Here is a 144,179-nt window from a genome sequence, read left to right as displayed (position 1 = left end):
TCCCCCAGCCGGGATTCCAACATCTCCTGGGCCAGATTTCTTGAGATGAGGCCGTTGAAGCCTTGGGCATGTGGGTGGGTTGCGCTGTACTTTAGCATGAAATGAAAGGCTTGGGAGATGGGGAGTTGCTGGGAAGAGGCGCATGATGGCGCGGGCAAAAGGAGAAATGGCAGGAAAAGGTGAGGATAAGGGTGAACTCCCCAAAGTGTCAGAGGCAGATGTGGAGGTGTCCTGGCTCCTGGTCTGGACTGCAGCGCCAGCCCTGTCAACAGTGGAAGAGGCAGTGGCCGCCAGGCCAAACGACGATTATCCTGCGCTTGCTCTCACCCACTGAGCCCAGGGCTTGCCTTCCAAATGATGGCACCCGCAAGAGGTGGTGAGATTCCTCTCCGCAGATCTCCAAACCATCTTGGACTTGCAAATTGCACTAAATTTGTCATGTAACTGACATGTATATGATGAGTCTATCCATTGTCTGTTCATTTTGGTGAAAGTCAGCCTGTCAGCTGACAGACAGCTGTGCTTGTCAGTGATGATGTCACCGGCTGCTTGTACCCCCAGTTTTTGCTGCTTAGCTTACCTCCACATCCACACTGCTTTTGCCCCTACACATCACCCCTATCCATGCCTGTGCCTCTAGCCATAAGTCTGCCACCCATGGAAACTCATGGTGCAGAAAGTGAGGGAGCTGACTCTGAGGAACCCTTGGGTTTTGTAGCTGGTACTCCATCAAAGGTCTCTGCTGCTCACACACCCTGCTGAACATACGGTATCTAGGGTTAGAGCGTGTGGTGACCTCGCACAACAGTAGGTGCTTCAGGCAGATGTAGGCCTTGCTGGAGTGTATTGCGGCTAGCTCCAGGTACTGTAGACTTGGGAAAGTGGGTGTCCAAGTGCCGCACTTTCACCCTTAGCTCAGCTAATTTGGGGTATGTTTTTAAAAATCATTGCACCACTACATTGAACATGTGGGCCAGGCATGGAACGTGTTGGAGGCTGGCAAGCTCCAGAGCCCTCCAACAAGCTAAAAAACCTGGCCCCAGGGGCAGCGGGGATAAACAAATTGCCATCTCATCCAGGATGGCATCCCTGACCTCAGAGGCAGTGTGCTGTCCGTCTCCCAAGCTGATGAGCTTCAGCCCAGCCTGCTGACGTCTCCCCACACCAGTGTTGCAGCGTTTTCAGCTCGTAGCTGGGGTAAATCTAACAGCGGAGGAGGAGGAGGGTGGTGTTTCAGCCCTCCTCCCAGGAATGTTTTGTGGGGAAACAAGTCAGGAAAATTCTTGAAACGGGAGAGTTTTGCATCTTTGCCCTTGCTGCCTATGGACATCCCTTTGCCTCTAGCCACCATTTTCCCTGCTTTGCTTGCCTCCACATCCACACTGCTTTTGCCCCTAGACATCACCCCAGTCCATGCCTTAGCTTGTACCCCCAGTTTTTCCTGCTTAGCTTGCCTCCACATCCACACTGCTTTTGCCCCTAGACATCACCCCAGTCCATGCCTTAGCTTGTACCCCCAGTTTTTCCTGCTTAGCTTGCCTCCACATCCACACTGCTTTTGCCCCTAGACATCACCCCAGTCCATGCCTTAGCTTGTACCCCCAGTTTTTCCTGCTTAGCTTGCCTCCACATCCACACTGCTTTTGCCCCTAGACATCATCCCTATCCATGCCTCTTCCCCTAGCCATAACTCTGCCACCCCTGGAAACTCATGGTGCAGAAACTTTGGTTGCTGACTTTGAGGAACCCTTGGGTTTTGTAGATGGAACTCCATCAAAGGTCTGTGCAGCTCACACACCCTGCTCAAGATATGGTATTGTAGGGTTTCAGCGTGTGTGAATGACGGACAACAGCCTGTGTTTGGACAGATGTAGGCCTTGCTAGAGTGTTTTTAGGCTAGCAGCGACTCCTGTGCACTTGCAAAAGTGGGCGCACAAGCGCCGCATTTTCAACAGTAGCTTCGGTACATTTGGGTATGTTTTTAAAAAACTTTGCACCACTAGGTTAGACGTGGGCCAAACATGGAACGTGTTGGAGGCTGGCAAGCTCCAGAGCCGCTACCAGGTTCCAGCCATTATCACAGGCGTAAAAATGCCAGGCCCCAGGTGTAGCAGGGAAAAAAAAATGCCATCTCAGCCAGGATGGCATCCCTGACCTCGGAGGCACTGTGCTGTCTGTCCCCCAAGCTGATGAGCTTCAGCACCGCCTGCTGACGTCTCCCCACACCAGTGTTTTAGCGTTTGCCGCTAGTAGCTGTGGTGGAGGTTGCAGCGTCGTAGGGTTTCAGTCTACTCCTGCCATGAATTTTGGCCTGGGAGAGGAGATAGGCCACCCCAGTTTGCACCCGGGGAACAGACTCCACCACATTCACCCTGCCTGTCATTAAAGATAAGCACTGCAGCATCCCTGACCACAGGCGCTTGTCCAAGTGTCGGTGGTCAAGTGGACCTTGCAGCAAAGCGCGGAACTAAGGGCCCACCTGATGTTGAGTGACACGTGCTGGTGCAAGGCGGGGACGCCACACCGGGAGAAGTTGAGACGGCTAGGGACGGCATAGTGAGGTGCCACAGTTGCCATCAGGTCCGGGAAGGCGGGAGTTTCAACAAGCCGGAACGCCAACCTCTCCTGGGCCAGCAGTTTAGCGATGTTGGCGTTCTAGGCTTGCGTGGGTGGGTGGTTAGCGGTGTATTTCTGCCGGCGCTCCAATGTCTGAGAGATGGTGGGTTGTTGTAAAGAAGCGCCTGATGGTGCCTTTGATGGTGCAGGAGAAGGAGATAAGACAGAAACAGGGGAGGATGAGGGAGAAGTCAACAAAGTGGCGGAGGCAGATGAAGTGATGTCCTGGCTCGTCCTCTGGAGTGCATCGCCAGCACTGTGAGCAGAGGCAGTGGCATGAACGGCGGGCGACGTTTGTCCTGCCGTTGCTGCCTGCCACTGATTCCATTGCTTGGATTCCAAATGACGGTGCATTGAAGTGGTGGACAGGTTGCTCTTCTCAGGGCCCCTACTCGATTTCGAGAGGCAAATTGTGTAGACGACACTATATCTGTCCTCGGCGCATTCCTTGAAAAAACTCTACACCTTCAAGAAACGTGCCCTCGATGGGGGAGTTTTTCTGGGCTGGGTACAAAAGGGAACATCTTCGGACATTCCGGGTCTGGCCTGGCTTCGGCAAAGCAGCTGACCTCTGCCTCTGGACATGTCTCTGCCTCTAGCTACCCTTTTTGGTGCTGCACCTGCCTCAACATCCACACTACTTTCCCAGCTTGACATCTGCCTTGTCCAGGTGGGGTCGGTGTCCTCGTCGTCCACCACCTCCTCTTCCAACTCCTGTCTCGCCTCCTCCTCCTGCACAATGCGCATGTCAACTGGCTGCCCTGACAGCAACTGCATCTCATCGTCGTCGATGAGGGTGGGTTGCTGGTCATCCGCCACCAAATCGACCGGAGATGGAATGGAGGAGACTCTAGTGTTTGAGCATCTGGACACAGATACTCGTCTGTTAGGTCCGTGGAATCGCGAAATGGAGGGGCAGGTTGCGGTACAGTCAAAGGAAGGGAGAACAGCTCTGGGGAGCAGGGACAGTTGGGGTTATTGTTCTGAGAAGATTGGGAATTTTGGGTGGAAGGAGGACAAGACTGTTGGGTAAGAGGAGGTAGAGGCTGACTGGCTGGTGGACAATGTGCTTTAAGCGTTATCCGACAGCCATTGCAAGACCTGTTCCTGGTTCTCGGGCCTACTAATCTTTGTACCATTCAGCCTAGTTAATGTGGAACTTTTGTGCAAAGCGCAGAACTTAGGGCCCGCCTGATGTTAAGGGACACACGCTGGTACAAGGCTCAACTCACCCTAAGTGCCAATAACACTGCTGGTGCAAGGCTCTACTCATGCCAAGGGCCTCAATCTCTGCTGGTAGCTCAGCTTAAGGTCATGTAACTTTGTTTGGAAGGGCTCATGTTAAGGGCTAGAAAAGTGAATTTTGGAAGGTCTTACCACATCACACACACACACACACACATACACACACACACACACACACACTCAAAATGACAGTTAAGGGTGAGGGCTTTTGGAATTCCCATTGCCTATTCCATTTGTGGTTGTCATGGGGAACGTGATTTAAAGGGGTGGTTGTTACTGTTTGTTGAGCTTAAATTGGGGTTTGTGTCCATCCATTTGGGGAGTAAAGAAGGTTTCCAGGTATTTTCCCACTTTGATAGAGGTTTTTTTGAATGTGGAAAGTGTGTAGTTGTTAGGCAGTGATGTTGGGGTAATAGAGGGTCTTTGGTGTGTTAGATGCCCCCAGGCATGCTTCCCCTGCTGTCCCAGTGTCATTCCAGAGGTGTTGGCATCATTTCCTGGGGTGTCATAGTGGACTTGGTGACCCTCCAGACACGGATTTGGGTTTCCCCCTTAACGAGTATCTGTTCCCCATAGACTATAATGGGGTTCGAAACCCGTTCGAACACACGAACATTGAGCGGCTGTTCGAATCGAATTTCGAACCTCGAACATTTTAGTGTTCGCTCATCTCTAGCCATATCGTGTCCCAGAAGAACACCGGAAAGTGATTAATGAGTAAGTGCACAAGATGCTAGAACTGGGTGTCATCGAGGAATCAAAGAATGAGTGGGCGAATCCTATTGTGTTAGTCCCTAATTCGGATGGGACCCGCTGGTTTTGCAATGACTTTCTAAACAAGGTATCCAAGTTTGATGCATATCCAATGCCACGCATAGATGAATTAATCGAGAGGTTAGGAAGGGCTCGCTATGTGTCAACCATTTATCTAACAACGGAATATTGGCAAATACCCTTGACTGCCAAGGAGAAAACAGCATTACCCCAGAAGGCTTATTCCAGTACCAAGACATACTGTTGGGGTTGCACAGAGCCCCAGCAACTTTCCAGTGCTTAACCCCTTCCCGATATGCGCCGTAATAGTACGGCGCATGTCGGGTCTGTAACTATGGCGACTGACCGGGAGCCGGGCGGCCGCCATAGCCGCCGGGTGTCTACTGCTTTAAGCAGTAGACAACCGGCTCTAATGCCTCCGATCGGTCCCCGGAGGCGCCATTTTCCTGGTGGCGCATGGGCACCGCCATTTTGGCAGGGATCGCCGGCTCCTGGAGCATGCTCCAGGGCTGACGTCCCATTGCCATGACAGCCGGGAGCCTTGTACAGGCTCCCAGGCTTGTCTGCAAATCCTCTTTTTTGCAGGCTGGTCTATGCAGCCTGCAAAAGAAAGGATGCTTTTTTGCAATGCATTGCAATGCATTAGCATTGTAATGCATTGCATTAGTGATCAGACCCCCTGGGGTTCAACACCCCTAGGAGGTCTAATAAATGCAAAAAAAAAAAGTTAAAAAATATATATATATATATATAAAAAGAATTAAAAGTTCAAATCACCCCCCTTTTCCTAGAACACATATAAAAGTAGTTAAAAACTGTGAAACATATACATGTTAGGTATCCCTGCGTCCGAAATCGCCCGCTCTACAAATCTATAAAAATATTTTTCCTGTTCGGTGAACGGTAGCGGGAAAAATAGTCGAAAGTGCCAAACCGCCATTTTTTCACTGTTTTGATTCTGATAAAAATTTGAATAAAAAGTGATCAAAGCAATAACATTTCCCGAAAATGGTAGAACTAAAAAGTACACCCGGCCCCGCAAAAAAAGACGCCCTATGCATCCCCGTACACTTACGTATAAAAAAGTTACGGCCGTCGGAATATGGCGACTTTTAGAAAAAAAATTTTTTAACACAGTTTTGGAATTTTTTTTAGGGGTCAAAATGTAAATAAAACCATATAAATTTGGTATCCCTGGAACCGTACCGAAACACAGAATATTGGAAGAGGACCAGATTACAAAGAGGATCACCGCGCTCAGTTGATGGATAATAATAAGACTTTTATTCCGGTAAAAGAAACACAACGCGTTTCGGGCATCAGTGCCCTTTCTCAAGTGTATGTACTTAACTCACGTCGAGCTGGATGCTTCCAGCTCGACGTGAGTTAAGTACATACACTTGAGAAAGGGCACTGATGCCCGAAACGCGTTGTGTTTCTTTTACCGGAATAAAAGTCTTCTTATTATCCATCAACTGAGCGCGGTGATCCTCTTTGTAATCTGGTCCTCTTCCAATATTCGACTGACACCAAAGGTAGCACAGGATCCTGCAGTCTCACCATCAAGGGCAGAACCCCCCTCCATAAGTGGTTCAAAAACCCAAACATATGGTTGCATACACAACCATCTGAGGTGAGAGTCCATCTTACCTTATTATTACTATTTCAAATTTTTGCACAGTGCTTCACCATATGCAGCTCGGTGCTGTTTTTTGTTTTTTGTCTTATTGAAACACAGAATATAGGGGACATGTCATTTTGGCTGCACAGTGAACGCCGTAAAACCAAAGCCTGTAAGAAAGTCGCAGAAATGCATTTTTTCTTCAAATCCACCCCATTCTGAATTTTTTTCCTGCTTCCCAGTACATTATATAGAATAATTAATGGTAGCATCATGAAGAAAAATTTGTCCCGCAAAAATTAAGACCTCATATGAATCTGGGAGTGGAGAAATAAAAAAGTTATGGGGTTTAGAAGGAGGGGAGTCAAAAACGAAAATCAAAAAATGCCATCGGCGGGAAGGGGTTAATGGACCTTGTCCTAAAACCACACTTGAAATACGCATCTGCCTATCTGGACGATGTTGTGATTTTTAGTGAAGATTGGGAGAGTCACCTTGAAAAAGGTACAAACCGTCCTGGACTCCCTCAGAGCTGCAGGTCTAACAGCGAACCCAAGGAAATGTGCGCTTGGGCTTGAAGAAGCCCATTACCTGGGATACATGATTGGCAGAGGTGTGAAAGCCACAACTCAAGAAAGTAGAGCAAATCCAGAAGTGGTCCCAGCCTCTCACAAAGAAACAGATGAGAGCCTTTATCAGACTCAATGGGTACTACCGACAGGTTATTCCAAATTTTGCCAGCATTGCTATCCCACTGACGGACCTGGTAAAGGGAAGCAAATCTGGCTACGTTGTCTGGACCACTGAAGCTGAAAAGGCATTCCAGAAGCTAAAGGTTGCCCTATGTTGACAGCCAGTACTGATACTTGGGGCAGTATTGTCGCAAGAGATCTACGAAGAAGAACATCCGGTGATATATTTAAGTAGAAAACTTACGCCCGCCGAGAAGAACTATAGTATAATTGAACGAGAGTGCCTGGCAATCAAATGGGCTCTTGAAGCCCTAAGGTACTGTCTCCTGGGACGACACTTCACGTTGGTTACGGACCATTCCCCCCTAACTTGGATGGCTCGCAATAAAGAAAGAAATGCCAGAGTCACCTGTTGGCGTTTGACTGTGCAAGAATACAAGTTCACGATAAAGCACAGAGCCGGCCAACTCCAGGGAAATGCGGATGCATTATCCCGAACATACTGTGGCAGTGCAGAGGTAGCTGCTGTTGTCTGACCCCACAAGCTCGAACAAAGGGGGGGGGGGAATATGTGGGTATTCCCCTGATGGTTTGTTCTCAAGCTTGGGGTGGACTGCCCTGCAGGACTGGCCTGAACTCCTACTCCAGTCTGCGACCTAAAAACTAAATGCCTGAGCATACAGCAATATCCTTGGGGAAATATAGCGATTCTCCCAGACTATACCTTTCTCAACCTCACAGCTGCATTAAATAGAACTTGTATTCAGCCAAAAAAAAAGAAGTCAAAAACTCTGCAAAAGTTTTAGGCAGGTGTGAAAAAAATGCTGCAAATGTTTTCAAAAATATAAGTGTTAATAGTTTATTTTTGTGAATTAACAAAATGCAAAGTGAATAAGCAAAAGAGAAATCTAAATTAACTCAATATTTGGTGTGACCACCATGCGCCTTCGTAACAGCCGTCTTGTGTCTGTCTTCTTGGTGTCTTGTAAACCACAGGCCTCAAGTGGCTTGCAGTTTTCAAGACAGAATTACAGCTTGAGTTTCCATCAGATCGATGTGTTGCAGACGCCGATCCAGTTAAAGGAACAGCATATATTAATGGTGACCCCGGCGTGGGCTCCACAGAGTTAGTGGGCATGGAGCAGCCTAGGAGTAGGAGGGAAGCCTAGGCTGCATGTGTCACGTCAGGTAAATTTATCTGCAGAGTGAAGTGACCTGACAGGACGCACTAGAGGTGCGCCCCTGGGTTCGTCTAATAAATGACCCCCATTGGCACCACCGCGGCAAGATTGGGGGGACCCGAGATGTAATTTCTGCAGTCAGGGATCTGGTCATTGACCCTGGACTGCTAGGATCCCCCATACCTGGTTGATCCTGCAGTGGTAAGAGGAAATCCGCCTATGTGTCTACATAGGACGACCTCCTCTATAGAGTTCAAAACACGTGTATACACGCTCTTTCCATTTCCAGCAGAAACCCATACAGCAGATTACAACCACATATGAGCTATTGCTGTGTGTAGGAGCAATTGTTTAGCCCCTTCCCGCCGATGGCATTTTTTGATTTTCGTTTTCGACTCCCTTCCTTCTAAACCCCATAACTTTTTTATTTCTCTGCTCCCAGAGCCATATGAGGTCTTAATCTTTGTGGCACAAATTGTTCTTCATGATTCCACCATTAATTATTCTATATAATGTACTGGGAAGCTGGTAAAAAATTCAGAATGGGGTGAATTTGAAGAAAAAATGCATTTCTGCAACTTTCTTACGGGCTTCGGTTTTACGGCGTTCACTGTGCAGCCAAAATGACATGTCATCTGTATTCTTTGTTTCGGTGGGTACGATTCCAGGGATACCAAATTTATATGGTTTTATTTACATTTTAACCCCTTAAAAAAATCCAAAACTGTGTTAAAAAATTCTTTTTCTAAAAGTTGCCATATTCTGACACCTGTAACTTTTTTATACGTCCGTGTATGGGGATGCTTAAGGCATTTTTTTTTTTTTACGGGGCTGGGTGTACTTTTCATTTCTACCATTTTGGGGAATTGTTATTGCTTTGATCACTTTTTATTCAAATTTTTATCAGAAGCAAAACAGTGAAAAAACAGCGCTTTGGCACTTTTGACTCTTTTTCCTGCTACAGCGTTTACCGTACAGGAAAAATATTTTTATAGATTTGTAGAGCGGGCGATTTCGGATACAGGGATACCTAATGTGTATGTGTTATACAGTATTTAAGTACTTTTATATGAGTTCTAGGGAAAGGGGGGTGATTTGAACTTTTAATATTTTTTATTTTTTTATTTTTTACTTTTTTTAAAACTTTTTTTTTGCATTTGTTAGACCCCCTAGGGGTCTTCAAACTCAGGGGGTCTGATCACTAATGCAATGCATTACAATGCTAATGCATTGCAATGCATTGCAGAAAACCGGCGCTTTTATTGCAGGCTATCGGTTTGTTTTTGGGGCAGCCATCTCCTGCGCTAGTTTAGAAAAAAAAAAATCAAATTACCCTGGCTGCCACCCCCTCCAAAGTGCCGCCTGAGGCCACTGCCTCACCTCGCCTCATTAGAGGTGTGGCCTTGCTTGGGAGGTATAGGAGGTATCTGTCTGAAAAGCCGAGCATTTCACATTTTGAAAATTGCATTTTTTTTTAATTTTTTTTTTAATTTCCTTCAAATTTCCTATTTTTTTTTTTTTTATAAATGAATACAAAAATATTGATCAATGTTTACCACTAACATGAAGTACAATGTGTTATGAAAAAAACCATATCACAATCATTTGTGTAAAAGCGTTTCAAAGTTGTTGCCATATAATGTAACACGTCAGTTTTGAAAAATGAGGCCATGTCCTTAAGGTACTCTTGAGCCGCGTCCCCAAGAGGTTAAAGGAAAATTAAAAATAGAAAGGTCATGCGAAATAAAATATATCAGCAATTTCTACCTGAATGGTTTCCAGTCTTTTGGTTATATTTTGTTATTACAGTTGAATCATATATTAAAAAAATCTTTTCTATCCCAGGAGCCATTTGTCAGTCATTTGTATTCCTATGACTTGCAATGGGCGGTCTTATTTGTGACTCACATCCTTGCTTAGATGTGCCTGCAGAGATAACTATTAGTTAATATGCAGAACCACCCAGTGGACTCCAAAGCCCAGAATGAGCAGACATTAAAATGAAAAAATGACAAGTTATACTGATTCTTTTAACACAAACTATATATTAATGTGCAGAGCTTTCACAGCTCTATAACATGTGGCAAAGTGAATAATACAGAAAATACTGACAACCAGCACTGTAACAAACTCCTTATGCTTTGTTCCAAATCCAGATAAAATGAAATATTATTGACGAAGCAGCATGTGAGAAAGTCAATATAGCATATCAATGCAGGAAAAACATGTCTATATCTAGCTAATGTCTTTAAGATCTTACAAGTCTTCATTCATAGCTTATCGCTCATACTGAGAAAAGAGAATGGATATAATCATAAACATAACTGTACAACCTACTGCACCTCTGTAACTGTGTTCACTATTAAAACCACTAATATACACCTAATAAAGATAAAAAGTACTGCATGAAAAAGTACAACAATACAAAAATTAACAATGTAAAACTAAATCAGAGTAGTAATTCAGGATATTAGAGTATGAAGTATTCAACATGAAGAAAGTCTTAGAGCTCAAGAATGCACTCTTCTAATCTCCGCCACTAAACAGGGCTAAATTGAAAACCTGTAAACTCTACAGAGAGGATAAAGCAGAAATGCCTTGGCACATTAGATAGATTGGAGGCGAACAGATTATTGGCATCTGCAGTTTTGTCCTATGTTGCTTTTTTTTCAACTTCCTTCCATGATTTACATATAAAACAAAAAACTCACAATAACAAGTACAATAGACTAATATCCTGACCAAGAAGAACTGTTGGGTAGAAGCCCCTGTCCACAACGGCTTACAGTTATAAAGGAAGAGGGGTAGAGACTGTGGGTGACGGTAGAAGATATTCAGATGGTGGTGTGGTGGCAGTGGTGTTGTTGAAGGTTGTAGGCTTTCTTGAAGAGGTGAGGTTTCGGGGTCTTGTTGAAGGTTGTGATTGTGGGGTACAGTCTTATGTATGTAGGCAGTGGAGTTGCCCTGGGCTTCACACCACTAGACAAATCCCACCTGGTTCTTTTCAATAACTATTAAAAGAAGTGACAACAGACAATTGCCTAGGATCTTAGAGAATATCTTAACTTTGACGTAAATCAATGAGATTGGATTAAATTTTGGGCTCTTTTTCGGGCCTTGACACCTCACTGATATAGGGTTTCGGGGTCTGTTGTAGAACGGAAGAGTCATCAGATATGGTTGTTGTGAACCCATCCAGGGCAAGACTTTTACCAGCTGGATTGGATCAGATTGTGCCATTGATTTTAGTATTTGTGAGGACTATTTCTCAATCATCTCTAGATTATGCACTTAACTCCAGGAGAGCAGTGTCCACTACATTCTGCAGTCATATTCATATTGAGTTTAAGGGAAAGTTACATTCTCACTGGCAATGGCTACTTTCTCTGTGAAATCAATCAACAAGTTCAAATAGGTTCAGCAGAACAGGGCTGGGCACCTGTTGTGTAAAAGCCATTTAGAAATTATACGAGTAATGGATGTATATCGGGAAGTCAAGGATCAAACACTTGCTATGGAGACATCTTGTGCATTGGCAGTCAGGTTCACACTATAGAATAATTTTGTGTAGTATCTATCTTTGAGTATTGGGAGGTGGCCCTGTTTGAAATGTGTTTTCTGGAGTAAAAAGACACGATCTAAAATGTCTCATCCAAATTTTGGGACTGAACAGACTCCAGACACAGTATTGTAAGCAGCCATTTTCTTGTGGCCGGCGGGTATGAGTAGTCGGCTTTGCCCTAGGCCTGAGGCCTAGAAGTTTGAAGCCAACCCCTGGAAGAAGACGCGTCAAGACCCCGTTCCTGAAGAAGATGGAGGCAGCGCTGGACAGTTCTCTCACAGCATTGGGGACGTCCTCAGTGCTGTTTGAGCGCTGTGGCCCGCCTCCAGTTTCCGGCGAGATAACTAATATGCATACTGGCAAAAAAGGGGATTTTAACCGTATGGTGGCCCGGAGAAGACATCTAAAGGTAGAAGAAGAATAGCCTTCTTAAGGCTATTCCTACGTGGTACCCAAAAAAAAATCAGTTTAAATGATAGGATCCCTTTAACATTTTTATGCCATTTTCTATTTCCAGCAACATCTAACATGTCCACAAGATATGCCAACTAAGAGGAGTGAGTGGTAAGGAGTAGAGATGAGCGAACAGTGTTCTATCGAACTCATGTTCGATCGGATATTAGGCTGTTCGGCATGTTCGAATCGAATCGAACACCGCGTGGTAAAGTGCGCCATTACTCGATTCCCCTCCCACCTTCCCTGGCGCCTTTTTTGCTCCAATAACAGCGCAGGGTAGGTGGGACAGGAACTACGACACCGGTGACGTTGAAAAAAGTAGGCAAAACCCATTGGCTGCCGAAAACATGTGACCTCTAATTTAAAAGAACAGCGACGCCCAGCTTCGCGTCATTCTGAGCTTGCAATTCACCGAGGACGGAGGTTTCCGTCCAGCTAGCTAGGGCTTAGATTCTGGGTAGGCAGGGACAGGCTAGGATAGGAAGGAGAAGACAACCAACAGCTCTTATAAGAGCTAAATTCCAGGGAGAAGCTTGTCAGTGTAACGTGGCACTGACGGGCTCAATCGCCGCAACCCAGCTTTCCCAGGATCCTGAATGGAATACACTGTCAGTGTATTCCCGTATACCCGATATATACCCCGATACCCGTTCCAACGGTGTGCCCCCCCACCTTCACCCCAGAAATACCCTGCAAGTCCCCTAGCAATAGAATTGGGGCTATATACACCCACAATTTTTACTACTGGTATACAGTGCCATTGTCTGACTGGGAATTCAAAGAATATATTGGGAATACAAATACCCTCATTTCTTGCTACTGCCATATAGTGCCAGTGTCTGACTGGGAATTCAAAGAATATATTGGGGTTACGTGCACCCACAATTTTTACTACTGGTATACAGTGCCATTGTCTGACTGGGAATTCAAAGAATATATTGGGAATACAAATACCCTCATTTCTTGCTACTGCCATATAGTGCCAGTGTCTGACTGGGAATTCAAAGAATATATTGGGGTTACGTGCACCCACAATTTTTACTACTGGTATACAGTGCCATTGTCTGACTGGGAATTCAAAGAATATATTGGGAATACAAATACCCTCATTTCTTGCTACTGCCATATAGTGCCAGTGTCTGACTGGGAATTCAAAGAATATATTGGGGTTACGTGCACCCACAATTTTTACTACTGGTATACAGTGCCATTGTCTGACTGGGAATTCAAAGAATATATTGGGGTTATAAATACCCTCATTTCTTGCTACTGCCATATAGTGCCATTGTCTGACTGGGAATTCAAAGAATATATTGGGGTTACGTGCACCCACAATTTTTACTACTGGTATACAGTGCCATTGTCTGACTGGGAATTCAAAGAGTATATTGGGAATACAAATACCCTCATTTCTTGCTACTGCCATATAGTGCCAGTGTCTGACTGGTAATTCAAAGAATATATTGGGGTTACGTGCACCCACAATTTTTACTACTGGTATACAGTGCCATTGTCTGACTGGGAATTCAAAGAATATATTGGGGTTATAAATACCCTCATTTCTTGCTACTGCCATATAGTGCCAGTTTCTGACTGGTAATTCAAAGAATATATTGGGGTTACGTGCACCCACAATTTTTACTACTGGTATACAGTGCCATTGTCTGACTGGGAATTCAAAGAATATATTGGGGTTATAAATACCCTCATTTCTTGCTACTGCCATATAGTGCCAGTTTCTGACTGGTAATTCAAAGAATATATTGGGGTTACGTGCACCCACAATTTTTACTACTGGTATACAGTGCCATTGTCTGACTGGGAATTCAAAGAGTATATTGGGAATACAAATACCCTCATTTCTTGCTACTGCCATATAGTGCCAGTTTCTGACTGGGAATTCAAAGAATATATTGGGGTTACGTGCACCCACAATTTTTACTACTGGTATACAGTGCCATTGTCTGACTGGGAATTCAAAGAGTATATTGGGAATACAAATACCCTCATTTCTTGCTACTGCCATATAGTGCCAGTTTCTGACTGGGAATTCAAAGAATATATTGGGGTTACGTGCACCCACAATTTTTACTACTGGTATACAGTGCCATTGTCTGACTGGGAATTCAAAGAATATATTGGGGTTACGTGCACCCACAATTTTTACTACTGGTATACAGTGCCATTGTCTGACTGGGAATTCAAAGAGTATATTGGGAATACAAATACCCTCATTTCTTGCTACTGCCATATAGTGCCAGTGTCTGACTGGTAATTCAAAGAATATATTGGGGTTACGTGCACCCACAATTTTTACTACTGGTATACAGTGCCATTGTCTGACTGGGAATTCAAAGAGTATATTGGGAATACAAATACCCTCATTTCTTGCTACTGCCATATAGTGCCAGTTTCTGACTGGTAATTCAAAGAATATATTGGGGTTACGTGCACCCACAATTTTTACTACTGGTATACAGTGCCATTGTCTGACTGGGAATTCAAAGAATATATTGGGGTTATAAATACCCTCATTTCTTGCTACTGCCATATAGTGCCAGTTTCTGACTGGTAATTCAAAGAATATATTGGGGTTACGTGCACCCACAATTTTTACTACTGGTATACAGTGCCATTGTCTGACTGGGAATTCAAAGAGTATATTGGGAATACAAATACCCTCATTTCTTGCTACTGCCATATAGTGCCAGTTTCTGACTGGGAATTCAAAGAATATATTGGGGTTACGTGCACCCACAATTTTTACTACTGGTATACAGTGCCATTGTCTGACTGGGAATTCAAAGAATATATTGGGGTTACGTGCACCCACAATTTTTACTACTGGTATACAGTGCCATTGTCTGACTGGGAATTCAAAGAGTATATTGGGAATACAAATACCCTCATTTCTTGCTACTGCCATATAGTGCCAGTGTCTGACTGGTAATTCAAAGAATATATTGGGGTTACGTGCACCCACAATTTTTACTACTGGTATACAGTGCCATTGTCTGACTGGGAATTCAAAGAATATATTGGGGTTATAAATACCCTCATTTCTTGCTACTGCCATATAGTGCCAGTTTCTGACTGGTAATTCAAAGAATATATTGGGGTTACGTGCACCCACAATTTTTACTACTGGTATACAGTGCCATTGTCTGACTGGGAATTCAAAGAATATATTGGGGTTATAAATACCCTCATTTCTTGCTACTGCCATATAGTGCCAGTTTCTGACTGGTAATTCAAAGAATATATTGGGGTTACGTGCACCCACAATTTTTACTACTGGTATACAGTGCCATTGTCTGACTGGGAATTCAAAGAGTATATTGGGAATACAAATACCCTCATTTCTTGCTACTGCCATATAGTGCCAGTTTCTGACTGGGAATTCAAAGAATATATTGGGGTTACGTGCACCCACAATTTTTACTACTGGTATACAGTGCCATTGTCTGACTGGGAATTCAAAGAATATATTGGGGTTACGTGCACCCACAATTTTTACTACTGGTATACAGTGCCATTGTCTGACTGGGAATTCAAAGAGTATATTGGGAATACAAATACCCTCATTTCTTGCTACTGCCATATAGTGCCAGTGTCTGACTGGTAATTCAAAGAATATATTGGGGTTACGTGCACCCACAATTTTTACTACTGGTATACAGTGCCATTGTCTGACTGGGAATTCAAAGAGTATATTGGGAATACAAATACCCTCATTTCTTGCTACTGCCATATAGTGCCAGTTTCTGACTGGTAATTCAAAGAATATATTGGGGTTACGTGCACCCACAATTTTTACTACTGGTATACAGTGCCATTGTCTGACTGGGAATTCAAAGAATATATTGGGGTTATAAATACCCTCATTTCTTGCTACTGCCATATAGTGCCAGTTTCTGACTGGTAATTCAAAGAATATATTGGGGTTACGTGCACCCACAATTTTTACTACTGGTATACAGTGCCATTGTCTGACTGGGAATTCAAAGAGTATATTGGGAATACAAATACCCTCATTTCTTGCTACTGCCATATAGTGCCAGTTTCTGACTGGGAATTCAAAGAATATATTGGGGTTACGTGCACCCACAATTTTTACTACTGGTATACAGTGCCATTGTCTGACTGGGAATTCAAAGAATATATTGGGGTTACGTGCACCCACAATTTTTACTACTGGTATACAGTGCCATTGTCTGACTGGGAATTCAAAGAGTATATTGGCAATACAAATACCCTCATTTCTTGCTACTGCCATATAGTGCCAGTGTCTGACTGGTAATTCAAAGAATATATTGGGGTTACGTGCACCCACAATTTTTACTACTGGTATACAGTGCCATTGTCTGACTGGGAATTCAAAGAGTATATTGGGAATACAAATACCCTCATTTCTTGCTACTGCCATATAGTGCCAGTTTCTGACTGGGAATTCAAAGAATATATTGGGGTTACGTGCACCCACAATTTTTACTACTGGTATACAGTGCCATTGTCTGACTGGGAATTCAAAGAGTATATTGGGAATACAAATACCCTCATTTCTTGCTACTGCCATATAGTGCCAGTTTCTGACTGGGAATTCAAAGAATATATTGGGGTTACGTGCACCCACAATTTTTACTACTGGTATACAGTGCCATTGTCTGACTGGGAATTCAAAGAATATATTGGGGTTACGTGCACCCACAATTTTTACTACTGGTATACAGTGCCATTGTCTGACTGGGAATTCAAAGAATATATTGGGGTTACGTGCACCCACAATTTTTACTACTGGTATACAGTGCCATTGTCTGACTGGGAATTCAAAGAGTATATTGGGAATACAAATACCCTCATTTCTTGCTACTGCCATATAGTGCCAGTGTCTGACTGGTAATTCAAAGAATATATTGGGGTTACGTGCACCCACAATTTTTACTACTGGTATACAGTGCCATTGTCTGACTGGGAATTCAAAGAATATATTGGGGTTATAAATACCCTCATTTCTTGCTACTGCCATATAGTGCCAGTTTCTGACTGGTAATTCAAAGAATATATTGGGGTTACGTGCACCCACAATTTTTACTACTGGTATACAGTGCCATTGTCTGACTGGGAATTCAAAGAATATATTGGGGTTATAAATACCCTCATTTCTTGCTACTGCCATATAGTGCCAGTTTCTGACTGGTAATTCAAAGAATATATTGGGGTTACGTGCACCCACAATTTTTACTACTGGTATACAGTGCCATTGTCTGACTGGGAATTCAAAGAGTATATTGGGAATACAAATACCCTCATTTCTTGCTACTGCCATATAGTGCCAGTTTCTGACTGGGAATTCAAAGAATATATTGGGGTTACGTGCACCCACAATTTTTACTACTGGTATACAGTGCCATTGTCTGACTGGGAATTCAAAGAATATATTGGGGTTACGTGCACCCACAATTTTTACTACTGGTATACAGTGCCATTGTCTGACTGGGAATTCAGAGTATATTGGGAATACAAATACCCTCATTTCTTGCTACTGCCATATAGTGCCAGTGTCTGACTGGTAATTCAACGAATATATTGGGGTTACGTGCACCCACAATTTTTACTACTGGTATACAGTGCCATTGTCTGACTGGGAATTCAAAGAGTATATTGGGAATACAAATACCCTCATTTCTTGCTACTGCCATATAGTGCCAGTTTCTGACTGGTAATTCAAAGAATATATTGGGGTTACGTGCACCCACAATTTTTACTACTGGTATACAGTGCCATTGTCTGACTGGGAATTCAAAGAATATATTGGGGTTATAAATACCCTCATTTCTTGCTACTGCCATATAGTGCCAGTTTCTGACTGGTAATTCAAAGAATATATTGGGGTTACGTGCACCCACAATTTTTACTACTGGTATACAGTGCCATTGTCTGACTGGGAATTCAAAGAGTATATTGGGAATACAAATACCCTCATGTCTTGCTACTGCCATATAGTGCCAGTTTCTGACTGGGAATTCAAAGAATATATTGGGGTTACGTGCACCCACAATTTTTACTACTGGTATACAGTGCCATTGTCTGACTGGGAATTCAAAGAATATATTGGGGTTACGTGCACCCACAATTTTTACTACTGGTATACAGTGCCATTGTCTGACTGGGAATTCAAAGAGTATATTGGGAATACAAATACCCTCATTTCTTGCTACTGCCATATAGTGCCAGTGTCTGACTGGTAATTCAAAGAATATATTGGGGTTACGTGCACCCACAATTTTTACTACTGGTATACAGTGCCATTGTCTGACTGGGAATTCAAAGAGTATATTGGGAATACAAATACCCTCATTTCTTGCTACTGCCATATAGTGCCAGTTTCTGACTGGTAATTCAAAGAATATATTGGGGTTACGTGCACCCACAATTTTTACTACTGGTATACAGTGCCATTGTCTGACTGGGAATTCAAAGAGTATATTGGGAATACAAATACCCTCATTTCTTGCTACTGCCATATAGTGCCAGTGTCTGACTGGGAATTCAAAGAATATATTGGGGTTACGTGCACCCACAATTTTTACTACTGGTATACAGTGCCAATTTCTAACTAGGAATTCAAAATGCGCAAGGCTCCCGGAAAGGGACGTGGACGAGGCCGTGGGCGAGGTCGGGGGAATGGTTCTGGGGAGCAAGGTAGCAGTGAAGCCACAGGGCGTCCCGTGCCTACTCCTGTGGGGCAGCAAGCATTGCGCCACTCCACAGTGCCAGGGTTGCTTGCCACATTAACTAAACTGCAGGGTACAAACCTTATTAGGCCCGAGAACCAGGAACAGGTCTTGCAATGGCTGTCAGAGAACGCTTACAGCACATTGTCCAGCAGCCAGTCAGACTCTGCCTCCTCTCCTCCTATTACCCAACAGTCTTGTCTTCCTTCCTCCCAAAATTCCGAAGCTTTACAGAACAATAACCCAAACTGTCCCTGCTCCCCAGAGCTGTTCTCCGCTCCTTTCATTGTCCCTCAACCTGCCTCTCCACGTCACGATTCCACGAACCTAACAGAGGAGCATCTGTGTCCAGATGCTCAAACACTAGAGTCTCCTCCATCTCCGTTCGATTTGGTGGTGGATGACCAGCAACCCACCCTCATCGACGATGATGTGACGCAGTTGCCGTCAGGGCATCCAGTTGACCGGCGCATTGTGCGGGAGGAGGAGATGAGACAGGAGTTGGAAGAGGAAGTGGTGGATGATGAGGACACTGACCCGACCTGGACAGGGGGGATGTCAAGCGGGGAAAGTAGTGTGGATGTTGAGGCAGGTGCAGCACCAAAAAGGGTAGCTAGAGGCAGAGGCAGAGGTCAGCAGCTTAGGCGAAGCCAGGCCACACCCGGAATCTCCCAAGATGTTCCAGTTCGTACCCAGCCCCGAAAAACTCCCACCTCGAGGGCACGTTTCTCGAAGGTGTGGAGTTTTTTCAAGGAATGCGCCGAGGACAGATATAGTGTTGTCTGCACAATTTGCCTCTCGAAATTGATTAGGGGCTCTGAGAAGAGCAACCTGTCCACCACTTCAATGCGCCGTCATTTGGAATCCAAGCACTGGAATCAGTGGCAGGCAGCAACGGCAGGACAAAGGCCGCCTGCCGTTCACGCCACTGCCACTGCCTCTGTCACTGCCTCTGCCACTGCCACTGCTGACTGTGCTGGCGATGCACTCCAGAGGACGAGCCAGGACACCACTTCATCTGCCTCCGCCACTTTGTTGACTTCTACCTCATCCTCCCCTGGTCCTGTCTTATCTCCTTCTCCTGCACCATCAAAGGCACCATCAGGCGTTTCTTTACAACAACCCACCATCTCTCAGACATTGGAGCGGCGGCAGAAATACACTGCTAACCACCCACACGCGCAAGCCTTGAACGCCAACATCGCTAAACTGCTGGCCCAGGAGATGTTGGCGTTCCGGCTTGTTGAAACTCCCGCCTTCCTGGACCTGATGGCAACTGCGGCACCTCGCTATGCCGTCCCTAGCCGTCACTACTTCTCCCGGTGTGCCTTCCCCGCCTTGCACCAGCACGTGTCACTCAACATCAGGCGGGCCCTTAGTTCCGCGCTTTGCACAAAGGTCCACTTGACCACCGACGCGTGGACAAGTGCATGCGGACAGGGACGCTACATTTCACTGACGGCACACTGGGTGAATGTAGTTGAGGCTGGGACTGCTTCCCAAACTGGCCCGGTGTACCTCGTCTCCCCGCCTAACATTCCTGGCAGGGACACGAGAAGAACACCCCCCTCCTCCTCCTCCTCTACCGCCTCCTCCTCCGCCACCGCCTCCTCCTCCGCCACCGCCTCCTCCTCCGCTGTTAGATTGACCCCAGCTACGAGTTGGAAACGTTGCAGCACTGGCGTTGGTAGACGTCAGCAGGCTGTGCTGAAGCTGATCAGCTTGGGGGACAGACAGCACACTGCCTCCGAGGTGAGGGATGCCCTCCTCGATGAGACGGCAATATGGTTTGAGCCGCTGCACCTGGGCCCAGGCATGGTCGTTTGTGATAACGGCCGGAACCTGGTAGCAGCTCTGGAGCTTGCCGGACTCCAACATGTTCCATGCCTGGCCCACGTCTTCAACCTAGTGGTGCAACGTTTCCTAAAGAGCTACCCCAATGTTCCAGAGCTACTGGTGAAAGTGCGGCGCATGTGCGCCCACTTTCGCAAGTCGACAGTAGCCGCTGCTAGCTTAAAATCTCTCCAGCAACGCCTGCATGTGCCACAACACCGGCTTTTGTGCGACGTCCCCACACGCTGGAACTCAACGTTTCAGATGTTGAATAGAGTGGTTGAGCAGCAGAGACCTTTGATGGAATACCAGCTACAAAACCCTAGGGTGCCACAAAGTCAGCTGCCTCAGTTTCACATCCATGAGTGGCCATGGATGAGAGACCTTTGTGACATCCTACGGGTCTTTGAGGAGTCCACAAGGAGGGTGAGCTCTGAGGATGCGATGGTGAGCCTTACAATCCCGCTCTTGTGTGTTCTGAGAGAATCCCTGATTGACATCAGGGATAACTCAGATCACACAGAGGAGTTAGGGATAGCATCCGATCCGTCACAGCTGGAGAGTAGGTCCACACATCTGTCCGCTTCACTGCGTTTAATGGAGGAGGAGGAGGAGGAGGAGGAGGAGGAGGAAGAAGAGTTGTCCGATGATGTGATGGTGATACAGGAGGCTTCCGGGCAACTTCGAATCGTCCCATTGTTGCAGCGCGGATGGGTAGACATGGAGGATGAGGAGGAAATGGAGATTGAACTTTCCGGTGGGGCCAGAGGAGTCATGCCAACTAACACTGTGGCAGACATGGCTGAGTTCATGTTGGGGTGCTTTACAACCGACAAGCGTATTGTCAAAATCATGGAGGACAACCAGTACTGGATCTTTGCTATCCTTGACCCCCGGTATAAAAACAACATCTCGTCTTTTATTCCGGTAGAGGGGAGGGCCAATCGCATCAATGCTTGCCACAGGCAATTGGTGCAGAATATGATGGAGATGTTTCCAGCATGTGACGTTGGCGGCAGGGAGGGCAGTTCCTCCAGTAGGCAACCAAGTTCTCACCGGTCCACACAAACGAGGGGCACACTGTCTAAGGTCTGGGACACCTTGATGGCAGCCCCTCGCCAAAGTGCCACCACGGAGGGTCCTAGTGTCACCAGGCGTGAGAAGTATAGGCGCATGTTGCGGGAATACCTTTCCGACCACAGCCCTGTCCTCTCCGACCCCTCTGCGCCCTACACGTATTGGGTGTCGAAGTTGGACCTGTGGCTTGAACTTGCCCTATATGCCTTGGAGGTGCTGTCCTGTCCTGCCGCCAGCGTCCTATCTGAGAGGGTGTTCAGTGCAGCCGGTGGCATCATCACTGACAAGCGCACCCGTCTGTCAGCTGAGAGTGCCGACCGGCTCACTTTGATAAAAATGAACCACCACTGGGTAGAGCCGTCATTTTTGTGCCCACCTGTGTAAAGCACCCCAACATGAAACTCCATGTCTGTACTCAACCTCTCCAATTCCTCCGCATCCTCATACTCATCCACCATAAGCGTTGCACAATTCTGCTAATACTAGGCTCCCTCCACCCTGATTTCCCCCAACTCTGCTGGTTAGAGGCTCCCTCCACCCTGATTTCCACCAACTCTGCTGGTTAGAGGCTCCCTCCACCATGAATTTGCCCAAACTGGGCTGTTTAGAGGCTCCCTCCACCATGAATTTGCCCAAACTGGGCTGTTTAGAGGCTCCCTCCACCATGAATTGGTCCAAACTGGGTTTTTTAGAGGCTCCCTCCACCATGAATTGGTCCAAACTGGGCTGGTTAGAGGCTCCCTCCACCATGAATTTGCCCAAACTGGGCTGTTTAGAGGCTCCCTCCACCATGAATTGGTCCAAACTGGGCTGGTTAGAGGCTCCCTCCACCATTAATTGGTCCAAACTGGGCTGGTTAGAGGCTCCCTCCACCATTAATTGGTCCAAACTGGGCTGGTTAGAGGCTCCCTCCACCATGAATTGGTCCAAACTGGGTTTTTTAGAGGCTCCCTCCACCATGAATTGGTCCAAACTTGGCTGTTTAGAGGCTCCCTCCACCATGAATTGGTCCAAACTGGGCTGGTTAGAGGCTCCCTCCACCATTAATTGGTCCAAACTGGGCTGGTTAGAGGCTCCCTCCACCATGAATTTGCCCAAACTGGGCTGTTTAGAGGCTCCCTCCACCATGAATTTGCCTAAACTGGGCTGTTTAGAGGCTCCCTCCACCATGAATTGGTCCAAACTGGGTTTTTTAGAGGCTCCCTCCACCATGAATTGGTCCAAACTGGGCTGGTTAGAGGCTCCCTCCACCATTAATTGGTCCAAACTGGGGTGGTTAGAGGCTCCCTCCACCATTAATTGGTCCAAACTGGGCTGGTTAGAGGCTCCCTCCACCATTAATTGGTCCAAACTGGGCTGGTTAGAGGCTCCCTCCACCATTAATTGGTCCAAACTGGGCTGTTTAGAGGCTCCCTCCACCATTAATTGGCCCAAACTGGGCTGGTTAGAGGCTCCCTCCACCATGAATTTGCCCAAACTGGGCTGTTTAGAGGCTCCCTCCACCATGAATTGGTCCAAACTGGGTTTTTTAGAGGCTCCCTCCACCATGAATTTGCCCAAACTGGGCTGGTTAGAGGCTCCCTCCACCATGAATTGGTCCAAGCTGGGTTTTTTAGAGGCTCCCTCCACCATGAATTTGCCCAAACTGGGCTGGTTAGAGGCTCCCTCCACCATGAATTGGTCCAAACTGGGCTGTTTAGAGGCTCCCTCCACCATGAATTGGTCCAAACTGGGCTGGTTAGAGGCTCCCTCCACCATGAATTGGTCCAAACTGGGCTGGTTAGAGGCTCCCTCCACCATTAATTGGTCCAAACTGGGCTGGTTAGAGGCTCCCTCCACCATGAATTGGTCCAAACTGGGTTTTTTAGAGGCTCCCTCCACCATGAATTTGCCCAAACTGGGCTGTTTAGAGGCTCCCTCCACCATGAATTGGTCCAAACTGGGCTGGTTAGAGGCTCCCTCCACCATTAATTGGTCCAAACTGGGCTGGTTAGAGGCTCCCTCCACCATGAATTGGTCCAAACTGGGCTGGTTAGAGGCTCCCTCCACCATGAATTTGCCCAAACTGGGCTGTTTAGAGGCTCCCTCCACCATTAATTGGTCCAAACTGGGCTGGTTAGAGGCTCCCTCCACCATGAATTTGCCCAAACTGGGCTGTTTAGAGGCTCCCTCCACCATGAATTGGTCCAAACTGGGTTTTTTAGAGGCTCCCTCCACCATTAATTGGTCCAAACTGGGCTGGTTAGAGGCTCCCTCCACCATGAATTGGTCCAAACTGGGCTGGTTAGAGGCTCCCTCCACCATGAATTTGCCCAAACTGGGCTGTTTAGAGGCTCCCTCCACCATTAATTGGTCCAAACTGGGCTGGTTAGAGGCTCCCTCCACCATGAATTTGCCCAAACTGGGCTGTTTAGAGGCTCCCTCCACCATTAATTGGCCCAAACTGGGCTGGTTAGAGGCTCCCTCCACCATGAATTTGCCCAAACTGGGCTGTTTAGAGGCTCCCTCCACCATGAATTGGTCCAAACTGGGTTTTTTAGAGGCTCCCTCCACCATGAATTTGCCCAAACTGGGCTGGTTAGAGGCTCCCTCCACCATGAATTGGTCCAAGCTGGGTTTTTTAGAGGCTCCCTCCACCATGAATTTGCCCAAACTGGGCTGGTTAGAGGCTCCCTCCACCATGAATTGGTCCAAACTGGGCTGTTTAGAGGCTCCCTCCACCATGAATTGGTCCAAACTGGGCTGGTTAGAGGCTCCCTCCACCATGAATTGGTCCAAACTGGGCTGGTTAGAGGCTCCCTCCACCATTAATTGGTCCAAACTGGGCTGGTTAGAGGCTCCCTCCACCATGAATTGGTCCAAACTGGGTTTTTTAGAGGCTCCCTCCACCATGAATTTGCCCAAACTGGGCTGTTTAGAGGCTCCCTCCACCATGAATTGGTCCAAACTGGGCTGGTTAGAGGCTCCCTCCACCATTAATTGGTCCAAACTGGGCTGGTTAGAGGCTCCCTCCACCATGAATTGGTCCAAACTGGGCTGGTTAGAGGCTCCCTCCACCATGAATTTGCCCAAACTGGGCTGTTTAGAGGCTCCCTCCACCATTAATTGGTCCAAACTGGGCTGGTTAGAGGCTCCCTCCACCATGAATTTGCCCAAACTGGGCTGTTTAGAGGCTCCCTCCACCATGAATTGGTCCAAACTGGGTTTTTTAGAGGCTCCCTCCACCATTAATTGGTCCAAACTGGGCTGGTTAGAGGCTCCCTCCACCATGAATTGGTCCAAACTGGGCTGGTTAGAGGCTCCCTCCACCATGAATTTGCCCAAACTGGGCTGTTTAGAGGCTCCCTCCACCATTAATTGGTCCAAACTGGGCTGGTTAGAGGCTCCCTCCACCATGAATTTGCCCAAACTGGGCTGTTTAGAGGCTCCCTCCACCATGAATTGGTCCAAACTGGGTTTTTTAGAGGCTCCCTCCACCATGAATTTGCCCAAACTGGGCTGGTTAGAGGCTCCCTCCACCATGAATTGGTCCAAGCTGGGTTTTTTAGAGGCTCCCTCCACCATGAATTTGCCCAAACTGGGCTGGTTAGAGGCTCCCTCCACCATGAATTGGTCCAAACTGGGCTGGTTAGAGGCTCCCTCCACCATGAATTTGCCCAAACTGGGCTGTTTAGAGGCTCCCTCCACCATGAATTGGTCCAAGCTGGGTTTTTTAGAGGCTCCCTCCACCATGAATTTGCCCAAACTGGGCTGGTTAGAGGCTCCCTCCACCATGAATTGGTCCAAACTGGGCTGGTTAGAGGCTCCCTCCACCATGAATTTGCCCAAACTGGGCTGTTTAGAGGCTCCCTCCACCATTAATTGGTCCAAACTGGGCTGGTTAGAGGCTTCCTCCACCATGAATTTGCCCAAACTGGGCTGTTTAGAGGCTCCCTCCACCATGAATTGGTCCAAACTGGGTTTTTTAGAGGCTCCCTCCACCATGAATTGGTCCAAACTGGGTTTTTTAGAGGCTCCCTCCACCATGAATTGGTCCAAACTGGGCTGGTTAGAGGCTCCCTCCACCATGAATTTCCCAAAACTTGGCTGTTTAGAGGCTCCCTCCACCATGAATTGGTCCAAACTGGGCTGGTTAGAGGCTCCCTCCACCATGAATTTCCCAAAACTTGGCTGTTTAGAGGCTCCCTCCACCATGAATTGGTCCAAACTGGGCTGGTTAGAGGCTCCCTCCACCATTAATTGGTCCAAACTGGGCTGGTTAGAGGCTCCCTCCACCATGAATTGGTCCAAACTGGGTTTTTTAGAGGCTCCCTCCACCATGAATTTGCCCAAACTGGGCTGTTTAGAGGCTCCCTCCACCATGAATTGGTCCAAACTGGGCTGGTTAGAGGCTCCCTCCACCATTAATTGGTCCAAACTGGGCTGGTTAGAGGCTCCCTCCACCATTAATTGGTCCAAACTGGGCTGGTTAGAGGCTCCCTCCACCATGAATTGGTCCAAACTGGGTTTTTTAGAGGCTCCCTCCACCATGAATTTGCCCAAACTGGGCTGTTTAGAGGCTCCCTCCACCATGAATTGGTCCAAACTGGGCTGGTTAGAGGCTCCCTCCACCATTAATTGGTCCAAACTGGGCTGGTTAGAGGCTCCCTCCACCATGAATTTGCCCAAACTGGGCTGTTTAGAGGCTCCCTCCACCATTAATTGGTCCAAACTGGGCTGGTTAGAGGCTCCCTCCACCATGAATTTGCCCAAACTGGGCTGTTTAGAGGCTCCCTCCACCATGAATTGGTCCAAACTGGGTTTTTTAGAGGCTCCCTCCACCATTAATTGGTCCAAACTGGGCTGGTTAGAGGCTCCCTCCACCATGAATTGGTCCAAACTGGGCTGGTTAGAGGCTCCCTCCACCATGAATTTGCCCAAACTGGGCTGTTTAGAGGCTCCCTCCACCATTAATTGGTCCAAACTGGGCTGGTTAGAGGCTCCCTCCACCATGAATTTGCCCAAACTGGGCTGTTTAGAGGCTCCCTCCACCATGAATTGGTCCAAACTGGGTTTTTTAGAGGCTCCCTCCACCATGAATTGGTCCAAACTGGGCTGGTTAGAGGCTCCCTCCACCATGAATTTCCCAAAACTTGGCTGTTTAGAGGCTCCCTCCACCATGAATTGGTCCAAACTGGGCTGGTTAGAGGCTCCCTCCACCATGAATTTCCCAAAACTTGGCTGTTTAGAGGCTCCCTCCACCATGAATTGGTCCAAACTGGGCTGGTTAGAGGCTCCCTCCACCATTAATTGGTCCAAACTGGGCTGGTTAGAGGCTCCCTCCACCATGAATTGGTCCAAACTGGGTTTTTTAGAGGCTCCCTCCACCATGAATTTGCCCAAACTGGGCTGTTTAGAGGCTCCCTCCACCATGAATTGGTCCAAACTGGGCTGGTTAGAGGCTCCCTCCACCATTAATTGGTCCAAACTGGGCTGGTTAGAGGCTCCCTCCACCATTAATTGGTCCAAACTGGGCTGGTTAGAGGCTCCCTCCACCATGAATTTGCCCAAACTGGGCTGGTTAGAGGCTCCCTCCACCATGAATTGGTCCAAACTGGGGTTTTTAGAGGCTCCCTCCACCATGAATTTGCCCAAACTGGGCTGGTTAGAGGCTCCCTCCACCATGAATTGGTCCAAACTGGGGTTTTTAGAGGCTCCCTCCACCATGAATTTGCCCAAACTGGGGTGTTTAGAGGCTCCCTCCACCATGAATTTGCCCAAACTCTGCTGGTTAGAGGCTCAATCCACCCTGATTTTCAAAACAAATGTTGGTGCCAACCTCAACTTACTACAAGGGCCAAATTCACTGCTGGTGACAAGCTCTCCTCACTGCAAGTGCCAAATACACATGTTTCAAGGTGTTTTCCTACTGTCAGAGAGGTGGTATTGAGTGTGTAAAGTGTGTAGTTGTTAGGCTGTGATGTTGGGGTAATAGAGGGTCTTTGGTGTGTTAGATGCCCCCAGACATGCTTCCCCTGCTGTCCCAGTGTCATTCCAGAGGTGTTGGCATCATTTCCTGGGGTGTCATAGTGGACTTGGTGACCCTCCAGACACGGATTTGGGTTTCCCCCTTAACGAGTATCTGTTCCCCATAGACTATAATGGGGTTCGAAACCCGTTCGAACACACGAACATTGAGCGGCTGTTCGAATCGAATTTCGAACCTCGAACATTTTAGTGTTCGCTCATCTCTAGTAAGGAGTCCTTCATAGTGTTTTTGGTAGAAAGCCAGAGACCTTGTCTTAACTCTAACATTAGCTATTTCAGCCTTATGAAAGGGCTCTAATCATGAAATCATATCCTCCAGACAGAAAGTGGATGCTCACATCCTAAGTCTCTACACCAGGCATAAGTTACTGATGTCCCTCCCAAGGCTGCTCCACCATGTTGAGGTATCATGATTAGGATGTAGAGATGGAGCTTTGGACAGCATGTTAAGATTGAAAGTAGAGTCACCAGTCTATCTCTAGTTTACTCTATTCACATAAACACATAGTTGAGACTCAGTATGCTTAATGCATGTGTGTGGGATTCATCTGTTTGCACAGACCTGATCATCTGAGCCATAAAAAAATAGACCATGCTGTATTTTTTTCACAGACCATGGACGACACCCAACCGAGGAACTTGATCACATGAATAGACTTTTATTCCTTTTGCCTTTTTATATAAGGGTAACTCATCTCTGTTTATTATAGACAATTATTTTGGATCTACTCAAGATCTATCATTTCATACCTGGATTGCAGGGAGGGTGGCAGGGACTGCTTGGAGGTTGTAATGTGCTGGGGAACTGGTTATCTGCCCCCTTCCTTCCTGGTGGTATGGCTTGATGTGTCATGGAGAGATAGGAGCGCATCACATGATGTAATACTGGTTGTTGGTGGCTGTTATTGTGTTGGTGGTCTTTTGGCGGTTCACTTTACTTGATTATTTTTTGTTTCAGTGGTTCCACAGCTCATGTTTGCAAGTCACAGCTGGAGGGCGCTTCTTTGGAGGCGATAGGGCGGACAGGGAGGTGACTGGCCTCTGAAAGTCGGGCTGGGCAAACCACTCCCAATAACATGAGCAAGTTAATGGGTTAATACGTTTTGTCTTTTATACATTTCATATGGAAGACAATGGCATGGGTAACTATAGCAACAAGTTAAACTAGTTTTTTTATATTGTCAGGGTCTGGGGTTGCTAGGTGGGGTGGCATAGACACACAAGTCCAGTTTCTTTTAGTTCAAAACAAAGGTAGAGTTTATTTTCACTCCATAAGGTAGTGCAGCAACAAAGGAAACAATACAAAAATAAATCCCTGCCCGGCTAGGCCCTAACTAAACATAGAATAGGTTACCTCACCTAGAATAACAGAAATCCAAAAGCCAGTAGAATCATTCAGGACACAGCTCCAAAAATAGGGCCTCTTTCTTTGGCTCTCCAGCCAAACTCTGCCAAAGTGTTGCTGCTGGAGCAACTTTTCAAGCCTCCTTGACGAGGAGACTCTCTGCAGCTGAGTCGCTGCCGGAACATCCCCAAAGTGTGGACTGGAGGGGGTTGGAATGACAGGTCCCACTACCAATCCTACCTGCCATTCCTAAAAATCCAGCCTAATACTGAGCATTTACCAAAATGCTGAGAACAAACATTCCTGGAGATTTCTCATCTCACCCACCTTAGTAGTCTGGGTGAGATGTACACCCCTCCATTACCTGACCAGCCATCGGCTTACAATATATTTCAAAATAAAAGCTGTGGACAACCTTCTGCCCATGAAAAATGGAAATATGTGTCTGTGTATTTATTTGGGGCAGGGAAGGAAAAAAGAGGAAGGTGGATACCATCCAGGCAGTCTGAATAACACCAACTCTTTAAAGAGGACCTTTCACCACTTTTGGGCACATGCAGTGTTATATACTGCAAGAAAGCCGACTGTGCGCTGATTTCAGCGCACTGTCGGCTTTCCCGATCTGTGCCCGGTGTAAAGAGCTTATGGTGCCGGTACCGTAGTGCTCTATGGTCAGAAGGGCGTTTCTGACCATTAGCCAGAGACGTCCTTCTGCCTCGCGGCGCCAATCGCGCTGTGCTGTGGAGCGGGGAGGAACGCCCCCTCTCTCTGCTCACACAGCTCGTCCATAGACGAGCATTATCAGGAGCGGGAGGGGGGAGTTCCTCCCCGCTCCACAGCACAGCGCGATTGGCGCCGCGAGGCAGAAGGACGTCTCTGGCTAATGGTCAGAAACGCCCTTCTGACCATAGAGCACTACGGTACCGGCACCGTAAGCGCTTTACACCGGGCACAGATCGGGAAAGCCGACAGTGCGCTGAAATCAGCGCACTGTCGGCTTTCTGGCAGTATATAACACTGCATGTGCCCAAAAGTGGTGAAAGGTCCTCTTTAACATGTCACACTTTTCCTCCATATTATACAGTTGTTGAAGTAGTTTCTTATAGTTCAAATGAGAAAGGAGATTGGACTGCATGCTCAATGGACAAGTTCCCTTTAAGAGCATAATAGTGCTGGTATATATATGACATTTAATTTAGTTTGCATAACAATGGCTGAATGATCTTCAGAGTGACAACCATTTTTTTTTTACACCAAAATTTGGTGAGTGCGTTGTCACTTTCAATAGTAAGTATTTATGGGTTTTGACAGATTGAGACAATGAACACAAGAGAAAGAATCTCAAGGACTAAAGGGAATTATAAATCTGTGTTCCATCCTGAGGCATAATATAAATCACCAACATTTAGGTTACAAGATTTGTGTGTGCCATTGACAATGAGATGAGCTTTTGCTGTTTTATTTCCAAGCCTATGGATCAGCGCGTTCTCCTATATGAAAAATATATCACAAATTACTTTGAGTTGGTGAAAAAATTGAAACTAACATATGTACAAGAACAAAGTAAGTAATGCCAAAAAGGAAGTTGTGCATTAGAGGGAATGTCTTATTCCTTTCACAAGGAATATGGCATCGAGCAGGTGCAACCGCTGAATTATTAAAAAGGAATGTACTTATATTATTTCTAGTAGTTTACATCAGATAGTGGAACATATTACCCTTTTCTAGTCTGTTTTTATTTTCCAAGTGAATTTTTAGTTTTCTGCATGTTTTTGATGACTGTCATCTTGCCTGAGTTGCTTTTATTAGCATTTAGAGAAATTATTTTCATTAGCCATATGGAATACAGACCCAATAGACTAAAGATGTTCATTGAGGTCTATGGGAGATTTTCTAGAAATGCTCAGTTGTACGGAATCACTTCTGGCGCACATTGTGTACACAATACAGGGCTGAAAGCAGAAAGCTTCATCCGCTGTATAGCAGCCTGGCACCTTCACTGCAGATCAAATCAAATAGGCTTTATTGCACGTCCGAATGGATATTTGGCATTGCCAAAGCTAGTAAAGTGTGTGTGTGTGTGGGGGGGGGGGGAGTTGGAGTCGATGGGGGAGAGTATGGGGGGGGGGCTGATTTGGGGTATAACAGTCCATGGAGTCTCATCTTCCTCTTAGTTGGTGACCGCTATATGGGGAGGTGGGGTGGGGCGGGTGATTTGGGGTATAACAGTCCATGGAGTCTCATCTTCCTCTGGTTTGGTGACAGCTGGACACGTATTGGGCAGCGATCTCCACAGTGGCCTCTTCTTCTCCCAGTAGCATGTAGAGTTTCCTCTTCTCATCTGCAGATATGAAGTCTGGGATGTGGGCAGAGAGTCTTTGGTAGTAGACGGCCCTCACAGCTGAGTATTTGGTGCAGTGTAGCAGGAAATGGGTCTCGTCTTCTAGGGACCCCTGGTCACAGTTCTGGCACAGTCTGTTCTCCTGTGGCTTGTACGTTTGCCTGTGTCGCCCCGTCTCCATCTCCAGGTTGTCTATATCGGCTCAGGGTCTGTCTGTGTTTGGGGTGATCAATATACTGAGATCCAGTTAAGGTGCCAACATAATATACAGTGGACAGAGCTTTTTGCTTCCGGCCCCTAAAGATAGACCATAAAAAAATTATGCCTAGACAACCCCCCCTAATGCCCCATACTTTAAAGAGGTTGTTCATCAAAAAAATTTATTTTTTATTAGAAATTATTTATAAGAAAATAACAAAGATGAAGGATCAAACCGCACTGGAAGACACTTTGGACAAGAGATTATGTTCAAAATTTTTTGGTGGGGAGGCTAATTTCCCCTGCACTGGGGGCCGATACATTTAGCTTCAGTTGCAGGAAGAATACAGCCTCCTGTACCTTACTATAGAACTGATCTGTGTCCTGTAGGACCCAGAAACTCTTACAGACTCTGATCCCGTCGGATCATGTTACTGTCAGGTCAGAGGGGAGCCGCATCATGGCAGATCCCATAGCTGTGCACACAGCGATCACTAAGGCAGGGATGGTAATAAACCTTCTCCTCCTTCTCTAAGGGGGCTCCCGTTTCACGAAATTGTGCAACTGCTTAAAACTACAAGGATGTACTGGTACATACTTGCAGATCTAAACAACCACTCTCTGGACATATATACCCAATGGGTGGTCCAAAAGTGGTTAAAAAGGATGTATTGTATGTCCTTGCAGAGTTAAGAGTGGACCACCCTAACGTATATAGTCTATTATTGGTCCAGAACTGGTTAATGATTTTGTCCACTTTCAGCAAATAAAAATTATTTTTTGTGTAATGAAAAATTCTACAATTTTCCAATATTTTTTGTATCAATTCCCCATGGATTTCTAGAGTTCTCCTTAGGGTGTGTTTACACTACTGCCGCTGTCTTCTCAGGGGTTTCCATCCTAAACCCCACAAAAACTATATAGGGGACGGCTTGCCGGTGGTCAGCTTTAAAGAGGACCTTTCATCAGATCGGGCACAGGCAGCTTTATATACTGCTGGAAAGCTGACAGTGCGCTGAATTCAGCGCACTATCGGCTTTCCCGATCTGTGTTTCCTGGGACCGTAGGACTTTACAGTCAGAAGGGCGTTTCTGACAGTTAGCCAGGGACGCCCTTCTGCCCAGCAGCGCCTATCGCGCCATACCCGCTCCACAGTACAGCGCGATAAGCGCTGCTGGGCAGAAGGGCGTCCCTGGCTAAGTGTCAGAAACGCCCTTCTGACACTAAAGCGCTATGGTCCCAGGACCAATAGCGCTTTACACCGGGCACAGATCGGGAAAGCCAATAGTGCGCTGAATTCAGCGCACTGTCAGCTTTCCAGCAGTATATAAAACTGCCTGTGCCCGATCTGATGAAAGGTCCTCTTTAAGAACCATTCATTTGAATGGGTTTTTAAAGCAAACCACCAGTGTCCGTATGCGGCCTCTCCACCTGGAAACCATTTTTTTGCATGGACACAAAGTCCTGCATGTCCAACTTTGTGTCCGTGCAAAAAAAAGAATAAAACGGTTTCCAGGTGGAGAGGCCGCATATGGACACCGGTGGTTTGCTTTAGAAACGCATTCAAATGAATGGTTCTTAAAGCTGACCACCGGCAAGCCGTCCCCTACCCAATTTCTGCGGGGTTTAGGATGGAAACCCCTGGGCGAACAGCGGCAGTAGTGTGAATGCCCCTTTAGGCTGGGTTCACACAGAGTTTTTTGGTGAGGATTTTGGAGAGGAAAGAAATCCGCTTCAGGAATTAGGTAATGTTTTTTTTTTAAGTGGTTTTTCACATGAGGCGTTTTCTGAGCCATTTTAGTTTTAGTTTTTTTTCATCCAGCACAGTGCATGGACCTTGAAAAAAACGCTAGCAGTTTTTGCAAAATCCGCGTCAAAAAAACACTTCAAAAACCACTAGCAGTTTTCCATTGACTCCCATTGTTTTTTTTCAGCTGGAATCAGCATGAAGAAAGGTCTTGTCGTTTCTTTTTTCTGCTAGCGGAAAAAAAACGCTTGCAGATTACATAGGACTCTATTGTGAGGTGGTTTTTGGAGGTGGATTTTGAGGCGGGTTTCGCGTCAAAATCCGGACCAAAAAATTCTGTGTGAACTCGGCCTTACTGTCATTCTTTATTTACTTCCAGTGCATTAAAATCAGTCCATGGTCATGTGATGTCCACACAGATGGACATTAGTCACAGCACAGTAACCAAAGCTGTGTCTTGTAACGAGTTGTTCACCTGTGTGACCATCACATGACCATGAAGTAAACAAAGAATAACAGCAAGCAGAGATTGTGGGTTGCAGAGGAGCCACTGTGGGACACTACAGTATATTATATGGAGGCAACTATGGGACATTATACTGTGTGGAGGGGCCACTGCAGGATATTATACTGTGTTTAAATGGGGCAGTCTAATGTGTGGTGGTCGAGCAAAATTTTTACCATATGGGGGCCAGTAAACGGGGGGCTATGCTGTCAAAAGTTAGCTGTGGTGCCCCGTCTTTGCTAGTTACACTCCTGCCATTAGGTGAAGCTGACTACATACCCATTTATGCAGCACTCCCTGACCTCCATATTCAGTGAGCTCCCCCTAAAGACAGCTGAAATAATTTCAACAACTTGAAATTTGGAGGGGGGGATGGGACTCAAAGTCCCCTATTCTTGCTGAGTTAAATGACAGAATGGAATATAAGTTTCAGTATAGGAAGGGGTATAGAAAATAAGTAGAGAAATAATTAAATATTTCTGTTTCTAAAACTGAATTATCTTGCTGACAATTAAGGGCAAAATGTCAGGTTAACTGTTAGCAGTTTGCCTTGCATTGCTATTTGTGGAGTCATTGAAATGAGCATATGCTGCTATACTGCTAGAGATGCAAAGAGCGTATACAATATCACACTAATGGAGGTCATATCAAGGGCAATGTGTGCCACTTAGAACCCAACATTTCTTCTGTTGACTGGAGCTCCTGCTGGGGACAGTAATAAATCATCCAATATTTTCCACTCCTGCATTAGTATACCATTTGACTTATGTCAGGAAAAAGTACAGTGCTATATATAAAGGTTCAGATAACACTTCCTCTCTCATTGTATAAATGTCCATATTCCAAATGCAATTAATAACAGCTCCAAGTGATTTGCATTCTATAGGATACAACTGAAAATATGGCAAAGCAGTAGTGGTATGCAAGCATAAGACAAGATTTCAGCAGCCTGGCACAGATGACATCATCATACCACTATTGCCAGACTGACCAAGGGTATAATGACATTGAGAGATCCTCGCTCACTTTTCTGTGTGGTAATTATGGCTTAGAGTAATATATTCGGATATATTGTAGGTCAAAGAACACACCATCATTTGCTGCAGATAGCATCTTACTCATACATGAATCGGTAGTACAACAGTAATGGGTCATGAATACTGCCAGTCTTTCGTAAGCTAATGTCCCTTTTTCTGGCAGTAGATATGTATACTCAATGCCCAAAGTTGTAAGGCAAGTGTCCATTAAGCAATCAATTTTAGGCAAAGTTTCTTGCAAGGTGTCTAGCATAATCCAGAAGCACTGTTACAAGGTTCTTTACAGCTAAATAAAGCTATTGACAGTCAACAAAAAAACATGGAGGTAGCAGTTATATGGAGAATATCCATATAACAATAGCTTCCTACTAATAGCCTACTCCATTGAAGCTTCACTGACATCTTTCATATGGTCCAATGACCGGTACTATATGGGGAATTATATGGCCATAGAGCACTACACATATGTGCAAGATTATAATGAGGACGCTGTGATGCAGACATAGCACATAGGGCTGTCAGCAGGAATTTCCCTTACCCCACAGTATAATGCTCCTCATAGTAAATAATGCTCTACATTGCCCTCCACAGTATAAAATGCTCCCTGAGCCCCCATAGTGGCCCCACATGGTATATAATGCTCCACACAGTATACTGTTTCCCAGAACCTCAACACAAGAATAATATTTCTCAAAGTCCCACACAATATAATATGCCCCACACAGTATAATATGCTCCCCAGAGGGCCCCTTAGTATAATGCTCCACAATGGCCCCACAGAATATAATATGCTCCCCACAGTGGCCCCACATAGTATAATATGCTCCTCACAGTGGCCCCACGCAATATACCAAGGCTCCCCAGAGCCTTCAGCCACTTCTGGCAAACCTCTCAAAATTAGTTTTGATGAATATTTGTGAGTTTTTCCCATTAATTTCAGTGCCATTATTATACTCTGGTGTCTCCCAGAGGCCCTCCCAGTAAATTATGCTCCCCACAGTGGCCCCAAACATAATATTATGCTCCATAGTGGCCCCACACACTATAATATGCTCCCCCTGGTATAATGCTCCTCAGTGGCCCCACACAATATATGTTCCCCACAGTGGCCCCACTCTATATAATATTCTCCACAGTGGTCCCCACCATATAATATGATCCCCAGAGACTCCCCAGTATAATTCTGCTCAGTGCTCCCATACAACATAATATGCTGCCCAAATGATCCCCACCCACACCCAGTATAATATGCTTCCCAGAGGGCCCCCTAGTATAATACTCCACAGCGGCCCCACACAATATAATATGCTCCCCAGAGTGCCCTCCAAACAGCATAATTCTCTTCAGTGGCCCCACTCAATATATTATATGCTCCCCAGAGCGCCCCCCCCCCAATATAATGCTCCACAGTTGCCCCACACAATATAATATACTCTCTAGAGGGCCCCCTTCCCCATTATAATGCTCCAGAGTGCAAGCAGGACTTTTCTCTCTTCATTTTTTGGGCAGAAACCAGGCAGAAACTTGGGGGGCACCATAACATTCTATGGGGTCTGTGTGTTTCCGAGGGTAACCACTTTTAAAGCGGACTAGGTTTCAGGAACCCGAACACTAGTAGGAACTTAGCTTAACCTACCTTGTCCAGACAATACCTTCTGACAAATCTTAGCATGGTTAATCGTTATGACGTGACAGAAATAGTGGCTAAGCAGTGATCATACAAACACAAAGTTACATAGTGCGTTTGAAAAAAAGACATATGTCCATCAAGTTCAAAGGATGGGAAAGGGCAAAGCTAAATGATCTGAATGGCAGTGGGAGCAATTGTCAAGATACTGTCAGGCACAGGATGGGGTGAACAGGGCATTTCTCCTTTAGTTTCTCTCAATTTTTGTAGTTGTCTGAATGCCAAGATTTTCACTTCGGTGGTTACTTATCGCATTGACATAAGAAAACATCATTGTTCAAAGTTCCAGGTGGACATATTCCGATATCATGCAGATGTTTCCTCCTTAGCGCTTTTCATTTGCAGCCATTTAGGAAAATTTTGTAAAATATCATCTATTCATTTTGTATAATCCAGATGTTCCTCCCTAATTTATGAGGTATAGTAACTATTTACTATCATTTCCGTCCATATTACTAGACGTATATGAATGCAATATAATAGATTTTGCACTACTTCCTGTTTACACAGCTGGACTTTTAGACTTTGTTTTTTGCTTTTATTTGATATTGGTAACCATTATATATTTCATTATTTACCAAATGCAAAGATTTATAGACATGGTTTAAAAAAACAACAACATATTATGCATCTCCGTTTCTGAAAACACCCGGTCTACAAACATATAAAAATATTTATCCATAAGAAAAAATCTAATGAACTAAACTAACGTTTTCACCTTTCTTCTGCCACAAAAATTTTAATTAAAAAGCAAACAAAACATCAGACGTTCCCCAATATGGCCCAACTAAAAAGTACCGTATATACTCGAGGATAAGCCGACTCGAATATAAGCCGAGGCCCCTAATTTTACCACAAAAAACTGGGAAAACTTATTGACTCCAGTATAAACCTGGGGGGGGGGAATGCAGCAGCTACTGAAAAACTTCAAAAATTAAAATGTTCTGAGTTTTTGGGTGCAGTAGTTAATGGGGATTGTCTGTCTGCTCCTTCCCTGAGCTTGAGGACTGTTTTTTCTTCCCCCACTTGGAATTTAGTCTGGCTGAATATAGGGTATCTGCAGTGCTCATATTAACCCCTTCCTGATGGAACAGGAACACTGCAGATCCCCTATATTCAGTAGATCGGGCACTTTCAGACACAGGGATACCTAATGTGTATGTGTTTCATAGTAATTTTCTACTTTTATATGTATTCTAGGGAAAGGAGTGATTTAGAACTTATCTTTTTTTTTGCACTATTTTATGGGAGATTCTATACATTAATATTGTGGCTGGTTATAGACCCCCCCTCCTAAAAAAAATATATATATATATTTTTTTTATTTTTTTTTTGCTGACTCGAGTATAAATAGACCATAACACATAAAAGAGGCAAAAATGTAAACTTATGTGTGGGTATACAATCATGTCCAACAGTACAAAACTACCACACAATTGATTAATAAAACATAATAAATTTTATTAATACCTACTAAAACAGTAGAATCACATGACATATATGAGAGACAATTACATAATACAATTGCTATAAGCAAGTGGGGGTAGACAAAACTACACAGTACCAACTAGCCAGTAGTAGGTAGAAAACAGATGGCCAATAACAATTACATGAAGTAGGAATGGTCCTGGATAAGAACAACAATATATAATAATGTATAGTGCAGGATGCACCTAACCATTAACAGCAGTGTGACAAAGCCAGGAACCCAGTATCTCTCCTAGGTGGTATAACAATACAGTGTTGCCATCTTACCTACCAACAAGAAAGGAAACGCCCGACGCGCGTTTCACCTGCACATAGGCAGGTATTATGTAATTGTCTCTCATATATGTCATGTGATTCTACTGTTTTAGTAGGTATTAATAAAATTTATTATGTTTTATTAATCAATTGTGTGGTAGTTTTGTACTGTTGGACATGACTCGAGTATAAGCCGAGGGGGGCTTTTTCAGCACAAAAACTGGGCTGAAAAATTTGGCTTATATTCGAGTATATACGGTACATCCAGCCTCACAAAAAAGATGCCTCATGCATCCATATATACATGGAAATACTAAAAAGGTATGGGTGGCAAAATAAGGTGACTCCAAGAATTTTTATTTTTTTTTGCAAAAGTTTGGATTTTATTAAGTAAATAAAACTATATAAATTTGGTACCCCTAAAATCGTAACAACCCATAGAATACAGCTTACACTGGGTTTGCACCAGCACTTTCCGTTTTTAGGTTTCCGTCTTCTGTAGACAAAAGAAGGAAACCTGTCAGACTATGTCCGGCTGTGAGCGCCAGTGAGCGTTATGTGCTCTCCGCGGCGAAACTGTGTTTTTGTTTTTTTTTTAACCGGACACAATGTCCTGCATGTCCGACTTTGTGTCCAGTTAAAAACAACCGGTTTCGCCGTGGAGAGCACAAAACGCTCACCGGCGCTCACGGCCGGACACTTTTCAAACCCATTCAATTGAATGGGTTCGAAAAATGACTGCAGGTTTCCATCTCCTGCCCAGTTTCGAGCAGGAAACGTAAACCTGCATAACGGAGACCCGGGCGCAGATGTGAACGAGCCCTGACATGTCATTTTGGTTGCACAGTGAACGCCATAAAGCGCATAAGTCACACAAATACCGTTTTTCTCCAATTCCAGCCCATTCTGAATTATTCACCAGCTTTCCAGTACATGGCATGGAATATTACATGAAAACATTAAGAAGTATAATTTATCCCATAAACGTTAAGTCCTCATATGGTCATGGATATGCATTTTTACTACTAACACACCTACTAGGTGTACATCATCTCCTATTTTGAATGCTTATCTGAAGGGTTATGGTTGTTTATGTGTTTGGAACAGGATGTATGGCCAACCACAATTTATTTCAGATGAGCAAAGGCACTCTATTATCTAAAGAGTACGGCCAGCTTTACTATAGCTATATCCTGGTTGTTTTATAAATATACTGTAGAAATCATTGTATAAATCTGCTGTAGTTGTAAATTCTATTGCTAGAAACTTTCATATCCTAAACAAAGTAATCCATGTAGTCTAAGTTACGTGTTGTAGCTATAGGATTTGACATTTTTATAGTTTGTATCCTCACACCATACACATCTGTGAAATAAAGTCTATATTTCTGAGAGAAAAATGTTAAAGTATAAACATGAGATCCACAAATGTAGCATTAAAGTTCTGAGAATGCAAAAGAAATGTGAGACATTTTATAAATAAGTAAGGCCATGAAAGTGTGAGGGATGTTATTCCTATATAGTTCTTTACTACAGAGTAAAGAGAAGGGTTACCAGTAGAGATGAGCGAGTAGTGTTCGATCGAGTAGGTGTTCGATCGAATACTACGGTATTCGAAATACTCGTGCTCGATCGAGTACTACTAGCTGTTCGAAGTTTGAGATTCGATGAAGAACCAGCGTTGATTGGCAGAATATTATACATTCTGCCAAGCAATGCTGGTTATTCTCTTACCTTTAGAAGTCTTCTCGGTGCAGCGTCCCTGAGGCGTCTTCCGGCTGTAATTCACTCTGCCTAGGCATCCGGCCTAGGCAGAGCCGACTGCACATGCGCGGGCATGCCCACGCATGCGCAGTCGGCTCTGCTCAGGCGTCGGGCCGGGCAGAGCCGACCGCGCATGCGCAGTCGGCTCTGCCTAGGCCCCGATGCCTAGACAGGGTGAATTCCAGCCGGAAGACACTGCGGGGGCGCTGCGCCGGGAGAAGACTTCAAGGAGAATCCAGCCCAACCATCACTCGTGGACTTGGTAAGTAGAATTTGATCGAATGTTGCGTACCCCTGAAACGAGCTTTTCCCCCCATAGACTATAATGGGGTTCGAAATCCATTCGAACAGTCGGACAGTGTGCGGCTGTTCGAATCGGATTTCGAACCTCGGACATTTTAGTGTTCGCTCATCTCTAGTTACCAGCTAACCTTTCCCCTTACCCTCAAACATATATAATAGTAACTGCTGGCTGTCTTTCCAGGTAATCACCTGGTCCTCACAATTGATGGTGCTAATAATTGGACCCCTGGGCTCAACCCCCTTAGGCTGAGGCCCCACGTTGCCGAAATGCAACTTTTTTGTTGCAGATTTTGTTGTGGTCTTTTAATCCAAATTCAAGATTGAGCAAAAGGTAGAAGTATAAGAAGCTCCTATATATTTCTTATTACTTTTGTAGACTTTCTTGGCTTTGGCTCAAAAAACAGCAACAAAATCTACAGCCAAAACAAGCTGCGTTTCTGCAATATGGGGCCTCAGCCTTAGGCTAAATCCTCACATGAAAAACACTGCGGAAGAAAAATGAGGAGAAATCGCATTGCAGGTTTTTTTTGTTGTTGTTTTTTTTTTTTTTTTGCTGCCTTTTGCTACATGGGGCCTTAACCTTAAAAAAGAGACTGGAGGAGAATGTTGTGAAAATCTAAATACATCTATTTGTAAGCCTCCTAGATTTTTCATATTGATTGATTTGTGACCACTAAGCTTGTTTTGGTGGAAGGTTTCTTTTGCAGTCACTATGACAAGGCTTCCACTTTTTCTGTATATGTGTATCATAATCAGTCCACCATAAGCCTAGTTCACACTTCTGGGAATCACACTTGGACAGCATATAGACTTGTTGATTTCAATGGATATATTAACATTTTTTCATGTATTGCTTATCAGTGAATAAAAAGCAGAGTCATGCAATATTTATTGAATTCCATGGGGTTGTGAAAACCACAGTCAACAGATAGAATTCATAGGCAGCCCATTTTGCATGGATCCAATGCAATGAAAATGTATTGAAAAGTGTGTTGCTATTTTTCATGGACATGACAACGGCTCACCCATAGATAAAGAAGACACCTGTCTTAAACTTTTTTAGATACAAAACTTATACAGTCATGGCTGTAAATGTTGGCACCCCTGAATTTTTTTTCAAGAAAATGTATTGAGAAAGTATCTATTCCAGAAAATTATTGCAATTACACATCTTTTGATATACAGGTTTATTTCCTGTGTGTGCATTAGAATAAAAAAAAAACTGAGAAAAAAAATAAGGCAAACTGGACATAATTTCACACGCAAATCAAAAATAGCCCCAAACCAAATTGTTCGCATCTTTTCAAAATTGTGGGTAAATAACTTTGTTTCAAGCATGTGATGCTCATTCAAACTCACCTGTGGCAAGTAACAGGTGTGGGCAATATAAAAATCACACCTGAATTGCGATAAAAAGGAGTTGACTCAGTCTTTGCATTGTGTGTCTGTGTGTTCCACACTGAGCATGGAGAACAGAAAGAGGAGAAGAGAATTGTCTGAGAAATTGAGAAACCAAATTGTGGAAAAATATCAACAATCTCAAGGTTACAAGTCCATCTCCAGAGAGTTTGATGTTCCTTTGTCCACGGTGCACAAAATAATCCACAAGTTTACAACTCATGACACTCTAGCTAATTTCCCTGGACATTGACAGAGGAGAAAAATTGATGAAAGACTGCAACACAGGATAGTCTGCAAGGTGGATAAGCAGCCCCAATCAAGTTCCAATGAAATTCAAGCTGTCCTGCAGGCTCAGGGTGCATCAAGTGTCAGTGTGAACTATCTGTTGATATTCAAATGAAATGCTATGGCAAAAGACCTATGAGGACCCCACTGCTGACACAGAGACATAAAAAAGCTAGACTGCAGTTTGCCCAAATGTATATGAGTAAGCAAATCTCCTTCTGGGTAAACGTCTTGTGGACAGATGAGACAAAGATAGAGCTTTTTCGAAAAGCAGATCATTCTACTGTTTACCGAAAACTGAATGATGTCTACAAAGAAAAGAACACAGATCCTACAGTCAAATATGGTGGAGGTTCAAAGATGTTTTGGGGTGTTTTTGCTTCCTCTGGCACTGGGTGCCTTGACTGTGTGCAAAGTATCATGAAATATAAAGATTACCAAAGGATTTTGGGTTGCAATGTAGGACCCAGTGTCATAAAGCTGGGTTTGTGTTCTAGGTCCTGGGTCTTCCAGTAGGACAATGACCCCAAATATACTTCAAAATTCACCCAGAAATGGATGAAAAAGTGCTGGAGAGTTCTGAAGTGGCTAAGAATGATTCTGGATATAAATACCATTGAACATCTGTTCAGACACCTAAAAATTGCTGTTGGGAGAAGGCACCCCTCAAATATGAGATACTCGGAGCAGTTTGCAAAAGAGCGAACAAAAATGCCAGTTGAGAGGTGTAAGAAATTTGATGACGGTTATTGGCAAGTGATTGATTTCAGTTATTTTTTCAAAAGGGTGTGCAACCAGATATTAGGTAGAGTGTGACAATAATTTTGTCTGTCCCATATTTAGATTTTTACGTGAAAGTATATCATTTTCGCCTTTTTTTCTCTGCTCCAATACAAACAAAGGAAAGAAACGTGTATTACAAAACGTGTAATTGCAATAATTTTATGGGAGGAATACTTCATTTTCTGGAAAAATGTCAAGGGTGCCAACACTTACGGCCATGACTTTATGTCAAATAGTCTGTGTTCTGTTTTTGCATTTACAATCTACTAATGGCAACATACATGTGAATGAGCTACATTCTCTAAAGATAGTCATTCCAGACAATCACCACAAGTCGAGTTTCTGATATACTCTGCAAACTGCAGTTAGTGCCAGGAAATATGTTTGGTTATTCATGTATATTATATGCTGGTTATTCTTATGGAAGGCCATCCATGTAATATATGGACATACCTGGTCAGCTGAAGCAACATCTGCTCTTAGTGGGATTTCCGATTTATTGGAAGTAAGAAATGCATATATAAAATAAAAAAGAACTAAAAATCTGAAGGCCATAAGCCTTAGAGGACACTTTAAGACTAGGTTCCATTGATGAATATAAAATCAATCTAAATTTAGGGTTGAATATGTAATGATGTATATAGCTTTAAGTACACTCAGTCTACATAAACCTCTTCAACTTGGATAGGTAAACAGAATGGATTGCTTGCTTCATTACAGAATATAAATGAGTCTAAAGGCTTGGATGAATAATAAATATCCTATGTAATTGGAACACATCATTCTGCAGTCAGAACTGCGATTTCACTATTTGTAGGGAAATATGTCAGGATGAATATGCCTGGCTTTTCTCTGACTTATGACGTGAAAATATTTCATTTGTAAGGCGCAATGTTTTCCAACACACTGAGACATACAGAATGAGGACTATCAAATGTGATAGAAAAGCATTTGATCTTCTGCGTTGAAAATTAATTCCTTAGCAACTAGCTTCTTCAGAAGTGGCTGTCTTGTGAAAGCAGAATTTGCCTGCAGACTGCAATATTTATTTTCAGATTTCCATCTTTACCCATAAGGCTTTACATTGCGTTTGATGTGATTACCAGTAAGCACCAATATTTTGCTTGCCGGTTTTCTCTGTTGACTGTAGTCACTTGTCGAGCCTTTGTAAGTTTGGTTTTTAACCTGCAAAGATTTGTCGATGTGCATGCAATATCACTGCAAAGGTCATGCTTTTAATGATAAGATGGAAAGGTCACTTCAAAGGTCAAACCAGTGTTATTTAACAATCTGAAATCGCACATACTTACCTCATTACCTGTATTATTCTCATTCAGATTATGCCATATGTATGCTGTTTTCATGTAATTTTAACAATTTATATTGTTGGCAGTACTTTGCTTTCAGGATTTCTGAATATATTGATTATTTTTTTTTAGACAACACATAACAAATTTGCAATTCCAGTGGATTGTATGTATATCATGAAACCAAGAAAGATGTTGCCAGTTGCCTTATATAAAATAAGAAAAAAAAACTATCTTCGGGCCCCTTCACATGGAGTTTATGCTCCGCTCATTCAGACACATATACACGAGCACTTCAAATCACATCCCATTCACTTCAATGGGAGTGCGCGTAAAGCCGGCTTTACAAACTTTTTTAGTTTGTCTGCAACTTTATATATTATGATAATGGATATTGATTTAATAAAGATAAATTTTGGATTATTTTAATTTTAGGATTTGGGGAACAATAATTTATGAAGTGAGCGCGGTGGTGGCCTGGTGAGTGCTGTGTGTGTGTGACTGGAGGGAGGAGACCTGGCTGGAAAGATGGATCCTCTAGTTGCTTCTCTGTAATTATCACTGTAGATAGGGGTGCGATTCCCCGAAACGCTCTGACAAGTGTCGTGTGTTAGGTTTTTGGTGTGTTTCTAATGAAGCGTGATTTGCTATAAGTTGGATTTAGTGCAGTATTTTTTGGCACAACTAATCCATCTCCAGTTCAGATAAAGTTGTTGTTTTGGTCGCCATATACTATTTCCACACTAACCCCCAAAGCGGTTAGTGTAGGTAACTGCTGGTGACCTTTCATCCGACCACCGCAAGAGGAATACACCCTAACGAAAGGATTTCCCCTGGGTGTCTCCAACAAAATACTTCCAGTAGCTCGATGCAGCATACATATTGTTACCTCTACATGTATGTCCTGACTAAATATGGCGGCTGCTCTGAAGTAGAGCGGCTGCACTAGCTGCTGTGTCTGTGATATTTCATAGAGCAGGGACCTGGCAGCATTGGTCAAATGTGACTGCAGCATCCGACCGTTTACTTTCACTTTCCTTTTCATGTTCTGTAATGATGCTGCCCCCCCCCCCCCCCCCCCCGAGGCATGATTGTGGGCAGGCTTCAGTAACTACTGAAGCCTGCCTGCAGCAGTGAATCTGCCATTGACTGCAATACAGTAGGCTGAATCAGCCAGACTACCTCCCGATTAGGCCCATTCATTCAGGCATAATCCAGAGCGGAATGCTGCGAGGGGATGCTGATGCACTGGAGAATGCCGGATGCCGCGTGGAATGTCACGAACTATTAAAGTATAAAAATATTTGTCCCATATGGTAAACATCGTAGCAGGAAGACAATCAAAAAGGCTGATTTGGTGTTTTTTTTTGACAATTTGCCTTCCTAGAAAAAAATGGAATAAAAAGTGATCAAAACATATTACATTTCCCATTGTGCTATCAATAAAACTGCATATTATCCCACAAAAAAAGACACCTTACACAGCTCTGTACACTAAAATATAAAAATGTTACAGATGAGCTCTGGTGAGTCAAAAAAATTATTTTTCTTTAAAATTTTTAATTTTTGTAAAGTTATTAAAACATGACAAAAACTAAATACATTTGGTATCAATATGATCATACTGACCTTCAGAATGAAGGTAACATAGCATTTTTACCACATAGTGGAAGCTTTTTTTTTTTTGCAGTTCCACCTCATTATGATTTTTTTTCCCCTGTTGCCCAGTACATTGTACAGAATAATAAATGGTACCATTTTGAACTTATGGCTTTTGGATTGCAGGGTGTAAAAAGCAAAAGCACAAAAATGAAAACGGTTTGTCACGTAAGGATTAATTGAAGATAATGAAATATAACATTATACGTAAACAGGTTGACCAATACATGGCTCAACCTCTGTATATATCCTATGTATAAAGATTTAAAATTGTAAATTATTTATTGAGTTTTTCCTCCATTTATGAGAGCCAGGAATGAGAATATACTGTGTGTCACTTACTGAAATCTAACAGAGCCTATTCATTTCAGCAAATGTCAACAGTTGAGAATCAGCTTGACAGAAATCTTTGCTTTAGCTAATAGGGCAGTGTCTTCAATCTGCTTTAAATTGCCCTTTCTCTGCAACACTGTGGTCTTGTCTCTTTCTCTCCTAACACATGTAAATCAAGATTTCTCCTGGGATACTTCATATGTTTTGTAGCTGCATCTGCAATACACAGGAAACCAAGGAATCCCGAGCAAGTAAACTGTAAATCTGTATTATGCATCTTTTATTTGTCGTCCAGCATTTTAGAAAATTACAATTTGGTTTACAACATGTGGTGATCATTGATACGTATTGGTTTAAAAAGGACTACTACTGTAAATCTCTGTATTGTATGGCTATATTAGGAATAGACGTCTACATAATAGAAATTTTCTTACACAGATTATGAAGAGGGTTCATTCTATTAAAGCCACAAATATACAAAGTGTGATCTATATGAAAGCTAATAAACTTTATACAACAGAATATACTAAACTATACTATACCTTTCTGCATCCTCCCCGATCCCACACTGTCAGCTTCCTTGTTTTCATGAGGCATGGTCAAAAAAGGTGTTCACACAGGGCAGGCCCACTATAGTATGTCCACAGCAGATTTCCCAAAGCAGACCTTGTCTGTCTTTCATTGCAAAGGTTGAAAACTGCTGCTGAACCAATAATTGATATACCGTATTTTTCGGACTATAAGACACACTTTTTTCCCCCCAAATTTCGGAGGAAAATGAGGGTGCGTCTTATAGTCTGAATGTGGGTTTGCAGCATGGCCGCGCTACTGCCACCGCTGGTTTTCTTCAGCGGCAGGAGCATGACAATCTGCAGGCCCCGGCAGCTAAGACACTCCCCGGCATCCGCCGGTCTATTACAGCAGATGCCGGGAACTGTCTTAGTTGCCGGGGCCTGCAGATTGCCACGCTCCTGCCGCTGAAGAAAACCAGCGGTGGCAGTAGCGTGGCCACGCTGCAAATCTGCTCCTCCTCCGCAGGTCCCGGCAGTCAGTTAGCCCTGGGGCCGGTCCCCACCGGCCCCATACCTTTAGTGATGCAGGCCGGCTCCTGCACGGCGAGGCCGCAGGAGCCGACCTGTTCCGATGACAGCTGGGAGCCTAATGAAGGCTCCGAGGCTTGTCATAGATATATATTACTATCGCGGCTGGTCTATGACCCTCCGCGATAGTAATGTATAGAATCTCCCATAGACGGCAATACACTTGTATTGCCGTCTATGGGACTTGCAATCAAATGATTGCAGGTTCAAGCCCCCTAGGCGGGGGATAATAAAATAGTAAAAAAAAAAAAAAAAAAAAACCACTTAAAAAAAATATAATAAAAAATAAAATAAATAAAAGTTCACCTTCTTTCCCTAGAATACATATAAAAGTATAACATTACTGTGAAACATACACATTAGGTATCCCTGTGTCTGAAAATGCCCTGTCTACTAATATTTTTATGTACAGTGAACGTCAAAATCAGAAGTGCTAAACTGCAGGGTTTTTCTCTCTGTTTTGCCTCCGAATTAAATAAAAGGTGATCTAAGCAATAAACATTTCCCAAAATGGTATATCTAAAAAGTACACCTGGCCCCACAAAAAAAACGCCCTATACATCCCCGTACAGCTGCAGGGTCACCTGTCAATGTGGCCTTGCAGCTGTTCCAAAACTACAACTCCCATATATTAAATATTTTACCATTTTTTGCCTGAAATTTTTTTTTCCCTATTTTTCTCCTCTAAAACCTGGGTGCGTCTTATAGTCCGAAAAATACGGTACTACATGTTCAAAAGTGGATGGGACTACAGTGGCTAACTCGTTGCAATGGACTTCACTGCTACAGTCTATTGCAGTGGGTAAGCCATGGCTAATTTCAATGCTTTCTCAGTCTATAGGAATGAGTAAGAGTTCATACATTTTAAATACTTTTAGTTTTTACTATCTAGAAAAACCCTTTAAGTGGTCACTAACTTTTCATACAACTCTAGTCTACTTTAATAATGTGTGTGATTCTGGTCTCTGTGTTTCTGTTTTTTTGGGGCATTCCAGGGGGTTGTCTAGCTGCACTGCTAGGGCGTATCCTGACCTCTCCTCTTCTTCTGAGTCATCCTCTACAGATCCCGTGCAGAAGATGCAAAGATTCCTGTCATCGTTCTTATGGTGCCAGGAGGCCTTTCCGGAGGAGGAGCTCTGGCAGACCTTGTTCCCAATCGTCTTCCAGGTTGGACAGACATGCAAGGCGAAGACATCGGGACTCTCAGCTGCCTAGCAGGTATCCAGCTGCTTCCTCATCCTCGCTTCAGCTATTACGAGTTGGACATGGTCTGATTCTCTGAGAGAGCTTCCTCAGGATTTCGTGACTCCATGGAACAGTGCCGATGACTTCTCTCACTCTTCAACGAAGGATGGTGAGTACGCCTGCCTCATGTCTTGGGCACTTCCATCTGCACCTACACCTCCAGATACAAGGGATTTTGTTTCCATGCTTAAATAGATGTTAGTGGTAGCTGAGGGTAAGTAGGTTATGACTGTGGCTGCAGCTTCCCCGGGTGGGCGGGGACTCGCACTTGCTGGTTATTGATCCAATCGTGTTGAGTTTAACTTTTTGCGATTCTTTGTTCAGTGGTGTGGCTCCACTGGGCACTCACATGCCTAGCGGAGGTATGTGATAAGATTGTCAGAGGGAGGTATATTGAGATTTGGTCTTTGTTGTTAGTAGATCAGATTACTGTAGATAAAGAGCATACCATGGAGCACGGATCGGATAAAAAGCCAATGGTGGCAAAGATCTTCGGCAATTGGCTGAAAGCCTTTGTCATTTTGGCGCAGATTACTTGTCGGAAGTATCCAGCTAAAGGTCCTGAACTTTTCATGTACATGGACAATATTTTTAGTTGATATAAATTACATGGGGGAAGGGCGTCGTGGTGCTACGACAACGAGTTTCATCGGCGCCTGGCACTGAGTGGTGTATGCATGCCGTTTCAACCACAAATGATGCATCAAGTTTTATGATGTTTCTGACGTAACTGTCAGCCTACCAAACTGAGTACTCATGACTTGATGGAGAACACTGGTGAGTGTACCACTCCTGGATCAGTGACTCACACTGTACCTCAGGGGTCGGACAGCAAGTCTTCTCAGTGATGGCTTTCATTTCAGTTTTTTCATCCCGTATGAGCAATCCTCTGTTTTGTTGTTGTCTGTGAGCCTTAAAGGTGTTGTCCCATCTCAAGGATCCTATCTATACTGCTAGCTTATGTGGATTTAAGACTTTTCCTAGATACATTGCTTCAGCAAAACAGCTTTGTTTGGCTGCTATCTGAGATTATTCACTTCATTGTTTACACTGCGTTTCCATAACCAAGGACCTGGGGATGATCTTATCACTCCGCCCAGGACAAGTGAGGTAGCTCACTGTTCTCAGGAGGGAGGGGGAGCTGAGTGCTCGGAGCAGCTTGTATTTCTGAGCTCTTTATCTCCCTCTTCCAGTTATCAGTCTGCTAATTGAATTTTACTGATAAGGGCTGAGACAGGGAGTTTGTTACCTCTGTATGTAAACACAGACCTAAAACTGAGTTTATTGCAAGCTGACACTTGGTCCTGTAGCATGTAAATTTGGGATTCTCATCACCTATCAAATCCAGCTCTGCTACATCAGCTTCACGTTGTGCATGTTCCAGTGATACTGTGCTAATTTATTTACAGCAATCCCTCATTATTGACTGCAAACATGTACTGCTATGAAGAGAGCTAAGCAGAACAAGTGAAACCCCGCCCACCAATTTACCGAGAAAACCAGAATGTGAACAGAGCATACAGCCTGCAAGTTGGTGAGTGGGCAAGTTGGGAAAACCCCTTTAAGACCGTGCTGGAAAATGTTGTTGCGGCATTGGAGAAAATGGTGAAGGAGGTAGCTTTGGGTCATATGATCGGCCTTTTTGAGGAGCCTCTGCTCCTGAATTTACATGTCTCCCGTTGGGTCTGGTACCCAAGAAAGGCCTTGTAGGTCTCTAACTATGTTAAATAATTTGGGGGTTCTGCCATTAGACATTGTGATCTTCAATGAGATAATGCCAATCTACTACTATTGAAGTACACCTCAATTCCGTCAGAAATTATATATTTTTATTGGGCCTGCAACTCTCTATTATACCATATGTTTTTTCCATTTCTTTACCATGCCCAAAGTACTAAAAGCATGTCAAAAGTACCAAGAAGTCTTTATTTCCTTCCGCTCAGCAGTTGACTGCAAATTGATCTACTGTAAGGTGTGGAGGACATGCACTGCAGATTGTGTACACAATGGTTACTGATTGAACACTATGGGGGGTATTTATCCAGACATGTAAATAACAGCAATTACTCTGATAAAACTGAATTTTCCTATTAGTATAATAATAGTTAGTGAGTGGTGTATCCCAAAAAATTATGGGTTCTGCTGAACCTGAAATTTTTGCAACAAACACTGTTAGGGCCATGGAACATTATACTGTGTGCAGGGGCCACTATGGGACATTATACTGTGTGAAGGGGCTGCTGTGGGACATGATACTGTATACAGGGGATGCTATATGACATTATACTGTGTGGAGGACCACTGTGGGACATTATACTGTCTTGAGGCCACTTTGGGTCATTATAGTGCTTGCGGGGCCAGGAATGGGGGCACTATGCTATGGGAAGCCCCAAGTCAAAAGGTTTGCTAGTTTGCTAGTTACGCTCTGAGTATGCTCTCAGTCACGTGATCATCACATGTGTCATATACATAAATATGTAGACAGATAAGTAGTAGCATATTCAGGATTAGAAGACATATAGTATTACTACAGCATCATCTCAGCATGTCTTTAGAGAAGAATACCGTAACATTTTTCTTCGTGTTTCCTACGTTTGGTAGTTTTTTTTTCAATTAACTTTATTTGCAACATGACATCATTACCAAAAGGCAGGCAGTCATGTAAATGCACACATAGGTAGTTGTTATAATAAAGATCGGTTCCACTATTAGCTCATGGATGTGTCCTATATGGCAACCAAACACATGTATGTAACCCAGTTGTTTACTAAATGGTGGGGTCACATCATGTGTTGTATGACTGACACTGACATTTTAGTCCTAGCTGATAGATGCATTACACAGGACTGATTCATGCAAGACGTCTGCTCTGATAAACATAAAGGCTTTGGAAATGTAGAGAAGATTCATTTTATTTTTGTATTTTCAATTGTTTTTCAACATAGTGACCTCTTGAATGAATTTTCCATAAACAGCGCCACTCTTGTTCATAGGTTGTGTCTGGTATTGCAACACAAAATAGAGGTGTAAAATGAAGAGAGAGGTGTAAAAATGAAGCCAAAATGCTATTATTGAATTATTTACTTACATTTAGTAGTTGGTTAATCTGTATTATTAGACAATGAGAAGTACAGCGGCTATTTCCCGCAGTTTCACTTGGCTTTAACCACTATGCTTCCAAACCTTGCAGGCATGTGTACTAATGTGTTATTTCAGTGTCCACTTGATGGCAGTGCGATTATCTTGCTGGAATTGCTCAGTGCTAAGATCCAGCCAGGGGAGGGGAATCTGTCGATTCAAGTCACATAATAAAGACTGTTGACTTGAAGTAAAGGTGTGTGTGTGTTGGATTACTAGGAAGAACAACTGTGGCAGTGTCTCGGTAGGCACAGGGCACTGTGTGTGGCTGCTGTCCTTATACACCATCTTAATCAGTGCTGCTGCTGCTAACATGACCTCCACAGTTCTCTGCAGAGGTCTGGATTATAAAGGCTGAGCAGTGTATCCTGAACCTTTGTCAAGAGGGGCACTGACAGCCCCAGAGTGCTCACACTGATCATCTCATTGGTGAGTGATTACAGGGCTGCAAATGATACAACGGGTAATGAAGGGTGAGGGGCTACACATACATATATACACATTATATATGTATAAATATAGTGCAACAAGAACATTAAGTACATTAGCGTAATCCTACATAATTGGCTCTGCTCGACTGTTAGAAGCAATTCTATATTTAATCTTTATTTGATTGCAAAAAACCATACATACATTCCTGACTTCTTTGACTAATGAATTGGAATTAGAGCCAACAGATGGGATATGAGAGTAAAGGGGAGGTGGGAGAATTTTTTTCATTCATGCCGGTATTGAAGGGTATCATGGCTTCTAGAATTCCTCATATTCTACAATAACCATATGTGGATCAGTTAATAGATGGCTACCGTATATAGTACATAGCTTGCATATATATTACGATGTGTTGTATGCTTGACCGTTCAGTGAGGGGCTTTGATCACTGTGTTTCTGTCTCTGTAACCGCTGCTAGATTCTCCTTTACAAACTGCATGCTCTGAGAGTAAGCAATTCTTGTGAATGTTTTTAGGCATCTTCTTAGGTAACTCTGTCTCTTCACTACAATGCAATGTAATAACGCAAATTCACCAGCACCAGACTTGACGTAATGTGAAGAGTCTATTGTGTTTTATTCAGTGAAATAAATAGCAATTTTACGCCAAATTGCAAATACAGTGTCAGTCAGCTGTGAGAATCCATTTTGTACAAAAATCCTAGTGTAAATAGATGTAAAAGCTGAAATGGAATAATAGTTGTCTAGGGTCCAATTAAATATAATTATCTGAATGTATTACCTGGATACAGTGCTGGATTAGTTTACCTACTAAGCTGCTGTGTAAGCAGGTCTCTATTGTAATACACAGAACATGCATGCTATTCCTCCCCTTGGTTCATGTGTACTATTGTCTATATATTCAGATAAGTTCAATGACCCTGCATTGGATATCTAGGATTGTACCAGTTTAGAACTGGTGATCAAGCATTTCATAGCATACCTTCATTTATAATCCAGGCATAAAACTACAGATTAAAAAAATGAATTAATAAATTATGAATTTTCGCTGAAAGAGTACTTAGGTGATTGACGGGAGATCTGTGGGTTGTTGATTTTATGGCTATTTTTTGTATTGGCTCCTTGGTCTGGAGAATATGGGGGATAGAGTCTCCCAAACATGTTAACCCTCCTCCATGGACACAATGCTGTAACATAGTAGTTGTCTTAATCAGAAAACCTTAGTATTTATGATCCAAGGTCGTCCATCCCACATACTACAGTATAAGCCACATGGACTTCTCATATAAAGAACTACATATCATGATTGCAAGATATAATACTGCATTGGGAAAACGTGCTGTATGAGAATGTTTTTGAGATTGAGATATGCGGTTATATTTTTTATAGTGGATTCTGTAACTTTGGGAAGTAACTTTTTCATGCTAGTTGAGACAATTTTTCTTAGGTTCTAAATCTTGTGTAAGCTATTGTGAAATGCCCACAGTTGGACTACTGAAAGGTACCGATGACGTTGTGTTCCCTTTTGATTTGCAGTATTGTCATCTGGATCAGAATGACTAAATTTAGCATATACAGGACTTCCTAGTTGCCATAGTTTGAATAGTGGAAGTTGCTAGGAAAATTAAAAGGGTTTTCCCACTAACATAACCATATTTAACCATACAATGTCAACTGCCTGAGTGTGTAAGTGCCATAATAGTATAGCATGGTTCTGTGGCAGACACAAGAGCTGTGCCTACTTCATGACCTCTAGGTCCCAGCTGTATTATAGAACTTGGACTAGCTGCTGAGAATTTTCTGATTTGGCTTAACCCATAAGATGGCATGATTGCTAGCAATCAGGACATTTGCATGGTTAGAGGGTACGACCGCCCCCACTTTCACCCCCTTAGTTCTCCACAATGAGATCACAGGGTCTAAGGGGTTGCAATGGCAGCCAGGAAGCTAACCAATGGGCTCCTGGATGCCTTTTCCTATAACTCACAGGGAGTCTATGTACCATGTACTGTAATACAGAAGTATTGAAGTACATATGGCACAGGGAATCAGTAGATCCCATGTTCAAGTCCCCCGTGGGACAATAAAAAAAAGTTGAAAAAAAATAAATTATAAAAAGTAAATAAAAATCTTTACCATTAAAAATTTTTTGTAAACAAATAAAATAAAATAGTTGATGAGGTTGGATCAAGACAACCTTTTAGTGTTGAACCAGAGAAAGGCAAAAAATCCCAAATGAGACTGATGCCAATTGCCCTATATCAGGGGAAAACTTCTTTCTCGACACCAAGTCAGGCAATCAGTATAAAGCCCTGTAAATGCAAAAAATCTAAAACCCATAACCTGTAATATTTTTTTTCCATTCAAGAAGAGCACCAAGGCCCTTTTTTAATTTGGACAATGAATTCACCATCATCACTTGCTGTGGTTCAGTAGCGTAACTGCTCTTACAGTAAAGAATCTCCATCTATGGTGCTGGTGAAATGATGTTTCCTCTAGACATAGAGTATGTCCACTTGTTACTATCACCGGCCTAGGAGTGAAAAACTCATTAGAAATTTCTTTGTACTGTCCTTTCATGTATTTGTACTTCGTGATTAGATCTCCCATAGCTGTCTTTTAATAACCCAAGGCCCAGGGAGACTATAGTATAAAGTCTGAGGGGCAGTTGAGAGGTACCAGTTAATGTGCGATGGGCCATTATATTATATGGAGCCACTGTATGGGGATATGACTGAGTGGTAGGCCAATGAGGGATATTATATAGTATGAAGCTACTAAGGGGGCATTATACTTTGTGAGGACTACTAATGGGATCAAAAACTTGTAGGGGTGACATTGGGAGCCTTATAATTTTTGCGGTTTAGGAATGTCTAAATAATGGTTATGTGGGAACCCACTTATGAAACCTTTTTTTGTCCACCACTGTGTTAAAACAGCCCTGGAATAACCCCAAATGTATCTCAGTACTCCAATCCACTCTCTCTATTAGGCATTGCTAAATGTTATTTACACTGTGGACTCCTGCTGATCCCACAGTGATGTCAAATACATCAGTCACATGACCACTGCAGTCCATTACCGGTCTCGGCAGTGACATTTGCATGTACTGTAGTATGTGGCTGCCAAAGCCAGTGATTGGTGTTCCCTGCCAGTTTGGCATGGATAACATACAGCCAGTGTCACAGGACTGGACTAGATATGAGCGAGTACTGTTCAGATCAGCTGATACGAACAGAACGCACCCATAGAAATGAATGGAAGCACCTGTGACGCTGACTTTGCCGGCGTCACAGGTGCTTCCATTAATTTCTATGGGTGCGTGCTGTTCGGATCGGCTGATCCGAACAGTGTTCGCTCATCTCTAGACTGGACTAGTTAGGTAGTCTTAAAAGGCACCATATTTATCAAAGAGCCTAAGGCCGAATTCCCATGTAGTAAAGCAAGGCAAAAAAAAATCTGCAGAAAAAAAATGCAGTGGAAACACAACACGTTTTTTCCACATTTTTCTTTGCAATCTCTCAGTATTCCTCTGCGGACTTTCTGTTCCTATTATACCTATTCGGAAAACCTCTCAAACGAAACTAGCACAATTAAAACAATGTTTTAATTGTGCTAGATTCGTTTGAAGTGTTCAGTTGTAGCATTTAGTACCTAATAGTTATTCTATTTGGAAAACAGCAGCGTTTCCACAGGTATAATTGACATGCTCCAATTTTCAAACACACATATACGGTTTTTAAATCGTATCTTTTCTGCTATGGATTTTTTCTTCATCATGTGTTCTGCAACGTGGGGCCCCAGTCTAATACTGTTTGATAAATCTGGCATATGTTTAAACTATCTAGTAGTCTTACTTTACACAATTTATTAGTAGGCTTAGATTGTGACAAGAATGCTAGGCTATGACCAATTTCCAATAAACTCTGCTTTAGTACATGTCATAAATGTGTTTTGAAAAGTGTCTAAAACACTTGATATATGTGACAAAAGGCATATTAGTATAAGGCCCCACATAACAAGTCTTAGCAAAAAAAAGTGTTGCGGGAAAAACAGCGGTAGCAACACATTTAAGGACGAAGCCTCTCATGCAGCAAAACATGTGTCAGGCGTTCCGCTAGACTCTTTTGGTATCGTAATTTAATATACATGCATTTTTTGCTTTATGCACCTGTGGTTTTCTGTTTCCGGAGTGTTATGCACCTATTTACTACTTATACCCAGCTGTATACTACATATACTAGCCTCTATTTAGACACTTGCCTAGGTTACTCTGTATGAAGTCTATGTAAGCAGTTACCCATACCTATACACAGGGGTTAGCAGTATTGAACTATTTTAGTCCCCCCCTTTTCTTTATTATTGTACTATTTTATATGTGATTTTAATAATCATTTAAGAAATGGTATTTTTTTACATATTAGTGGGACTGCTTTTTCTTTGTTAGTAGTATCAATATGGCAGTTCCATGTCTTGTTATAGGTTATTGATTTTGTAATTTTTCACAAATAAAGAGCCCTGACATATCTCCATCAACAATACAGTAAAAAAGTTAGTCAGAGTATGGTTACTCCAGAAAAATCGTTCATTTTCAAAAAGTGCCTTTTTATTTGTAAAAGTGGTAAAACGTAATAAAAAAAAAACAATATAAATATGGTATTGCCATAATGGTAATGTCTCACCAGACAAATCTGCCATGTCACTTTTAATGCAGAGTGAATGCTCTAAAAACAAAATGCAAAAAATTATGATGGATTTGCAGGTTATTTGACGTGGATCCCAAAAAACGTAGATAACAGCTAATCAAAACATTATATGTAACCCAAGACAGTGACAAATGGAAATGCAAATCTATGTCGACAGAAAAATAAACTTATGAATTTTGGATGGCAGGGAAGGAAAATATGAAAAAAAATTGCTGAGCATTAACTTAATCCCTCAAAAAGAGTACCATTAGAGATGAGTGAACAGTAAAATGTTCGAGATTCGTTTCGAGTAGCCCCTCAATATTTGACTACTCGAATTGAATATCGAATCCTATTATACTCTATGGGGGAAAATGCTCGTTTCAGGGGTAGGCAACATTCAATCAAATTATACTTACCAAGTCCACAAGTGAGGGTCGGACTGGATCCTCCGAGAAGTCTTCTCCGTGCAGTGTCCCTGTGGCGTCTTCCAGCTCTGAATTCACTCTGCCAGACATTGGGCCTGGGCAGAGCCGACTGCGCATGCCCGCACTACAAGCGGAAATGCACAGTCGGCTCTGCCCAGGCCCGATGCCTGGCAGATTGAATTCAGAGCCGGAAGACGCTGCGGGGACGCTGCACGGAGAAGACTTCTAAAGGTAGGAGAAGTACCAGCGTTGATTGGCCGACTGTATAGCATTCAGCCAATTAACGCTGGTTCTGCAACTAATTTTTCCATTCGAATAGCGAGTGGTACTCGATCGAGTACGAGTATTTCGAATACCGTAGTATTCGATCGAATGCCTACTTGATTGAATACTACTCGCTCATCTCTAAGTACCATTCTTATTAACCCTTTAATCACTTCTCTGAAAGGCTTTTTCTTGTACTCTATGTAATCACTAGAAGGAGTAATTCTAAAGCATAACTTTTATTATGATATTAAAAAAGAAAAAATTATGGTGAACGTGTCAAAACAATAGTGCAAAAAAAAAAAAAGCCTGATGTTGCTCCTATAACTGAATATAAGGAGGGAAGATAACCATTCCCCACAGTCTCAGCCACATTCTCAGTATGAGGTATTTTCAATGGTCGTAGTATCATGTGCCATATATAAAATTAACAGGCACTCAAAGTACCAATAAGAGCATATAGCAGTGGAGCCAATGTGTTGAATCCCATCCACTTTGAGGGAGACTGTAAAATACAGTGGGGCCCTGGTCTAAAAGATATTTAGTGTTATCCGTAGAGCTCAAAAGATGTGATAACATTGTTCAGAGGGCATTTTCATTTAAAACAAGTAGAAGTGGCATAAGAATTACAATACTTCCTGTCTGGAGACCTGTCACTTGTAATATCGCCACTTGGAGAACACCACTGCCTATTGCCTGCAGCATTACTTGCTCCGTAAAAGCCACTACATTAAAACTATCTTTCATTAAATCAATATGACAGCCCAAGTATTAGTCAGATACAGTCACACTCTTGGCCTTTAAATGGCACAGTAACACAAAGCATTTATTTAGAGGCATAGCATGTAAATGTGTCTCTTGTCTGCATTTACTTTTACTTAAGGGCAACATAATCAAAATTTCCGTAAAACAGATCTGTCAGCAGTCTTTCTTAGTTTTAATGCATCTTTTCTGTAGCGCATAGTTTCCAAAAGCAAAATGACTTTTCATACAATCCTAAACTACTATAATTATGTTGTTATTATTATAGGAACAACAGGATCGACGCCTATTGTAATTAATGTTTCTTGGGCAGATCAGATTGATGGCCTATCTTCTGGATTAGTCATCAATATTAGGCCGCTGGTGGCTTGACTCTCAGATCAGCTGTTTGAAGAAGTTGTCCTTAGCGGCATTATGGTTTTTCCATTCACTTCAATAGGGACACTGTAATACAATGCATTCTGCAGAAATCTGCGCTGAAGAAGCAGTCTCTTCAAACAGATCAGCTGCCTAATATTGATAGCCTATCCTGAAGATATCTGATTGGAAACCCTCTTTAAGATTGTGTCATGTATGTTTTGTGAAGAAGTTTAGTATAGTATAGTAGATGAGGATGGATGAAGACAGATCCATCAACTCCAACCTATAACCCTACAGTGCTGATCCAGGGGAAGGCAAAAAAAAGAAAAATCCCATGAGGCTTATGCCAATTGCTCCATTCAAGGAAAAACAACTGACTCCAATCTGGCAGTCAGTATAAAACCCTGGATCAACGTGTTTTTAAAATCTAGAGTCCATAAGCCGTAATATTGTTCTCTTTCAGAAAGGCATCCAGGCCCTCTATGAATTTGTTCAATGAATCCACCATCACCACTTCCTGGGGCAGAGAGTTCCAGAGCCTCGCTGTTCTTACTGTGAAGAATCCCCTTCTACAGTAGTAGATTAGTTGATTTTTAGCTTCTTCCATTATATTTGGGGATTTATAACAAAACTCTATTAGTATTTTATTATTCTTTGTTCCACCCATACTTTCCACCTATAAGGACTCCACATATACATTTTCCTCCCAGATGTCCTCACTTAGGACCACTTAATGCAGGATTTTACATATTAGCAAACCACTCCCCCTTTCCTATTGGTACGCTCCTTTCTAAACATACTGTACCCCTGTATATTTCCAGCCCAGTCATATATTTGACTTTTGTTTTGCATTCTCATTTTTTTTATTAATGACTGATATTTGAGTCTTAATGTTTGATTACAAAAATACAATACAAAATATTGTCCTGTAAAGAATAATAGCCATGCAGATCCTTTAAATCACAGAGTCAATGTGTGTGCCAGAGCAATAGGAACTGGCAAAGGACAGGAAGAGGTTAGGGAACATTGCACATGGTAGGTGACAGCAGGTACAGGAATTAGAGATAGACTGGATTCCACTACATGACAGCAGCAGAGAGAAGAGCAGTAACTGCAGTAACAACAAATGACCTTTGTGGATGTTGGGTATGAGCACTTGTATGGTGGCTACTAGCTGCCCTTTGAGAAAAGCGCATTACAAATGTTTGTCATAGTCATGTGCATTATCAGTTCTTAATTAGATCCCATTGACTTATGAAGAACTTTGTTAGGATTTGTGCTCAATACACAAAAGTTTTTAACATATCTTATACAAGAAAAATCTCTTCTACATTTTTATTTAGGCTTAGTAACTTTCTACATATGAAAAAGAGAAGGGGAATGAAGAGGCTGCTAGAGAACACACACACAATTACTGTTATTACATTCTAATATTCCGTGTGCTTATTTATCTTGCTAGGTTGTAGATAAGAGGTTATCAGTGCACAGAATAGTTTCTTGATATATTTCCTCAATCTGCATCAGCCTCCTACTTTCACCCCTCTATAGAGCTCTGTGTGTGAGGCTGAATACAGAGACAAATCATATGTAAACAAACAGTCATATTGAAGATGAGGAGCATTCATACCTGCGCTCGAGTTTCCGTTCTTTGAATCTGCTTGTGACCCGAAAAGTGGAAACAAATCTGCTTAAGAAGGGCTATAATTTATATGAATTGTATAAAAATTGTTGTCATGATTTTCAGTGCCATCATCGAATGACACTGTTTTCATTGACTCACTGTTTTCTTTCTGTAATGCTGCTGTTAAATAAATATTTTAAAAAATGGGACTATAATGGTGTCTGCTGTGTTTCCACCTAGAAAATTTGGGGAGAAAAGTCGTCCTTGCAGGACTTTTCTCTCCTCCTTTTTCAAGCGGAAATGGGGAATGGAATCCCCGAGCACTCACCCAGCACAGATGTGAATCCAGCCGTAATAAGTGGAGAAAGGAATCTCCTTAATATATACTGTTAATGTATGAAAAGTTATTTATATCTCGAGGTACTCTTTTAATGTTTTTTTTTCTTCATGAATTGTTGGCACAATAAACTACAGTATTATGGCAGTCCAAAGTCAAAGGTAAAAATGATGGCAAAAAGCTTGACACTAGTGTGAACAGAACCTTACATTAGGCTGTAGACTGATCATTTAAAGCCTCAAGGCTGTAAAAGTGTAAGCTGCTGAAAAGGTTCAGTCTCAGCAAATAAAATTTATTGTTTGTATAATGAAAAGTTATGCGATTTTCCGATATACTTGCTGGGTGGTTTTCTCATGGGGCTTCTAGATGTCTGCTTGATGTCATTCTTTGTTTACTCCCAGTGGATAGAAATCAGTCCATGATCATGTGATGGACACGCAGGTATACAGCTCGTTCACAGTCACAGTACAGTAATTAGAGCTTTGTCTTGTAACGAGCCATGCACCTATGTGACCATCACATGGCCATGGACTGATTTCAATCCACAAGAAGTAAACAATGGATGATGTCAAGCACAAGTCTAGAAAACCGTGAGGAATTTCCATGAACTGGTAAACTGTATAACTTTTCATTTTTTATATAATAGCATATTTGCATTTAAGCTTTCTTGTAATAATATTACAAATTATACACAAAAATGCTCTTTTATTTTGGGAAGAATTTGGCTAAACTTACATTAATATTTTCTGCTCACCACAAAGATTCATAGTAAATAAGATCTAAAAATACAACTTATACTGTATGCTAATCCTTATTAAACCTCCGTACATAAGAAGCTCACAACCAACTTACATAATACAGTTTCAGTGACAAATCCTTATTAACCACTTGCCTGCCAAAAAAACATTGTACTACCTTATTAGGAGGATACATACTGTAAATTCAAAAATATTTACTGAAAGTTTTATTTTATGAAGTCCAGTTTGGGTAACTTAATATTTTAAAGCGTAACTAAATTTTTTTGGGACAATTTTTGATTTTCTGACAATATTTGTGTCATTAATAGTTTGTAATATACTTTATTAACAAATCTTGGCTATTTTCTGTGAAATCCTGCATTTCTTTATTCTTTCCCTTGCTTTTCTAATGAGATCTGAATTCTGCTTCGTAAAGTCTCAACCTTTTTCAGGCTCTGGGTACACCTGGGGAAAAAAATAAATTCTTCAGGGCACACTTATCAAATACATTTTATCAAAAGAAACAAAATATAGCACTTGTGATGTTTTTTGTTTGTTTTTTTACAGCTGGAACAGAAATTTGTTTCACTTCTAAATTTAGAAAACCTTACTAAAATTCACATCAAACCTATACCGTGTGAATGTACCCGTGAAGCTACACTATGTTATGCTTTCAACCAAACACATATGAAAATCCACATTTTACCATCAGCAGGCTCCCTTATTGGGCCTCATACAGAATCATGCTTCCCACTGGCCCAACAGCCAGGGACAGAAATAGAAAGAATAGACTTGAAAGGCTGGTTAGAAGGGCCAGCTCTGTCCTGGGGAGCCCCCTGGACCCAGTACAGGTGGTGGGTGACAGAAGGATACTGTCCGTGGTGAGCTCCATGCTGGAGAATAAATCCCATCCCATGTATGAGACCTTGACGGCACTTGGCAGCACTGTAAGTGACCGTCTGCTTCACCCCAAGTGTGAGAAGGAGCACTATTGGAGATCTTTCCTCCCAACCGCGGTCATAGAGTGACCTTCCTCTATTCCCTGTCCTTCCGACTCTCCTATAGGTCCTTCTCATGCTCTATCCCCCTTCCACTTAGGGATCTCAACTGGTTTGAGAAAATCCCTGACTCTAACATCTCCTGGAATAAAACTATGTCCTAACTGTTTACTCTCTTCCCCTGTTCCTACAAACCATGTTGTGTTAGTGAGTGGGAAAGGGAGTTGCGACTGGTATTCTCATCCTCTGATGTCAAACATAACCTGTTGTGTTCCCATTGTTTCTATAGTTGTGTTAGGATTCAGGAAAACTCATTTTAATTGCTCACTAGGTGTTATAGAACCCTGTTTCTCCATAGAATTATCTCCTCTACCTCTGATCGATGTTGGTGCTGTGGTCTATCAGAGGGATCTCTCTCCCACATCTGTGTCACATGCTTCAAAATGAGTCCCTTCTGGGAGGGGATCGAGAGAAATATTAAGTCCATTTGCCATACTGAATTGACGCTATGGCTCCAAATCATCCTGCTTTGGGCGTCCTCTCCCAACTTTTCTCCCAGACGGTCATGCCTTATCTGGTTAATCCAAGAAACCAAGCTACTGATCCCTCTGCAGTGATTTGAGACCTCGGGTTAATCAACTTTATAGGTTTGAGGAGCTTGCAGTTGGGGACTCCAATTCGTTCCGGTTTCCTGTCTACCTGAGAACCTTTGTACCAATACTCTCTTAGAGATACCTGATCCACCCACCCCAGTTAGTATTTGGTTTTCATAGGTGTATCACCTCCACCCTACTAGTGATGTCTGGTAAAGATCTGCTGAATTGAGCTGCAGATAAGGCCTGCAGAACTCCTGGGGAACGAGGATGGGTAAGTGTTATTTCTTTTTTGTTTTATTTTTGTGAGGAACTTTTTCTAACAAGGGATCTTCAGCGTTCCACTTGTTAGAAATCCAGGGACAAGAGATATAAATCATGTGGTCCTGGTTGCAGTATAACACTTAGTTTAGCCAAAGGCCCTCACCTCACTATCTGCCACCAATGAAAAGATAACGTGCCCTAGTCACAGCAACTATGTCACCATATCTATAACATATTGCGCTTGACATTATATGATACATTCTGTATTTCAGAACATTTACTTTACCATCTGTTATTCTCTTTCTAAGAATCAACCTTAAAATTTCCATAATTTGCTGTCGATTCATACTTTAAGTGGACTGAAATAACTATTATACAGTGGGTCTGTGGTGTAGGTTTTTAGAAATCTTCAAGCATATGTCATTTGAATATAATAGAGAAAGGAATATATGTAATTCCTGTGAATATCACACTCTGTTTAAAGCGTATTCTAACCATGCTATTCTGCTGTTCAATCTAATCCAACAGACTACTTTTACAGGGATGATATGAATCTATTTAAGGGTATCAATTTTCTTTTTCACATATCATTCAGATTCCCAAAAATTAGCATATACTAGTCCAAGCCCTTTATACTGAAATGTATCCATGTGATATTACAGCTATAGTACACTTACATGGCAAGTGACTATGAGTTGGAGAAGTGTAACTTAATAATGTTCTATAATAATAGCCTTACTATATATGTAAGAATACTGTATATACACTATTATACCTTTACCATTAGCTTGGGACAATAAGAAATATAATTGTTACTCTTGTCAATTACTGTCATGATGTAGAACACCCATTATTTTTTGTATGAACTAATTTAATGTTGTAAGGGGAAATGAGAACATATTTTCTTTGTTTACTTCACTTGATATGATCCCCTTAAGTTCCTAGGCATAACTCCCAAATGTCCTTTTCTGCGTGGAACAGATTAGGGAAATACAGCACAAAGGGCAAAAATCTGCAAATAAACTAACATTCTGTTAATTTATAATTGAAATATTGGGAAGTATATTCATGGCAATGATGCTATGTACAGCTATCTGAAGCTATGCTTACATTTGTGTTCCTACATCCATCTCCCATCCGTCACAATATCTGTCTGAAATCTGTGGATGAAAAGTAATCCTGCATGCACAGCTATTTCGTCCCCCAATTTCAGTTTTAAATCTTTGGGGTCCGCCAGGCTCCGTATGTAACCGCTATTTCTGGAGTCTATCTGTCCATTGTTCTGGTCCTAATGGTCCAGAACATATGATAGGTAATGCTAGTGTAAACCTAGCAGAACCTAAAAAAGAGGAAAATCTCTCTTTACTGTAAGAGCTGCAAAGCTGTGAAATAATCCACCACAGCAGCTGATCTTACTTTACGAAAGGTTTAGCTATTGATCCAACCTGATTGCTAATGGAGGGATTTTTCATTGCCTTAAAAGGCAAGAGAATAATGAAGAAAAGGTTCTTTCCCAAAGTTAAAGTAAGTTAAGAGCATATGTGACCAAATGCATCAGTCTGTAAGCACCTTATCAACAGCTGGTACACAAAGTACTATAATATTTTATAAAGATAGTGTACTTTGCAAGTTTCTATTTCACACATATGAAGTGATCACTAATTTTCATATGCCTGTATTACAGTCAATTATGTTGTAGGGTCACCTTGTGCCTAACATCAAGACAACTTTTTTGTGTAGAAGCAACCATTGTGATCAGCTTCAGAAACCCCAGTGATTTTCTGAGCAGGCGCTACAGTTTCCCCAGCAGCAGTCCATATTGATATCTGACTGTGTAATATGTGGACTTTGACTTATTGGGGAGGCTAGAGATGTGGTCAGAGGCAGGGTACTGTGTTAGGAAAAGCTACTCGAAAAGATCTACCTATAATCTTCAAAAAATTCTTAATGTTATCCACTGAATTCTATTTCCAATTTGATGACATATCTCATGCCTTTATGATACATTGTATTAGCAGGCAAGGGTCAAAACTGAAAAGTAAAATTTTCGTGAGGAATAATGAGTATAGTATTTGGTATGTATTTAATAAGTATGTGTATATTGAGATGGAAAGTTTGCTTGGTTGTGAAACATGATATTGCCATTAATACAGTCTACTATATACAGTCATGGGCATAAGTGTTGGCACCCTTGAAATTTTTCCAGAAAATGAAGTATTTCTCCCAGATAATTATTGCAATGATACATGTTGGAATTGTTCTGCTAATTCTGGCACTGGGTGCCTTGAATGTGTGCAAGTCATCATGAAATCAAAGGATTTGGGGTCTCAATGTAGGGTCTCATGTCAAAGCTGAGTTTGCGTCTTAGGTCGTGAGTCTTCCAGCAGGACAATGACCCCAAACATACATCAAAATGTACCCATAAATGGATGGAAACAAAGATCTGCAGAGTTTTAAAATGTCCAGCAATGACTTCGGATCTAAATCCCATTGAACACCTGTGGAGAGATCTTAAAATTGCTGTTGGGACAAGGTACCCTTCAAATATCAGAGATCTGAAGGAGTTGCAAAAGAAGATTGGTCCAAAATTCCAGCTGAGAGGCATAAGAAGTTTGTTGATGGTGATAGGAAGTGATTGATTTCAGTTATTTTTTTACAAAAAGGTGTGCAACCAAATATGAAGGTGCCAGTAATTTTAACAGCTCATTTTGTGTGAAATTATATTTTTACAGTTTTCTTAGTTTTTTTAAGTTGTTCCAATACACTTAGGAAATAAACATGTATAACAGGGGTGCCAACAGTTCTGGTCATGAGATTTTGATTGAGAATAAGTCAAATTGGACATATAGGGATTTTATCATCCTAGAAAATCTCTTTACGGTCAGCTTATCTAAGCGTGCTATACTGTTAAGTACTTCTAATTTAGGAAGCTTTCATGACTTCACTTTAACTATGAGTCATGATGCAAGGTCTCATCAGGCTATGTCTATTCTGCTTCTGTTACCGAGCTGGAGATCTAAAGGCAGATGGAGAATTAAGTTAAAGGGGTATTCCCATGTACATGATCATATCTATATTTGTAGATAATTAAAAGTTAAACATTTTTTTGCAAATATAAGTAATTAAAAATTCTGCAGAGTTTTAAAGATTTTCTCAAACTTTCTTAGTGGTGACAGTCTTTTATCTTGATCAGTTGCCCATGGTTACGACCACTAATGCAGAAACTTTCTATGGTTTGGGACGCGTCAGGAACCCAGCTATGACTTTCTTATTGTAGCCGGGTTATCAGGCATGTACATGTATCAGAAGATATCCCGGCCACAATAAGGAAATCATGGCTGATTTTCTGACCTTAGATCAAGACAACAGACTGTGACCACAAGATATTTAGAGAAAATCTTTAAAACTCTACCAAATGTTTAATTACTTATATTTGCAAAAATGTTTAACTTTTAATTATCTACAGATTTGAAAATAATTATGTAGATGGGAATACTCCTTTAAGAACTGATCAAACTTTCCCTTTGAACTTATTTGCTGCTATTTTTACCTTAGTTACCCTAAATGCTCGACAGTAGATACAATGAGTTCCTGCTTATCGGTTCAGCTACATAAATATAGCTAAGAATACGATCTTAATATTAAGACGCTTATTTTAACATAACTGTGCTCTCAAATATCTTTTAGGGTTCAGTATTTCCACTTCTGTTAATTTTGTGTTATAGAGTTTACACCTCAGATTTTGCAGTAAATCTGCATCAAAATCCACAATGAGGGTCCATTCACACGGAGTAACGTGCCATGTGACCTGGCAAGTATACGGCGTGTGAGACTTTGCGCGCTGTAAAAGCTCCCATTGATTTCAATGGGAGCCTGGATTGTATACGCCGCGTTATTTTGCGGACCCTGAATCTGGAATTACTTGGGAATTTTCTTGCATATTCACCATGGAATTGAAAATGGTGAAAATCCACAGTATAGGTTAAAGTTCACAGTGGACTGTTTTTTACAGTATGTAGATTAGATTTGTAGTCTTATCCGCTACTGCGCAAAAGCCATCTGACGCATATGGAATCATTGAGTTGTTCCAACCATTAGCACTGTACGACATATCAACACTGACAATAGTCCATATATAGTATATTCAGTTATGTGATATGAAATATTTAAAGGAGTGTCCAAGCTGAAGTAAATAAACTTTGATGGCAGTTCTTTGATAAGAAAAACTTTACTACTGTACAATATATATATTTCAAATCTGTACATTGACAATGTTACGTATGTTATGTATCCATTAGAAATGTACCCATGGGTAGGAAGGGGGAGGCATCAAGCCTAACTCATTGCTGTGTCATGATCATCATCTTTACAGATACACGTACATTGACTCTCAGCACAATAAAACACAATTAATCTATTATCCATTAAGTGGCACACCTACAAAAAAGGCAGAACACAACTGCGATGGGATCATAATGGGAGACCATGAAAATACTATCACTCATAGCAGTTAACTGCAGCCACCACCAAATATACTTTGAAACTGTCCCATTTTCTATGGGGTTGTCTATACAAAATGACCCCAAAATGGGTGGATATGAAGGTCAAAGCTTAATACTGTCCCACAAATTGGGATATGAAGGGAATCGGTCTGGTTCCAAATACCTCTCAAACTAATTCTCCTTTAATAGGAGTGAAAAAATATTTGTGGTCACAAACTGATGAAAAGATAAAAATTGTTTTCTGTGTATTCAAATCCTCCTGTCGGCAGGCCCTGATTTGCTTACAGAGAACCATGTAGCAGACGGAAGCTGAAAATGTCATTCATAGATAAAGGCATGGTATTAGCTAGGATCCCAGAACAAAGCTGGAGCATTTTCGACAATCTGAATGCAAATTGGCTCCAGCCCTGATGCATTTACAGGCTGATTTGCATATTCATTATATTCATTATTTCTGCATTGCCTCATCAGTCTGTGGCCACAAATGGATGGTTCTGCTCCTATTGAAGTCCTCTATGCGGCACTATTATTGGTTCGGGAGACATTTTGGACATGACAGACTCCCTTTAAATGTGGTTTGACTAAAGAGACCTCACTGTATTCACATTTACAGGACTCCTCCTGACTTTATTCGACACCGTATACATTCAGATGAAGTTCATGTAACTCCCTTCATTATCAACTACATTCATCTGATACAGATATTCTAAAATTAATCAGCACAAAATTTTGGACCTATAAACAGAATGGTTGATATTTTCTCTAACAAAGGTGTAGTACATTTGGCGAAGCTCTCCGTTGGACCAATTATGAGCATTTCCATGGAAACCTTTGATTTCTGTGTATGCCGCTGGTGAACTGTAAGGCCTTATTTACACAGCTGAAATGTGGCTGCAATTTAGCATCAGTATTCTGGCACCAAGACCTGCACCCCGTACAGTTCAAGTCAGCCAAACTTACATCACCAGTGAACCCCATGGTGATCCTAGTTCACTTCTTTTTAAGTTTGGGTCTTGCAGCTATAATATTGATGCCAGCTGCCTGAATAGGACGGAAAGGAAAATGTTGACTCTGAATTCCTCCAATATACCTGCTATTAAGGACCTAGCAGTGGGGCTATGATTGAGGACCGGCTCTGTAGGAATGCTTGTTAATAGAGATGAGCGAGTAGTGAAATATTCGATATTCATTTCGAGTAGACCCTCAATATTCGACTATTCAACTGAATATTGAATCCCATTATAGTCTAAGGGAAAAAAGTCTTGTTTCAGGGGAAACCACTATTCGACTAAGGAGAGTCACCAAGTCCACTATGATACCCCAGGAAATGATGCCAACACCTCTAGAATGCAACTGGGACAGCATGGGAAGCATGTCTGGGGGCATCTAACACGCCCAAGTCCCAGTATTACCCAACTATCACAGCCTATCAATTAGACACTTTCCAAACTCAATAGAACCTCTATGAAAGTCGAAAAATACTTGGAAACCTTCTTTCCTCTACATTAATATGGACAGAAACACAAATTTAAAGAAACATTAGCATGCGCTCATCACAATCCCTGACTTGATAGCCGCGTTAAGCAGGACGAAGGCTACAACGCAGATCAGGCCTGAGCACCAAGAACAGGTGTTACAATGCCTAGTGGATAATGCTTCCAGCTGCTTTTCCACCAGCCAGTCAGCCACTACCTCCAGTTGTGTTCATACCCAAGAGTCTGCCCCTCCTTCCTCCCAACATGCCCAATCTTCCCAGCAGAGTAATTCCACGCTTGCCCCCTCCCAGGAGCTACCAGAATAATTTTTGTGTCCTGATGCCCAAACACCAGAGAATCCGCCCAATATACCTGTCCCATACAGGTGTGAAGCAAGGGGTCTACTTGCCATACAGTATAGACCGTACTTCACATATGCTCAAAATAGATACCGTGTATACATCGGTTTGTGTGCCCAATATACCTGTCCCATACGGTGTCAAGAAAGGGGTCTGCTTCTCATAAAGTATAGACTGTACTTCAGATACGCTCAAAATAGATACCTTGTATACATTGGTTTGTGAGCCAAAGCTCCACATCCACAAATGCTTGATGGCAACGTTATCCATTGTGCTGGGTACAACACAGACCAGGCCCGAGCACCAGGAACAGGTGTTACAATGGTTAGTGGATAATGCTTCCAGCTGCTTTTCCATCAGCCAGTCAGCCACTACCTCCAGTCATGTTCATACCCAAGAGTCTGCCCCTCCTTCCTCCCAACATGCCCAATCTTCCCAGCAGAGTTATTCCACGCTTGCCCCCTCCCAGGAGCTACCAGAATAATTTCTGTGTCCTGATGCCCAAACACCAGAGAATCCGCCCAATATACTTGTCCCATACAGGTGTGAAGCAAGGGGTCTACTTGCCATACAGTATAGACCGTACTTCACATACGCTCAAAATAGATACCGTGTATACATCGGTTTGTGTGCCCAATATACCTGTCCCATACGGTGTCAAGAAAGGGGTCTGCTTCCCATAAAGTATAGACTGTACTTCAGATACGCTCAAAATAGATACCTTGTATACATCGGTTTGTGAGCCAAAGCTCCACATCCACAAATGCTTGATGGCAACGTTAACCATTGTGCTGGGTACAACACAGACCAGGCCCGAGCACCAGGAACAGGTGTTACAATGGCTAGTGGATAATGCTTCCAGCTGCTTTTCCATCAGCCAGTCAGCCACTACCTCCAGTCATGTTCATACCCAAGAGTCTGCCCCTCCTTCCTCCCAACATGCCCAATCTTCCCAGCAGAGTTATTCCACGCTTGTCCCCTCCCAGGAGCTGTTTTCGGGTCCTTTTCCACTCTTCGACTCTGTTCAACCCCTTCCCAAATCCGAGGAGCTAACAGATGAATTTCTCTGTCCTGATACCCAAACACTGGAGCATCCGCCATCTCCTGGCGATTTTGTGGTTGTGGACCCACAACAAGCGATTCTCTGCCTTTTTTTCTCACTCAGACAATATAGTAAAGGTTTAATCTTTCAATATTAAAATCAATATGAGTTAAAATCTAATAGTCAAATAATGAATATGGATAATGTGAGAAGGTGACAGGCAGGGTACTGGAATCTCTCTATATCTCCCCCAGGTTTTAACTTATGTGTGGTTCAGTGAGGGTCTGCAGTAGACCTCAGCACAGGTGCAGATCCTTGGCTCATTACTGGGTGAAAAAAGGCTGCAGATCCTGCATTCCAGTGCAGTCCCATGGAGTGAAAGGAGGTGTATGGTTCTACCCTCTAACCTTGAGTCCGGTGAGACAAAGTTGTGCTTGTTTTGTTCGTGTGGCTGGTAGTGAGCCACATGTATTTTTAGGTTAACATTACTGTTTAATTAGTTGCTCAGACGAGCAGGTTTTTATTTTGTTTTTGCCTGAAGTTAAGGCTATATTTTGTTTTATTTTGTGCTCTAAGTCAAGGTTTATTAATTTTCCTGTTTTTTTTTTTTTTTTTCTAAATAAACCGGTTTGCTGCATATTTTGTGTCCCTGTCTTGACTAGTTGGGTCCACACCACTGATTTTACCAAGCTACCTTCCCCACAATAAATATTCAGCAACAGATTATTCCTGGTGTTTTTAGATCTAGTTAATTCTGAAAGCTGTACTCTGTTCCTAAATCTTTCTATTTCTATGGGATCGGCGCCAAATCCGCTAATAGACAAGCTTCTAGTTCAGGGGTTTATGGCTGTGAATGTGTGTCATGCATAATTGCCTTTTCTGCAGTCATGCTCCAGTGTTTAAATCAATGACATGTTGCTCAGCAATGACTTTACCTTGAAGTATTGATGTTATTATTGATAGAGATGATGTTACAATACACCCCATTCACAGTTCTTGTTGACCATCACACTAAACACTTTGTATACTGGTAATACTGCCAGCTGGGAAACAGAAAGATCTTGTACATGTTAGTGTGAAATGACACTGTTCAATGGCCTAAAAAATAACAATGGCCAAAGAAACTCTTGTATACTCTTGTATCCAGGGCTGACATACTAAACAACATAAAGGAACGGAGCACATCTTGGATAGGAAAGACACTGTCATCTTATTCACCAGACTATTTTTCTGCTATAAATAGACATGGTGATAAAGGAGAAGTAAATATCTCTCTGGATAATAGAACAGTGTACTTCCAGCAGTGGCATAGTGTGGCCCATTCTTAAGGTGTACATTTGTGTATTTGTATATCAATGTATACGGGATGATATACAAGATTAGATGTTCGGTCACCCAAAGCTGCCATTGTGCTGTAAGTACAGCTATGCAATAGCTCTCAATACCGGACAGTATTTAACAAATCATGTATTTGTTTTGCCCTGGACATGTATTACCTGTATACTTGTAATGTTAGTGAAAGTGTATATCTGTATCATTAGAACAAATGTCAAGTTTAAAAGCATGAATTGATCAGTCAATGGATCTGTTGGGTAAGGGTGGTGCCTGCTATCGGGCAAAAGCCAACACTATGTCATGGTTTGCATTGATGTAGATGTGAACAGAGCCTTAATTTGTGTTTTTGTGTTAAAGGTTTCTTTTAAAAAAGTACATTAATATTACAATTTCTGCTTTATATGTCTGGTAATTGTATTGACATATACTGTACATCCGACAAATGTGTACAATGCTATACAAGTAAGGCTTAAAACAAGTTTCCTTGATTTATTCCAATATATTGTCAAATGTGATTTACCTTTTAAGAGTAAGGACCACACTTTAAGAATTATGGTATTTTTTTTAACCACTTCAGTCCTGGGATAATTTCTGGTCCAGGACCAGACACAATTTTTTTTTTATGTATGTGGTTATGAGGGCTGTAACATTTTATCATTTGAATTATTCAACTAATTACTGTGTCCTTTTTCGGTGACACATAAGGCTTTATTTTTATGATGTTTTTATTTTTACATGTGTGTTGTTTTTGTTTTGTTTTTTTATATATCCAGGAAAATATAAACAAAAGTGAAGGCAAAATATGTCTGTTTTTCACTTTTCATTTTTTTTTTATTTAATAACACAAAGTACTACTAAAAAAACTTTAAAATAGTTTTTCCACTCCGTTACAGTAATTATTACTTTATATGGTTTTGTTCAGGATGGGGCTAGAACCTGTAATAAGTGTTTTTTTCCACATTGTGTCCCCATAAGGTCATAATAGACCTTTGGGGACATCTAATCACTGTTTTTTTTGGGGGGGTTTTGTAGGGGAAGCTGATTTCCTCTGTAACTGAGGCTGGTACATTTAGCCCCATTTGCAGGAGGAATACAGCCTCCTATACGTTACTATAGTGCTGATCATGTGACCGAAGGGCTCAGAGGGAGCTACATCATGTTGGAGCCTATAGCAGTGTATAAATCACTTATTGAGCGCTGTATACATAGCGATTGGGAAGACAGGGAAGGTAATAAACCTTCCCTGCCTTCTCTATAGGAGCTCGGGCTGTAGTTACAGCCGTCTCCCTGAAAACTGTAAGGACGTACCAGTACATCCTTGCAGAACTAGACAATCACCTTCCAGATGTATCTATCCAATGGGCGGCTAGTTAAAGTCAGGTAATAACCCAGTACTATAGAAAGCCTTTAAAAAACTTATTTTGTACTTTGAATAAGCCAATTTAAATGCAATTTTTAAAGATTACGGTAAGATTACAGGACTTGATTATACCAAGCCTAAAAAAATCAGCAATGTAAAATATATCATCACTCTTCGTGCTATCTGAATAAATTTATAGCATTGGAATAAGATCTTCAGGAATTTAAAAGAGTGATGATTGATGAGAATTTTCAGTCACTTCTGTTAACGCTTAAAGGGATTCTATCATTAAAATCACCTTTTTTCTCGATCAGTGGCCCGTGCTGCCTATATTATGCCCCACAGTGGCACAATAGACTGTGGGACATAATAGAGGTTTCAGGGGGCCGCTGTGGGGCATAATAGAGGTTACAGGTGCCGCAGTGGACCCTTCAAGTTCTATTATGATAAACAGTGTTACTCACCTCTCTGGGATCCGATGCTAATTCTAGAAGGCTTCGGGTTTATATGGTAATGTCCCAGACGTCAAGTGGTCTTGGATATTACCATTTAGGCCCAAAGCCTGTAACAGCTTGTTGTCATACAGGCCAAAGCCTGTGCTAGCAGTAACAGGCTATTACTACTAGCACACGCCTCGGGCCTATATGGTACTGCTAGCACATGCTTTGAGCATATATGGTAATATCCCAGACCACGTGACATCTGGGACATTACCATATAGGCCCGAAGCCTGCTAGGATTAACATCGGATCCCGGAGAGGTAAGTAACACTGTTTATTATATTCCCTCACCTCCCCTGAGGCTCCGATTATTATACTCGGGGGTCTGAAGAGACCCCCGAGTATAATAATAGCGGTAGTGGGATCGCAGCCTGGGCATGGGCCTATTCACTACCACCCTCCGAGACCTATAGTACAAGAGGAAGCGGAGGTGGCAGTGAGCAGCTCTGGGGAGGTTAGTAAATAGGCCGCTACCTGCTGGGGATACTCCAGCAGTTAGCGGCCTATTATAAAACAAAAAAAAAAAGTTATTTTACTTACTGACCTCATGCTGATCTCGCTGCCACCTCCTCTTCTCCTGGCAGTAAGACATCTGTGTCTCAGTGTAGGCGGCATAATGACACCGCCTGTGCTGAGACGCAGACATCTGAACCAGTGCAGGAGAGCGGCAGCTCTCCTGCGTTAGTTCAGCGAAAAAAAAGTTTAAAAAAAAAAAAAAAAAAATCGCCCATGCTGCCGCCACCCTCCGCAGTGCTGCGCAAGGCGGTCGCCTCACTTCGCCTCATTAGAGGTACAGCGCTGCGCTTACCCCGGCTTACTGTGTAAGCAGCCACAAGAAAATGGCTGCTTACACCAAGCGGGCATGCGCAATCAGCTCTGCCCGAGGGCCGACGGCAGAGCCGACTAGCGCATGCATAGAAGTTTGAATCCAGCTACGGAAGAAGAGAGGCCATTCCTGAAGAAGATGGAGGTGGTGCTGGAGATTTCTCTTACAGCATTGGGGATGCTCTCAGTGCTGTTTGGGCGCTGGGGACTGTCCCCAGTGCTGCAAGAGAACTCATTTGCATACAGACGAAAACTGGGATCTCTACCGAACGGCGGCACAGAGAAGACATCTAAAGGTAGGAGAAATATGTTACAATGTTTTGGGTTGCAATTTATCCTTTGTCAGGCAGCAGATAGTATAGGATTTACTTGCAGGTGGCAGTCAGCTTGGAAATATATTTTGTTGTTTGCCTTGGTGAGCTATGGGACAAGATTAGCAAAGTGCTGAGGAATATGTTGGCGCTTTATGAATAAGCAATATTTATACTGTCGCTGGCGAGAGGTGATTACTGTTTGTTATGTTTATGAGCCCCGTAACAGCAGTATTAAATAGTAAAAATATGAGCTAAATAACTACTTTAGCTAAAGTTGGTAAAGGTTTCCATCTGTCATGCTAGCTCCTGTTTTTATGCCTTGTATATACAGTATATATGTACCCCCACCTCTTTTTTAGTGGAGAGGGTAAATTAGATTTATCGCCATTCCCTCACATGCTTCAAATATAATGAGTATAAATTATCATTTTTCAGAAGCTAATACTGCCACAGACCTGCGTACCATAGTAGCATTCAATACTAGCATCTGGGCAGGTCATTGGGATGTGCAACCTAGGGAGCGTTCACACTACCATCGGTGTCCGACAGCTATTGTCCTATGCTAATTAGCTGACATTAGCATCGGGCACTAGCTGTCGGACACCGACGGTAGTGTGAACGCTCCCTTACTGTATATTACTACACAGGTTGTAGCCTTGCACCTTCTTAGGAGGGGGAAGGGGGTACAATAGATGATTTTCTGTATGTAGCTGTTATATGGTAACTCTTTGTCAGTATTGTTTGAATACTTTATGGTGGAGTTTGCTTACACATTATGGGACATTTACAGAAGATATCACCAAGGGTATATAAGGCCAATCCTGTCTAGTATAAGCAGAGGGGAAGATATATAAAAGCTGTTCATGCGTCCATTTCCCTTTTTATTTTAGCTTTGTGGTTTAAGTGCGGTATAGAGGTTGGGTGTATACTGTTTGATATCGCAGGGCTTTTATAACCTGCTTTTAGAAGCCTCTTAGTTCCAGGTAGTTTTTTTTTTTTTTTTTTTTTTTTTTTTTTATACAAGTGTATTCTATTTGAACATAAAAGCAAACCACTACAATTTCCAAAACCATCTTGTCTGATGTGGGACTTTGTCTGGATTGCATTGAGTCGCACTATCCTAAAAATAATGTGTCTGCTAGATAGGATGTCTCCTTTCTTCAGTCTGGTATTATCTGTATTCATAGTTTTCTCTGTTTGCACATACTGTAGATTATTTCAATTCAAGATATATTTATATAAGGATGCCATCAACATCTCTAAAAATATGGCACTAGTAGCAATTTAATTGTCAAGCCCAGAGAGTCACATTTCTGAAGACTTATATACAGTCCTATGAAAAAGTTTGGGCACCCCTATTAATCTTAATCATTTTTAGTTCTAAATATTTTGGGGTTTGCAGCAGCCATTTCAGTTTGATATATCTAATAACTGATGGACACAATAATATTTCTGGATTGAAATGAGGTTTATTGTACTAACAGAAAATGTGCAATATGCATTAAACCAAAATTTGACCGATGCAAAAGTATGGGCACCTCAACAGAAAAGTGACATTAATATTTAGTAGATCCTCCTTTTGCCTCTAGTCGCTTCCTGTAGCTTTTAATCAGTTCCTGGATCCTGGATGAAGGTATTTTGGACCATTCCTCTTTACAAAACAATTCAAGTTCAGTTAAGTTTGATGGTCGCCGAGCATGGACAGCCCGCTCTCAAATGATCTGAAAACAAAGATTGTTCAACATAGTTGTTCATGGGAAGGATACAAAAAGTTGTCTCAGAAATTTAACCTGTCAGTTTCCACTGTGAGGAACATAGTAAGGAAATGGAAGACCACAGGGACAGTTCTTGTCAAGCCCAGAAGTGGCAGGCCAAGAAAAATATCAGAAAGGCAGAGAAGAAGAATGTTGAGAATAGTCAAGGACAATCCACAGACCACCTCCAAAGAGTTGCAGCATCATCTTGCTGCAGATGGTGTCACTGTGCATCGGTCAACAATACAGCGCACTTTGCTCAAGGAGAAGCTGTATGGGAGAGTGATGAGAAAGAAGCTGTTTCTGCAAGCACGCCACAAACAGAGTCGCCTGAGGTATGCAAAAGCACATTTGGACAAGCCAGCTTCATTTTGGAAGAAGGTCCTGTGGAATGATGAAACAAAAATTGAGTTGTTTGGTCATACAAAAAGGTGTTATGCATGGAGTCCAAAAAAAACAGCATTACAAGAAAAACTCTTGCTACCCACTGTAAAATTTGGTGGAGGTTCCATTATGCTTTGGGGCTGTGTGACCAATGCTGGCACCGGGAATCTTGTTAAAGTTGAGAGTCGCATGGTTTCCACTCAGTATCAGCAGATTCTTGAGAATAATGTTCAAGAATCAGTGATGAAGTTGAAGTTACGCCGGGGATGGATATTTCAGCAAGACAATGATCCAAAACACCGCTCCAAATCAACTCAGGCATTCATGCAGAGGAACAATTACAATGTTCTGGAATGGCCATCCCAGTCCCCAGACCTGAATATCATTGAACATCTGTGGGATGATTTGAGAGCAGGCTGTCCATGCTCGGCGACCATCAAACTTAACTGAACTTGAATTGTTTTGTAAAGAGGAATGGTCCAAAATACCTTCATCCAGGACCCAGGAACTGATTAAAAGCTACAGGAAGCGACTAGAGGCTGTTATCTTTGCAAAAGGAGGATTTACTAAATATTAATGTCACTTTTCTGTTGAGGTGCCCATACTTTTGCACCGGTCAAATTTTGGTTTAATGCATATTGCACATTTTCTGTTAGTAAAATAAACCTCATTTCAATCCTGAAATATTACTATGTCCATCAGTTATTAGATATATGAAACTGAAATGGCTGTTGCAAACACCAAAATATTTAGAACTAAAAATGATTAAGATTAATAGGGGTGCCCAAACTTTTTCATAGGACTGTATATATATGGACATCGGGTATCATTTGTAGGGATTTGAACTCTACAGTTCTGAGACATGTAAATGCTACCAAAATGAATGGATGGGATGTAACTGATGGGCAAAGGGGTAAGTTGAACAGACTTACCCCTAGTGCATTTTTTGTACCAGAGTCTTCTACGTCTCTGCCTATCACCTTCAGGTAAAAAACATTTTCTGAATTTGCTATATTCTTAACTTCAGTCAACTAAAATGTCCTGACCCTATCTAGAAGAAAGATGTTAATTTTGTCTCTTCAGCAGAATTGGGACATGCTTGACTTTACTGCATTGTTCATTGGCTAGTGGAGGTCACATGGCTACACAGCTAAAGTTGCTTGAGATCACAAGTACAATTTACAAGTAATGTTTTTGTTATAAATACTGTTCAACTTTCCAGATTAATAAAATCGCACCTTGTCAATCTTGTTATGGGCTTATGGGAAATATTACGGCAAATTATATTTAATTTGATATTCACAGCTTCAACATCACACCTGCAACATGCTGTAACGCATTACAAGAAAACTGATAATAATAATAAAAAATATCTCCCCATGGTCATGTAATACACAAGCAGGGCTCATTGTAAGGCATAGTTGATCACCGCATGAACAGGACAGACTTTTACCCACCAGATATAAATAACATAGCTCCCAACTGTCTTAGATTCGGTGGGACAGCCCTAATTTTACACTGCTATCCTTCCATCCCGGATGGCTTACTGCTTGTCCCTATATTCCCCTGAAATATTTTGTTTATTAACAAACTTTGCCTTGATCCAATCCAATGGCTCTTATGCCAGAGTAAAGACTTAATGCTATACTCAGTAAGGACCTTCTGATGTCAGACGGTCACATGGTATTCTCTAGTCATGGAACTAGGTAGGTATGTCTTTGCTTGTAGTAAGATCCTTCCACATGAATTTTTTTATCCTGGGCAGTGGAGGACGTGGAGAAATTTGGGGTGCAGGGTGTACTGTGTGTGGGGGAGAGATGTGGGGTGCATTATGGACTGTGTGTGGGAGATGTGAGGTGTAATGTGTACTGTGGGGCGCAGAGATGTGGGATATAATGTGTACTATGGGGGGAGATGTCGGGTGCATGGGTGTACTGTGGGGGGATGTGGGGTGTAAGGTGTAATGTTGGGGAGAGATGTGGGGTGCATGGGCTACTTTGGGGGAGAAAATATTGGGTGCAGGGTGTACTGTGGGGGGAGATGTGAGGTACAGGTGTACTGTGGGGAGGGAGATGAGGGGTGTAAGGTGTACTGTGGGGACAGAGATGGGGGATGTAATGAGTACTGTGGAGGGAGAGATGTGGGGTGCATGGGTTTACTGTGGGGGAAGATGTGGAGTACATGGGATTACTGTGGGGGGGTGGAGTACATGGGATTACTGTGGGAGGAAGATGTGGGGTGCAGGATGTACCCAAATAGAAATGGATGTAAATGGGTGGAGTCAATTTAGATGTGGGTGGAGCAAAATTTTCCTCAGCAAGCATAGCATGCCCATATTTTGTCCCTCTTTCTGTTCTTTAAAAGTTGGGAGGTATGTAACCAATGAGTAACTACAAGCAGAAATCTTGCAATTCTTGAACAACTGATAAAGAAAGTATTTTGTACAACTGTATAACTTTTCATTTGTAAAAATGGAGCATCTCTGCACATAGTTTATAGTGAAGCTACTTGCGACAGTCCAGGATTAACAGCTGAAGGATAACAGAACATCTTGACACAAAACAAACTGTTATAGTATACTGTATAAAACACTGATAAAACCACAAGTGCAAAGCACAGATAAGCTGTGTATTTACAGATATGAGAACATAAGGGTGAGAACCTAGATAGACTTTTCCCACTAAGTACTCATTATGTACTTCAGCCAATATGACCATGGCTTGTGTGAATAACATATTACATATAAATATAGCCATAAAGCGCTGATCCCATTATAATATGGCATATCTAACAAGTGCTGCATCAAAACAGGCAATGAATGGTGATTTCGTACTGGCGGTGAGCAATGTTTCTCACATGGCGGGATGGGGAATAGGGACAGGATAACTATAATCATAGGAGAAAAGGTGAAAAGTCTGCAAAAATCATTAAAGGGATTCTACCATTAAAATCACATTTTTTGTAGATCACACGTAGGAATAGCCTTAAGAAATGCTATTCTTCTGTTACCGTTAGATGTCTTCTCCACACCGCTGTTCGGTAGAAATGCCGGTTTTTGTCGGTATGCAAATGAGTTCTCTCGCAGCACTGGGGGTGGTCCCCAGCGCTAAAACAGCACTGGGGGCGTCCCCAATGCTGTGAGAGAACTCTCCAGCACCGCCTCTACCTTCTTTAGGAATGGCCTCTTCACGCATCTTCTTCCAGCGCTGGTGATCAAACTTCTAGGCCTCGGGCAGAGCCGTCAACAGGCCACAAGAAAATGGCCACTTACTTAATTGTAGAACCCCTTTAATTTTTTTCTATTTTTTTTTTTTATTTGTACTTTAAACACAGCATTAGAGATGAGCGAACACTAAAATGTTCGAGGTTCGAAATTCGATTCGAACAGCCGCTCACTGTTCGAGTGTTCGAATGGGTTTCGAACCCCATTATAGTCTATGGGGAACATAAACTCGTTAAGGGGGAAACCCAAATTCGTGTCTGGAGGGTCACCAAGTCCACTATGACACCCCAGGAAATGATACCAACACCCTGGAATGACACTGGGACAGCAGGGGAAGCATGTCTGGGGGCATAAAAGTCACTTTATTTCATGGAAATCCCTGTCAGTTTGCGATTTTCGCAAGCTAACTTTTCCCCATAGAAATGCATTGGCCAGTGCTGATTGGCCAGAGTACGGAACTCGACCAATCAGCGCTGGCTCTGCTGGAGGAGGCGGAGTCTAAGATAGCTCCACACCAGTCTCCATTCAGGTCCGACCTTAGACTCCGCCTCCTCCGGCAGAGCCAGCGCTGATTGGCCGAAGGCTGGCCAATGCATTCCTATGCGAATGCAGACTTAGCAGTGCTGAGTCAGTTTTGCTCAACTACACATCTGATGCACACTCGGCACTGCTACATCAGATGTAGCAATCTGATGTAGCAGAGCCGAGGGTGCACTAGAACCCCTGTGCAAACTCAGTTCACGCTAATAGAATGCATTGGCCAGCGCTGATTGGCCAATGCATTCTATTAGCCCGATGAAGTAGAGCTGAATGTGTGTGCTAAGCACACACATTCAGCACTGTTTCATCAAGCCAATACAATGCATTAGCCAGTGCTGATTGGCCAGAGTACGGAATTCGGCCAATCAGCGCTGGCCAATGCATTCTATTAGCCCGATGAAGTAGAGCTGAATGTGTGTGCTAAGCACACACATTCAGCACTGCTTCATCAAGCCAATACAATGCATTAGCCAGTGCTGATTGGCCAGAGTACGGAATTCGGCCAATCAGCGCTGGCTCTGCTGGAGGAGGCGGAGTCTAAGGTCGCTCCACACCAGTCTCCATTCAGGTCCGACCTTAGACTCCGCCTCCTCCGGCAGAGCCAGCGCTGATTGGCCGAAGGCTGGCCAATGCATTCCTATGCGAATGCAGACTTAGCAGTGCTGAGTCAGTTTTGCTCAACTACACATCTGATGCACACTCGGCACTGCTACATCAGATGTAGCAATCTGATGTAGCAGAGCCGAGGGTGCACTAGAACCCCTGTGCAAACTCAGTTCACGCTAATAGAATGCATTGGCCAGCGCTGATTGGCCAATGCATTCTATTAGCCCGATGAAGTAGAGCTGAATGTGTGTGCTAAGCACACACATTCAGCACTGCTTCATCAAGCCAATACAATGCATTAGCCAGTGCTGATTGGCCAGAGTACGGAATTCGGCCAATCAGCGCTGGCTCTGCTGGAGGAGGCGGAGTCTAAGGTCGCTCCACACCAGTCTCCATTCAGGTCCGACCTTAGACTCCGCCTCCTCCGGCAGAGCCAGCGCTGATTGGCCGAAGGCTGGCCAATGCATTCCTATGCGAATGCAGACTTAGCAGTGCTGAGTCAGTTTTGCTCAACTACACATCTGATGCACACTCGGCACTGCTACATCAGATGTAGCAATCTGATGTAGCAGAGCAGAGGGTGCACTAGAACCCCTGTGCAAACTCAGTTCACGCTAATAGAATGCATTGGCCAGCGCTGATTGGCCAATGCATTCTATTAGCCCGATGAAGTAGAGCTGAATGTGTGTGCTAAGCACACACATTCAGCACTGCTTCATCAAGCCAATACAATGCATTAGCCAGTGCTGATTGGCCAGAGTACGGAATTCGGCCAATCAGCGCTGGCTCTGCTGGAGGAGGCGGAGTCTAAGGTCGGACCTGAATGGAGACTGGTGTGGAGCGATCTTAGACTCCGCCTCCTCCAGCAGAGCCAGCGCTGATTGGCCGAATTCCGTACTCTGGCCAATCAGCACTGGCTAATGCATTGTATTGGCGTGATGAAGCAGTGCTGAATGTGTGTGCTTAGCACACACATTCAGCTCTACTTCATCGGGCTAATAGAATGCATTGGCCAGCGCTGATTGGCCGAATTCCGTACTCTGGCCAATCAGTGCTGGCCAATGCATTCTATTAGCTTGATGAAGCAGAGTGTGCACAAGGGTTCAAGCGCACCCTCGGCTCTGATGTAGCAGAGCCGAGGCTGCACAAGGGTTCAAGCGCACCCTCGGCTCTGATGTAGGAGAGCCGAGGGTGCACTTGAACCCTTGTGCAGCCTCGGCTCTGCTACATCAGAGCCGAGGGTGCGCTTGAACCCTTGTGCACACTCTGCTTCATCAAGCTAATAGAATGCATTGGCCAGCGCTGATTGGCCAATGTATTCTATTAGCCTGATGAAGTAGAGCTGAATGTGTGTGCTAAGCACACACATTCAGCTCTACTTCATCGGGCTAATAGAATGCATTGGCCAGCGCTGATTGGCCAGAGTACGGAACTCGACCAATCAGCGCTGGCTCTGCTGGAGGAGGCGGAGTCTAAGATCGCTCCACACCAGTCTCCATTCAGGTCCGACCTTAGACTCCGCCTCCTCCAGCAGAGCCAGCGCTGATTGGCCGAATTCCGTACTCTGGCCAATCAGCACTGGCTAATGCATTGTATTGGCGTGATGAAGCAGTGCTGAATGTGTGTGCTTAGCACACACATTCAGCTCTACTTCATCGGGCTAATAGAATGCATTGGCCAATCAGCGCTGGCCAATGCATTCTATTAGCGTGAACTGAGTTTGCACAGGGGTTCTAGTGCACCCTCGGCTCTGCTACATCAGATTGCTACATCTGATGTAGCAGTGCCGAGTGTGCATCAGATGTGTAGTTGAGCAAAACTGACTCAGCACTGCTAAGTCTCTGCATTCGCATAGGAATGCATTGGCCAGCCTTCGGCCAATCAGCGCTGGCTCTGCCGGAGGAGGCGGAGTCTAAGGTCGGACCTGAATGGAGACTGGTGTGGAGCGATCTTAGACTCCGCCTCCTCCAGCAGAGCCAGCGCTGATTGGTCGAGTTCCGTACTCTGGCCAATCAGCGCTGGCCAATGCATTCTATTAGCCCGATGAAGTAGAGCTGAATGTGTGTGCTTAGCACACACATTCAGCTCTACTTCATCAGGCTAATAGAATACATTGGCCAATCAGCGCTGGCCAATGCATTCTATTAGCTTGATGAAGCAGAGTGTGCACAAGGGTTCAAGCGCACCCTCGGCTCTGATGTAGCAGAGCCGAGGGTGCACAAGGGTTCAAGTGCACCCTCGGCTCTCCTACATCAGAGCCGAGGGTGCGCTTGAACCCTTGTGCAGCCTCAGCTCTGCTACATCAGAGCCGAGGGTGCGCTTGGACCCTTGTGCACACTCTGCTTCATCAAGCTAATAGAATGCATTGGCCAGCACTGATTGGCCAGAGTACGGAATTCGGCCAATCAGCGCTGGCCAATGCATCCCTATGGGAAAAAGTTTATCTCACAAAAATCACAATTACACACCCGATAGAGCCCCAAAAAGTTATTTTTAATAACATTCCCCCCTAAATAAAGGTTATCCCTAGCTATCCCTGCCTGTACAGCTATCCCTGTCTCATAGTCACAAAGTTCACATTCTCATATGACCCGGATTTGAAATCCACTATTCGTCTAAAATGGAGGTCACCTGATTTCGGCAGCCAATGACTTTTTCCAATTTTTTTCAATGCCCCCGGTGTCGTAGTTCCTGTCCCACCTCCCCTGCGCTGTTATTGGTGCAAAAAAGGCGCCAGGGAAGGTGGGAGGGGAATCGAATTTTGGCGCACTTTACCACGTGGTGTTCGATTCGATTCGAACATGGCGAACACCCTGATATCCGATCGAACATGTGTTCGATAGAACACTGTTCGCTCATCTCTACACAGCATATTTTAGTGGGGAATGGGGGGGGGGGAGAATCAAGATTTAATTTCATCAATCCCTGCTTTGCTTGTAAATATAAGGAGGAAGCTCAGCGTAAAAGAGAGATGTGGTTTCAGTTCAATTGAGGACTCAGGAGCAAGGTACATACTGTATATATGACCCAGCCAGGTGAAGAGTAACAGCTGAGTAGACACAGGACAATCTGCATTGAAAGCAGAACTTTATAACTGTGATGGTGTCCCCTTGTTCCCAAGGTTGAGAGTCTGACGTTGCAGCAATGTGCCAGTGTCTGACAATCTCCGTGTATGCAGAGGTAAAAGCCCCTCTACTTAGAGCCAGAGTTAAAGGGGTTTTTCCACAAAAATCCAGGTCCGACTGCGCAGACTCCTATTGATCAGGAGAATGGGGGACTTTTCTGGGGTCAGAAGATAGCCAAGCACTTATTTAGCCTACTAACTCTTCTCTGTGCTTTCGAGGTTGACAGAGAATGGGGCATAATCTCTGTCAGATGGACTTGCCCCCTAGGCCAACAATCTTGGCTGTCATTACACCGGTTTATTTAATAGCTGCTAGACCAGAGCGGTGCCCTGTTATGGTGCACGTCATTTTATTAGACCTCCGCTATGCCCCATACAAACTGCTTCAGCATATCCTTATTTCCGACAGAATCCATTGCATTTGCATTTAACTGAAGGACTCCCATCCTCTTGACATCGGAAGCCATTATGGATGTCGAGAAGATTAATGCCACTATTTTTGATACCCAAATACATTGTGCTAAGGTGAGGGTCCCTAGGATTAATAGATTGAATGCTCCTGGCATGTCCTATTGCTTACAATTATAACCCCCGGGTCAGGATACCTTATTCCAGTAGTTCTCCCTATAGAAGTTAAAACCCCAGCTATTGGAAACAATGCTACTGTAGCTGACTTTTTTTCTTGGTATTTTTATTTTGCATATCCTGATGTTTTATTTCTTTCCCCATCTTCCGCGTTATGATTATGATCTGTATGTTATTTTCTTTTTATTTGTTACAAATGATTGTTTAACCAACGTTGTTACCAAATGCTCTGTTATCTTTATTGGACAGGCATTTGATGTTTTATTGTCCATTGTTAGAACGTGTTTTGCTATGCTATTTCATTCAATAAATACCTTTGAAACTAAGATGAAAACTTAGAATGTGACAACAAAAAAGAGACCAACGTGATTAAGAAATAGTATTGAAAGTGAGGAGGCTGACACAAACATTGCTACAGTATAAGATACTAAGTATAAGACAGTAGAATGGAAGTGATTTCCTCATGAATCCCAAAAGGAATTGTTATCCAGGATTTAGGGTTTAGCGCTGTGCACTGACAGATAAGGCAGAGGAGCAGCTGAAGCCTGCAGGTAGTCACTAGTGAAGTGATTAACCTGACATGGAAAGTATTGCTATGTTATCTGCTGGTAACACATTGAAGCAGTGCAGCGCTCAGTACCTAGCCCTGTAATCTGTGCGCTGCCATGAAGATTCATGTGGCTAACAGTTTATTGACACGGCCATATACTTTTTAGAACAGTAAAGTAAAATTCATAGCATTTAAGAGAACTGTGGTAACACAATGATTGTCTTAGGAAGTCTACCACCACCAAAATTGCTTCAAAGCCACTAATATGGCACTGCATGTTTAGTGGCATCGTGAAGATACCTTGTTTGTGTCAATATACAATTTTGCTGCCAAAATTTTTTTTTTTAATATCAATTCTGTTCAGTGCATCTGGAGCATAGCTATGTCTGTCAGAGCACCTGTTTTCACCAGGGGTTGGCCGGGATCTGTCAGTCTTTGTTAGGGGTTGTGCTGAATGGCACCTACAGGCAGAAAATTGGTTTCTCTAGCAGTGGTAGAGGTTGAAGGTGAAGCGGTCATAGGAAGAACTAGGGATCGGTAAGTAGGACCACGACACTCAGAGTATTTGTTGGGAGAAACCTAGAGATATTTGTCTTCCGAGATTCCACTGGATATTTTATTCGGACCATACGTGTGCGAAACGAAACTTCTATTATTATACTATTGGGTCTCTTCAGACCCAATAGTTTTGCGGCCGCAAAATCACGGCCACAAAATAACGCGGCGTATACGATCCAGGCTCCCATTGAAATCAATGGGAGCATATACAGAGCTCAAAATCTCACACAGCGTATACGTGCCAGGGTACGCGGCACGTTACTCCGTGTGAATGTACCCTTACTCTCCTGGGCTCTGGCACTGGTCTTCAGTCCTTTTCAATAATGTCAGATACTGCTGAGAATCCTGTAATTGGGCTTCATTGGTCTGTGATGTGATTGAAGAAGCTGGGGTCGCTAACATTTTAATTTGCCCAAGACAAATCTTCATTTGTTCAATTTCATAAATAAATAAATAAATAAATAAATAAAAATGGAATATTGATTCAGTGCCAGTCAGTTTGCTCATCTGTATAGTTAAAATACAAAAAAAAGCAGTTAAATTTAAAAGTGGTAAAATGGTAACAGGCTTGTATTTACTACCAGCAAAAGGAAAAAATTAATACTACTTATGAAGGAAGTCTATTAGGAGACATGATTCTACATGGTATCTGACCTTCCTGATGTTACATGCGTCTCTATATTTTGAATATTTTATGCCAAGTATGTTGCATAATACCCTGATCCTAGGTCCCCCATAGACTATAATGTTGTCTGGCGGGTATCTGCCTGATCTCCTACTTGCATTACTTTTCTCTCTGCCGATTACACCACACAACAATGATTTTGCTACTGAGAGAAAAATGTGATTCATACTTAAATGAGCACCCCGATTCCATATATGTACTCGGAATTTGCCTCACAAGTCTAGATTTTAAGTTATACAAGCAAAGCTTATTCAGTTATAATATTGATGCATTATATATTAGAAATATTCCAGCGGACATACCCAGACCTGTCCGGTACAAAAACTTCACACTTTGGTCATTGACACACCAAGTTATCTGCATACTATGCAATGAAAAGCAATTAGGGGTCACATAGCTCCCGGCGCCAGGGAAGGTGGGAGGGGCAGTAAAAATTTGATGCCCCGGAAGTGTTTTTACAATGGGAGCTATGCGGCCGAGGTATTTGATCGAACATATTCGCTCATCTCTAAAAGTGATGTCTGTTTCTGTACTGGTGTAAATGGTCTTATGATGGAGTTAGATGGTTCACATGTTCCTGATGAATGGAGGCCAATTGGAAATGATAAAATACTCAGAACATAAATGGAAAGTTTGTGCTGCTTGGCATACAGTTAGGGTACACCAAGCCCATGTGTCCCTTGTGCCTATGGAACAGACGTGATGACAACAATCATTACAAAGTGACACAGTGGCCTCTCAGAATTGAACACACAGTTGGTCAGTACAATGTACAACACAAACCATTGGTTGATCCACTTCAAGTTTTTCTTCCACCACTTCACATTTAATAAAAAATGTTGCAATTGCACTTGATGGTGATGGAAATGTCTTCCAGTATATGAAGGAAAAGTTTAGTGCACTGAAAACTGAGGCTAAAATAAAGGACGGAATATTTATTGGCCCCGAAATCAACAAACTAATGCATGAAGACACATTCAGAACAAAACTCAACCCTCTGGAACTTGGGATACATTTGTACTAGTAGTGCATTTCTTACATGCCCATATTGACTTTTTCCCACCCAATTTGGGATACATAAGTGACGAACATGGAAATCAGTTCCATAAGATATTTCTACAATGGAGATCAGATATCAAGGCCACAGGAATCAAGATGGGGGACGACTGCTGGTTCTTGCAATGGATAAATATAACGGTTCACAAACACAAAAGCAGATGCCTGAAGCAATTTTATCCGTCCTGGGACTTGCTCAAGTCAGGGCTCGTTCACATCTGCACCCAGTCTCCATTTATACAGGTTTCCGTTTCCTGCCCGAAACTGGGCAGGAAACGGAAACCTGCAGTCAGTTTTCAAACCCATTCATTTAAATGGGTTTGAAAAGTGTCCGTGAGTGAGTGAGCGTTTTATGCTCTCCGCGGCCGTTTTTTTTTTAACTGGACATGAAGTCGGACATGCAGGACTTTGTGTCCGGTTTAAAAAAACTGGTTTCGCCGCGTACAGCATAAAACGCTCACCGGCACTCCCGGCCGGACCCTGGTCTGACAGGTTTTCGTCTTCTGCCGGCAGAAGATGGAGACCTAAGTACGGAGACCGAACACTGGTGTGAACCCAACGTCAGACTTTTAAACTGAAAAACTATTGTTTTTGAAATTTTATTTCATTACATTTCCATACACTGTTTCACACCTGCGTTCAGCCTTCCGTTCTGTGCTTTCCGTCTTCTACATGCCAGAAGACGCAAAGCACAGACCGGGTCCGGCCGTGAGCGGCGGTGAGCGTTTTATGCTCTCCGCCGCAAAACCGGATTTTTTGATCCGGACACAGAGTACTGCATGTCTGACTCTGTGTCCGGATTATAAAACCCGGTTTCGCGGCGGAGAGCGCAAAACGCTCACTGCCGCTCACGGCCGGACAGCTTTCTCACCCATTCAAATGAATGGGTGAGAAAGTCTCCTGTAGGTTTCCGTCTCCTGCTCTGTTTCATGCAGGAAACGGAAACCTGCACAACGGAGAGGACAACGCAGATGTGAACGAGCCCTTACTAGGAAAACTTAGATGTAGATCAGGTAATTGTTGGAGTAAAACTCGTTCTGTTCATAATTATTCAATGTTGTCCAAGTGCTTAATTCATTTAGGTATACGTATGCATAGCAAAATTTCCTGACGTGTTACAACAATTCTGACTTCGGATTTGGAATCCACACACTTGATTTAGTATAGGACAAGTGGTTTTTGCCCAGTATCAGACGAAAAATGTTTTGTTTTTTTTGTTGCATGGCGAAATCTGCTGCCGAGTTGCAAAGCTGTAGTTCTATGTTCCATAATATAGATACAGTTCCAGTTCCTCAAAATATATATATATTTTCACTTTTAAGTATTTTCATATTTTTTAGTTTAAATTATATGCCTATATTTGAGTTTTTTGCTGTACTGTTCTGTGTTATTTTTCTTCCCCTATTATATGTAGAGAAAATGCTCGCTATTTCGCAGCTAAAACTAACATTCTGCATTTTTTAAAATGCTGCTTCTCTGCTGCTCTTGTTTTTGCACAATGTGTGGATAAGTTTAATGAAATCTCATTCACTTTGATGACGCTGTGAAAATCTGGGGGGACACCGCTCCAACATACTTACCCCTCAGGACAACTTGTGCATACAACTGGACCGCACGCCACTTACACCTTTGGACTTTATTACTCCGGGACATGCCTGTCCTTAATATTGAACTATAGGGTCAAATTTACTATACAAGAAGATATTTTAGAGTCTGGTGAAGGTGGAAAAGCCCAAAATGTTTACACTTCTACCCTGTATGTAAAATCCACTATTGAATAAATTCATAATACCTTGGCGTGCTGTAATTCTCTAATTATTGTAGTACATACACCATTACCTTACTGGCTGTTACTTTTACATTATACTTGCCAATATTGATAGTGTAGAAAGTGTCTCTAATGTTTGACATTGATAGAAGCGCATTAGGTATAATTACTGTATGAACAGTCCTTTTATATAGTAGCTTGGCAGACTTCCAGTGTTTTACCGTCCTCTATAGATACTCTTGTTCAATTTGTCTTACATAGTGATAAAACATGAAGGTTAGCGAACAGAATTGTTTAGTATACTTTGAAGATTACAGAAAATAGAACTTAAAAATAAAAAATACTAAGATAAGGTTCTGTTCACACTATTATTATGCAACACTTATGATCCTAATGGATCCATGACAGCAGTAAGGGTCCATTCACACGGAGGAAAAGGTGTGGAATTTCAGTGCCAAAAAAAAAAAATCCTGCAATTGACTTCAATGGGTTCCTTGTTCTGCTAGCGGATTTGGGTGTGGAATTGGCAAAAACTGTGCGGAAAAAACGTTAGCATTTTTTTCAAGGTCCATACACTGTGCTGGAAGAAAAAAACAAAAAAACTAAAAAAAGCCTCAAAAAATGCTCTAAAAACCGCTTCAAAAAACCATTTCCTAATTCCTGAAGGCGCGGCGGCAATGCATTGCGGTTCTTCCCACAGAGCGTTGCATAGAAAGTTGGCAGAGGTTTCCAAAAGAGGCTGATTTTGAGGCAGATTCCTGACCAAATTCCTGATCAAAAAACTGCGTGAACTCAGCCTTTATAGTGTAGATGCTAAACACCTAAAGGTATTGAAAGTTCAGGTGTTTCAAAAAAAGTGCTCACAGTCATGCAATGTCCATGAATATACACATGGAAGAGCTCATGTCATATAGAGTGCTTCCTTTGTAACATTTCTAGCTATATCTGCTCTAGCCAAGTGCTATTCTTATTGTACTTACAGCGTAATATATAGCACACCATCACTCACATTTCACTAACTGGCATTCTGATGATTGAAATTGGGTACAACAGATGTACACAAAACACTACCTATGCAAAAGCATAGTGACATTTAATGGAAGAGATATATATTGGCCTGATCTACACAGTGCTTTTTTTCCACAAAACCATACACACCCGTTTATTTCGCAATGTGTTAGTTTAGATATGCGATTTTGTGGCCTGTAGAAGGCATCACACCAATGAAAATTTTTAGGTCCATAAAAAACGCCAAAGACAATGAATGATGGTCCCAGGCTGGGAAGCTGGACTTTGTTTGGATGGGAATGCTAAAATGTTTGCTTTCCCCTTGTACAACAACAGGATTGCAGAGTAGTGATCAGGAAAGGTAGCTGGTAGGTCACTTTAATAGAAACATCCCTGAAGGTTACATCGTGTTTACATTCCCCCAGGTATCTGCCCTGTGTTATACATACTCCGCTGTTGGTAATACTTTACATATATGGTGTCCGCTCATTGAACGGTTCTGGACGTCCCTACTCCCACGGCTTCAACATATTCTTGACATTTCTAATTCATTCACAGTACTTGTTTTTCTCCTTGGTCAAAAACCACCGGAGATACACCATGCAGTATATAAATTGCTACAACTTATCCTTATGGCAGCAGGCTTACATGTTGCAACCAGATTACAGGCTGTGGATTTAAGACTCTCTGATTTCATCAGGTGGGTAGATAGGATTATGCTGTATGATTATCAAACTAGCATAGAGTATGGTCTCCATGGGTAAATAATTCCCATGCCCCAGGTCTGTCCTGCTGTTTGTAAATGCCCGACCACTATGTTCCTATGTTGCAGATGCTTCTTATCTCCAGAACATGGTGTACCGCCCATCATTGTTCCCCCTTTGGTTAAGTCTACTTCTATGTAGCTAGTGTACCGATTATACTGCTATATTGATATATTTAATTTCTGACTGACATATCTTCATTCCTCTTATGCTTCTGTAAAAGGTAATGTAAAGGTAATAGTATCACATTTTAACCATCATGGCTTTTGCTGATGGATGTGCTAAAAAGGGTTGCAAATATAATTGGATGGTATTGTGATTTATAACACCGGTGTCCACACCCTGCTGAAAGAATACGCAGTTCAAAGTGTCTTTACCTGCGAGTTTTGAACCCATGGCAGCTTGGTTTCTTGCTGCGGGTTTGATGTGGTTTAAACCTCACAATGTAAAGCTGCAGGGGTGAAATGCCTAGCAAAAAAAGAGACCTTTTTATATGACCTTAGCATTACATTAAAGAAAAAAACAGATCCATTGCTGGTTTTTTGTTTTTTTTTGATCAAATAAAAGAAAAGACTGTATTTAATCCTATTTTTTAGAACATTGAATCTTATATAAAAGGGATCCATTTGGCATTTGTTTGTATTAGTTTTTTTTAAAGTGGGTATGGATTTGTTGTGGTGCTTAAAGGGGTTGTCCCATCACAAGGATCCTATCTATACTGCTGGTTAATGTGGATGTAAGACTTTTCCTAAATACACTGCTTCAGCAAAACTGCTTTGTTTGTCCATATCTTACTTTATTCAATTCTTTGTGGACACAGCCCTGACCTAGCTGCTCATGAGTCAAGTGATGTATCTGCCTGCTCTCAGGGGGCAGGGGGGAGGAGCTAAGTGCACGGGAGTGAGCCTGTGTTTCTAGCTATTCCTGTGTCTACACCACGTGACCTAGCTCCCTGCTCTCAGAGAGAGGAGAGGAGCTGCTTGCATTTCTGGACTCGTCTTCTGTTCTCCCATTTAGCAGGTTAGCTAATTCAATTGTGTTCATTATGGCAGAGACAGGCAGTATTGTGCATATTGTGTTGTTTGAGGATGTTTGAGGACCTTTGATGACATCACAGGCCCTTCAGCCGCCCCATAGGATCACGCTATGCGGAGGGTGGAGCTACATGCTAATTTGGGGGTGGGGCTAAACGGCAGGTTGCATGAAACCCCGCCTACCAAATGACGCAAGAAACCAGGAAGAAAGAAGATTTTACAGCAGTGAAGACGAGAGTATGCGACATGGGAATACCCCTTTAAGGTCGCTCAGTGTAATCTTATAAGTTTGCCATTGTATGAATTCTATAAATAGGGCTTAATAGAAAGAGGCCGTCAGTACAATAAGCTGAATACTAAGGATTTAGTAGGGATTTTTCTGGTGACTAATCGCTGTCAATGGGTAACAATGATTTTTTGCATAGTAGTTTGATATGAAATTTGATTATTATAGGAAATCCATCATGGACTTAGAAATTGTAAAAAGAGGAACATTTTCCTTACAGATCCTTCAGTATTTCTCACTGGTGATTACTTGCAAAAGAATCTGAAAAATCGGATTTTAGATGCCTAGATCCAAAAATACACAAACCCTTTATAATTGCATCAAAATCTGGATGTATGACCTTTGCATCTTACAAAAATGTTTTTTTCAATCCACATCTTTTCTGAGCTAAGAGCCTGATGTGGAGTGAAAAAAACATTCTCGCATGATACAAAAGCCATCCATCCAGATTTTTGCTCCATTTACTATAGTACAGTAAATAGCTGAAGAATACCCAATATGCATTAAACCAAAATTTGACCGGTGCAAAAGTATGGGCACCTCAACAGAAAAGTGACATTAATATTTAGTAGATCCTCCTTTTGCAAAGATAACAGCCTCTAGTCGCTTCCTGTAGCTTTTAATCAGTTCCTGGATCCTGGATAAAGGTATTTTGGACAAACAATTCAAGTTCAGTTAAGTTAGATGGTCGCCGAGCATGGACAGCCCGCTTCAAATCATCCCACAGATGTTCAATGATATTCAGGTCTGGGGACTGGGATGGCCATTCCAGAACATTGTAATTGTTCCTCTGCATGAATGCCTGAGGATTTGGAGCGGTGTTTTGGATCATTGTCTTGCTGAAATATCCATCCCCGGCGTAACTTCAACTTCGTCACTGATTCTTGAACATTATTCTCAAGAATCTGCTGATACTGAGTGGAATCCATGCGACCCCCAACTTTAACAAGATTCCCAATGCCGGCATTGGCCACACAGCCCCAAAGCATGATGGAACCTCCACCAAATTTTACAGTGGGTAGCATGTGTTTTTCTTGGAATGCTGTTTCTTTTTGGACGCCATGCATAACGCCTTTTTTTATAACCAAACAACTCAATTTTTGTTTCCAAAATGAAGCTGCCTTGTCCAAATGTGCTTTTTCATACCTCAGGCAACTCTATTTGTGGCGTACGTGCAGAAACGGCTTCTTTCTCATCACTCTCCCATACAGCTTCTATTTGTGCAAAGTGCGCTGTATAGTTGACCGATGCACAGTGACACCATCTGCAGCAAGATGATGCTGCAGCTCTTTGGAGGTGGTCTGTGGATTGTCCTTGACTGTTCTCACCATTCTTCTTCTCTGCCTTTCTGATATTTTTCTTGGCCTGCCACTTCTGGGCTTAACAAGAACTGTCCCTGTGGTCTTCCATTTCCTTACTATGTTCCTCACAGTGGAAACTGACAGGTTAAATCTCTGAGACAGCTTTTTGTATCCTTCCCCTGAACAACTATGTTGAACAATCTTTGTTTTCAGATCATTTGAGAGTTGTTTTGAGTAGCCCATGATGCCACTCTTCAGAGGAGATTCAAATAGGAGATCAACTTGCAATTGGCCACCTTAAATACCTTTTCTTATGATTGGATACATCTGGCTATGAAGTTCAAAGCTCACTGAGGTTACAAAACCAATTTTGTGCTTCAGTAAGTCAGTAAAAAGTAGTTAGGGGAATTCAAATCAATAAAATGATAAGGGTGCCCATACTTTTGCACCGGTCAAATTTTGGTTTAATGCATATTGCACATTTTCTGTTAGTACAATAAACCTCATTTCAATCCTGAAATATTACTGTGTCCATCAGTTATTAGATATATCAAACTGAAATGGCTGTTGCAAACACCAAAATATTTAGAACAAAAAATGATTAAGATTAATAGGGGTGCCCAAACTTTTTCATAGGACTGTATATCTCTGGAAGATATGTCTATTATTGCAGGTGTAAACTGGTAAAACAGTGGATCTTGTCACAGGAGGGCATAAAAGTATGTCACCTGCTTCCCTATATAGGCTTTCAGTGGCTACTTTTGGGTAGTATACCTCTAGGTGAGAGAACGTTGACTGCTAGACATGCCTCTACCATGTGCTCAAAGACACTTTGGCCTGTTAATAATCTTTGAGAAGGGAGATCACTGTTGGATTGAATGAAGGTTGTTTGTTCTGACTAGTTGAGTGCCATCTAAGCTGGACTTATCTAGCTGTTAGGAAGGGATTATGTAAGAGCATGCACATACAGTGAACATGTTCCAAATGGCCCAAACAGTCCACTGGTAGAAGGGGTTGTTTGATCTGCTGACATACACAATCATCTCCCACAGGTTTCTTGTTCACCATCCAAACACAGGTACCATCTGCATTATACACCCCTTTATCTGCCCAGACCATTACGTGTACTGCCGTTGACAGCCAGTCACCACTGAAACCTGGACTGCAACTGTATTATCTTTTGAACAAATCTAGGTCCTGTTTGGGATCTGATGACAGATTTGCATATGGATACTTCATGGTGAGCGCTTCAGTCCTACCATTTCCATGGAGCAACACACTGACCGAACTGCTGGTGTGATGGTCTGGGAAGCCATTGCATAAAACATGTTGGTCACCTCTAGTAGTGATATGAGGGACACTAACAGCTCAGCAATGTGTGCAGGATATCCAGATGTGTTGCTTCTCATGGCATGACTTTCCACTGCCATTTCTCAACAGGATAATGCTTACCTACACACTACAATGTTTTCTCAGGAATGTCTCCACCAGATAGTGACACTTCCTTAGCCTGCTTGGTCACCAGATTTATCGAAAATCATGTGTGGGACCAGCTGAGACAACCAACAGGTACAAGTGTGCAGGATCTACAGGCCCAAGTGCAACATCTATGAGCAAATATGCTGCAGGATACCATTCAGAACCTCCATGACTACATCTCCAGACTTGAGATGGCTCAACAGCGTACTTGAGCCTCCTTTCAATTGTACAGTCATGTAACATTTATCACTTACATAGATCATTACATTCATACATATATACAGTTGCATTTGCTTCCACAATTCCTTCTTAGTGTCAAAGAGTGTAATATATAATATCTCTCTATATACATTTTGTTTTTCTTTTTTTTGTGGTTTGGTATGTGGTAATAGCAAAAAAATGTTCCTTTCCATTAACTCCTTGTACCTATTTGATTGCCAAATCCACCTTGTTGTGTTTGTAGAGATCACACTAACCAAGTGAAGTTCATTTGTATATTCTTAAGGCAAAGTTTTGTAAGGATTTCCTATGGTGAAAATTTAGTGTAGTGACTGAAATGTTAAGCCTTATGAAACAAATCATTTTAAAGGCCATGCCAGTCCAGAAATATGTAGAATATAATAAAGTACCTATGAAAATGGTAATTGGATGAAGATCTACAACCCATATTTGTTAGGAACCTAGGTGGGTGAAGCAACAGGTGAAGCTGGTCAGCAGATTTCAGTGCAGCAATGGATTATCGCCAGGAGATGGCGGAAGAACTGCAGGGTAGTCGTACAAGCTGGGTCGGTACACAGGAGGTCACGCAGTATCCAGGGGTAGTCAGGACGTAGTCAAACAAGCTGGGTCGGTACACAGGAGGTCACAAGGTAACGGAGGGAACAGTAAAAGAGTAATGAGATTAGCCGGGGTCATACACTGGAGGTCACGAGGCACCAAGTCACAGGTCAAGGAGAGGTAGTCTTCAGGCAAGCCAGGGTCATACACTGGAGGTCACGAGGCACCAGGTCACAGGTCAAGGAGAGGCAGTCTTCAGGCCAGCCAGGGTCATTCACAAGATGTCATGAGGTATCCGAATCACAGGTCAAGAAGAGGTGGTCTAATAGGCAAGCAGGATCATACATGGAGGCCAGAACAGGAACAAAACAGAAAGGTAAACAGGCAGGAGTAGGAGAGCAAGGTGAGCTGATTCCCAAGGGAACTGAATAATCAGCAGTGGGCCGGAGTCAGAATGAGTCCTATATAGCCTCCAGCCCTCCACTGACCCCCCCCAGACCCCAGAAGTGTCGGTTTTGGTCCCAGGAGGAGACGGGGAACCCTCACAGGGACTGGAAGCGCCAGACACAGCGCAGGAAGCAGAGTGGACCGGCAGCCTCCGTGCATCGCAGCGGCGGCTCCGGCCCAAGCTCTAACAATATTATAGTGCAAAACTGAATTCACAATGCTACAGCACTCAGAGCTGAAATCTCTCCACATTTCTGCATGGATCTCACTGATTTGAATTCTAGAAGGTGCACTGCACACGAATATAGTTAGAAGGAACTGTCCCCCCTGGAGTATAGTACTTAGCTAAGATTTCTGACTGTTTCCAACAACTGGAACTGTGAATACACCTCTACAATATTATACAGGCTGTAACTCAGGATGTGTTCAAAATAACTAATGCAACATATTACTAAGCTATTCAACTATTTATGTAGATTAATTTTACATATAAATGTGAAAACCTCCAAATATATGGTACATGGAAATGTGAATATGAATGGAAAGTATCCAGGCTAGAATCTCTTGATTCACTTCAAATAATAAATTACTCTTACTGACATCTACAAATCTCCCATACCAATTCTATGTGCTTAAACCGCTTGTGCCAACTGCAATAAGCCTGGTGTCAGCACTTTTAATTCACAGAAATGTTGCGCTTTGTATGCTGCACTATTTATATTCAGACATTGGACTCTGAAAGAGAGGATATAAAGCTTCGGAATACAAATACAGCTGGTCTGGACTCCATGTAGCTTATAAAAACAATAGCTCTAATCTATCACTTCATTTATATGTCCATAGAGAACAATGGTGATGTAACAGATCCTACTCTCTGTCTTATTGTCATGCACTATCGAATGCTATAATATTTCCTTTTAGTAATTCCATTCAAGGAAAAGGTCAGCTTTTCTATTATGAATTAAAACTCTTGGGCAGAAAGTGAAACATTGACCTTACCCTCCATGCGTAATACAGTGGTGTATGCTATGTAAAATTGATACTTTTGTTTTTCAAAATAATCTAATATATATATATACACAGTGGGGCAAAAAAGTATTTAGTTAGTCACCAATAGTGCAAGTTCCACCACTTAAAAAGATGAGAGGCGTCTGTAATTTACATCATAGGTAGACCTCAACTATGAGAGACAAAATGAGAAAACAAATCCAGAAAATCACATTGTCTGATTTTGTAAGAATTTATTTGCAAATTATGGTGGAAAATAAGTATTTGGTCAGTAACAAAATTTCATCTCAATACTTTGTTATATATCCTTTGTTGGCAATGACAGAGGTCAAACGTTTTCTGTAAGTCTTCACAAGGTTGGCACACACTGTTGTTGGTATGTTGGCCCATTCCTCCATGCAGATCTCCTCTAGAGCAGTGATGTTTTGGGGCTGTCGCTTGGCAACACAGACTTTCAACTCCCTCCAAAGGTTTTCTATAGGGTTGAGATCTGGAGACTGGCTAGGTCACTCCAGGACCTTGAAATGCTTCTTACAAAGCCACTCCTTCGTTCCCTGGTGGTGTGCTTTGGATCATTGTCATGTTGAAAGACCCAGCCACGTTTCATCTTCAATGCCCTTGCTGATGGAAGGAGGTTTGCACTCAAAATCTCACGATACATGGCCCCATTCATTCTTTCATGTACCTGGATCAGTCGTCCTGGCCCCTTTGCAGAGAAACAGCCCCAAAGCATGATGTTTCCACCCCCATGCTTTACAGTAGGTATGGTGTTTGATGGATGCAACTCAGTATTCTTTTTCCTCCAAACACGAAAAGTTGTGTTTCTACCAAACAGTTCCAGTTTGGTTTCATCAGACCATAGGACATTCTCCCAATACTCTTCTGGATCATCCAAATGCTCTCTAGCAAACTTCAGATGGGCCCGGACATGTACTGGCTTAAGCAGTGAGACACATCTGGCACTGCAGGATCTGAGTCCCTGGCGGCGTAGTGTGTTACTGATGGTAGGCTTTGTTACATTGGTCCCAGCTCTCTGCAGTTCATTCACTAGGTCCCCCCGCGTGGTTCTGGGATTTTTGCTCACCGTTCTTGTGATCATTTTGACCCCACGGGGTGAGATTTTGCGTGGAGCCCCAGATCGAGGGAGATTATCAGTGGTCTTGTATGTCTTCCATTTTCTAATTATTGCTCCCACAGTTGATTTCTTCAATCCAAGATGGTTGCCTATTGCAGATTCAGTCTGCCCAGCCTGGTGCAGGGCTACAATTTTGTTTCTGGTGTCCTTTGACAGCTCTTTGGTCTTCACCATAGTGGAGTTTGGAGTCTGACTGTTTGAGGGTGTGCACAGGTGTCTTTTTATACTGATAACAAGTTTAAACAGGTGCCATTACTACAGGTAATGAGTGGAGGAAAGAGGAGACTCTTAAAGAAGAAGTTACAGGTCTGTGAGAGCCAGAAATCTTGATTGTTTGTAGGTGACCAAATACTTATTTTCCACCATAATTTGCAAATAAATTCTTACAAAATCAGACAATGTGATTTTCTGGATTTGTTTTCTCATTTTGTCTCTCATAGTTGAGGTCTACCTATGATGTAAATTACAGACGCCTCTCATCTTTTTAAGTGGTGGAACTTGCACTATTGGTGACTGACTAAATACTTTTTTGCCCCACTGTGTGTGTGTATATATATATATATATATATATATATATATATATATATATATATATATATATATACCAGAGAACTTATCCAAGACATGATAAATTGACCCCATTATTGATCTTGTCTTTTCCCTTTAATAAAACCTACTGAGGCATATATACTCGTAGTGATAATTATTCTGCACGTTGGAAGTTCCAGATTCTTCTAAATATTTGCTCTTGTATTCAGGGCTCTTGGAACAGGTTCATTGCTCTCTACCAAAATGTCAAGTTTTTGTGGTACAATGGGTTAATTTTTTTAACCCTTTAAGATCACAGGGTAGTTTGTACGTTAATGCTCAGTGACTTTTTCCATATTTACCCTCTCCGTCTTCCAAAATTAATAACTCTTTATTTTTCTTTCAACCAAACTATGTGAGGGCTTATTCTCTACATGATGAGTTGTATCTTCATTTGCCAACATTTTGGGATACATATAATATTTTGATTAGCTTTTATGTAGAAATTTTGGAGGTAAATATGAAATAACACAATTCTATCATAATTTTTTCCATTTTGCTTTTACAGCATTCACTCTGCATTAAAAATGACATGACATTGTCCAGTGGGTCATTACAATTACGGAGATACCATTTTTACATTACTTTTTACTACGTTTTACAAATAAAATGTCACTATTTGAAAATGAACGATTTCCCAGTCTTCTTCCTGTCTCAATACATCACAATTAAAGATCTGTCAATGCTGTCAATCAATAGGAAATTTCATTGTTTTTTGAAGGTCTGTTCCAGCCATAAAAATCTGTCCTGATCATGTGATGGGTACACAAATTCATGTCTCCTTACAAGTCATAGCTCTGATAATTGTAATTATTCCTGCATCATTACCAAGACAGACTGTTATTAGAGATGAGCGAACACTAAAGTGTCCGAGGTTCAAAATACGATTCGAACAGCCACACACTGTTCGACTGTTCGAACGGATTTCGAACCCCATTCTAGTCTATGGGGGGAAATGCTCGTTTCAGGGGTAGGCAACATTCGATAAAATCATACTTACCAAGTCCACGAGTGACAGTCGGGCTGGATTCTGCTTGAAGTCTTCTCCCAGCGCAGGGTCCTCGTGTCCTCTTCCGGGTGGAATTCACTCTGCCTAGGCATCCGGCCTAGGCAGAGCCGACTGCGCATGCGCGTGCAGCTCTGCCCAGGCCCGACGCCTGAGCAGAGCCGACTGCGCATGCGCATGTATGCGCGTGCATGCCCGCGCATGCGCAGTCGGCTCTGCCTAGGCCGGATGCCTAGGCAGAGTGAATTCCACCTGGAAGAAGACGCGGGGACGCAGCACGGAGAAGACTTCGGAAAGGTAAGAGAAGAACCAGCGTTGATTGGCAGAATGTATAGCATTCTGCCAATCAACGCTGGTTCTGCATCGAACATTAAACTTCGAACAGCTAGTAGTGTTCGATCGAGTACGAGTATTTCGAATACCGTAGTATTCATTCGAACACCTACTCGATCGAATACTACTCACTAACTGTTATGGCTAGAAGAGATTTAAGAAACATCCAATGCTGAAATCTTAATGCACCAAATTGATTTTGAAGATTTCACCTTTAGCATTGAAATGTAGAATCAGTAGCAAATTTGCAATATATAAGTCATGTAGTGCTCTATATCTGTAGTATAATATATATATATATATATATATATATATATATATATATATAGATCAACATTATATATATATATATATATATATATATATATATATATATATATATATATATATTATAGTGTAATATAGTATTACATTGTAACAGCTGAGCATATTGCATTTTTAATAGGTGGTAGACTACTGTATGATACCTCAGAAATGGCTACAAGAGATATTAGTAGAATTTCAGAGACTAGTGTTTTCAGTAGTTTATTAATATTTTTAAGTGGAAATTGTCTTCAAGTGTCCTTCGTGCTAAGCTGAATGTTTTGCTCTTAGGATAAAACCAATGCTAATACACGCCACTGATGACAGAAGCGATCAATGCAATTCTAAGAACTCTTCTACAGCTTGTAACAAAAATAGTTGTGTACATATCATGTTTACTAGCAGGATATGTTGAAAATGTCAAATGGTGGGTTATTTTAACTCCTTATAGCCATAGCCTTTATTTGATTTTTCATCTCCACTACCGCCTTGCTTTCCAAAAGCCTTAGGGTTTTATTTATCCTTCAACCTATTTTTTTTTTTTTTTGGCAAGAACAGTTGTATTTTTAGTGGCACAATGCTGTGCTCCATATAATGTTTTGGAACTAAACAAAATATTTGTGGAGTGGAATGGAAAAATGCAATTCCATTGTTTTTTTAGTTTTCATTTTTATGTTGACATGTTAACTTTATTCTTTGGCTCAGTATGGTTATGGTATCTTATACTACATGAAGCAGATGCTACAACCTAAATTTATCTACTTTTTATTCTAGTTTACTAGTATAAAAAATGTAAAAACCATGTACCATTGCACACTGTCTACTACGCTTTTTTTTATCTCAATGTTTTCCCCATTTAAAAGAATCACTGCTTTGTAATGTTTTAACTGAGTAACAATTCAGACAATTCTGCGTACTGTGATGCCAGCACAGTGGCATCTAAGTTAAAGGGCCTCTATCAGAAAAATCATGCTGATAGAGCCCCCTAAAAAAGAATGTGCTCTACTTACGCATTGTGCACGCTGGGCGGGCATTCAGGGTGTGTCTTCTTCTTCATCCACGCCTCTTCTTCCTCCGATGTCCTTGGGTCCCGTCCTCCTTCGGCGCTCGCGAACTGGCATTGATATAAAAAAAATGGCCTGGGCGCATGCGCAGTAGCATGCGGCTTCTACTACGGCTACTGCGCATGCGCCCAGACCTTTTTTTTTTAACCAATGTCAGTTTGCGAGCGCCGGAGGAAGACGGGACCCGAAGACATCGGAGGAAGAGGAGGCGTGGATGAAGAAGAAGACACACCCTGAATGCCCGCCCACAGTGCACGATGCGTAAGTAGAGCACATTCTTTTTTAGGGTTTTATTTTTAAATGGGGGGGGGGGTAGTTTAATATAACATTTATGGTGTCTTTTTAAAGGCTATTCACGCATATGTGGGGCTCTATCAGCATGATTTTGCTGATAGAACCCCTTTAAACAGTCACTTGTAAAATCTATAGCAACAAAAAACTGCCTGGGTGTTACCTACACAAAGGGTTACCTCACTTAAGCCTCATTCACATCAGTGTTGCTTTCTGTCCGGGGGAGTCCGCATGAGGACCCCCCAGAAAGGAATTCCCGAACGCAACTGCAATCGGTGTGCAGTAAAAGCACCAGGACCCCATAAACTATAATGGGGTCCATGGGCTGGCTGCACGCTGTTCGCACAAATCATGCAGACAGGAAAGTAGAATGTGAACTACTTTCTTGTTCGCATGATCCCTGCGGAGATTATAGTCTATGGGGTCCATGTACTTTCACTGGCACACTACTTGCAGTCGTGTTCGGTATTATGTTCAGGGGGGGTCCTCATGCGGACTCCCCCAGACGGTATACCATTGCAGATGTGAACGAGGCCTTAAGTGCTTCACAAAATACAGGGGGATATAGGAGAATTAATCTGCCATGTTGATTTGGCATTCACCCTGGAGTGGATGCTGGCCTAAAAAAATCACACTTTTCCACGTTTTTGTTCTAGGTGGACATTGTGGTACTCTTTCATGGAGAATAGGGTAGACTCCCCCGCTCGGGCCTTACCCCCTCCTGCGGAGACTCCTTGATTTCTGCTTGGGCTGATAGTCGATTCGCCTACTTGCCCGTATATAATTTATGATATTTATGGGGAATGCAATGGTCTGTTCTTGGTTCTGCGGAGAGGTTTTTTGTGACATCATTTTATTGTCTTACTTTTGATTTTACAGGTATTCTGTTCTGCCGTACGTTTCCTCTTGTTTTTCTGTTCCTTTCTCTTCTTTTTTTTCATACCCTTTGCTCACTTTGGTCCTCTCTGTTCTTTTCTTGATAGATGTAGAACGGTTGTTTCATATCAATTGTCTATGATCTAAGTTTGTGAGCATTGCCTCTTTTTCCCTGTACCCGATGTTTTGTACTGTAATTCTTCTTTTGTAATTGAAAATTTTCTTAATAAAAATTAAATTTAAAAAAAAATAAAAAATACAGGGGCATAAAGTTTTGCACAATCCATGCATTCACCACGCTCTGACCCCTCTAAGATTAGATTCACATGATAGCGAATACAGCTGTAACACGTCGGTTTTTTTTTAATGTATGTCACTTGGCAGCATTAATTTCACTGTCAGGGAATGGGCGCTATTCACATGACAGTTATTTTGACGGTATATTATCACGAACTGTCAAAATGTAGGTTATGTACTATTATTGGCCTTTTTCATAGATCCCTCCATACAGTGAAACGGTATTGTCACTGCTTTGTTGTCATGGGATTCTACTACTACAAGCTGGTGATGATGGGAAGTTTCCAACACTCACATTTTCCTAAAGCGTTTGCATGAGCTTTACTTCCACAATCTTAGTCCAAAAACACATACTGATAGAGAATTTATATTGTGAGTCCAACTTGGGACAGTGAGTGAGGACAGTTACTATAAAGCGCTGCGACATATCTTGATGCTATATAAGGAATGTGAAATAAATAAAGTAAATGTGCTCCTAAAGAGAGTCTGTTGGAACAGTCCTTATCTTACTCTAAATACACCAGAGCTCAAGTGAATTAAATGCTTTTTTTCAGTTTCCAGATCGTCGCCTCCATTGTTGAGATATTAGCTTTATTCTTCATATGCTAATGATCTGTTTAGTGCAATGAGCACATTGGTGACGCCATCATTGCACCAAAGAGTTATGTTTTCAATAGACCAGTCCCTCCATTCCTCCCTGCTATGTCCACTGCCTGGCCTTGTCAATCATAGCAGGTAATACAGAAAATGAATATATAGAACAGGTAGAGAATAATACAGTACATGTAGAATATGTGGAGAACAAATAGCTGTAGAAAATACTGTACTACACTATGTCTCCAGTCACATTAGATACTGAACTCTTTTTTTTAATGTAGATTCTGAGCCCCATATAGGGATCACAATGTACTTTTTTTTTCTTCATTTAAGTATGTCTTTGTAGGATGGGAGGAAATCCACGCAAACACGGGGAAAACATACAAACTCCTTGCAGATGTTGTTCCTGGTGGGATTCGAACCAAGGACTCCAGCACTGCAAGGTTACAGTGCTAACCACTGAGCCACCGTGTTGCCCCAGATACTGAACTTTCTGTAAGAGCCGACTATAAGGTGCACATTGGCTGTTGTGGGAATTGTATAACGATAAACTCTACTGAATGGCAGGCCAATTGCTTGTGCCACAAATCACTGCTGCATATAGCCTTGTAAGTTAAATGTAGTGCCACGTTACAGTGGGCCAGAAAAGGTCATTATACAGTAACCTGAGGACTACTATAGTTGGGCATAGTATAGGCATAATAAGTAATATTTCCACAATGACAATTGTGGGTAAAGGTTAAGCTAGTACAATGTATGAATAATTAGTGTCATAGGTTAGTTCAATAAATATAAAACTTTGTGTGCACTGAGCTGATCTACAATTAAAGTGGCTATACCGCAAATTGAAAAATAAAAGGTTCCTATGAGCAGCAGTTCTATCAACGCCCCCTTTGTAGGGGGGAGCAGCCAAAAATACAACAATAAACCAATTGGGTAAAACCCCCAAAAATTATATAGATAACTGCGCTGAACCAAGACATTGGTTCAGCGCAGTTATCTATATAATTTTTTGGGGTTTTACCCAATTGGTTTATTGTTGTATAGGTTAGTTCAAGTCAGTGATATGCATTGCAAGGATTTTTTCGGATAAAGCTGTGAACGTGACAGCACACTATACATGCAGCTTAATGTACCCTACAATATAATTTAGCGTCCTTGCAAAGCTATAGCTATTTATATAATGGAAGAAGGTACTGTAGTCCTACAAAAGCCATGTTCGCAATCCAACTTCTGCTTTTCTATTACCTGCGTATTATGGAAGGTACATGACTTACATGACATCATTGTTATGCATTATCCGGCTATAAGTGCTTCTTCCTACTGTGTTAGATTGAGTCATCAGTATCTCTCATGACTCACAGCAATTGAAAAAAAATGAGAGATTCAGATTACATATACAGGATCTTGTATCTCTCAGTTGTGACATTCTCCTTTGTATGTATAAGTTACTGAAAACAGCATATACTACAGTATACATATTATAATTGTAGATGGTATAAAATTGTACTTGATGCATAAAATTCCAATTGTTCTTCATAATGATATTGGTTTGTTTATGGAGCAATAATCAACCAGCACTAAGCCATTAGCACTTAATTCTGGGCCCTTCAGTATACAGATGTGTTCACCCTTACCTTAGCTTTAATTTGGTGAAGTCTTCCAAGTTCTTATGAAACCAATTCAATACAATGTTGCAACATTCTCAAAACACACTTGACAGTCTCCAATTCACAACGCCACTTGACAGCACAAAGACACATATAAAATAGATGTCTGTAGCAGACAGAGGGTTGTGGACTCTCTTTGATACAAAACTGATCTGACTTAGGGCTACTCTTAAAGGGATTCTATCATTAAAATGCTATTTTTTTGTCCCTAACACGTGGGAATAACCTTACAAAAGGCTATTCTTCTCCTACCTTTACATGTCTTCTCCACGCCGCCATTCGGTAGAAATCCCGGTTTTCATCTGTATGCAAATGAGTTCTCTTGCAGAACTGGGGGTGGTCCCCAGCGCTCAAACAGCACTGGGGGCGTCCCCAATGCTGCAAGAGAACTCTCCAGCATCACCTTCATCTTCACCTGGAACAGCCTCTCCCTGCGTCTTCTTCCGTCGCTGGTTTCAAGTCCACAGTGCTGTGAGAGAACTCATTTTGCATATGGAAGAAAACCGAGATTTGTACCGAACGACGGCACAGAGAAGACATCTAAAGGTAGGAGAAGAATAGCCTTTCTTAAGGCTATTTCTACATTTTAGGGACAAAAAAATGCATTTTAATGATAGCATCCCTTTAAGTGTGTAGTCTAATTGACTAATTGACAAAGTGTGTTGCCTAATCCAAATATCCTGTACCAGTATATGGACTTCGTGGCAGAAAGACTACAAGGTCGCTACCTTGGATTGGCTTAGATGTTGGTAGCAGCTGGCCAAGCAAGTCAAGGGATATCTGTGTGAACCAGGGGTTAAGGCGGGAAGTGTAGTCCAAGTCAAAAATCAGGGTGGACAACTAATGTGCATGGTCAGAAGACAACCCAGAGGTCAGGACACATAGCAGAGGTACTGAAATCAGAAACAAGATGGACCAGCAACGGATAACACAAGTTAGCTCAATAGTCAGTTCGACATGAGAAATGGGAAATCCGTAGTACAAATACCTCAGTAGACAAGGGCAAAGTTAGGTACAGAAGCTGAGGTCAACATAGGGAGAGACAATTCTCTCTCCATAGGTTTATAGTAAATTCTCCCTTTAAATGATATACACTGCATATGTAGAGCTTTTCACACACATGAGCTTTAGGTAGTAATATGATTATGCGGCTGATGCTAAAAATGGAGCTGAGTTTATGAAGGTGTTGAAGGTTATGAATGCAGCAGATGGAAGGGCAACACATTATATAGTTTAGCATTTAGGAAGCTCTTGGTATACAAAAGCCATGTTATACACATGCTGTAAGTTTACAAAGTCCCTGAGGCATGCCATGTTCAAGTGAAACAATGAATAGCTGTAAAAGTCAGTATTAGCAACACAATAGAAACCTGCACAATAGATGTCATTGTAGAAGAGAGAGGCTTGTTCTGTAGCTTAGCATGGTGCCCATTACATTTGTATGGGGGATATGTTATTTTATTCCCTATTGCATGGAACTCTCTGGGTGTTCTTAAATCTGTAATGACTAAAGTAATCCAGTGAATTTAGACAGTAAATGAAAAGATAGTAGCATACAGAAAAAGGTCAACAGTTTTGTATGTCTTCTAAGTGGGTGTCTCTTTCAATGTCTTTAGTCTAACTATCTACTGCATCTATTTTTTTTTTTTTTTTAGAAAATGTTCATGTTGAATATTGTATAGTAAAATATTAAGATTAATTTGCATCGTGACTGTGAATCTAACTAGTGCCTACGTATTTAGATTTTTCTTTGTGGCTTCAATAGATGTAACATTTAGGCCTTTCTTCACTTGATTATTTGTTCATACTTATAAGGAACAACATGGAGATTTTAGGCATCATTCTTGTAAGGGGGTGATCCAGTTTTTACTACCAGACCTCCGCAGATCAGCTGTACCAAAACAGCACTTCAATGGTACAGGCTGAAGTGTCTACACTTGCTATATTAGTGAAACTGCAGGACCCAGCAAAACTACAAACTGTAAGGGGAATATATTAAAATGGGGCAAATGTGCCAGAATTTTTTAACCCCTTCCCACCGTAGGCATTTTTTTCATTTTCAGTTTTTGTTATTGACTCTCTGCCTTCCAAATCTCATAACATGGTTTAATTTTCCGTTCGCCAAGCCATATGAGGGCTTAAAGAGGTCCGGGCAAAATAATTATTTATAAAATAAGTATAACTGCAGGTATAACTTATGCCAATTTTCTGTTGTGAAATATAGTAGAGTCAGACGGAGGTATCCCTACCATGGCCTGCTTTGATCTTTGCCCTATTTTGGCAGCTTTTCTCCAAAAATTCACCACTTTTGCACCAGAAAACTGATAGAAGAGATAAATAAAATCTAATGTAGGCATATAAGGTTGTAACACTGACATTAAGGTTCATGCTCAGTTTTTCTTTGCTTTAATAGTTCATGACCTGCAATACCACTGAACAATTGCAGGCATTGTTGCATATTTTGTCCTATCAGGTCATTGTTTGACAGTAACCCTAGATGTGTGAGAAAAATAGGCGCATAGTTAAGACTATAAACACAGCGTGTTTCCTGTTTAGTCGCAGATTCTAAATGTGGGGAAATGACTAACATGAAAATATGAAATTTCCCTTGCTCATTGTTTTTATTCATATATTGTATTTTATTGGTCAGGGAAAAGAGATATTCAATGCTGGAATGAGATCAAGAAGATTAAGATTGACATTTATCACTCACCCAAAATTTATTTATTTATTTATTTATTTATTTATTTATTTATTTAAAAAGCACAAAAGTAAAATGAGGGACCGATAGAATGCATGCTTAACAAATATCACTATGGCCACTATGGCCACCTTCCTCCTCTATATAGTAATAATAAACATGATAAAGTTACATATAGTTCTGCGTACCAAAAGTGAGTGATGCAGTAAATACTTAACCATGCAACTGCCATACAGTGTGGACCAAATATTGCCATAGAGAGTTCAAAGCAACAATGTAACAGTGCAGAGTTAAATGATTCCATCATACAGTGCCCCAACATTGTCTAGCAGAAAACATATCTATTATATCCAGCACATGCCATGGAGTCTGGTATATGGATTGAAGTGTTTTGTGAAGTGCACTCTCTTTTATTACATGCAGCATGCACTAGAACCATAGTAATGATAGGCTGGGGAGCATTCAATAGGAGAACTGATCAGCAGCTTCCAATGATGTTTTGTGCTTGGTGATCAGACCAATATGTCAGTACCCATGCACCACTGTAGTTTAGATGCTTTAGTTGTAATTGACAAGGTATCTAAAGTGTTAATAGTGACAAGCACTGAAAATAGCAATTGTGGTTTTTTAATTGTGCGTGCCTGCTGTATAATGCAGCTAGTAGGTCAGATATGGAGAGGGCACAGCTCCTAAGGCTTCATTCACATCTGCGTTGGTATTCCATCTGGGGGAGTCCGCATGTGGACCCCCACGAACGGAATACCGAACGCAACTGCAAGCGGTGTACCAGGCAAAGCACACAGACCCCATAGACCCCATATACCCCATAGACCCCATATAATGGGGTCCATGTGTTTGCTGTCAGATCGCCGCAGGGATCAAGTGGACAGAAAAGTAGTTCACAATCTACTTTCCTGTCCACATGATTCGTGCGGGCAGTGTGCAGCAAGCACACGGACCCCATTATAGTCTATGGAGTCTGTGTGCTTTTACTGCACACCCCTTGCAGTTGTGTTCGGTATTCCCCATGCGGACTCCCCAAACGGAATACCGAACTTTGCACCAGACTGATATATTGACATCAAAGTACATCATGTGTTGCTAAGGGGATAAATATTGCTCCATCTAGCTTAGTGGTGCAGATATGGTATTACTTTGCAGAGGTGTGATGAGCGTGATAATGTCAGACAACACTGAAAGATCAATTATGTTTTGTTTTTGTTTTTTTGTAACAGTTCCTATGTGTTTCTATGTCTCTGGGTTGTGAAAAATGAATGACGCACAAATGTCATGTGTTTTTTTTTCATGGACCCGTAGACTTTTATTGGTGTGATTAAATCTGTAGTGTATCCGCATGAGTAAAAAAACATCAGGGTCCATGAAAAATAATGAATGTCTAAATAAATCTATCTATCTATCTATCTATCTATCTATCTATCTATCTATCTCTCTATCTATCTATCTATCTACATCATTGCTGTCCAAGAAAGATCTTACTCAATGATTGATGTCCTTTCTTGTATGGGAAGGTGTATAAAGTGTATATATATTTGGCAGTCAATTTAGTACCTCCCACTGGACTCCTAAATCTAGGATGGGTCAGAGGATTGCATGAGTAAACTTACTAGGTGTCCTGAGTTTTTTTCCCCATAAAGCTAAATATATATAATGTGCCTGCAGATTGTACTATAATAGGTTTCAAGTTATAAAATCCTAGTTTCTTCCCCTCATAGGAGAAGGATGCAGCTGTCATTTCCACTTTACATTGGCTGTTATGTCAACTGCTGGCAGTCACAACTCTCAGTGGATTACTTAGTGTCCAGCAATGCAATGTTGATACAGCTGAAATGATACATTTGTATGTTCTATATTCGGTTATATTATAAAATATTTGCACAAAGCGGTATCTGGAGGTTTGTAGACAAAGGTCTACCTTCTGCTGCTTTCTCACTGAGAACTTAATTAGATTTGCATTTTGTAGAGAGTTCATCATGCATGGCCTCCCATAAATGTTAATAAGATCATGAGAGTCGGCTTGTCAATTCTCATGCAGACGTTTAGTGTATAAATCTAATATTGCCTTCTTTGTGCTATTTGGTTTTGTCAGAATATTCAGTTACAGGACACAATGGGTCTCCTGAAGAAACTGTCTCTTAGGTCAGGTTACACATAGGATAGCACACCGCTGTCCAGCTTATGTTTCAGGATTCTTCCTAGCATAGCAGGATTGCTAAAAGCAGGCAGATCATTTTAAACTGCAAAAATTTCAAGAATTTAATTTCTCCCTTTTTTTTCCTGTCCTTGTTGCATTCTGTACTGGGGAGTTAGGATGGCATTAATGGGGAGTATTAGAATCATCTCATGCAGTGTTGTAACAAAGTCTTGTGGACTCCGATGCAAACTTTTGCCTGGGGCCCCTTACCCTCTAACTACAGAGAATTCTTGATTGTGGAGGTTACGGGAGCTGCAACAATATTTCAGATACTTTAAAGGGATATAGCTTTAGTATCCAGAACTGAGTGACCAGAGCAACACCTGACATACAAACAATAATGTGTGCTGTGGGAAACAGATGATTTGCAGGGTAAAACAACCCTGCTGATCACCTGCTTGAAGGTGCTGTGGTGCATTTGTAAGTGACTTCTTCACTATTTACATTGCACAGTTTCTGTTTTATAAACACTATGCAATGTTATTACAGCCTGTAACAATAGTGCATGGTTGCTATGAAACAGATGGAGTGTTATGTGAATAGTGAAGTGGCCCCACACAGTCTAATATGCTCCATAGTGGCCCACACACAGTCTAATATGCTCCATACATGACATCTTTACACCGCCCCATATTACTTCACTACTGTCACAGGCCAGAAGAACCCAGGAGAGAATGCTGGGATGTATCAGAAGCCCAGGAGAGGTTATTTTTAGTAACCTCCCCTGGGCTGGCATCAGTTCTAGCAACATGCCGAGCCCCTTTCTATTAACGGTATGTATAGTGGTTGGTGAACCAGGCTTTCCCCAACCACTATCATGACCCCTCTGGGCACTGTCACACCCCCTATGACCACGATTGCTATGACACTGATGTGATGTTTAGGAGCAGTTAGGCAATATGCAAGCACCTATGAAAGAGATAAATGCTGCACAAATGCAATGTAATAACATAGCTGCAGTTTATTACAGCTATTACGGGTGGCAAAGGACCCATGACCATTACTGGCCAAAATATTAGATAACTTTCATTCCTACCCTGCTTGGACTGACGTATATTACTCTTTCAGCATCAAATTCCACTGAGATTTAATAAAATCTAAAGTTCTGAAAATATATGTAATAGTTTATATTCTGCTGAGAAATTTGATAGCTTTCTTTGGATATGTAAAAACTAGAGATGAGCAAACAGTGAAATATTCGAGATTCGATATTCGTTTCGAGTAGAGCCTCAATATTCAAGTACTTGATCGAATATCGAATCCCTTTATCGTCTATGGGAAAAAATGCTTGTTTCAGGGGAAACCACTATTTGACTAAAGAAGAGTCACCAAGTCCACGAGTAGCAGGAGGAGAGTGTTTAGGAGGAGTGCTGTTCAGTTAAAGCGCACAGACCTCATTATAGTCTATGGGGTCCGTGCGCTTTAACTGCACAGTGCTTGCAGTTGCGTTGATAAAAAAGTAAGCTCCCTCGTAACTGCAAGCTGCCAGCTCTCCCAACTAGCAGAGACGAGCCAGCGGCAAATCAACACTGGTTCTGCAGCAGGCTCGTCATTGCTAGTCCGGAGAGCTGGCAGCTTGCTGTTACGAGGGAGCTTACTTTTTCTCATAGGAATGCATTGACCAGCGTTGATTGGCCAGTGTACAGCATTTGGCCAATCAACGCTGGTTCTGCCAGAGACTCGTCTGTGAGGAGGTGGAGTCTAAAATCAGACCACAATGGAGACTGCTGTGGTCCGATCTTAGACTCCGCCTCCTCACACACAACCCTCCGGCAGAACTAGCGTTGATTGGCCGTATGCTGTACACTGGCCAATCAACACTGGTCAATTCATTCCTATGAGAAAAAGTCAGCTCCCTCGTAACAGCAAGCTGCCAACTCTCCCACTAGCAAGGACGAGCCTGCTGCGGAACCAGCGTTGATTTGCCGAATGCTATATACTGTATAACTTTCAGCCAATCAACACTGGTTCTGAATCGAATATTTACTGCAAATAGCGAGTAGTATTCGATCGAGTATGAATATTTCGAATACCGTAGTGTTCGATCGAATACCTACTTGATCGAATACTACTCGCTCATCTGTAGTAAAAACCCATTTCACCTCTCATTTAAGATAATGGAAAGGACATAAATAATTATTTTACTGTGAAGTATTTTGTACCACCACTTGGGTAGACAAACTAGCCTTGGCTAATATATTTCATTGACTTTAAAAGCAAATGCAAACATTACAATCAAAATAAAAAAGATGTAACGCTTAGCTGTAATGTTACTCATCCGCTCATGCCTTTCCAAAGGAAGAAAGGAACGTAACCTCTCCCTCCATAAACCACAATAAGCCTTTCTAATTGTCATGTACATTAACCAATAATTAGATAACAAAACAGTAAAATGGCAGGAAATTAAATGTTGATTCTGGTTGTGATGTTAATAATACCTGCATATAATTTTAAGCCCCGGTGCTTTTTATTATAGGCATCATGTATCCTACTAATAAAATAATTACTGGATTGCATTGAATTAGAGGTATTGGGTATAATAAAATACTTATATACTTATGCATCATTTATTGAAAGTGGCACAGAAAGAAGGGCGGTCATGACCAGTTAGGGCAATCCGTTCAAGGTTCATTTTGTGAATGTTTGCAAGTTTCGTCAGGAAAATTTGATCCATGCCTAACTTGGAAGGTGTGTAATAAGATAAAAAAATTAATTACAATAAAAAGTCTACCAGTGGTTTGGTTGAGGTAGACCAGGATGACACACTTTGTAGAAGGCTACTAACTTTTACTTCTTCTAGAGATTAAATCTGAAATCACTACTTATTTTTGAGTCCACAACTTAAGAAAGAATTCTCTACAACTGGTCTTTCAAAATGTACTGACTTGGACTTGACACCCGAGCTCATTATAACCATCTTTTATAAATCATTGAAAAATGTTCTGTATACTGTTTTGGAGATGTCCTTAAAAATTTACCATGGTATAGCTTTTTGGAAAATAGAACACACTTTTGTCTTTGCAAATTAACTACTAATTACCATGTGACCCTTGAACTCTTGAGTACAAGGCTTGATAAATCCCCCCCTGTTAATCAATGTCTGACCCTTTAGCCGTTGTCTGATCCTGGTCTTGTGGTAGTCCATGTAATTTTTGGGAAACAGGACAACCCACTTTTGAATAAGATCAAGCTCTCGGTGTGGTATATTAATGATACTTTTATCTTGTGGAGGGGACTACAGACTCTTTCCATACATTCCTGAAACGGTTACACAGCAACCCAATTGGACTTAAACTGATATGTGAATGTAATGAAATGTCCCTTCCATTTCTGGATTTTTTTTTATTTCTTCTTTTTATTTCTTCTTGAGATAGGAGAGTAATCATCCTCTGCCACTGAAGAGAGGCATTCCCAAGGGGCAATTTAAGATTATAGAGGAACTGCTCCACAAAAGAGGGATTTAGTTGTCAACCAAATGAATCAAAATCCTGGTTTCAACAGAGGGTTACCCAGATTTCATCTTAAGGGAAGCCTTTGAAGAACCCCTAAGCAGAGATGGAGAGGACCTTTTGAGAACTAACAGTCCTGAGTGTTAGGATCAGGGATGTATGAGACTGATCACAACCTATGGCTTTGGAAGCAAGACAGATTATTTAAAAATATTAGGAGGTGTTGAGACTTAACCCAGATCTGAAAGAGATTGTAGTGGAGTCACCTTCTATTACCTATAGAAGGGGAAGGTTTCTGAGTGACTGACTAGTACATAGCCACTACGTAAAACCAAAAACATCCACCTGCTTGCAAGCAGGGTGATAGGGTGCTACAGATGTTGTGGTTGCATAGCATGCCCCTTCATTGATTCAGGAAGATGTTTTGTGTCATCGGTAACTAGCAAACAGTATAGTTTCAAACACTAAATAAACTATTAGGGGAATGGGGTGATTTATAACTTGACTTGTCGGTGTGGTGAGGAGTATATAGGAGTATATATAGGGAAGACCAAACATGAGCTGAAGAGGAGAGTGGAGATTTTAGGGATAATGCCCTCCAAAAAGACACCCATGTGGCAAAACATGTTAACAAGGTCCACAATGGAGATAGGAATGTGATACACATCTATGGGTATTGAATGTGCTTATCCCCCATCTAGTAAAGGAGACTGGGACCATTCTATCATACAAATGGAGGCAAAGTAGATCTTTGAGTTAGAGACATGTACCCACTTAGTCTAAATGAAAAGCTGTTCTTTGGGTGCTTTGTTTAAATTTCCTCCTCCGTTTCTAGCATTTTGACTCCACCACACCAACGCCTCCCAGAAATAGGAACATAACTTTCACTCTAGTTTCTTGTTTTTTGTTTTTTTTTACTCTTGCCTCTAATAATATACTAAGTCACTGTATGAAACAAGAGGTGTCCCCATTTTTAGTTTTAAAGGGGATCTCCTTTACTTGGTATAGCATTGAGTAGTATTTATGGATTTATATTATAGGTAGGTCAAATGGTTATTGGGTGCTGAATTGACACAAAAGTGGATGGACCCCCATGTTACTCTTACTCCTTGGTTTATGATCCAGTGATTTACTTTTTGAGTGCATGTGAGTATCTTGAATATATTAACTGTTTAATTGGTTATTATCTGTGAATTCATTATTACATGCTCTCAGCTGTGTTACTTATAGAATTCAATTATGAGTACTCCCAGTTGTATCTGATCTGATACTCTCATTTGCTGAGAATGTAGTTATGTATATTCCCACGTGATTTCTTAGTTTCTAACTTGTCCAATCTGTCAACTGGTGTCTTGTTTTAGACTGGGCTTAGGTCTGTCATTGTTTGATTTATGGTGTATTTGCTTGATTGGAGTTATGTGGTTTAATAAGGTAACCTACTCTATAAGGATGTCTAACAGTTCACTGTAGGGTATATTCATGCTAAAATATCTAAAAGTAGCCTATATATCTTTGATAAATCACCTTACAGAAAGCACATAAAAGTTAACGTGCACTAAACTGGCCTTTAAGCTGTTCGCTCCATACACAGTAAGAGCGTGGTTTGTCTGTAGAGAGATAGTGACAACCGAATGCAGCGCTGCCCTAGAAGGAGTGAGGGTCTCAATAAGAGCCGCATGTGCTTCACAAGGCAGCCACTCCCTCAATGACGTATAAAGAACAGAAGATCCCGATTCACTTGATCTTTGGACACACAATTAGTGTTCATAGTGAACTGGGTTTAAAGCCTTTGAATAGGTGATGTACTGGTGAAACTTAGATACTATGTGGGATTATTATAGTCTGCCTTACAAGTTATAATAGTGAAGTGTGTAAGAGACACCATTAAGGACTACTATGAGATTCCTCACGAGATACAATGGTGAGATGAGACACTTTTTAGGAATATTATAATTGATCTCACTTTTCTTCTGTCTATTTTACACTTATAGAGTACTTGAAGGTATATATTTAGTCCCTCCCTATTGTCTATTTTGCAGATCCCCTGATGAATACCTTAATGGGTTGAAACACATCATGAGTATATGGGCCCCTTAACACGGAGGATACTCTGGCTGATTCGGAACGTGTAAACGTTCCGAATCAGCAGCGTTTAAAGCAGGTCCCATTGCTTTCTATGGGAGCTGGCATACGTGCGCTCCCCATAGAAATGAATGGGCTGCTTTTTACCATTCATTTCTATGGGGAGCGTGCGTATGCTGGCTCCCATAGAAAGCAATGGGACCTGCTTTAAACGCTGCTGATTCGGAATGTTTACATGTTCCGAATCAGCCAGAGTATCCTCCGTGTGAAGGGGTCCTGAGGGCCCCTTCACACTATGGATACGCTGCCTGACCTGATTCTGAATGTTAAAACACGGTCAGAATCAGCGCGTATAAAGCAGATCCCATTCATTTCAATGGGAGCCAGCATACGAGCGCTCCCCATTGAAATGAATGGGCTGCTTTTTACTCTACCAGTGCTCCCATTGAAATGAATGGGAAGCGCTCACGTGTACGGCTCACCGTGTGAAGGGGCCCGGCGTTCGGCTCAGTCCGAGCCGTACACGTGAGCGCTTCCCATTCACTTCAATGGGAGCGCTCGTAGAGTGAAAAGCAGCCCATTCATTTCAATGGGGAGCGCTTGTATGCCGGCTCCCATTGAAATGAATGGGATTTGCTTTATACGCGCTGATTCTGACCATGTTTTAACGTTCAGAATCAGGCAGCGTATCCGTAGTGTGAAGGGGCCCAAGACAGTAATAGGGACAGTTTTGGTACTGCCTTTGTTACGGTGGGAGGTCTTGGATTCTGTGGACTTTCTGTGAAAAACTGTGCATCTAGCACCACCTGTTGGATGGATTACATAGGGTTATTTTTTAATCTGTAACCATGGAAGACATAGGAGACTGTAGGACTCTTTACCCTGTAACACAGGTTTGCATAGGACAGATATATAGAAAATGGAAAGATGTTTTTAAATCGAGAATATTTGATATGTTGTTTTCCGTTCCGTATTTAGTTGAAACATGGTTGCAAATATGTACATGTTGTAGCCCTCATCTGTACATGATTATATGGAAGTTACTGATTTAAAGGGTGAATACACAGTGTGTTAAACTCAAAGCTTACTTAAAGCCTACAAAGAAGAGTCCTAGGAAAGATTTCTTAAACTCAGCTGGAGTGACTCGTACTTGATTAAAATTCAGAGCAGATATCGGATCGCTGTAGATTGGTAACAAGTGTCCCCCAATTAAAGTCTTACGTTGTGTTCAGATGTACAATTACATTCTGTTCCATGTAAGAATGATTTTCACTTGTTTACTGCATATATAAATGCCCTTTGGTCAGGTCAGTAATTCAATAGTTTGGCTTTTTATAACTAACACTTTAATTAGAAGAACCAATGCTATCATTGTAGCTGTGGCTTGTTTCTAAATTATGGGAAACAGAGACATAAAAATTTGTCTTCAGTGAAAACCAAATTTCTATTAATGTAATGCATTGGTTTCAGATTCCCACCATAGAGCTTTTTCTGTTGTATTACTTGAAGCAGGGGCCAGCACTGAAGTGCCACTTACCTGGATTTAGGTATTGGTTCTATTCACACAGTATATAAATAAACCATAGACATTCGACACACCCGTAGAAAAGTACATTCAGCTGGATTGTGCATATAGTACATTCAAATGGGGCTTCCAACAAATATAGCAAAATACATATATGTGTGGTGATTGCTCATCAAGTAGAAAGTTTTTATTTTTATTATTTTACCAAACTATGTGCTTTATTCTTGTTGTACTGCAGCTATGGCCTATGTTGGACTAGATAACCAGATACTGTGGTCGCTCTGCCCTCTAAAAATCCTTGCCTGTGTTTCCAACTGCCTATGTGAGTTTAGTCCTTTAGCAACACATGATGTACTATTACATCATGGCGTCGCTTAAGTGGGTTGGAGAGGGCGCTATGTATCTGACTGGCACTAGCTGTATCATACACTGCTAACTCTTTAGATGCCTCGGTCAATTACGACAGAGGCACCTAAATGGCAGTGGTGCATGGATGTCTTCCATAATTGCTGCCCCCTTGGAACAGAGGACAGCAATCGGTTGTCATGGCTTTAGGGAAGCATAAAATTGAAAAATTGCTATTCCTAAGGAGTTAAGGTCTAATGAACTTTGAAAGCGTCAGGTTATGTTATTAGTTAATCACCATATAACTGGTAACTACATTTTCTACTGATCTTATTGCTTATTTTATAGAGGAAGTTGGTATTTGATTTATTATAACGCTGAACATCAAAAAGATTGTGAATTCTTGACAAGCAATTTATTATGGAATTTGCCAGATAGAGAGATTAATATTTTTCTACATTGAGGGGCTACCTACTATATGAACAGAATACTGGAAACAGTAAATGGGCTACCAAGTACTCCAATAATAGGCTAAGTATTTCTTCGTCTCAGAATGAGTCACACATACTTATTGCAGGTTGTGTAAACTAAGATAATAGAAAAAGTAAAGAGAAACTGAGACGTGGTTAATTGAGATGCAAAAATATGCCTTAATTGCTACTTACAGTATGCAGAAGATTCATGGAAGATGAGGTTATTTACAGAATGAGAACATTTTGGGTTGGAGATGTTTGGAGGGGGTGTATCTAGGCAGCTGCATGCAATGCACACCATTAGAAGATCATCATTCCGAGACCAGCTTTGAAGGTGTCTTATCATTTGTATTAGTTATTCTTGGGTTTTTATACTCTATGTATACAGCTGCACATTGTGACAAATATGTAGTGTTTATTCACCTAGCTGTATGATGTGTATACAGAAAGCTGTTCCCAATAAAGTAACCCTGCTACCCTATGGTACTGATTCATGGAAAACCTATTTACTGTATTCTCCATAAATAGCAGACAGCTATGTGCCAGGCACAGCATTTAGACAGTAGATATCCTGTAAGTAATTTGCCCTTGCTTATCTATATATTGAAAGTACTAAGTTAACAATACATAAACTCAGAACCCTGATTTTCTATGAGACATGTATTTTTTCTAGAGATGTTTGACGTAAACCCAAGTAGTGAAAAATGCAGAAAGGACAAATAGATTTAAAGGTTAAGTATGTTTTTTTCTGGAATGAATCATTAAAATGACTTGTGATGAGATGGAGTCAGACAGATGCCTCTAGTAGTTTCCGATAGCACATTCACCTGCTCTTCTTCTGAGTCCGTGTTCTTATTTTCTATATAGCATATGCCAGTTCAACATTCACACATAGTCATCTTGTCAGAAATGATCCGTTCAGAGCCGTGGTTCATTTCCTTAAAGGTTAAATGACAAAGACAGTAAAAAGTGAATGAAAAGAATCAATGAATTATAATATGTAAAACTCTCTGTTTTTTTTCTAGCCAAACCAGTAACCTGCTTCATACTGATGAGAGACAATAACCCCAAAACAGCTGTCGATGGATGAGTCTCATTTTCTTTTAGAAGAGATGTTCCAGTTTTTAGTTAATCACCGACAATGTCTCTAAATTTCTTAGAAAACCAGACATTGATCTATAGGTAGCTACCCTCCAAAAGGTGGCACTAGAGCGAGTTTTCCTTCATCCATCAAGGAAAACTTATTTACATATGACTTTCTCAAACAGTTGGCTACTCGATAATGTAGTATGTAGGATTAATTCTAGGAAACATAGACTATACAATACCTGATCAGGGCAATTCAGCTCTTTTCCATCATACTATAGAAAACAAAAACAAAAAAAATGCAGAGCAGCATATAGCTTAAGGGTGCATTCACACGATGTAAAATTGAGCGTGATCTGGCACGTATATGGCATGTCAGAGTTTGAGCACTCAAAGAGATCCCATTGATTTCAATGGGAGTTACGAGCGTATACGCCGCATTATTTTGCGCCTGTGATTTTGCGGCCGACATCCGCCGTATTAGTACACCAGATGTCGGGTGATTAAACATGGTGGCCGCTTGGGAGCCGGGTGGCTGCCATAGATGCGAAGTGTCTACTGTTTTATACAGTTTGTTTTATACAGTTTTATACTGTTTTATAGAGTAGACACCTACCGGTAGCACTAATGTCCACGGTCTATGCCCACACTGATCGTGGGCATTAACCCTTCCATTTTCCCGGGGAATGCCGGCACCCAGAGCAAGGTCCGGAGTCGGGATACCATTATCATGACAGTGGGGAGCCTTGTGAAGGCTAACCGGCCTGTCATTCACCAGATTCTATTGCAGGCTACTCTATGTAGCTTGCCATAGAATCCCCGGTATTTTGCAGTGCATTGCAATGCATTAATAAAAAAAAAATCTGTGTCTCTAGCTCATGGAGAATGAATCCACTGCATATGCATGATCTTGTGGATTCAGAGAACAAAACACTGGTAATTTTTCATTGTTTCTGGTTGCCATCAAGTCTACTCCATCAATCTTTGGAATCCCTTATCTGTATGTTTGGAGATGGAAATATTTGAGTTTTAGTTATCATTTCCATATTCTGAGTATTGTCCAGCTCAGAAGATCTGCTCTGGCATTTGAGACCAGATGCCCAGGAAAGACTGTAGCATTTGTTGTGGTGAAATGTCCAAAGAGGACGAAACGGCCTGTCTTGTTTCCATATATTTTTATTTTTTAACATTTTTAATTAATCAGTATTTTCTTATTTAAACAAATAATTATCTTCAGAAATTGCCATTTCTGAATCTGATTCTGATGTCTGAGTTAGAAGAATCAAAAAAACTTAGAAAAATCCTGCTTGAATTTTTGGATTTCTTTTTGCTATAGAAATTTTTTTTTGGAGGAGTGATCAGATTATCAGGGTTAGAAGAGTATGATTTTTTTTTTTTTTTTAATGCTAGCTGGTTTATGGATATAAGCCGAGGGTACTGCAGATCATGCAGCTATAGCTGTGATTCCTCTGGTCCTTAGAGCGCATGTACAGAGTCAGTGAAGGAAAAGCAATGGCAGGAGAAGCTCAGAGACCAAAAGCGGTACATGAAAATAAACAGTTCAAAAAAACATATATATCAGTTCACAGGAAGGTTCTCTGAGTTTATGGTTCCTTTGATCAGTGACATGGTGTCTAGTTGTTGTAAAACGACATAAAACCCTGTGACTGGTTTAAACCCCTTTGGAGTGTGTCAAAGGTCATCATGAGTTTATATTCCCATATCCTTCTATGTTTTCTGCTTTTTACCACTGGACATCCGCAAATATGAAAAAAAGACTCAGTATATTGTTATAAACATTCCTACATCATAGGGGTATCTTTATTCCGAGACTGGGTATGTGATTCGGTCTCTGAGCATCTCCTGCCATTGCTTCTCCCTCTTACACATTACCACTGAGGCCAATCATACCATCTATAATACTGGTGTCATCTTATTTTTTAGAGTGGGCCCCCTTAGGCTACAGGGGCCTAATGATTGTTGACTGCTGAAATTGAGTTATGTAAATATATATATATAAAACAGTCAATTAAAACTGTGATAGTCATTTGGAAAGTAAGAAAATATATATTTTTTTGTTCATTAACTATCTACTTTATGACGATTAAGCCAATTTAACCTCTGTATGTGTCCATTTTTAGATGTTGCTATGAAGAAAGAGGTCAGAAATGACTGATGTGGAGCCTGTGGTCACAGATTTTGCAGCCTCGGGAAGATCAGGTCGCCGCAATGCCTTACCAGACATTTTGGGTTCTCCAGCAGGAGCTGAGACCTCAGATCTACCACAGAAACTAGCAGAACTCTGTGTATCTCAAGGTAAATATTTTGGTTGAAAGCAGTAAAATACTGTAGTTTAAACTTTCAAAATATACTATACGTCCCTATACTCACTGTATATTGTAATGTAATGTGAACACCGAAAGCACAACTTTTAATAGTGTAGGTAAAAGTAACCATACAAATACTCGATTTGTGAGAAGTATAGAAACATGTCGGTTGCACCTATAATAGGCTGCTGCTAATAAGTCAAAACTCAAACTCCTACACGGGGATATCCTACACTGAAAATAAAATGCACCATGTTACTTTTACCTACACTATTAAAAGTTATGTTTTAGGTGTTCACATTACATTGCAATTTTTTGCTTTATGGAAAGTATTTGGACATCCAGTTTTCCAATTACCTTGTTGAAGCATATCTTCAATGGGACTGACTGCTTGAAGTAACCCTTACACTTGCCATGTGACCTGTTGTATTCAGTTAACTGTCTAGGAATGTGAATAGTAGTTGATTGAGGAGCACAAGGTATATGGTATTACTACAGCATCATCATGTCTGTCATTGTATATACAGTATTACTATAGTAGCATCTTGTCATCATGTCTGTCATTGTATATCCAGTATTATAACAAAATCATCTTATCATGTTTGTCATTGTATATATAGAGTATTGCCACAGTATCATCTTATCATCATGTTTGTTAGTGTATATACAGTACTATTACAGATAAAGCAGTAAAGAAAGTTGGCACTAACTTACTGACTCTTCACTTCATAAATATGAATGGGCAAGGCTAGGAATCAACTGTCCATTTAAGGGTGACAATTGTGCTCAACGCAACAAGATCCAGAGTTGTAAAATAAACTTCACAAAATAGCACTTATGAATCATAGATCAATCTCCTTTTACTTAGGCATCTATATGGCAGGTAAAGCAAGCAAGATGTTCATAGGGCAACAGCCATTTTGCGCTCTTTCAGCCCTAGTCACATGACAAGGCATCACAATGCTCCCCAAGTAGTTTCCTATGTGAGACTCTGAGCCAAGTGGGGAAGACACAGTACAATGTACATCATTCAGATGCTCAATGTACAGCATCTCAACCAGGCCATGTATCAGTATAATATACTGGATAGATCATTTAAAGGGGTTTCCAGGCTAAAAACATTAATGACCTAAAGAAAAATAATTAATATCAGATCTGTGGTGATCTGACACCCAACACACCTATAATCAACACATCTGCTGATACTCAGAGAATGGAGCGGGAAGCAGACAGCTCTGTTCTTTGTGTAGTGGTGAAACTGAGTCACTGCAGCTTAACTCCCATTCACATAAATGGGAGCTGATCTGTAGTACCTTATTTGGCTATTGAACAAAGAACATGGCTGTCTGCTTCCTACTCCATTCTCTGTGTATCAGCTACTGAGAGAAGTGGATCATGGGGGAGTGCTGGGTGTTGGATCCCTACTAATCTGTTATTGATGACCTATGCTTAGGATAGGTCTCCATTGCTTTTAGCCTGAAAAAAACCTTTAAGACACTACTCAGTTTATATGTATATATTGTAGACACATTGTGTAACTGAGATGACATCTAGCTGCAGAGTCAAGCCAACCGGTATCCTTTTTCCCAGAGACCCATCATCTTAATCACACTTCAGAAGACTCCATCACCAATCACCTTGCAGCATCTTTCTGCTACCTGCTGCCATGTGAACTCATATCTCCAGCTCACAAACGTAAGAGGGCCCTAGAGCAAGGAAAGAGGCAGCAGCCTACTGACAGAACCTTAGGATAGAAGCAACCAGAGCAAGGCAGCAAGGCTACTAGTGAAAAAAAAAAAAATTATATATATTGGTGACCGTTTAGGAATGTGCAAAATAGTGTCAGGTAATATTTGCATGTAGATGTATAGGGGACCCCCAGAATGAATTTTAATGGTGTGCCCTAGATACCCCAGTTCGACACAATAGACTATACTACAAGCATGGTGCTACTTTGCTATAAGAAGAAAAGATGTTGTGGAATGTAACCCTTTTTCCTTATACAGAAATTATTCAAAGGCACTAAAGATTTCAAAATCCAGCGCTCCAGAACTTCAAGAGATGATTAAAATTATATTTTTTTCATTTCTGTTCAAATGGGTTAAAAGCCACTCATCTCAGATGCTGACACAGAAGTTATTGCTGATGCAGGAACGTAACTACCGGGGCAGCAGTGGTAGTGGCTGCCACAGGGCCTAGGACATTAGGTGGCCCCTGATGATTTTTTTTCTTTTTTTTAATAGGCCACTACCTCCAGCAGGTAACGGGCCCTATCCACTTACCTATACTCACTTGTGCTCACGGCCACCAGCGGTTCCCCTTTTGTGGAGATGGCTGTGATCAGGAGAGGGGGTTGGTAAGTAAGGCTGCGGCCCTGTGAACCTCAAAAACACGGCTATCATTATACCTAGGGGGGCTTTCCAGACCCCTGAGTATAATGATTGGAGGGCTAGGAGAGATAAGAGAACATAAAAAAACACTGTTACTTACCTCTCCTGGGCTCCGGACGGCTTTAAGCCTATTTGATGACATCCCTGACGTCATGTGGGCTGGGCCTGCGTCATAATGCGTCGTGACTAGAGATGAGCGAATAGTATTAGTATTCCATCAAAAACCTCCATTTGCATAGTTATTGGTGTACTCAGTCAAATACCACCCGGAAAGGCTGGAAATAATCGTTTCCCCTCCAACCTCCCTGGCGCCTTTTTTTTTTAACACCAATGTCTATGGAGGGGAGGTATTCGATCGAATATACTCGGTAATCTCTAGTCGTGACGTCTCTTCCATCATTAAAGAAGGTCGGCATCAGCAGGGAGTGCGCTGGAGCCCAGGAGAGGTAAGTTATAGAGATGAGCGAACACTGTTCGGATCAGCCGATCCGAACAGCACGCTCCCATAGAAATGAATGGAAGCACCTGTGACGCTGACTTTGCCGGCTGCCAGCCGGCGTCACAGGTGCTTCCATTCATTTCTATGGGAGCGTGCTGTTCGGATCGGCTGATCCGAACAGTGTTCGCTCATCTCTAGTAAGTAACAGTTTTTTTAATATCCTTTCCTGGGTCTCCGATCATTATTTTATGGGGTCTGAAAAGACCCCAAAGTATAATAATTGTTCATGGGTGGTCCACAATGGGGTATAATACTGTGCGCGGCGACCACTAAGGTGCATAATACTGTGTAAATGGGCCACTATGGAGCATAAGACTGTGTGCAGGGGTCTCTATGGGGCATAATAGTGTTCATGAAATGACTCTCTCAAGGTTTGCCCATCTAATCACAGCACAAATCCTGTAGATAGGAAAGCATGTATAGTAGATTTTTCAGAGGAGGGGAGAGACCCTATGACAGAATGTGCATTTTGAATATGGTATTGCATATTAATTCTTTTATCTTTTTAGATGGAGGAGCCGAAGGAGGAGGAGCAACATCAGCAGAATCTCCTGCTGAAACTCCAGATGAAAAATCTGATACCTAAGTCATCCTGAGACAGAGATAAACAGAACTGACCTTCTCTAAAGGACATGGAGCCCAAGTCAATATCTCTTTGTTATGAGAGGACTATGCAACACTTTATATTGGAATAATATATCTCTTAGTGGTTCATTCTCTTCAATAGAAATATATTTTCTACTCTAGATGGGAATAAAACAGGATTAAAACTCTTTTAGATAAGAGTTATATGACAAAGAATGTTCCTTGGGCTGTATTTTATAAAACCTATTGTTTAAAATCAATCTACAGCCTTCAACACAATAGCCACTGGAGTAGTATCAGGTATTGTTTTATTGTTTGTATTCTTCAATATACGTATAGAACAGTAACGGTTTGGTGTTCAGTATACATAGGAAGCTGTTTATGAGTAATACCATCACGTCTCATAGATTTTGTTTCAATGTAAATCACCACATGATTTAGGTCACCTTAAAATACCACTCCAGAACTATTGTCTGTCTCCGAAAGGGAAAAAACCCCATAAAGGCAACCATATTCCCAGTGCCTTAAATTCATTAGTTTTATATGTGACAATTCCATAAAGCTGAGCCGTGTTACACATGCCACATGACAAATTGGTGGATCAGTAGCAACTATGAGCTGCATATCTGTGTGTCACTGTCAACTAATGTAGCAATGTATGTGGTTTCGGTTGTTTGATATGAAAATAAAAATCTTGTCACTGCTGCTGTTGTGAATAACTTGTAATGTAAATGCTTGTTCCTCAGGGATGAATATACAAGATATTTCTTATTAAACTGTTTATCTGCCTAATAAAATCACAGCTATAAATAAAACACTAATTTCCAAGCTAGATGAACACATTTACATGAGGCATTTCTATCCCAGCTGGGAGTAACATTCTGTGCAGTTGCTGTACATCTGCTAATAATTCAAAATACAATATGCCTAGAGAAAGATATGGCACTGTGTTATGTAATGACTGAGTCGTAATCCCAGTACATGCATACAACAGATGTACCATCAGTCCAGGATTCTGTTGCCATGAATAACCTTAAAATGCAACGTTTCCCTTGTGTGACTCTACTGAATGGTCTGACAGGCGAAGAGAATATGAAATTCATTACGAAATGCCTAAATGATCGGTATTTTGGAATAAAGCAGCCAGTTATTATATAGTTTCAGGTATAAAGGACTCCGTTCCTTCTTCTTGGTTTCACCTTGCCCATGTCTATAAGGCTTTATTCACATGTTAGTGTTTCCTGGCCATGTGCTGTCTGTCTTTTTATTGGACCCATACAAGTCAATCGGGCTATTCACCCATGGCTTCTTTTTAATATCAGTGTGTCCATAGTGTGAGCATATCATATTCTTGTTTTACAATGATGACTCATTCATTCATTCTAGCCTATATGAAATATGGAATGCTCACGGAAATAATAACATTTTTACTAGATCATTATTCACAGATGGAAAAACTGACTTTGTCATGTGAATAAAGCCTAATAGCAGTCAACATCCCCATTGACTCAAACCATCCTTCTACCAAACTCTTATCTCTCACTACCTCCTTTGGGTTCTCACAGTGGTCCTCCACTTGGACCCACATAGGGGGGCACACACTTGACCTAATGTTCATAATGTTCAACCAACTCTGTTTCATATCTAACCTTTCTAACTCTTCCATCACGCTTTATCACCACAACATCCATTCTAATTCTGTTCCTCTTGAACAGATCCCCTATTTGAGAAACTTGCACAAACCTGAATCACGTTGACATCCATATATTCTCTGACTCTCTTCTACCACTCTCTGGCATATCCTAACTCCAGGATAGAGATGTTGGCACTGGTTTCTATAATACCACCATTACCTCAGTGGCCTCCCTCACACATAACATAGCTCGACCAATCAATAGGCAACCCTAGAATATGGTCCTGATAAAAACTGAGACATGTTTCAAGAGCTGCAGAACGTCTCTGGAAGAAAAGCCACTTCAAGGAAGACTTTATCAGTTTTCAAATTAAAGAATGCACTCAGCTCTGCAAAACAGGCCTACTTCACCACACTCATATCTTCTCTATTCTACAACCCCTATTCCTACTTCAAAAACAAAATTGCATCCATCAGAGAGAGTCTCAACCCACACCCCCCACATCCATTCTACTCAACTGTTTGGTGCTCTTCCTCCACAACCTGCTTCTCCTTCATCAACAATGAAAGGCTCCTCATCACTTCACAGAAATTGCCCTAACCAAAATCACTAACTTCCAAAGTCAAACAGCACTACTCTGTTCTTCTCCTCAGAGATCTTTCCTTCATTTTCAACACAGTTGACCACATCTTCTAGCTACAAACTTTCTCATCCCTTGGTATCGGAGACTTGACCCTCAAATGTATCTCTTTGGCCCAGACATTCCCACTTTCCTGTCCAGAGTTCCAGAGTGTCTCGCAGCCATAGCCTCCTTCCTCCCCTCCCACTTTCTCCAACTCAACACAGAGAATACAGATTTTATCGTCTTCCCTTCACCTCACACAAACCCCCTACCTAACCCATCTATCAAAGTTAGTGGTGCTACACTTTGAGTCTACCATATCCATCAATTTTTATATCAAAACCCTCAACATCTTCTGCTGCCACATCAATCGAATCCACTCCTTCCTCACCCCTGAAACTACAAAAAAGCTAGTCCACACCCTTATAAGTTCCCAATTAGACTACTGTAACACCCATCTCTGTGGTCTTCTAGTAAATGCTCTCTTCCTCCTTCAGTCCACCTTAAACCAGACTTTCCCCTTTGCCAATATGAAAGCCATCCACAACCTGTCCCCTCCACACATCTCTGACCTAATCTCCCACTATCTACCCACATGTAACCTCCGATCCTTTGAAGACCTCCTACTCCGTTCTGCTCTTTTCATTCTTCACAGAACTGCCTCCAAGACAGGAAAACTATGCATTCTCCAAATTCTGGAACTTTCTTAAATTGATGCATAAGAATAACCTCCACAATCACAACCTTTAAGAAGACCCTAAAGAATCACCTCTTCAGAAAGGCCTACAACTTTCAATACCACTAATGCCACCTCACTAACATCTTAACAGCCTCTATCGTCATCTACTGTCTCTATCTCCCTTTCCTCACAGATTATAAGCCCTTGTGGACAGGACTCTATTTATTCCACTGTATCAGTTGGTCAATGTTAGTATTGTACTTGCTTTGTGTATATTGCATATTGTATGTAAACCCCTCAAATGTACAGTACCATTGAATTAATGGTGCTATATATATATATATATATATATATATATATATATATATATATATATATATATATATATATAAATAATAACATCTTTTGGACTGAACATGGATGCGTGAATGGAGAAATTTAGTGTATGATTTCCTGGTGCTACTTCTTCGCCTCTTCCCCTTGCTGTTGGGGTTCCTCATGGCATCAGTCGTAGGCCCCCTCATCTTCTCTCTCTACACAGCCCCTATTAGACAAATCAGAAGATCAGCAGATTTGGTTCATCTTCATGCTGATGACACCCAACTAAATATCTCATCCCGTGGTATCACCCTTCCATTACTACAGAACACCAATGATAGTTTATCTGCTGTCTCCAACATCATGTCTTCTTTTTAACCTAAACTGAATTCTTCAAAAACTGAACTTCTTGTGTTCCCTCCATCTACTAACCGACCTAACCCTAATATCTCCATTTCTGTTTATGGTCTTACTATTGCACTGAGGCAGTATGCCCGCTGTCTGTGGGTTGCATTTGACTTGGATCTCACCTTCATCCCACATATTCAGACTCTTCCAGGCTTTTATCACATGCATCTCAAAAACGACTCTAGAATCTGCCCTTTTCTCACTATAGAAACATCAAAAACACTCATTCTCTTCTAATTGGTCTTCCTTTAACTACACTCTCCCCTGTACAATCTGGCCTGAATGCAGCCGTCAGACTCATCTTTCTTTCTTTTTTTTTTTTTTTTTTTTTAATGTAGATTGTGATATGTCTTTATAGAATGGGAGGAAATCCAAACAAACACGGGAAGAACATACAAAATCCTTGCAGAAGTTGTTCCTGGTGGGATTTGAACCCAGGACTCCAGCGCTGCAAGGCTGCAGTGCTAACCACTGAGCCACCGTGTTGCCCCTCAGACTCATCTTTCTGTCAAACTGGTACAAAGATGCATCTACCTTGTGCCAGACACAGCACTGATTGCCAAACCAACACAGAATTCAATGTAAAATTATCACACTGAGCCATAAATTCATCCATAGTGCTGTGCCTCCCTACATTTCCTCCCTCATTACTGTCTATCAACCTAATCATCCTCTCCATTCAGCCAATGACCTTAGACTTGTATCTTCTGTCATAGGAACATCCCACTTCCATCTCCAAGACATTTCTTGAGCTTCAGCGGTGCTTTGCAATGCTTACCTCGAACAATTAGACCAATACTCAGCTACAGCAGCTTCAGACATGCCCTAAAATCACATTATTTTATGACTTGATCACATTGTTCTACACCTCCTCACACTAAGCTAAGGGTAGGTTCCCACTCGCGCTCGGTCTCCATTGGGGGTTTCCCCGATTCCACTTGAAAAATACAGAGAGAAAAGTCCTTCTCCACATTTTTTGGCCAGAAACCCGGGGAACCCCATTATAGTCTATCGGGTCTGTGGATTTTTGCGGTAACCGCTTTTTAAGTGGATTAGATTTCCGTTCTTTGGGTCCCCAAGTGAGGAACCTAGCGTAACATTTCTTATTCTAAACTATCCATTCTACTCTATTCCTCTGAACCTAATCACTCCATGAACTTAGTATATGTATAGTCACGTATGACCTTATTTATTAAAGATAGCCGCACCCTTGTAACATCTTTGCCCGTTCGGACTTTGCACCATCCTCCGGTTGCATGCTACAGTGCCTTTTTACTTTTTGTAAATGTGGTGTTGAGTTCAAATCACCAGAAGTAAAAAATTTAAGTGTAAAAATGTCCGCACACCAAGATTTGCAATTTTTATTATATATTTTACACCACAAACTGCATAACTAGTGATGAACTAGCATAATGTATAAATAAAACAGCAAATGTACAGTCCTGACAAGCAAAATAGAAAAATCCATTAGGGACACATGAATAGGGCAGCACAATTGAGCAACCATGATGGTGGCAAGAAAAGGAAGCTTACAAGAGAATATATATAACTGTGTGGCTCAAAAGCAAGTCAGAAAGAATTAAATGTATAAAATACTAAGTGCTTATTAGAGCTGTACATAGCCACACACTGTACATCTGAGAGAATATAGAAAAAGAGGCATTACCTGGGTGTGGTATAGATAAAGCACTTGTTCTTTATTCCACAAGGATGTTTTACAACGAATTGCATGAATAATTCAATAAAGGATCATCTGCCCTTTTCAGGCTTTTGTTTAATCCCAAACATGCTTGTTAAATTTGCTGACATTAAAACAAAGCAATGTACAGTCTCTTTCAATATAGGAGCCTTTAGATCAGTCATCCTGTAAGATGCACATAGTATCCTAAATGATACTTTCTATCAAAATTTTCATAGGAGTACAGGCAAATGCAAGAAATATTGCAATTTATCTTATCAGAGAAAAATGCCTCTTTCTCTACTTATTTACCTCTTTTCTTCCTCCATTTAAACTGCTCAACCACCAGTTGATACCTTTTTTAATGGCTAACTAATAATGATGGTAAATTACAACGTTTCGAGGCTCTCGGCTTCTTCTTCAGGTATATCTAAAAACAATTTCTGAAGGATACATATTTATGTACAAGAGGGACACATAGGCACATAGGAATAAAATTCTAGGAGGGAAGGTGGAAGAAGGTTATTGGTTATACAACTAAACAATTCATCAGTTTGTAATGTTCTTATCAGTTCACAGAGTGTCTTTATGGCTGGCTTTCTCAGTTCAGTGATTTCTGTAGGATGCCATGAACCCATGTGAGAGATTCACCCCTTTCTCGAGAGTGTTAAACAAGGTCATAAACTTGTACTCTTAAATCCGTCTCTCTTTCCTGGAAAATTCCCTCTTAAAAACAAAATTTTCATGTCATTGGTGATATTATGATCTTCACTGCTGAAATGTTTTGACACGGGAAGGTCCATTCTTTGTTCTCTAATTGTATGCGATGTGAATTAATTCTCATTCTAAGCTTCTGGCCCGTCTCTCCAACATACAGATTTTCAATTTTGTTGTCCTGTATCTTGATGACTGTGTCTAGAAAGTTTATTTCAGTGAAGGAGTAATTGAGCGTCAGGTTGATGGTGGGATGGAACTGGTTGAATTGTTCATGGAAGGTTTTCGGCTGTTGTTCAGACCCAGCCCAAATGATTAGTATATCATCAATGAAGCGATAGTAGACCAGAGGCCTGGTGGTGCAGGTGGATAGGAAATCACTCTCAAGCTTGGCCATGAAAATATTATCGTACTGTGGCGCCATTTTACTCCCCATTGCGGTGCCAGTCTGCTGTAGATAGATGCAGTCACCAAAAGAAAAGTAATTGTGGGTGAGGATGAATTTTGTGAGTTTCACCACCGATTCAGCATTCATACCTCGCTTTTCCATGAAAAACTGGCAGGCATTTACACCGTCCTGGTGTGGGATGTTGGAGTACAAGGATTCTACATCCATGGTGGCCAGGATGGTTCCCTCTGGGAGAGGACCTATAGTGGATAGTTTATTTAATAGGTCTGTGGTCTCCTGAAGGTAGCTGGCTGTATCCTTCACTAAGGGTTTAAGAGTACCCTCCACCCATCCAGAGATCTGTTCAGTGAGAATCCCAACACATGAAATGATCGGTCTCCCTGGGTTCCCAGATTTGTGCAGTTTTGAAAGCATATAAAAAGTCCCTGTCCTTGCCGGTATGAGGCTGCTTAGACTTTCTACTCCATCATATAGGCCGGAGATAACCTTTTTTAGTTTTTTGGAGTATTCCACTGTGGGTCTGAATCCAATTTGAAATAATAGTGTGTGTCAGTCAGTTTTCTGTGTGCTTCCTGTATGTAGTCTGATGTGTTCATCATGACTATGGCACCAGCTTTGTCCGCTGGTTTAAAGGGGCTCTATCAGCAAAATCATGGCACTTTCCAGGGCACTGATGTTAGACGGCAGTCTTTTGTTTGTATCCAGTATGGTTGATTTGACCATGTGTCAGAAACAGTCTATGTAATTATATTTCCTACCCACTGGCTAACACGGTACAAAAACAAACATTTCCCTTATACTGAAGGGAAGGAGGGACAAAGAGCGAAATGAGAAAGAAGCAGAAACACAGACCCTGGCAGTTGCTGTAGCTAGCAGTAAGTCTTATATATTATTCAAGAGTTTTATACACATCAATACTGTTCAGTATATGTCCATAAGGCCTTATATTCTGTGTGAGTAAGATAGCATTAGACTAAAGACCTACAGCTATAAAGCGCTTCTGGAAAAACCGTGGTGGCATCGCATTGCGGTTCCTCCCGCAGCGCTTTAAACAGAAAGTTCACGGCGTTTTCCTCAGCGGACTTTCTGTTACCATTATATCTACGAGGAAGCCGCCAGCATTTCCGTAGATATAATTGACATGCTGTGATTTCTAAAACCGCACCTGTTTTGGAAATTGTAGTGTGTCTGCACTGTGGTTTTTACCGCAAAGTGGGCATGGGATTCGCATGAATCCTATCCACTTTGCAGTTACTGTACAACACCGTGATTTTTCCCACGACGTTTCCACCACGGGCAAATCGCAGCCTTTCCAGCCCGTGGGGCCCCGGCCTTAGAGAGTAAAATCTCCTGTTTTCTCCCTGTGCTCTCTACAACAGTAATAGTAGCAGCTAGTCTTTCCCTATTAGCTTAGGGGCAACTAAGAATTAGAGATAGAACCTGTATAGAGAAAGCCTGTTAAAAATGCAGAAAACAAGTCATACGGCAGCTTATCTGAAAAGTAATCTGAAAGTTTAGGATTTGTTTTAATTTAATAAATAGGCAACCATACAAAGGTTGCAAAAGTAATTGTAAAAAAATAATAAAAATAAAAGTTGCACATTTAGCAACTATGTCAAGTTTTGTTTCTTCCTTGAGTTTTCTCTACCTTTATCCACATTAGCTTGTAAACGAGCTCACCTTGCCTAACTTCTAATTTACTTGTATTTACTAAAAAATCTAAATTACCTACTTTTGATAATCTGATAGTCGGGGGGGGGGGGGGAGCAATGACAGTGGGGTAGTGTGGAATGTACACAGGAAGCTACATACCAGGAAGCTAATACCTTGTAAACAAATGCAGAAGATGCCAGGAGCTCTCACAGACACGCAGAAATCACTCTAAACACACATAAACGTATACAAGTGTACTTTTAACCTATTAATAGCACTAACAGACCTGTTAAAAAAATTTACCTGGAAAACCCATTTAAGGCTTCATGATTTTTAATTTTTTTTTAATAGTCTATTTATTTGTTTAAACATATAGTATCAATGAAATGAGAATGTAGTTTACTCTCGTATAAGTAAGACAAAATCCACAAAATCAGAGAATAAAGTCAATAATAACAGAACATTATCCAATCCCCCCCCCCACCCCTTCCCCCATGTCACTACCTACCACCAGTAAGATAGGTTATGACCCATTCAGTAGCAACGGGTACTACACTGTATATTTAATACTGTCATGTAATATCACTTTGTCAGCTTCATCCCTATGAAGAAAGTGTTCTACTTTCACAAGAACCATGGTCAATGACTCAGAGCTGGATTTGCCCAATGTTGGAGAATATTCATAGGCTTTGTTCACATCTGTGCCGGAGTCTTTATTGGAGATTCCATCACAGAAACTGACGATTGCAACTTCGATAGGTTGCAATTTTGATTGGAGTGATGTATGATTTATGAAAGATTAACAGGCTCTTGATATGTGCTAACTGAAACATAGTTGTTTTACTTAATCATAGCTTGGGGGGATATCGTCACTCCATAGGGAGAAAACCACCATTTAGGTGTGTGGAGTTTTATTAAGCCATGAGCGCTCCACTGTGCAAAGGAACATGGGAAGAATATGCAAATCTGACTTCCATGATGTAATTAGGAAGCCAGTGCCTCAAGAATGCACACCAATAGAGGGCGCTCACTGAGAATGTGCAAGTCTATCTTCCATGATGTAATTAGGAAGATAGAGTCTCAGGCAAGCAAACCAATAGTCATAATAATCGTAGCTTCTGATAGGTCTTTGGTAGTAAAGGAGGATGGCTGTGGTGACTACCTTGCAGCTCCTGTCGATATAGTAGACCAATCAATGCAAGCACAAATAGTCTACTATATACTGCTTATAGATGTCAAATCTGAATGAGATCTTTTAAACAGAAGTTCTAGCTTGTGTATCAGGGGAGTGTCCAGAGCATGTGAGTGTAGGCAGAGTATATAGTGTCTCATCTGTAAGTAAATGAATTGTTGCACCACCAAGGATGGATATTTCTCACAAGCATAAGACAACATTCTACCTCGAGTGTCCAAAACATCTACCAACAGATCACAGCCTTGCTGCCTCAAAACACTATATATCAGCTGTGGTTTGCCTTCTACAAAGTAAAGGAGAGTCAATAAAATTCCCATCTTAGTTGCCAAGCCCGAACTACTTAGCACAAGGAATGCAGTCAGTAGGAAGATGGAGCAACGCTTCTAACCTAACAGGATAGGAGCTATAACCGTATTAGTAAAATGTGAAGTGTCTCTAAACCAGTCTGCCATATATCGTAAAAGGAATAAAGTCTTAAAATCAGAAATAATCCCCATAATCCTCTTAAAGTGTTGCAATTTATAGACTTGATCACAGACTTCACGATTTGATGGCTGCCACCACTGTGGACCGCTCTAAATTTAGTAGGGGATATTTAGAAAGACTGGTACACGCTACACTGGTCTTCATATTCTTGGCATTAGTGGGAGAGCTGCCCCATTTATGAGCGAACTTATTTGTAATTGTCACAGCTCCTGTGCTGACATCTGTGCCATCTTGTAGCTGACGTACATTTCCATGACTATTTGCACCAGTAAACTGATGTAAATGATATTAAATGTAGAGCAACTTCCAAGCCACTTTTGCTTTCTTGAAAGTGGCATGGGAGGAGTAAACTGGCATTGTCTTAACTGGCATTTAATAAGCCAGAAACCTAAGGTTTGCACCTTTTTTACACTATATATCTGGCATAATATAATAATAATGTCTCCCCCATTGTGTCTTTAGTTTCTAACTACGGGTTGGATTACTATAGGGATATCGCTAGTCCTTCACAAATAGCATTCTTACTCATACATTGCAAATACCATCTGTTTTCAGGAGACTGACATTTGTTACATGTATTGGGCTGAAAATATAGTCCAGGAAGGAACACAAGAATTGTAGATCATTTGTTCCATTTTTAAGCCTGTCCTTTCCATCTAACAGACAGTCGTTGAGGTTTCCCTAGCAACCTGATGTAAATTATTCCCAGTAGAGAAAGGTGTTTAGCAGTGTAACGGATTTCAGGGTTATGTCTTTGGTGTTTTTCTAGCAGTGGTATTAGTGAGAAAGTCACCTAAGTTAGCCTCTAGGTAGTGGTGACAGACAAAAATATCTGATTTCTCAGATCTCAACTTAAACTTACCTCCCATCCCCCACAAGCTTCACCGTTCACTAATGTGTAGATGTCAATATCTCAAACTTGTTTTTTGGAACTGGCTGGTAATGTCAGTCAGTCATTTACAATGACAGCCGGAATGTCTTCTTCTAAAATGAATTATTAATAGCATGAACTTTTGCAAAATACATAAAAAATAAAATAAAAAAAAACATCTCAGCAGTTCATCTCTTAACCTCTTACCTACAGTTAGGGCCAGAAATATTTGGACAGTGACACAAGTTTTGTTATTTTAGCTGTTTACTAAAACATGTTCAGAAATACAATTATATATATATATAATATGGGCTGAAAGTGCACACTCCCAGCTGCAATATGAGAGTTTCCACATCCAAATCGGAGAAAGGGTTTAGGAATCATAGCTCTGTAATGCATAGCCTCCTCTTTTTCAAGGGACCAAAAGTAATTGGACAATGGACTCTAAGGGCTGCAATTAACTCTGAAGGCGTCTCCCTCGTAAACCTGTAATCAATGAAGTAGTTAAAAGGTCTGGGGTTGATTCCAGGTGTGTGGTTTTGCATTTGGAAGCTGTTGCTGTGACCAGACAACATGCGCTCAAAGGAACTCTCAATTGAGGTGAAGCAGAACATCCTGAGGCTGAAAAAAAAGAAAAAATCCATCAGAGAGATAGCAGACATGCTTGGAGTAGCAAAATCAACAGTCGGCTACATTCTAAGAAAAAAGGAATTGACTGGTGAGCTTGGGAACTCAAAAAGGCCTGGGCGTCCACGGATGACAACAGTGGTGGATGATCACCGCATACTTTCTTTGGTCAAGAAGAACCCATTCACAACATCAACTGAAGTCCAGAACACTCTCAGTGAAGTAGGTGTATCTGTCTCTAAGTCAACAGTAAAGAGAAGACTCCATGAAAGTAAATACAAAGGGTTCACATCTAGTTGCAAACCATTCATCAATTCCAAAAATAGACAGGCCAGAGTTAAATTTGCTGAAAAACACCTCAAGAAGCCAGCTCAGTTCTGGAAAAGTATTCTATGGACAGATGAGACAAAGATCAACCTGTACCAGAATGATGGGAAGAAAAAAGTTTGGAGAAGAAAGGGAACGGCACATGATCCAAGGCACACCACATCCTCTGTAAAACATGGTGGAGGCAACGTGATGGCATGGGCATGCATGGCTTTCAATGACACTGGGTCACTTGTGTTTATTGATGACATAACAGCAGACAAGAGTAGCCGGATGAATTCTGAAGTGTACCGGGATATACTTTCAGCCCAGATTCAGCCAAATGCTGCCAAGTTGATCGGACGGCGCTTCATAGTACAGATGGACAATGACCCCAAGCATACAGCCAAAGCTACCCAGGAGTTCATGAGTGCAAAAAAGTGGAACATTCTGCAATGGCCAAGTCAATCACCAGATCTTAACCCAATTGAGCATGCATTTCACTTGCTCAAATCCAGACTTAAGGTGGAAAGACCCACAAACAAGCAAGACCTGAAGGCTGCGGCTGTAAAGGCCTGGCAAAGCATTAAGAAGGAGGAAACCCAGCGTTTGGTGATGTCCATGAGTTCCAGACTTAAGGCAGTGATTGCCTCCAAAGGATTCGCAACAAAATATTGAAAAAAAAAATATTTTGTTTGGGTTATGTTTATTTGTCCAATTACTTTTGAGCTCCTAAAATGTGGAGTGTTTTTAAAGAAATGTGTACAATTCCTACATTTTCTATCAGATATTTTTGTTCAACCCTTCAAATTAAACGTTACAATCTGCACTTGAATTCTGTTGTAGAGGTTTCATTTCAAAACCAATGTGGTGGCATGCAGAGCCCAACTCGCGAAAATTGTATCACTGTCCAAATATTTCTGGCCCTAACTGTATTTTTTGAAGAGGACCTTTCATGAGTTAGGATACATGCGGTTTTATATATCGCTGGAAAGCCGACAGTGCACTGAATTCAGCTCACTGTCGGCTTTCACGATCTGCACCCCCGGTGAAGAGCTATCAATGCCGGTACGGTAGCTCTTCACATGCAGAAGGGCGTTCCTGACAGTCAGTCAGGGACGCCCTTCTTCACAGCAGCGCCTATTGCGCTGTACTGTGAGAGCGGTGAGGAACGACCCCTCCCCTCCTGATAGTGCTCATCCATAGACGAGTACTGGGGGAGGCATTCCTCCCCACTCCCACAGTACAGCGCTATAGGTGCTGCTGTGAAGAAAAAAATTGTACAGCACTGCGGAATATGTTGGCGCTATATAAATAAAATTTATTATTATTATTATTATTATTATTATTAAGGGCGTCCTTGACTGTCAGGAACACCCTTCTGATGGTGAAGGGCTACGGTACCGGCACCGATAACTCTTCACCTGGGGCACAGATTGTGAAAGCCGACAGTGCGCTGAATACAACACACTGTCGGTTTTCCAGCTGTATATAAAACCGCATGTGCCCCAACTCATGAAAGGTCCTCTTTAAGCAGCTTCTGAGAGTCATAATGAGAACCATGTCTTATCTTTCTGTTTGTGTATATATTTTATATATTTAGAAAAAGACATACTTTTTCTTTTTTATGCTGAAGCCCCACATTGCGGAAATGCAGCTCTTTTTGTTGTAGATTTTGTTGCGGGTTTTTTTTTAGCCAAAGCTAAGAATGGGAAATATATAGGAAGCTCTTATACTTCTACCTTCTGCTCAATCCACTCAAGGCTTTGGCTCAGAAAAACACAAGAAAAGCTATGTTTCCACAATGTGGGGCTCTAGCTTCAGGCTGATTCATGTTGGTATGCGTCAGCTATTACCCAGCCTGTTCATTGCCTTCAATAGAGCAATGTACATCCAAATAATTTTGCATCTTTTATGGGGACTATTCACACAGCCGTTTCTTTGACAGACTGTTGCAATGGATTGTCAAAATATAGGTCATGTTCTATTTTGTCCATTTTCACGGATCCCTCCATATACTCATACAAAGCCTGATTGTATTAAACTAAAGTAAACTGAACTTACAAGTATAGGCCAAGAAGAATTGCCACATGGCTTCATTTTTTCCAAGTCCTGCAGCTTGCCAGTCTTTTTATATATTGCAAACAATGCTCCACATATTCCTTTACAGCATGAGAAATAAAGGTGCAATTTACTGTTGAGAAAAGCTTGGCAGCCTGGTGCTGGGGACTCTGTTGTCAGGCCCAGCGCGACAAGGCAATTTCTTTTCCATACTAACATCAAAGGATTTCCAATTTTCTACACTGGCTAAAATGATAATTCCAGACAGCTAAATGTTTTGGGATTTCATCTTTACATATAAAATATAGTGTTAATCTCTATGAGCCATTCTTCTGTCTAAAATAAAGTAGACTGCATATATTTTCCAGGCTACACATTTTCGAATAATTTATACAATTTTGCATTAAAGCTTATCTTGTTATGATAAATGCATAAAAATATAGTGTGTATGTCTACATGTATATATCTTCATGTGTTCACCAAAATTAAATATCATGATTCTTAAGTAAGAAACAGTCAAAGAAAGACGTGGATACTGGATATATTTTTCTTCATCGAACTGTGGTTCTAGAGGTTTCCCTGAAAGAACTTGGGATGTATTGGGTACAGTGATTCGGTAGTGGCACAGTTACCTGTCATATTACTTTGCAGTTTAGTATAAGGCTGGTTCACATCTGCATTTGGGCAGGGGCGTAACTACCGTAGAGGCAGTGGAGGCGGCTGCCACAGGGCCCGGGCCATTAGGGGGCCCGGTGACAGCCGCTACCGCTGCGGGTTTTTTTAAAAAAAATTTTTAATACACCGTTATGGGCCCTATTCACTTGCCGATCCTGGCTGGGCCGTGATCGGTAAGTGACACCGCAGGCCCCACAAATACTATCATTATACTCGGGGGTCTTTGCAGACCCCCAAGTATAATGATCGGAGGCCCGGGAGAGGTAAGGGAACGTAACAAACACTGTTACTTACCTCTCCATGATCCTGCCAGGCCTCCTTCCTGACGTCCTTTCTGACGTCACATGAACCCGGCCTGCGTCCGGGTCATGTGACGTCTGACGTCATTTCAGAAGGACGGCAGTGGAGAAGACAGCGTAGGAGCCGGGGACAGGTAAGAAACAGTAATTTTTTATGTTTTTATTCCCCCTGGGTCTCCGATTATTATACTCTGGGGTCTGAAAAGACACCAGGGGCCAGTAAGGGACAAAATACTGTGTGCAGGGGCCAGTAAGGGACATAATACTGTCTGCAGGGGCCAGTAAGAGACATAATACTGTGTGCAGAGGCCACTAAGGGACATAATACTGTGTGCAGGGACCACTAAGGAACATAATACCGTGTGCAGGGGCCACTAAGGGACATAATAGAGTGCGGAGGAGGGGGCTGGTCGAGGTCTTCGACGTCGGTGTCGGTTGGGGGGGTCCCCATGTCAAAAGTTCGCCACGGGGCGCCGCCATTCCTAGTTACGCCACTGCATTTGGGTTTTTGTTTGGGGAGTCTGCTTGGGGACCCCCGAATGGAAACCTAGACGCATTAAAAAGGGGTGCCAATCGCGGGCATTATTGATAAGATATCTATGGACTATCCTCAGGATAGGCTATAAAAAAGAATAAGCACAGACAACCTCTTTTTCTTCTCCCTCCAGTGTGATGTAACCCTACATTCACTGGCTATATGAGACAACAGGGTTTATTCCTGTTTAACCCACTTTAATCCCTTGTGTGTCACTTCAACTCCCTCTCCTTCATTTCAGCCTGTATTAGGACTAGCCTCTGCCCGCGACTTCGTCTGCTGGTTGGTGTCGATGATCTGTCTATATTTAGAAAATTGCTGCCATTGATGGTTTGCCTGCTCCAGCATTTCGGCAGCTCTCAAGCTGTCCTGCCGCTGAACTTGCTTCTCGCACTGTGCCTGTGCGTGTTGTTGGCGTTGATGATCCGCCTGCTCCGGCAGCTGTTAAGCTGGCCTGCCGCTGAACTCATTCTTTGCGCTGTGCCCATGATTATTCAGACATCTCAGCAGTTCGCTGGGACGCGATTTAATGAGTGTTGTTGGCGTCAATGATCCCCCTAGGCTCCGCTTGAGGAGAACTCTGTGACTTCTGGCTACCTTCATAGCTCTCATTGTTTGTGGCAAATTAGATATTCTTTTTCCAGACATTTTTAAAATTGCCAAACTGCCAATTTGGATTAAAGGTGTTTTCCCATCCAGTGTGTCAGCTCTGCCTGGAGCAGATCAGATGATATACAAATGCATATGTAACACTCAGGAGGGCCAGGGCTGGTATCACGGGTAATATATCAGATGTGGCCGGCTTTCAGGGGGTCCCTGGGTCCCAAATGTGCACAAAATTTCCTTTTTGATGTCCCCGACTACCCACCCCCACGTGATATCTGACAATGACAACAGACAACCAGGTCTCGGGGGTAGTCGTTGCTCTTTTACTAGCAGGACAAAGTAATATAAATGTACATATGGAGTAATTCTTCATATACAATACAGCGATCTTTGTAGGTAGTGTCCAATTGAGCAGGTGATAGAGCTTGGAGCAGGAATGCTTTCGATAGTTTAATTAATAGTTGCTTGGGTAGTTAAACTTGCATATACTTGTAAAGATGGCCTGTATCCAGGGGGTTAGTCCTCAACAAACTGGGTACACATATGTAGGAGAGCAACTAGAAGTGCCAGCAGCGGTAGACCCTCGAATTCTGCCAGACTAGCTATGGGCTTTTTAAATATAGATTTGTCCCAAAGACTTACTTGAAAAGAGAGATACGTGTAGAAGTCCCAGATGTATGGTTAAAACAGGTCCGTCAACTTTAGTGCTTGTAGGCTTGGAGTTTCAGAGGAAAACGCTTTCTGAGGAGAATCTTGAGTACAGAGGAAAAGACATCTCTGTTTGGAGTGCTCTGAGGCTTGGCTGCCATTTTCAGCTTCCCATGTGTTCGATGGCTCCACACAAAAAGAACCAGACAAAAGGTCCCCAACCCCCCTAGAGGGGGCTGTAACTCCTCCTCCTCCAGGCCAGTCAAGGGAACTTGATTGGTCCTGAAGGTCACTTGATCATAATGGACACACCTTCACATTGGCAACTCAAATTACAATGGCAAGTATAGGCAGGTGTAGTTCACAAAAACATCCACAAGATGGCGCATTAATAGACCCCCTGTGTGCTGGCTCTGGTAATATATAGAAGGAATGAAGGGGGAGGAAACTCTTTACCTTATATGCAAATGTCCATACCATCTTGGTCTGCAAGGACTATTAAAGGGAATGGGACGAGCAGTACCGGGACATTACACATACAGTCCTATGAAAAAGTTTGGGCACAAGGAAAGCAAGTGTCCAAATTCAGCGCACTATCAGCTTTCCCGTTCTGTGACCCCAGTGAAGAGCTACAGTCCTATGAAAAAGTTTGGGCACCCCTATTAATCTTAATCATTTTTTGTTCTAAATATTTTGGGGTTTGCAACAGCCATTTCAGTTTGATATATCTAATAACTGATGGACACAGTAATATTTCAGGATTGAAATGAGGTTTATTGTACTAACAGAAAATGCGCAATATGCATTAAACCAAAATTTGACCGGTGCAAAAATATGGGCACCTCAACAGAAAAGTGACATTAATATTTAGTACATCCTCCTTTTGCAAAGATAACAGCCTCTAGTAGCTTTTAATCAGTTCCTGGATCCTGGATGAAGGTATTTTGGACCATTTCTTTCTACAAAACAATTCAAGTTCAGTTAAGTTTGATGGTCGCCGAACATGGACAGCCCGTTCTCAAATGATCTGAAAACAAAGATTGTTCAACATAGTTGTTCAGGGGAAGGATACAAAACGTTGTCTCAGAGATTTAACCTGTCAGTTTCCACTGTGAGGAACATAGTAAGGAAATGGAAGACCACAGGGACAGTTCTTGTTAAGCCCAGAAGTGGCAGGCCAAGAAAAATATCAGAAAGGCAGAGAAGAAGAATGGTGAGAACAGTCAAGGACAATCCACAGACCACCTCCAAAGAGCTGCAGCATCATCTTGCTGCAGATGGTGTCACTGTACATCGGTCAACAATACAGCGCACTTTGCACAAGGAGAAGCTGTATAGGAGAGTGATGAGAAAGAAGCCGTTTCTGCACGTACGCCACAAATAGAGTTGCCTGAGGTATGAAAAAGCACATTTGGACAAGGCAGCTTCATTTTGGAAACAAAGATTGAGTTGTTTGGTTATAAAAAAAGGCGTTAAGCATGGCGTCCAAAAAGAAACAGCATTCCAAGAAAAACACTTGCTACCCACTGTAAAATTTGGTGGAGGTTCCATCATGCTTTGGGGCTGTGTGGCCAATGCCGGCATCGGGAATCTTGTTAAAGTTGAGGGTCGCATGGATTCCACTCAGTATCAGCAGATTCTTGAGAATAATGTTCAAGAATCAGTGACGAAGTAGAAGTTACGCCGGAGATTGATATCTCAGCAAGACAATGATCCAAAACACCGCTCCAAATCCTCAGGCATTCATGCAGAGGAACAATTACAATGTTCTGGAATGGCCATCCCAGTCCCCAGACCTGAATATCATTGAACATCTGTGGGATGATTTGAAGCGGGCTGTCCATGCTCGGCGACCATCTAACTTAACTGAACTTGAATTGTTTGTCCAAAATACCTTTATCCAGGATCCAGGAACTGATTAAAAGCTACAGGAAGCGACTAGAGGCTGTTATCTTTGCAAAAGGAGGATCTACTAAATATTAATGTCACTTTTCTGTTGAGGTGCCCATACTTTTGCACCGGTCAAATTTTGGT

The 144,179-nt window shown here is 41.9% G+C and overlaps 1 protein-coding gene across 1 annotated transcript; it reads left to right on the top strand.

Annotated features, from left to right (window-relative positions):
• Positions 1-51,870: 51,870 nt before the first annotated feature.
• Positions 51,871-126,425, top strand: PKIB (cAMP-dependent protein kinase inhibitor beta). Its single transcript, XM_075268082.1, has 3 exons — positions 51,871-52,167; positions 122,062-122,236; positions 125,646-126,425. The coding sequence occupies exons 2-3, from the start codon at positions 122,089-122,091 to the stop codon at positions 125,720-125,722; spliced, it is 225 nt and encodes a 74-aa protein (XP_075124183.1). The 5' UTR covers positions 51,871-52,167; positions 122,062-122,088; the 3' UTR covers positions 125,723-126,425.
• The last annotated feature ends 17,754 nt before the right edge of the window (positions 126,426-144,179 follow it).

The sequence above is a fragment of the Leptodactylus fuscus genome, chromosome 3 (assembly GCF_031893055.1).
Source record: "Leptodactylus fuscus isolate aLepFus1 chromosome 3, aLepFus1.hap2, whole genome shotgun sequence".
Classification (NCBI taxonomy): domain Eukaryota; kingdom Metazoa; phylum Chordata; class Amphibia; order Anura; family Leptodactylidae; genus Leptodactylus; species Leptodactylus fuscus.
The sequence above is the reverse complement of the archived record's forward strand: the minus strand, read 5'-3'. Positions and strand labels throughout refer to the sequence as shown.

What these genes read in the sequence shown, in the direction of transcription:
- PKIB (XM_075268082.1), top strand. Translation starts at nt 122,089, where the DNA reads ATGACTGATGTGGAGCCTGTGGTCACAGATTTTGCAGCCTCGGGAAGA. An exon ending in AGAACTCTGTGTATCTCAAG is followed by an intron (nt 122,237 to 125,645) that starts GTAAATATTTTG and finishes TTATCTTTTTAG; the next exon opens with ATGGAGGAGCCGAAGGAGGA.